We start from the raw sequence: 144,179 nt of genomic DNA on the forward strand, positions 1-144,179 counted from the left end.
CTTTCACTTCTACAACTTCTGCTTCCTCCTCAGCATGTCTGACAGAGCTCTATCTCTTTAAGTTTGCATATCATCTCTAGTCTCCCTCTCATTTTTCTTCAAGAGAAAGCTTTGGGAAAATGAAATCTGTCTATGATGGCAATGGGCGTGGTAGCTTTGGTATTATGGTACCTAACCCCACCCCCTGTTTTGCCGAATTCCTGCCTCCTGTTGATTCCACCCCCCCGCCCAACTTTTGTCTTTGTTAAGACTGTTGCTTTGATCTTGGTATAAATGTCATTAAGTGTCTTGGCATAAATATCATTAAGATATCCTCATCAAGGGTATCTCTTTCACAGTGGTGCCCTTAATTTTTGCACATAAGAGTAGATGATTCATGAGGCAGACATTTGCTGCCACCATGATGACAGATGCTGGTCAAAAGTATTTTTGTTGTATTTATGTGAGGGTTGATCACTTGTGGTTTAGCAGACATAAGAAACTGTCTGGTTCTCAGCCAGTTAAGTGGCTAGTCTTGGTGGTATTATCATTTAATAGTTAGTAAGATAGCTGAGTGGACCCGTGACAGTACATCAACCTGGGGAATCAGTATTGGCTGTCAAATAGCATACATTCTGCTATAGAAAACCTTGATGGGCCACACTGGGGTGGGGAGAGAATTGTCATAATAATCCTTGATCTTTGACAACTTTGTACTCATTAAAGGATAGGTCTGGAAGAAGCTCAAAGAGTGTCTATGCCAATGATGCTAGAAAATGGAGAGCCTAGTTTGTTTAGGCTCCCAGGCTGACCAAGGGTAGACCAGATAGCTAACTTGCGCTGTGATTTGAAAAACACTTGGGAAGTTCCCTTGTAACAGTTGTTAGATAGCCATGTTCAGCCACAAAATTAAAGCCTAGAATTCACTTGTAGTGTCATGTCTTTGAGTTGAAGCCAGAGACAGTAAATATTCACTGGAGAGGAGGGAAGGAAATAATCAGAGAGTATAAGGACTCATATTATTTTACTCTAGCAGTCATAGTCTTCTGTGCTGGGACAGGCAGAGATTAAAACCTACTAGCCTCAGGCATTGCCTTCCCTGGAGTCCCTCTGAGGATATGCCAAATTCCACTGTAGATGACAGCTATACCAAGAGGCAAGTTAAAGACAGAGCCAGATGGTGGGGACTGGAGCCATACTTCCTGGGTCCAATTTTTTACTATGTCCATACTGTTTGTAAACTCTTGGGAAGTTACCAATTCATCTATGCTTCATGCTTCTCTTGTGTGAAGTGGGGTTGTTAACAAGTGTCCTGGGGGCTTGGCAGTGGCGAACCAGCTTAAGCTCACATAGTACTTAAGCACAAGGACCTGCACAAGGATCCAGGTTCGAGCCCCCAACTCCCCACCTGCAAGGGGATGCTTCACAAGCGGTAAAGCAGGTCTGCAGGGGTCTATTTCTTCCTTCCTTCCTTCCTTCCTTCCTTCCTTCCTTCCTTCCTTCCTTCCTTCCTATCTCCACATCCCCTTTCAATTTCCCTCTGTCCCATCCAATAAAATGGAAAAAATGGCCACCAGGAACAATGGATTCATAATGCCTGCACCAAGCCCCAGCAATAACCCTGGAGGCAGACAAAATAAAACAAGTGTCCTTAGTTCATTGTAATGCATATATGAGCTATTGTACCAATATTGAAAACCACTTAAAATGGTGAGTGGTTTGTACTTTGTAAGGATCTTTGCTGTCATTTGGTGAATACATTTGTTTTTATCAAACTGCCCTTTTTTTTAAAAAAAAAATTATTTATTTATTCCCTTTTGTTGCCCTTGTTCTATTGTTGTAATTATTATTGTTGTCATTGTTGTTGGATAAGACAGAAAGAAATGGAGAGAGGAGGGAAAGACAGAGGCGGGAGAGAAAGATACATACCTGTAGACCTGCTTCACCGCTTGTAAAGTGACTCCTCTGCAAGTGGGGAGCCGGAGGCTCGAACCCGGATCCTTACACCTGTCCTTGCACTTTGTGCCACATGTGCTTAACCCGCTGCACTATCACCCGACTCCCCAAACTGTCCTTTTCTAAGACAATTTGGAATTTTCTGTAACACAGGGCTGGCACTTTAGAGACAGAAGGCAAGGGCATGCTTGATACCCATAATGCCCTTCCCCCTGTGGTCAGTCCAGGTGGGTCTTTGAAAAAGTGAGGACCACATGAAGACAAAGATATTGGAAAGATCTTTGACTATTAACTGCTCTGTCAGAGAGCCTCTAACACCAACATGACTTTTCTTTTTCATTCTTGCTCTCTTTGGATGAGATAGAAGATGTTTTTTAAATGACTGGGGATGATCCAGTCTTGGTGACATTGTGCACATGATTTGTAGAGGATCTGACCCTTTTAAAAATGTATTCATACTGTTATCAGGGATTTAATATTGATTTGTAAAATCATGAGGTAACAGGGGTATAATTCCACACCTTTCCCACCACCAGAATTCTGTGTCCCCATTCCCTCCATTGGAAGTGCAGTAGCTCTCCCAAGGTTACAGATAAGGGTTGACTAATACTTCTATAACTATCTGTCTATATTTACATACTATATATAATATTTTTTGCACATTTTTTTTATGGCCCTGCCTTCTCTTCCTTATTTTTTTTTCTTCCAGGGTTATTGCTGGGGCTCAGTGCCTGCACTACAAATCCACTGGTCCTGTGGCCATTTTAAAAATTTTTTGGAGAGGGCAGAGAGAAATTGAGAGAGGAGGGGAAGATAGAGTGGAAGAGAGAAAAATAGACACCTTCAGCCCTGCCTCACTGCTTGTGAAGCAACCCAACTGCAGGTGGGGAGCTGGGGGCTCAAACCAGGATCCTTGCATGGATGCTTGCATGGATCCTTACACTTCGTACTATGTGTGCTTAGCCTGGTACACCACCACTATTCTTCTCTTCCTTTCTAAGTCACAACTACACCTATTACTACTTCCAAGTGTCCTTCCTTTTTTCTTCTTCTCACTCTGGGTATTAATGGACTTGGAGTTCAGAGTCCTCTGGTCATCTTCCGTCAAAATTTCTCCCCCTCTGGGAATATGGGCCAAAAATATTTTTGGGGTCTTCAGGGTAGGAATTCTGGCTTCTGTAATTGCTTCTCTACTGGTCATGGGCATTGGCAGATTGATCCATACCCCTAGCCTATTTCTAGAAGACCTGACACTTTAGAGATACGCAGCCCAGGGTTCAAGTCCCATCTATGCCATCATCTCCACTCTATGTGACTCTTGATAAATCACTTGGTGTCCCAGAGCTGCAGTGTCTAATTTGTAAACCAGACACGCCAAAACATGCCTAACTTCCAGAAGGGCGGTGCCAATGAAATGTGATGATGTGTATGACAGAAACCTATAAACTGTAAAGGGGGACATAGATCTGAGCTGTTATTATTAGTGACTTCTCTTAATTTCTCAGTTCTTGTAAGCAGACCTGAATTTTGGCTGCACCTGTGTGTTGTCAGCACATGGCTGGTGGTTTCATCAGAGGGTTCTGCTCCTGAGCCTGTGACCAGTAGTTGCAGGCTGGCTTGTCTTACAGGGGAAATAGTATATGCCTATTGCTCCCTGTTTTAGGGTCCTTTTGCTGACACTCTGTTCTTATAAGACAAGGAATCCTGATAGTTTTCAGAGGGGGTGATTTTCTCTCCTTCAATTTGTGAAGAGTGTACTACCAATAGGAACCTTTTTGAACCGTAAACTGTCTTTTGGTGATGCTGTCTGTTACCCTGATAGTTCATGAAACATTTTCAGAAACAAAGAAAATTAAAGGTTGGCCAGGGTGGGGTGGAAGTTAGTGATAAGGGAGCAAGCCCAGTCAAGAAGTAAGAAGGGGAAGGGCCCACCGAGACATAGTTCGTGGGTAGGACACCTGCTTTGCCATGCTTATGACCCTGGTTTGAACCCAGAGCCACACAGGAGAGCTACACCATCAGACAAAGGCCTGGTGCTATGGTGTCTCTCCTTTTGTTTCTGTCTTTCTCTCCTGGTCTCTCTGTCTGAATGAAAAAAAAATTAAAATGTAGGTGTGAGAGCATGGAGTCTCCAGACACGAGGCTCAGACTATGTAAGAGAAGGGAGTGGGGGGTGGTGGTGGGCGGTGGTGCATCTGGTTGAGCACACATAGTATGAAGCATAAGGACTCATGTAAGGATCTGAGTTTGAGCCCCTGGTTCCCCATCTGTGTATATGAATCAGGGCTGCAGGTGTCTACCTTTCTTTCTCCCTCTCTCTCTCCCTCTCCTTTCCCAATTGCTCTCTGCCTTATCCAATAATATGGAAAAAATGGCCTTCAGGAGGAGTGAATTCGTAGTGCAGGTACTGAGCCCCAGCAACAACCATGGAGGAAAAGACAGAAAGAGAGAGAGAGAGAGAGAACACATATCCAAGGAACTTTGATAAGTGAACCAGCCTCCTAGAGTAGGTGTCTAAGTGTCATTTAAAAAGAAAAAGACACTGATGAAGCTATTTTTACTAGAAACTCCCTATAGTGTCTTGTCTACATTGGCTTAGAGTGTTATAAGAAAGATGTCACTGTCCAGTGTGGACATAAATTAGGAAGGGGCAGGCCTGTGTTCTGCCAGTCACAGAAAACATTTTCAAATGCCTTGTTTTTTTATCTGTCTCGATCATGGACAGAAACAGAGGATAGGACGGGTTTCTTAGAGGGGACTTCATTTCCCCAGCCTCTCACGAGTGGCAGTATGATGCCAGCAAGTAGCTGGGTACAGACCCTTGGCACCAAGTGACTGGGAATAAATGGAACACTGCAAGGACACAAGGCTTTGTTCGACACCAAGCATATTACTGGAGAAATACAGTACAGAACCCAGCAGGCTTCTGCAAACAACACATCCCTTTAAGTTAATTGGTGTTACGTAGAAGCTGAAATGTTCCACTTATTTACAAAGCTACAGATTTATGTAAAGCAAAACCAATTACACTTAATGCCTAAACTCTTCCAGGTGCTCAATGATAATGTTGCTAGGCACTGGAGAAGCAGCTGCTAGTGTGGATGTGCATCCTTTTCCGAACAGGAGCATGTGTAGTGGCTGCCATTTAGCTAATCACAAGTGTCAACTCTAGTGTGAGGATTCTGAGTTCTCTGGGCGTCTGGTTTCGCTCAACTTTTAGAATCCTGTAGATCTCTTTTCATCTCAGTTAAAGCATAATGAGCACCTTATTCTATGATGATGTAGAAATTAAGGAGATGGCCAATTTGGGGGAATAAAACAAACAAAAAGCAGACCCTGTCTCTCACATTAAGACTGCTGACGTATGAGGTTTCTTGATCTTTTGGACACTCATTAAACCCAGACTGTAAATTCCGGCATTTAACCTTTTGGAAGCAAGGAAAGTTTCACCAGGGGCTGTCCTCACTGTCCTCAGAGAATGAATGCTAAACAAAAGGAAGAGCAAAAGGAAGGTTCAGGGTAATGAGATAGCATCACCTTTTTATAAGGACACTGTCATGCCTGAGGCTCCAAGTCCCAGGTTCAATCCCCAGTACCACCATAAGCCAGTAATGAGCCGTGCTGGGGTGGGATTGGGGGAGGAGGATTCAAAAAAGTTACACAGCAAGGATTTATGCCTACCAGAGCTTTTTTTTTTTTTTTTTAATGTGTCCTCAAAACAAACAAGCAAGCAAACAAAAAAAAGTTGGGGTATGAGAAACACCTGGTGCTTTACAGCTGTTCTTTTGCAATTAAAAATGCATATCATAAGCAATCAAGATGAACACATCTTTTATCCTACAGATCTAAAATATTTTATGTATATACAGGGGAGGTGCTTAATTATAGAATCATTTGCAATCAGCTGATAGTCCCACCTATCTGATCCAGTGTGAATTGTCTGGGAAAGCAGTGGTGCTTAACTTTAGGAGTTAAAAGTTACAGGAATGATTTAGGCTAAAATGAGCTATTTCTGGAAACAATGCTTGGCTTAAAGACAGTCTGTGGATAGAATCAGTGGAACTCCGTAAATTGTGCAGTAGTGAAAGTAGTACTTCAGAGTTCAGAGTCTTTGCTTCTCTGCGCCTCTCTCTAAAATATATAGAATTCAAAAAGGGGGGGGGATGGCTGGGAGGTGGCTCAGCAATATTCCTGAGATAGGTCCTGGGTTCATTCCCCAGCACCACCAAAGCAAACACCCCCCCAAAATTGTCATGGTAGGAGCCCTGATGATTTACTTGAAGTAGACTTTGACAAATATTGTTGTAATGAGAGAGGATAATAGCTTTACTGTTTTGTTTGTTTGCTTGCTTATTTGCTTACTTGTTTTAAAATGAGTGTCGGGGGCCACGAGGTGGCATATCTGGTTAAGCACACACTAATTATAGTGCACAAGTATTCAGGTTCAAGCCCCTGGTCCCCACCTGCGAGGGGCGGGGAAGTTTCATGAGTGGTGAAGCAGTGCTGCAGGCGTCTCTCTGTCTCTCTCCCTCTCTATCTCCCCTTCCATCTCAGTTTCTCTGTCTCTAGTCAATAATAAATAAAAATATTTTTTATTTGGGAGTCAGGCGGTAGCGCAGTGGGTTAAGCGCACGTGGCGCAAAGCTCAAGGACCGGCATAAGGATCCCAGTTTGAGCCCCCAGCTCCCCAAGTGCAAGGGAGTTGCTTCACAGGCGGTGAAGCAGGTCTGCAGGTGTCTATCTTTCTTTCCCCTCTGTCTTCCCCTCCTCTCTCCATTTCTTTCTGTTCTATCCAACAACGATGACATCAATAACAACAACAATAATAACTACAACAATAATAAAAACAATGGCAACTAAAAGGAAATAAATAAATAAATAAATATTAATTTTTTTTATTTATAAAATGGAAATGTTGACAAGACCATAGGATAAGAGGGGTACAATTTCACATAATTCCCACCATCTGAACTCTGTATCCCATAAACTCCCTTGTAAGCTTCCCTGTTCTTTATCTCTCTGGGAGTATGGACTCAGGGTCATTATGGGGTGCATAAGGTAGTACGTCTGGCTTCTGCAATTGCATCTCCACTGAACATGGGTGTTGGCAGGTCGATCCATACTCCCAACCTGTCTTTCTCTTTCCCTGCTTTTAAAAGATGACTTCCATGTGTCTTTGCTTACATATGAAGATTCTCTTCTATAAGACTTTTTTTTTTTTTTTAGTGTATTCAAATTGGTGACAGTGGGGCTGTCATTTGTGTTGGGTAATTTTTTTTTTCTTTCAGGATTATTGCTGGGGCTCAGTGCCTGCACTATAAATCCACTACTCCTGGAGGCTATTCCCCCCCCGTTTGTTGCCCTTGTTGTGGTAATTATTGTTATTGCTACTGATGTTGTTGTTGTTGGATAGGACAGAGAAATGGAGAAAGGAGGGGAAGACAGAGAGGGGGAGAGAAAGACAGACACTTGCAGACCTGCTTCACCGCTTGTGAAGCGAACCCTCCCCCACCCCCCCACCCCCCCACCCCCCAACCCCCCCGCTCCAGGTGGGGAGCCCGAGGCTCGAACAGGGATCCTTAGGCCAGTCCCTGCGCTTTGCGCCAGGCATGCTTATCCCACTATGCTATCGCCCAATTCCCTGGGGAATTCTTTAAAGTGTTGATGTTTATCTTGATTACTTGCTGCCTTAGTACTTGTTTAGCTTTTTCCTTCCTCAACTTTCTTTTTTCCATTAATCTCACTAATGTTGTCATTGATTTATTTTATAATCCTGTCAGTATGTGGATATTCCCTTAGTTAAGAACCTGTATTTTAACGAAGTTGCTTTTCAATTTACATGATTTCCTCAGTCAGTTCACATCTTGAGAGTATAATATCAAAATTATATATAGAAGTAGTAAAATCATATATCAATTTTTTATTTACTCAGTCTATGATCCCACTGTCTAACAAGTGGTAAGTGCTCAAAATGTGTTCAAGAAATTTTACTGGTGGGAGTCGGGCTGTAGTGCAGTGGGTTAAGCGCAGGTGGCGCAAAGCACAAGGACCGGCATAAGGATCCTGGTTCGAACCCCGGCTCCCCACCTGCAGGGGAGTCGCTTCACAGGCGGTGAAGCAGGTCTGCAGGTGTCTATCTTTCTTTCCTCCTCTCTGTCTTCCCCTCCTCTCTCCATTTCTCTCTGTCCTATCCAACAACGACAACAACAATAATAACTACAACAATAAAAAAACAACAAGGGCAACAAAAGGGAATAAATAAATAAATAAAATAAAATAAAATTTTAAAAAAAGAAATTTTACTGGTATGTTCTTTTGATTCTAACTGCATATTTAACCTCTAGTTACATTTTGCTTTTAATGGCCCAAGTGCTGTGAAAAGTTGTGGAATATTACAGCATCATTTTCTAGTCATAGAGTAACCACCCAGATTTTGAACTCACTTTATTAATTTAGTGCATAACATAGTAATGTCATGACAGTTTACCAGTGGAGTCATAGTCCTTATAAGCAAAGTATATAGATAATATTTATAAAGACTTTCCCACCTGGATTAGCGTTTACTTAACTAAAATGCACAACATATTCAACTGAGAAACCAATGGATACTATGTTCCTAAGACAGGAAGAGTCCAATTTTGTTTCATAGGTCTGTCTCCCAAAGATCAATACTTGAAGAGAATTCCTGCGTAGTACCATAAAACTTCGGAGACTTTTCACGGAGGAGAAGTGTTTCTTCAAGATTACTTCCACTGATGTTCTTGGTGTTGAAATGATTTAGATTACAATATCTAAAAAAAAAAAGAAAGAAAAAAGGAACACTTTTTTTTTTTTTGGACAAGTTGTAGATGACTTGATAAATCATTTACTTAGCCCTGATGCTTGTCTACCTTTTATCATGGGCCAGAGATATGGGGGACACACTATGGGCGATTATCTAAGGGCACTGCTCCCCAGAACAGTCTAAACTAGAGCAGTTTTAGTACACTTTATGGTATCTCCCAAGGACCTTTAGATGACACTCTTTTTACAGTCTCCAGTGAGATGGACCATGATAGGAACTGGGAAGTCTGAAATCCTATCAATTTTACAAATTTCATGGCAGCCAGGACTCATAAAAAAAGGGGAGGTAGGGAGTCAGGCTGTAGTGCAGTGGGTTAAGCGCAGGTGGCGCAAAGCACAAGGACCGGCATAAGGATCCCAGTTCAAACCCCGGCTCCCCACCTGCAGGGGAGTCGCTTCACAGGCGGTGAAGCAGTTCTGCAGGTGTCTTTCTCTCCCTCTCTGTCTTCCCCTCCTCTCTCCATTTCTCTCTGTCCTATCCAACAATGACAACAACAATAATAACTACAGCAATAGAACAACAAGGGCAACAAAAGGGAATAAATAAATAAAATAAATAAATAAATAAAGGGGAGGTTTCCCCCCAAACTCTTCACCTGCATTATTCCAGCCTTTAGATTCATGATTAGTCAACAATTTGTTTGGCTTTATATATTAACTCTCTTTTCAGCCACCAGGTTCCAGATGCTAAGATAATGCCAACCAGACTTCTGTGGAAAGACAACCCCACCAATCTGTCCTGGAGCTCTGATTCCCCAGATTCCCACCCTACTAGGGAAAGAGAGAGGCAGGCTGGGAGTATGGGTTGACTTGTCAATGCTCATGTTTAGTGGGAAGCAATTACAGAAGCCAGACCTTCCACCTTCTGGATTCCACAATGACCTTGGGTCCATATTCCCAGAGGGTTAAAGAATAGGAAAGCTATCAAGGGAGGGGATGGGATATGGAGTTCTGGTGGTGGGAATTGTGTGGAGTTGTACCCCAATTATCCTATGGTTTCGTCAGTGTTTCCTTTTTATAAATAAAATTTAAAAAGGGGGGGAGCTTCAGACACCATGGGGATGTGCCAATTTGGTGTTGAGACTCTCTGATAAAAGAGTGTAGGAAGAAATCCATTCACATTTGTCTGGACTGTGTATTTTCCAACCCTAATTCAAGAAAAACAGGCTTTTTTTGAGGCTCTTCTAAGTGCAAGCACCAAGTGGGGGCCCTTTTGAATTTTCACTACAGCCCCTGAGGGATGGAGTCACAGCCATCTCATTGACTTAAGTTTAAAGATGAAAATAGGGGGGCAGGCGTTAACACACTGGGTTTCGCACACGCAAGGACCTGCTCAAGGATCCCAGTTAGAGCCTCCCCCACCCCTGCGGGGGCGGGGGCGGGGGCAGGAGTGGGTGGTGGGTGGTGGTGGCCAGGGCTGCCACTTTGCAAGCAGTGAAGCAGGTATGCAGGTATGTCTATCTGCCTTCCCCTCTCTCAGTTTATCTCTGCCATATGCAACAACAACAATGGAGAAAAGATGGCATCCAGGAGCCCTGGATTCATAGTGCAGGCCAGAGATAACCCTGGAGGCAAAAAAAAAAAAAAAGAGAGATGAAAAGAGTAGTATATTATATATAGTAGTAGTTTGTAGAGCACTTGTTCTGAATAATTTTTTCTTTTCTTTTTTCCCCCTCTCTTGCATGCTATTTCTTCAGACTCTTTTAAAGAATTGCTGGGGAGCTAGGGGCTGCAGACTCTTATTCCCTGCTATATTCCTAGTGTTAGAATTAGTGGCTGCCATATGGCAGAAGTCCAGTGGTGATATGTTGACTGACTAAATAAATATAGGGGGTAAGCTTCACTTTCTCAGATCCACACCACTCTCTAGGATCAGACATCTGCTTTTTGTGTGTGAGGGTTTCAAAGCTGATTTTTTAGCCCTTTTCCCCTTCTCATCGTATTACAAAAATAATTGTAAGAGAGGACAACTTGCTTGGGTAACTGGCTCTTTGTCTCTAATTGACATCAGTCTCAATAATTGCTGCTGGGCATACTCGAAGGATTACTAGTTTCATTGAGTGAAAATGTGCAGTGATATCAACAATAAGGTGTGATTTATGTCTTTGGAGGATGTTGGCAGTGGTGTATAAACAAATAAAATTCTACACTCTTCGCCTCCTCTGGAGATACCTCTCTTATCTTTTTATTTTAGCATCCAGTATATGATCAAGCACTCTCAAGATTTCTTTTTTTTTGCTTCCAGGGTTATCACTGAGGCCACTACAAATGCACTGTTCCTGGAAGCTTTTTTTTTCCCCCCCATTTTGCTAGGAGGACAGAGAGAAATTGAGAAGGGAGAGAGAAATAGAGAAGGAGAGAGAAAGATACCTGCAGACCTGCTTCACCACTTGTGAAGAGACCCTCGTGCAGGCAGGGAGCCAGAGGCTCAAATCCAGATACTTGAGAGAGTCCTTGCACTTTGTATTATGTGCTCTTAACCTGTTGCACCACTGCCCACCCCCTCAAGATGTTTATCTAATGCTTTTTTGCAAGGAAAAGATACTTTCTGTTCTGTTTCTTCACCCTACACCTGCAGAGCCTCAGGTAGGATATGCCATCATTGCTCTGCTTTAGATTCAGAAGGAGATTGTAATATACACAGAGACAAAAGGCTAGTTTTTATTGCTTTTTATTTTAGGCACCCAAAGGAACCCTTATTGCCACGTGTATGTCAGTGTAATGTAATCCTAGGACCAAACTAATCTGGTTGGGCCACTGGCATAACACTCAACTGACTAATTATCTGTAATCCAAGAATGTCAAGTCAGCCTTATCTTCCATTAGTACCTAAAGAAAACCAAAGTCTAGGGAAGGAATCTGACTAAATTGATGTTGCTTGTATTCAATCCAAATCTCTAGAGCTCATACACCCTCCCCTGTCCTGGCACCTCTGAAGTGCCATCGAGAGACCCTCTGCCTGCTTTCGGAAGCCCTTTCACTCCAGTGGGAAGAGAGAGAGAACCAGTCTCTTCAGTTACAGAAGCTGCCCCCACCACAGCCCCCCTGATCAACCACTTTATTGTAAAAGCATGATTGGCACATGCCAACAGAGTGGAGTCTGGAAAGGTTGCATGTAGAGATGAAATAGCTAGAACCAACCACTACAGTGCAAAGCTTCATACCTCCTTGGAAATCTGTTGACCACTGGAATTAGATGAGGCAAGTCAGGATTAAGCAAGAAACCATGTGCTGTCTAAGAGAGTAAGATTTATGTCTGTGTCTAGGAGTACCTTCTACTAATGATCATGTTCTCTACTTATTATTAGCAAATACTAATGAACAGAAAGTATACAAAAAGGGGCCAGGCAGTGGCACACCTGGTTAAGCACACACACTACAAGGACCTGGGTTCAAGCCCCTGGTTCCCACCTGCAGGGAGAAAGCTTCATGAGTGGTGAAGCAGGGCTGCAGGTGTTTCTGTGTCTCTCTCCCTCGTCTCTATCAATATCTCTCTGTCTCTACCCAATAATAAATAAAAATAGAAATATTTTTAAAAGAAAGTATACAAAAAAGAGGAGAAACATTAGGGACAACACTACTGAAACATAATATTGGTCAATTAGATAGTATTTGTTCTTTTTTAAAAGTATTTATTTATTGGATAGAGAGAAGAAGAGAAATTGATAGAAAAGGGGAGCTAAGACAGAGAAAGATACCTGGATCACTGCTTCACAGCTCAGGAAGATTTCCCCCTGTATGTGGAGGCTGGGGGCTTGAACTGGAGTCCTTGTGCTTCGTAATGTGTTCATTCTACTAGATGTGCCACTGCCTGGCCAGAGTATTTGATCTTAATACATATATGATGAAACTTCTGTTTTGACCAAATCTTAAAAGTTTTTAGAGCTAAGAAATGGTGGCAAGCCTGTCAAAAAGAGGACAATTTATTCTTGTCCCCAAGCATTTGAAGACAGTAGATTAATTATGAAACAGTCTCATTACCCATGTTAGTAGGTTTTTTTTTTTTTTTTTTGAGGTCAACTTGGTAACTCTGAATGGTGAGAAATCTACAGATCTGGAGTCATTAAGACTTTTGATTTTGCCATTAATTTAGCTTCATGTGAGGTTTATATCTAACCCTCTTATACTGGAACATAAGCTTCATAAAAGCCAGGACAGAGATGGCACCAAGCATTTATTGACTTGCTGACTTTTACTACAGCAATTATCAAATGACTGATGTTCCAAAAGAAATTGAATAGGTTCTTAGATGAATGAAAGGATGAGGGCAGAGTGACAGCGGGTGGAGTAAAATATGACTAAATACATGGATGAGTTGAGGGAAGTGGGGGAAATGAAGATGTCTGTAGACATTGCTGTGTGGCAGGTGGTTGACTTGACCCATGACCTAAGACTGTCCCCCTTACCCCCAAACGAATTAGTTTACATTAATGGAAAACAGTTTCAGAAATTTAGATAATTTGCTCACAAGTTCATAGCCTACCAGAATACATTTAGTGAGAGAGAAAAGTGGGCGGGTGGTGGATGGGTAGTAGATACCACATATGTATTAAGCCGCTGAATGGTCTCAGGTGACTGACTAAATGATCTTGCACAGTTTGTTATTGACCTTGAAAGGGTCATTGCTGATTGAAAGGCCTGAATGGACTCCAAATCTTAAGCATCATTAGATCTCTAGCTATTTGTTTAATGATATTTGCTTTCAATGATAATGAGTCATTCATTCTTATTGTCAATATGGTTGTTTCTCACTCTCAAGTAGAGAAAAAAATATTTCAGAACAAGTCTTAGAATTAAGGAAAGGCACTGTTTTATTACATAAGGGTTGACAGGATAAGTGAAGCGTAAATTGAAATTCTTCTATGAATAATCTACTAAATTCCCCTAGTATGGTAATTTGCCCAGTCATGGTATACAGGACTCCCATTGGCTCAGGATGGAGCCTGATGGCTCCCAGATCAATAATTCATGAACTCAGAAACAGTTATTCTACCACACACTCACTTACCTTTGTGAAACACTCCAGAATCCCAGGACGTTCAACAACGTTAATGATGCCAGGAAGAAGAAGAAGCTTTCTAAATTGCCTTTGTTTAATGTGTTTGGAAACCAATTGCCTGTTTGGAACAAATGTAATTGTTATTCAACTGCAGAGTTGTAGGTTCCTGTGAATGTTTCATCATTCCACAATTCGTAGAGTTTTATCTGCTTCAATAATAACTGCAGAGCAAAAAACGCTCATCTGAAACACATTGTCAAAATTCATCTGATTCTGTAATTAATAGCATAATGATAAGCAGACTATGCTCCCAAATATTTTGAAGGCCCAAAATATTAATTTGCATAACAGGATGACTGTTGGAAAACTGGGTTGTCAAAGTCCCCTGATTATGCTATCCATTTGCAGGGGCCATGTTCATCCTCCTATTTCTTGTTCCTAGAGTGGTGGGGGAGCACACTGGGGTTGCTTGATTAGACAGAAACAGAATGAAGGCAGAACTTGCAAATCTCAACAACAAGACAACAAATAAGCTCATCCAAAAATGGGGGGAGGACATGGTCAGAATATTCACCACAGAAGAGACTCCAAAGGTGGAGAAACACATGAAAAAATGCTCCAAGTCTCTGATTGTCAGAGAAATGCAAATAAAGACAACAGTGAGATACCACTTCACTTCTGTGAGAATGCCATACATCAGAAAAGGGATCAGCAGCAAATGCTGGAGAGGTTGTGGGGTCAAAGGAACCCTCCTGCACTGCTGGTGGGAATGTCAATTGGTCCAACCTCTGTGGAGAACAGTCTGGAGAACTCTCAGAAGGCTAGAAATGGACCTACGCTATGATCCTGCAATTCCTCTCCTGGGGATATATCCTATGGAACCCAACACACCCATCCAAAAAGATCTGTGTACATATATGTTCTTAGCAGCACAATTTGTAATAGCCAAAACCTGGAAGCAACCTAGGTGTCCAACAATAGATGAGTGGCTGAGCAAGTTGTGGTATATATATATATATATATATATATATATATATATATATATATATATATATATATATATACAATGGAATATTACTCAGCTATAAAAAATGGTGACTTCACCATTTTCAGTCAAACTTGGATGGATCTTGAAAAAATCATGTTAAGTGAAATAAGTGAGAAACAGAAGGATGAATATGGGATGATCTCATTCTCAGGCAAAAGTTGAAAAACAAGATCAGAAAAGAAAACACAAGTAGAACCTGAACTGGAATTGGCGTATTGCACATAAATAAAAGACTAGAGTAGGTGGGTGGGGAGAATACAGATCCAAGAAGGATGACAGAGGACCTAGTGGGGGTTGTATTGTTATTTGGAAAACTGGGAAATGTTATGCATGTACAAACTATTATATTTACTGTTGAGTATAAAACATTAATTCCCCAATAAAGAAATAAAAAAAAAAGAATAGGAAAGCTTCCAATGGAGGGGCTGGGATATGGAACTCTGGTGGTGGGAATTGTATGGAATTGTACCCTTTTTATCCCACAATTTTGTTGATAATTATTAAATCATCAATAAAAAATATGAATACATAAAAAATAAGCTTTTGGAAATTATCAGGCAGTATAGTAAAAAAAAAAAAAAGAAACAGAATGAGGGCAAGTGTTTGCTGTGTTGCATATGGTAATCTTAGTATGTGTAGATTTCAGCTGTTATTCTATTGTGATCATTTTGATGAATCCAGAGTTAGCCAAACACTATCAATATTACTGAACCTACGACCAAATTGTTTACAGGTCTGGGCTGACATGAACAATTTTTCTCATAATCTGATGAATCATAATTCCTTCAACTACATATCCCTAAATCAGGGCTTCTTACCTCCTGATGTCAGACTGAATAGATATGAAGTTATCTAGGATTCAGATCATTATTATTATTTTTATTTCTTTATTGGAGGATTAATGTTTTATGGTCGACAGTAAAATACAATAGTTTGTACAAGTGTAACGTTTCTCAATTCTCCATATAACAATACAACTCTCACTACGTCCTCCTCTGCCATCATGTTCTAGAACCTGAATCCCCACCCCTCACCTACCCCAGAGTCTTTTACTTTGGTGCAATACACTAACTCTAGTCTAAGTTCTGCTTAGTGTTTTCTCTTCTGATCTTGTTTTTCAACTTCTGCCTGTGATTGAGATCATCCCATGTTCATCCTTCTCTTTTTGACTTATCTCACTTAACATGATTCCTTCAGGTTTGTCCAAGATGGGCTGAAAAACGTGAAATCACCACTTTTAATAGCTGAGTAGTATTCCATTGTGTATATAGAACACAACTTGCTCAGCCACTTGTCTGTTGTTGGACACCTGGGTTGCTTCCAGGTTTTGGCTATTACAAATTGTGTTGCTATGATCATAGGCATACATAGGTCATTATTTTTACTTTGTGTCTAAGTTTTGAGTTTTGCTCTGGAACTTGCTGGAACACCTTTCCGTATCAATATCTATGCCTACAATCGCTATCTTTACACACACATTTTTTTCCTTTAGTGGATTTTGAGGTATTACTAGTTAACATGCTGTATAGAATGGCATAAATTGAATCCTGTAAGGTGCATAGAAACCCTTCTTTTTATGCAATACTTTAAAAAACAACAGTGGAATCATAGCAGTGCCAAATATATCGTAGGTAGATACTATCACAGAATGTTTAAAAGAAGGGGGAATCCTTAGAACCTATATATAATTGCAGTTCTGACTGGGCTGAAATTTTCAAGAAGATGGCATGTATTAAAAGGGGAGGAGTAGATCATCTTTGAACAGATGTCAAGGATTTTGGCATCTGTTCCCCTGCCCCCACTCTCTCTCTTTAATAGGAGCAGCTCCTGTAATAGGCTGTGAAGGAGGAGTGGGGGACCAGAGCATCAGTCTGCATCCTAGCAGACCTGATCACTATGCTGTCTTTGGCACATGGGCTTTGGGTTGCTTCCTGAACTAGAAAATGGTCCCTGGCCTCTCCCCTGACAGTGCACACTCTTAAATGGGATTTGAATTAAATGCTCTGTTCAAGGTTGATAGTCAGCAAGTGCATAAGTATGACAGCTGTGATTAATTGTGCCACTTCCCATTTAAAGCTGTTTCTCTTCTGTCATTTAACTTCCCAATGACTATTATTATGGATCAACCATGAAAATTAGCTCATGTCCGTGATAGACCTGGACCTGTAAATGAAATCTAGCATTGAGTTTAAAGCTATTCTGTAAGGTCTTCTTGCCCATTTTGTTAATTTCTGTTCCACTACAATAGAAATTTATATTTTTATTGCTATATTGACAGAGTGCTTCATCTGATATTTAGATGAGTTGTTTCAGTGAATAGTTTCTTTTATGTCTGTCTGTTGGGTATTGAGTAGCTATGTGTGTGTGTGTGTGTGTGTATGTGTGTGTGTGTGTGTGTGTGTGTGTACTAAACATTACATGTGCTTGAATGGAGGTGTTGGGTGGAAGTCAAAGTCAGATGAAATAGTATCACATTTTTTTAATTTTTAATTTTTATTTATTATTGGATAGAGACTTAGAGAAATTGAGAAGGGGAGAGATAGAGAGGGAGAGAGTCAAAGAGACATCTGCAGCCCTATTCCATCACTCATGAAGCTTTCCCCCTGCAGGTGGGGACCAGGGGCTTGAACCTGAGTTCTTGTGCACTGTAATGTGAGTGCTTAACCAGGTGTGCCACCATCTGGCTCCCAGTATCACATTTATTTTCAGGACAAACTAGACTACTCTCTGAACCTATTCAACAGTTCTATTTTCTTACTTCTCTTGAATTAATGCCTCAGTCATATTTCTGCCCTTTTCATTTCACATTGGCACTTTGCACCCTTTTTTTTTTATCACTGTGTTCCCCAGGTTAGAGTAAGAGGAGTTTCCACAGAGTATGTGAGGTTTCAGAATGAACATGGTATTAACTCTTCTTGGAGCATGAATTTCAGACTATAGTAAGTAATTGCAAACACTATCTGTATGCTTTTACAAAGTCAGATGAGGGAGAGGAACATCAATTCTGTAAGATCTTTAAAGGTAAAGCACAATATTTCTAAGAAATCAAAAGTGTGGTGGGGGGGGCTGGGTGGGTTAAATGCACATGGTGCAAAGTGCAAGGATTGGTGTAAGGATCCTGGTTCAAGCCCTCAGCTTCCCACCTGGAGGGGGGTCGCTTCACAAGCAGTGAAGCAGGTCTACAGGTGTCTGTTTTTTTCCCCTCTCTGTTTTCCTCTCCTTTCTCAATTTCTCTCTGTCCTGTCCAACAACAACAACTACAATAACAATAACAATAATAACAACAGCAGCGACAAACAACAAGGGCAACAAAAGGGAAAAAATGACCTCCAGAAGCAGTGGATTCATAGTGCAGGTATCCTGGAGCAATAACCCTGGAGGCAAAAAAAAAAAAAAAAGCAAAAGTGTGCAGTTTCAACAAATACCTGCCTATTGGTAGCATCATCAGACCCCCTCTCATCATTAGTCATCATGCCAGCATGTCTATTAGGGTTACTGTGCACACACAAGTGAAGGAGACGGTATCTGTTGAGTAACACAAATCTACTTTATGAAAGGAGTTATTGAAATGATTAAAATGGGGGTGGGGGAGATAGCATAACGGTTATGCAAAAATGGCTTTCAATCGAAAAAAAAAAGCAATAAAAAACATAAAAAGGGGCCAGGTGGTGGCACACTTGGTTAAGTTCACACATTATAGTGCACAAGGACCTAGGTTCAAGCCCCTGGCCCCCACCTGCAGGGGGAAAGCTTCATGAGTGGTGAAGCAGGGCTGTAGGTATCTGTCTCTTTCCATCTCTACCTCCTCCTCCCCTCTCAATTTTTGTCTCTATTTCTATCCAATATATAAATAAATAATAAATACAATTCTTTTAAAAAGGGCTTTTATGCTTGAGGCTTCATAGTCCCAGGTTGCCTGGCAGTGTTCTGATCTCTCTCTCTCTCATAAAACAAATAATATATATTTAAAACAAAACCTAATAAAATGGAAAATTATCAAATCATTTAGCCCAACTCCAAATAATGATCCTATATTCCTCCTACAAACCATCTGTAATCTTCAGCTTCCTACCTAAAGTGAGATATTCATTCTAGTCTCCTACTTTTGCCTTATTAAACTATAAGCCAGCCCTCCTTATGTAACTAATGCACACATGAGCATCATAGTAAAGAGAGCTATCATCTGACTTGATTACAAACACTGACATCAAATGGGATAGATTCTTGACAAAACCTAAAATATCATTAGCTCTACAGAGAGTGTATGTTTATTTAGAGATAACATTGGCTATAAAGAGATAGAAGATGAGTTTGGGGAAAAAGAAACTTTTGAAGCCAAACATTGCCCCTGTTTTTAGTGGTGTTTTTGCCTGGCACTTTTCCAACAGGATCACTTCAGCCTTGGTTCCTTCTCTCTAAAATGACAATACCTCCCTCACTGAACTTTCCTGGAAAGAAGTAAAAGGGATAATAGATGTCAGGAACTGGACACAGAGGAGGCTTCCCATAAATACGAGGTGATCACCAGGTGAATCCTCCCACTCCTTGGTGAGAGGTTACTCACACAAAACCTTGTGACCTGGACTTGATCTTGTGTCCATTTCTCATCAGATAATTCTTCATGTTCTGTCTGCCATCTTTTTCTTTTTTATCATTATCCCAGGACTGGTTATAAAATGTTTCATTTAGCATTGTCAGTTGACTCAGCTCTTAGGTACTGTAACTTTATTTTAGTAGCTTATAAACTTTTATTGTCGTAATTCACATTTACGCCATTTTTCATCTGACACTTCTAGTAGCTGATTGAAATCAGGAACATCCTTGCAAAAGGAGACAAAGTGGAGACATTAGGTCTAGAATTTGATTTCTAAAGCTTCTCCAGGTCTTAGTCTGGGTGAACAGAAAGGTTAACAGCATGAGTTAAAAAAATAAAATAAAGCTACATAGTGTCTTGGGTATCACCAAGTGCTACTTACTAATGCTTACAATGAACCACAGTTATATATTTTGATACTGTAACCAGTTAGCTATCATTGTTGGATTTATGATATAGAACATCCACAATATATTTGGCACTATTCTGAATTACCCTTTAGATTATTCCCTTTCTCCCTTCTTTCCCCCGCCCCTCTCCTCTTTCCTCCTTTCCTTCTTTTACTTTACTGGGAGGCGGTGTAATGGATTCCAGTATAGTTGTTGGCACATGGGATATATATATATATATATATATATATATATATATATATATATATGTAATTGCCTCCAGAGTTATTGCTGAGGCTCAGTGCTATGCTCTACAAATCTACCACTCCTGGTTGTCTTACCCTGTCCTCTAATTTTTATTAGGTAGGACAGAAAAAAATTGAGAGAGGAGAGATAGAGGAAGAGAAAGATAGACACCTGGAGATTTGCCTCACCACTTGTGAAGCAGCTCCACTACAGGTGGGGAACAAGGGCTTGAACCCCGGTCCTTGTGGTTGGTAAAGTGTGCTTAACTGGCGTTCCACTGCCTGGCTAGCACCCCATGGGTACACTTTATCATCCCCCCATGATAGGTATTTGTAAAGCACTCTTATCCACAATTTAGGTCCTTTTACACCATCATGCACCAGGACCCCATAGCTCCCCCTACTCTCTCTAAAATATATAAATGAAGGTAACAATGGATTATATTATTTTGCCATCACATCGGCAAAGTGCTAAATATATTATTATCATCAAGATTGAAATGATCACATTGAGTGGCTATCCTGTCACACTGGTAGTATAATTGATGCTGTCTTTTAGAAAGGAAAATTTCTTCTCACTGTTCTTTAATATATTTGTCCTTACTGAAGGAGTAATTCCATTTCTAGGATTCTAAATCAACAATGAGTTTTCAGTTTAGGCAAGAGAGTCTGAGAGGTGGCTTAAGTGTAAATTGCACACCTTGCATAATTGAGACCTTAGGTTTGATCCCCAGGACCAAATTGGAAAAAAAAAAAAGATAAAGTAAAACATTATAAAGGACAGAGCAGTATTTTCATTTCTTATAAAAACCTTATGCAAAGAATGTTCATCATAGTAACATTTATGGCACAAGAAAATTGGAAATAACATAAATATCCCTTAAGAAGGGAACAGTAGGTTTAGCTGATCTATGCATCTGTCAAAAGGTTTTTTGTTTTTGTTTTTTGCTCCTGGCCTTTTTTTTTCCCCCCCAATTTTATAGGACAGGACAGACAGAAATTGAGAGGGGAGGAGACAGATACAGAGGGAGAGAGAAAGATAGACACCTACTTCTCTCATGAAGTGTTCCCCCTGCAGGTGGAAAGCCGGGTGCTTGAACTCAAATCCTTCCGCGGGTCCTTGCACTTAGTACCATGTGCACTTAACTGGGTGTGCCACCACCTGGCCTCCAGAGTCTTTCTTCTCCCTAGGAATCCTTCTCTAGTGATGGTCTTAACAAGCTATCAAGATGCTTTTTTATTTTCCCAGGGTCAGTTCAAACTGAAAGATTCTTATTTGTATGCAATGAAATATACCATACATTTATTTAAACTTAGTTTCCTTTTTGGGGGGGTGGGAGGGGTTTTAAATGACATGAGAATAGCTCCTGATATATTTGAGGAAGGAAAAAATAAAGTAGGTAGTGATTATAAATTTGTCTATTGAACTTTCAGCAAGATTTATTCAGGCTTTAATTTTATTTAAAATCTGTATATAGGGAATTGTAATATCTAAATGCAGACAAATAAAGGATATGTTTAAAACCAATTTTATTTAACTTTCTTTTCTTTTTTCTTTCCTTCTCCTATTTCTTTTTATTGAGACGATTAATGGTTTACAGAGTATTCGTTGACATGTGAGTACAATTTTCATTATGTACCAGGACCCCCCAAATTCTCTTTCATCCCTCCCCCTCCCCCACACTCTTTCCCCAGAATCTTTTGCTTTGATTCAGTGAACCATGTCTAGTGCATATTTCACTGTGTGTTCCCCTCCCTGTCCCCACATCTCACTTAGAAGTGAGATCATTCGACATTTGTCCTTCTTTTTTTGGCTTATCTCATGTAACATGATGTCTTCAAGTTCCATCCATGATGATGCAATGGAGATGGCTTCATCACTTTTAACAGCTTAATGGTATTTCATTGTGTATATAGACCACAGTTTTTTTAGTTAACCATCTGATGTTGTACATCTAGGTTGCTTCCAGCTGCTGATGATTGCCGGTCTTGCTGTTATGAACATAGATCACTTCTGATAGATGTTTTAGTTTCCTTTGGGTAAATCCCCAGGAGAAGAATTTCTGGGTCATAGGATAGATCAATTTCTAGTATCCTGAGAACTCTCTAGACTGATTTCCACAATGGTTGGACCATTTTATACTCCCACCAGCAAAGCAGAAGTGTCTCCTTATCCCAACATCCTCTCCAACATTTGATGTTTGTATCCTTTCTGCTATATGACATTCACATAGGTATAAAGTGCTATCTCAATATTTTTATTTGAATTTCTCTGATGATCAGTGACTTTGAGTACCTTCTCACATATCTATATATCTTCCTTGGTGAAATTTCTGTCCATGTCTTGGCTCCCTCCCTTCCTCCCTTCCTTCCTTCCTTCCTTCCTTCCTTCCTTCCTTCCTTCCTTCCTTCCTTCCTTTCTTCCTTCCTTCCTTTTTTAGTGATTTAATATTGATTTGCAAAATTACAAGATAACAGGTATATAACCCCCACCAGAGTTCTGGAGCCCTGGTCTCTTTACTGTAAGCTGCAGCAGTTCTCCCAAGATTGCAGATATAGGTTAACTATCATTTCTACAGTTCTCTGTTTGTATGTGTATATATTTGCCCATTTTTTTAAGGTCCCATCTTCTCTTCCTTTCCAAGTCACACATTTATCTATTATTACATCAAATGTGCCTCCCTTTTTCCTCCTTTCTCTCCTATTCCCAATGGAGTTGAGCGCCTCCAAACAGAAAATCTTAGAAGGAAATTGATTTAAACAATAGTTGCTATAATCTTTTCTTTTTTTTTAATATTTATTTTCCCTTTTGTCGCCTTTGTTTTTTATTGTTGTAGTTATTATTGTTGGTGTTATTGATGATGTCATTGTTAGATAGGACAGAGAGAAGTGGAGAGAGGAGGGGAAGAGAAAGATAGACACCTGCAGACCTGCTTCACCACTTGTGAAGTGACTCCCCTGCAGCTGGGGAGCTGAGGGCTGGAACCGGGATCCTTAGGCCGGTCCTTGTGCTTCGGATCACGTGCGCTTAACCTGTTGCGCTACTGCCCGACTCCCACTATATCTTTTCAAAGCCTTTCCTCTGTTATAGTTTGGATATATTTCAACACATATTACCCATATGTTCTTTTATTATTACAATGTTATTTTTAAACTACTTCATTAAACTTACTTTTGCAAACATTTGACTTTTGAAAGTCAGGTCTGATTTATTATACAATAAAGTAAGGGTGTTTTCCTACCACCATTCTCCAGTAATTGAATCATTATAACTTGGAAGTTATGTGCTATTTATAAAACTGTCCTAGGTTATTATTTTGGAAACCATGATATCCCAAGTAACTATAACCAGTCATTTCTGAACTAAAGATTCACTCGCTTCAGTGATATGTCACTGCATTCCCCAATGAAATCCTAGATCTGAAGTATACAAGACACTATTTTAAGTGCTACAGTATATTGGTTTTTATTTGAGGTAAATTTTTGCAGTCTCTTTTTGAAAGAAGATGCAGTTTTCCCCCTTCTTACTAATTACAGCTTTAGTTTTGAATGTAATGAACTTTTGAAAATCTTAAATATGCCTTTAAAGAGTTCTTCAAGGAGTTGTCCACCATGACTGCCTTCAACTTTTTTTTTTTAAACAGATAGTTTTAAAGATTAAATATAAATAAAATAAATACAAATCACTTAAACATTAAGGAATGCAGGGAGAGCATTAAACTTATATGTCTGAGGTTCCTTTTCTTTTTTTTTATTTTTATTTTTATTTTTTTGTTATTATTATTATTATTTTTTATTTTTTTATTTAAGAAAGGATTAATTAACAAAACCATAGGGTAGGAGGGGTACAACTCCACACAATTCCCACCACCCAATCTCCATATCCCACCCCCTCCCCTGATAGCTTTCCCATTCTCTAGCCCTCTGGGAGCATGGACCCAGGGTCATTGTGGGTTGCAGAAGGTAGAAGGTCTGGCTTCTGTAATTGCTTCCCCGCTGAACATAGGCGTTGACTGGTCGGTCCATACTCCCAGTCTGCCTCTCTCTTTCCCTAGTAGGGTGGGTCTCTGGGGAAGCTGAGCTCCAGGACATATCAGTGGGGTCTTCAATCCAGGGAAATCTGGCCGGCAGACTTTATTTGTTATTTTGTAATGCTGATTTAGCCAATGTCCAAGATTGTTGAGACAAAAGTGAAATGAATTTTCTACTTTACTTTGGACACAACTTCTCACTTATGTACCTTTTTGTTTGGGGACAAAGAAAGTATGCAATTAAAAGGAGGTAATTTTTAAAATATTTTATTTATTTTTTTACTGGATAGAAACAGAGACATCAAAGAGGGAGGAGGAAGTAGAGAGGGAGAGAAAGAGACATCTGCAGCACTGCTCTACTGCTCATGGACGTTTCCCCTTGCAGGTGGGGACCAGAGCCTTGAATCTGGGTTCTTGTGCATAGTAACATGTGTGCTTAAGCAAGTGTGTTACCACCCAACCCTCAGGTAATAGTTTTTTCTCCAGGGTGAGCATACTTCTGGGCCATAGGAAGTAAACCTGGTACAGTACAAAGAGCTTTCAAGTCAGGAATCCAGCCTCACTGTATGACTTGGACAACTTACTTAATTTTCTGAATTTTTTTTCTTCTTGTGTATGATGGGACCACAGATATCTAACCTCGAAAGAACTGTGGATATTTCGTGTTGTTTTTTTCTTTGTGAAATGCATATAGCAAAGACTGCATATAATTGACACTTAACAAATTGACACTAATTGACCTTCCCCCTCCTGTTTTCACTAACCTGATTTAAATGCTTCATTTTCGATTCATAGCTCTTCTACCTGAGTTAATTTTTAAAACACACTAATTTTCATTATACCTGAAGGAAATGATACCTAACAACTGTATTATAACTTTGACTTATCATTTTTAAAATATTTTATTTATTTTATTTTTGAGAGAGATGCAAAGAGAGAGACACACAAAGAGAAACACCAGAGCAGCTGCTCAGCTCTGGCTTATGGTGGTGAGGGGGGGCTGAATTTGGGACTTAGGAGCCTCTGGCATGGCATGAAAGTCTGTTTGCATAACCATTATGCTATCTTCCCTGCCCCCACCCCGCGCCGTTTTTTTCTTGCCTCCAGGGTTATCGCTGGTGCCTGCACTATGAATCCACTGCTCCTGGAGGCCATTTTTCCCATTTTGTTAGTCTTGTTGTTGTTCATATTTTCATTGCTTTTGTTGTTAGATAGGAGAGAGAGAAATCGAGAGAGGAGAGGAGACAGGAGACAGGGGGAGAAGTAGAGAGGGGGAGAGAAAGACAGACACCTGCAGACCTGCTTCACCCCATAAGGTGACCCCCTGCAGGGAGCCAGGGACTCAAACCAGCATCCTTATGCTGGTTCTTGTGCTTTGTGCCATGTGCACTTAACACCCTACGCTACTGTTTGACCCCTTCTCCCTTTTTTGAACATGTATCTAATGAAAGCTCAAATCATTGTTATCTTCAACTTACAGAATAGGAAACAGAAGCATAGAGAGGCTGAACTGTTTGCCTAAAGTCATGTGACAGAGACAGAATAAACACTTGTTGGGAGAATAGATGAACTGAAATTGGTCCTACATCTCACGTACTCAGTACTTTTGCTCTCCTTCACAGAGCCTGCATCTGGAATTTAATTTGCATTTTCCGGTTCTTGGGGGTTGTGGATTTAAAAAAAAAAAGCTGAAGTTAGGTTACTGATTCCAGAAAGGGACACTCTGTCTTTCAGGGTTGTAGAGAAATTGCTATGCCATTGTTCACCTGCAGAAACAAGAGGCATGGAGATATTTGGGATAACATGCTTTCTTGTTAGGGTGAGTTTGTTCTCTTGAAGAGCACCAGGAGGTAAAAACCCATCAAGATAGTGTGTTCTCTTGATGATTTCAATGAATGATTATGGAAATGAGTTTTATAAGAGAGGTAATGCTTTGTGATAATAGCCCGATAATGCCATTAGCTATGAACTGTAGTTGTAACAACATTCATCAAATGAATATATCTGATATTAATTTGAGTGTCAACTATTTCTATAAGGTTCTTCTTGTTAATTAAATATCAGCATTGGTATTACTAATTCATTATCTATCCAAAGTTTGCACATAGTAGGAATCCAGCATGTATTTGTGGGTTGAATTCATAAAACAGTTTATTTTTTTTAATTTTTTTTTTTATTTAAGAAAGGATTAATTAACAAAACCATAGGGTAGGAGGGGTACAACTCCACACAATTCCCACCACCCAATCTCCATAACCCACCCCCTCCCCTGATAGCTTTCCCATTCTCTAGCCCTCTGGGAGCATGGACCCAGGGTCATTGAGGGTTGCAGAAGGTAGAAGGTCTGGCTTCTGTAATTGCTTCCCCACTGAACATGGGTGTTGACTGGTCGTTCCATACTCCCAGTCTGCCTCTCTCTTTCCCTAGTAAGGTGGGTCTCTGGGGAAGCTGAGCTCCAGGACACATTGGTGGGGTCTTCAATCCAGGGAAGCCTGGCCAGCATCCTGATGGCATCTGGAACCCGAGTAATGAAGCTGAAGGGTTGTCATTCCACACGTGAAGTCTCTGGACACAGTCTGAGGTGAAGCATGTTGAGGTGGCAATCGTTGCGTTGGTTAGGTTGTGATCGGCGGATGCAATATTATTTGGTATGGATTGGGAGAGGCATACGGGAAAGTGGGCCCTATCCAAGGGTTCCAGGACTGGGGGAAGTAGGGGCTCTACAGTGGAGATGTGAGGTTCCTGCTGTCTTAGGGTTCAAAAAGACAATCGATAGTTAATGCTATCACATTATTTGGTAATTGGGTTAACTTTGAAAAGTCCTTTTGTTATGGTTTGCTGTACAGTATCCAGTATCTTGTATACAGCTGTGCTATTGGATGCTTCTAATCTACTTGGTCTAGCTTTTGAGAGAGTCCGCACATCAAATACACAGCCTATATATTAAAAAGATTCAGTTTGTGTTTTGAAAAACTTTGAGACATACAATTGATTTTCCCCCTCATATTAATTAACTACTGATTTATATGTCTACATTTTGCTAGGAGTGTACATAAAAACCATTCCTACCACCAAAAGACAGTGACCCATCCCTCCCACCCACTCCCAACCCCCACTGTCCCAGGAAGCTGCATTTCTACCCCTCACCACAGGGTTTTTACTTTGGTGCCCTACTTACAATTTGATTAGGTCCTGCTTTTAGTTTCCCTTTCAGATCATCTTAGTCAACTTCTGTTGATGAGTGGGATCATCCCATACTCATCTTTATCTTTCTGACTTAGCTCACTTAACGTAATTCCTTCTAGCTCTGTCCAAGATGGGTCAGAGAAGGTGGGTTCATTGTTCTTGGTAGCTGCATACATAAAACAGTTTCTAAGTGAGCTCTTTAAAATAGTGAAATGTTGAATTTTTATTAACTTCACAACTGTAGGAGAAATGGATTTTTTTTTTTTTTTTTTGCCCCATATCTGCCTGTTTGGACAGTTTCTTCTCTCATTTGTACCTCCAACTAGTTACTGCTATAGACTTAACTAATTTCAGATTTTGAGAAAAAACCCTTTTGCATACATTGCATATTTGAAGCTGGTAAGATTCACCCCAAATTACACTGATAGATTTTTCTCTCTTTCTTCCTTTCTGTGCCCTATGGCTATTAGACCTCTCCCCCAATCTTAATGAGGCATTAGTCATTTACAGTAGGGTTACTAGCATATGGGCACATCAATATCCCAAGACCCTTATCATACCTTCCCAAAGCCTTCCTCCTTAGAATGCTCCCTGTCTAGTCCAAAGTTCCATTTGTGTTTTCCTTTTCTGGTTTCCTTCTTTCTTAAGTTCTGCCTATACATGAGATCATCTGGGATTCACCCTTCTCTTTTTCACTGATCTCACTCAACATAATACCTCCAAGTTCCATCCAAGATGAGGCAAAGAAGATGACTTCATCATTGTTAACAGCTGAGTAGTATCCCATTGTGTATATATGCCACAACTTTCTCAGCCACTCAGCTGTCCTTGGACTTCTGGGATGTTTCCAAGACTTGTTATTATAAAATGTGCTGTTATGAATATATCTATACATAGATCTCTTTGAATGGATGTGTTTATTTCCTTTGAGTATATCATCAGGAGAGACATTGATAAGTCATGGAGTAGATGCATTTCTAGTGTTCTTAAAAGTCTCCGAATTGTTTTCCACAGGGGTTGGACCAATTTGCATACTAGAAGGATTCCTTTTTCTCTACATTTCTTGTTACTCTCCTTTCTAATTAATGTATGACATTGTCACAGGTGTAAAGAGGTATCTTATTCTTGTCTTTATTGGCATTTCTCTGACACTCAGTGACTTTGAGCATTTTTTTCTTATGTCTGTTGGCCTTTTGGATCTCTTCTTTGGTGAAGATTCTGCCTATATCATGCTCTATTTTTAAAAATTTCTTTATTGGGGAATTAATGTTTTATATTCAACAGTAAATACAATAGATTGTACATGCATACCATTTCCCAGTTTTCCATATAGCAATACAACCCCCACTAGGTCCTCTGTCATCCTTTTTGAAGCTATATTCTCCCCCTCACCCACCCCAGTCTTTTATTTTGGTGCAATATGACAATTCCAGTTCAGGTTCTAATTGTGCTTTCTTTTCTGATCTTGTTTTTCAACTTCTGCTTGAGAGTGAGATCATCCCATATTCATCCTTCTGTTTCTCACTTATTTCATTTAACATGATTTTTTCAAGGTCCATCCAAGATCGGCTGAAAACGGTGAAGTCACCGTTTTTAATAGCTGAGTAGCATTCTATTGTGTATATATACTACAACTTGCTCAGCCACTCATCTGTTGTTGGACACCTGGGTTGCTTCCAGGTTTTGGCTATTACAAATTGTGCTGCTAAGAACATATGGGTACACATATCTTTTTGGATGGGTGTGTTGAGTTCCATAGGATATATCCTCAGGAAAGGAATTGCAGGATCATAGGGTAGGTCCATTTCTAGCCTTCTGAGAGTACTCTAGACTGTTCTTCACAGAAGTTGGAACAATTGACATTCCCACTAGCAGTGCAGGAGGGTTCCTTTGACCCCACAACCTCTCCAGCACTTACTGCTGTTCCCTTTTCTGATGTATGACATTCTTACAGGAGTGAAGTGGTATCTCACTGTTGTCTTTATTTGCATTTCTCTGACAATCAGAGACTTGGAGCATTTTTTCATGTGTTTCTCAGCCTTTTGGATCTCTTCTGTAGTGAATATTCTGTCCATGTCCTCTCCACATTTTTAGATGGGGTCATTTGTTTTTTTGTGGTTGAGTTTGGCAAGCTCTTTATATATTTTGGTTGCTAGCCTCTTGTCTGATGTATGGCATGTAAAAATTTTCTCCCATTCTATGAGAAGTCTCTTGGTTTGGGTAGTGGTTTATTTTGCTGTTTAGAAGCTTTTTAATTTGAGTTAGTCCCAGAGGTTTATGCTTGCCTTAGTCTTCTTTGTAATTGATTCATTTCATTGACGATGTCTTTAAAATTTATGCAGAAAAGAGTTCTGCCAATATTTTCCTCTAAGTATCTGATAGTTTCTGGTCTAACATTCAAGTCCTTGATCCACTTGGAATTTACCTTTGTATTTGGTGAAATATAGTGGTTCAGTTTCATTCTTCTGCATGTTTCAACCCATTTTTTCCAACATCATTTGTTGAAGAGACTCTGCTTTCCCCGTTTAGTAGTCTGGGCACCTTTGTCAAGGATTAGATATCCATAGGTGTGGGGCTTACTTCTGGGCTTTCAATTCTATTCCACTGGTCAGTGTGTCTATTCATGTTCTAGTACCAAGCAATTTTGATGACAACGACCCTATTATACAATTTGAGATCTAGGAATGTGATGCCTCCAGTTGTGTTCTTTCTTCTCAAGATTGTTTTGGCAATTCTTGGTCTTTTCTTGTTCCAGATAAACAATTGTAGCATTTATTCTATTCTCCTAAAAAGTGTGGTTGGGATCTTGATGAGGATAGCATTAAATTTGTAGATGGCTCTGGGTAGTATATTCATTTTGATGATGTTAATTCTACCAACCCATGAACATGGGATGTCTTTCCACTTCTTTGTGTCTTTTTCAATTTCCTTGAGTATTGACTTATAATTTTCAGTATAAAAGTCTTTCACTTCTTTGGTTAGGTTTACTCATAGATGTTTTATTGTTTTAGTTGCTATAGTAAAAGGAATTGATTTCTGGATTTCAATTTCTTCTAGCTTAGTGTTTGCATAGAGGATGCCACTGACTTTTGAATGTTAATTTTGTAGCCTGACACCTTACTGTATTTCCTGATGATTTCCAAAAGCTTCTTGCTGGATTCCTTAGGTTGTTGTGTGTATACTATTATGTCATCTGCAAATAGGGAGAGTTTGACTTCTTCTCTTCCAGTCTGTATCCCTTTAATTCCTTGCTCCTGCCTGATTGCTATGGCAAGAACTTCCCATACTCCTAAGCTGAATATGGGACCCAGACCAAATCATATCGATGCGGTTTACACTCAACAATATTTGTACCCCTTTCCCATATTAGGGAGCTATCTCTTCCCTGATCCAGCTTTCTGTTCCTTTTCCAGCCATGACATCATCTCCCTAGACAATAACTTGGATCCACCTGCATATCAGCTGTCAGGCTCAGGGAAAAAGAAACAAACTATTATAGCCACAGGCCCTTTGGAATATAACTAAAATATGCCTACTACAAAATGGAGGAACCCCAACTGTTCATCTGCACTATTCCAGCCTTTAGGTCCGTGATTGTTCAACAATGTGTTTGGCTTTGTATGTTAACACTCTTTTCAGCCACCAGGTTCCAGATGCTAGCATGATGCCGACCAGACTTCCTTGGGCAGACGACCCCACCAATGTGTCCTGGAGTTCCACTTCCCCAGAATCCCACTCTATTAAGGAAAGAGAGAGGCAAACTAGGAGTATGAATAGACCTGTCAATGCCCATGTTTAGCAGGGAAGCAGTTACAGAAGCCAGACCTTCCACCTTCTGGATCCCACAATGACCTTGGGTCCATACTCCCAGAGAGATAAAGAACAAGAAAGCTATCAGGGGAGGGGATGTGATATGTAGATGTGGTGGTGGGAACTGTGTGTAATTGTACTCCTCCTATGCTATGGTTTTGTCAATGTTTCCTTTTTAAAAATAAAAAAAAAAATAATGAAAGAACTTCCAATACTATGTTGAATAATATTGGTGATAGTGGGCAGCCCTGTCTAGTACCTTATCTGAGGGGAAATGCTTCCAGTTTTTCACCATTGAGTATGATGTTTGCTATAGGTTTGCTATATATAAACTCCACTATCTTGAGGAATTTTCCATCTATTCCAATTTTTTGTAGTGTTTTGAGCTGGGGGCTCAAACCGGGATCCTTACACCAGTCCATGTGCACTTAACCTGCTGAGCTACCGCCTGGCCCCCTCTCTTCTTAATGCTTCTACTGGGTGATTACATCAGCTTTTATGGATTTAAATGCTAGGTTTTTGTTTGTTTGTTTGTGCTAGAGGTTCTCATGTTTTTCTAGCTTGCATCTTTTTTTTTTTCCATGCTCTAGTATTTCTATTTGAATGTGTCAGAGGTATGCCAGACCTAATGTGCTAGAAAAAAAAAATGGGTGACAGGTTTGCTACAAGTTGAACATCTCTGCATTACCCTTTACTTAATGCTAATTTTACTTTGCGTCCCATGGTGTAACATAAGTGTGCTCAGTACATAAGCACACGTGTGTTAGGTTGTCAGAAAAGTCATCATGCATTTTGGGGTAGAAAAAACATAGGAAAAATATACCATGACTTTTCCAACAACCCAATATTTATTAAAAAATAATGTAGTCTTACTTTGTTTCCTGGGGCTCACAAATGGAGGATTTGATTGCAACTGCTTAAAAAATAAACACCTTAAAAAAAAAAGACAAACTCTTGTAATTATAAATATATCTTCTAGAGTTTTTTTCCACCATTTAGTAAAAAAAAAAAAAAAAAATTGCCCACCCATTGTTCCTGGCTGGATCTCAGGTGCTTCCTTATATCATTCACCTTTTTTCTATCACACTGTGCCCAAACTTCTGTCAAAACCATCACTATACATTGTTGGTTATGCTTCTAAAATCAAATTTACATTCATTCATTTCTCTCCATCTTCCTGTCTCCTTTCTAGTTCAGCATTGTCTTACACTGAACTACTTCTGTTGTACCCTTTCTGCCTCTCAAACCATTCTTTTTCCCACCTGAATTATGCTTGATCCAGTTCTCTTAAACTGTTAGTAGATCTTGGGAGTCGGGCTGTAGTGCAGCAGGTTAAGTGCAGGTGGTGCAAAGCTCAAGGACCAGTGTAAGAATCCCGGTTCAAGCCCCCGGCTCCCCACCCGCAGGCGAGTCACTTCACAGGCAGTGAAGCAGGTCTGCAGGTGTCTATCTTTCTCTCCCCCCTCTGTCTTTCTCTCCTCTCTCCATTTCTCTCTGTTTTATCCAATGACAACAACAATAACAATAATAATACGATAATAACTACAACAATAAAACAACAAGGGCAACAAAAAGGAAAAAAATAAATACTTAAAAAAATTATAAAAAACTATTGTTAGTAGATCTTAAAGCATATGTTGCTCTGATGCCTTTAGGATTTCCTACTATAGTCAAGATTTTAGAAAATTCCCTTCATGCCAAACATCTTCATGAATCTGTCTCACCCCTCAACTTGGCTTTAGTCAAGTCTCTCCTTTGCTGAATGTTTTCAGCTTACTGATCTTTTCCAAGTTCACTTCGATTTACCTAGTGAAAATTCTAGGTCTCGGTTTATGTACTCTCTATGAGAAATACCTTGCTTTGATGTGTAGCAAACCCAGGCATGTTAGTGTGAACTTTGATTTACAAATTTGCCCTGCAGAGGAAGCTCTACTCATGATGTAGGTTTAAGAGACCAGGGGCGGGCGGTAGCGCAGCCGGTTAATCGCACATGGTACAAAGTGCAAGGACTGGTGTAAGCATCCCAGTTTGAGCCCCTGGCTCCCCACCTGCGGGGGAGTCGCTTCAGAGATGGTGAAGCAGGTCTGCAGGTAGAGAGAGAGAGAGAGAGAGAGAGAGACCTGCATCCCTGCTTCACCACTTGTGAAGCTTTCCCACTGAAGGTGGGGACAAGCAGCTTGAACCTGGGTCCTTGTGCACTGATAATGTGAGCACTTAACCAAATGTACCATTGCCTGGCCCCGAGACACACTCTTATTAAGAATTGTTAAAAGGGGAGTCCAGTGGTCTCACAGCGGGTTAAGCACATGTGGCACAAAGCGCAAGGACAAGCCTAAGCATCCTGGTTCGAGCCCCTGGCTCCCCACCTGCAGGGGGCATCGCTTCACAAGTGGTGAGGCAGGTCTGCAGGTGTCTATCTTTCTCTCCCCCTTATGTCTTCCCTTTCTCTCTCCATTTCTCTCTGTTCTATCCAACAACAATGACAACAATAATAACTACAACAATGAAAAACAACAAGGGCAACAAAAGGGAATAAATAAATAAATAAATATTAATAAAAGAATTGTTAAAGGGGGAGCCAGGTGGTAACGCAGGTGGTTAAGTGCACATGGTACAAAGCACAGGGACTGGGGAAAGGATTCTGGTTCAAGCCCCCAGCTCCCCATCTGCAGGGGGTCATTACACAAGCGGTGAGGCAGGTCTGCAGGTATTTATCTTTCTCTCCCTCTCTCTGTCTTCCCCTCCTCTCTTGATCTTTGTTCTATCTGGCAACAACAATAGCAATAATAATAATAATAACAACAATAAACAACAAGGGCAACAAAAGGAAAAAATGGCCTCCAGGAGCAGTGGATTCATAGTGTAGGCACCAAGCCCCAGCAATAACCATGGAGGCAAAAAAAAAAAAAAAGAAAAGAAAAAGAAAAGAAAAAGAAAGAAAGAAAGAAAGAAAGAAAAAAAGAAAGAAAGAAAGAAAAGAAAAGAATTGTTCAAAGCAGTGCACCTGGATACTATAGCCAGGATAATCACAGCCCACTTGGAAAATGTTGAGATGCCACTCAAATTATAATAGCAATACCAAATTTATCTGCTAATTTATGTATTTCCTCGGCTCTTTGTAGAAATTTTGGAAGTCATAGTGATAATCATTTTAGAAAAAGAGACTGAGAAAAGTTTTGGTGACGTGTCCAAGTTTTCACAACTTTTTAAGGGCTAAGCTGGGTTTGAATTCAGGTTTTTCTGATTCAGGTCCTTTTTTTCTTCTTTTATTATCTCTTTGGAGCCAAAAGTAACAGGTAGCTCTTTTCCTAAGTCTAAGAGATAACTCAGGCACCGCCCAGATACAGTTTTCAACCCTAGAACCTCTAACCTTTTCCCAATAGTTTCTGTAAAGTAGAAGATTGAGAATAAAAAGTATTTCTGAGGGAGTTGGGTGGTGACACACCTGGTCAAACGCACATAGTACGAAGCACAAGGGCCCACTCAAGGATCCTGGTTTGAGTCCCTGGCTCCCCACCAGCAGGGGTGGGGTTTGTTTCACAGGTGGTGAAGCAGGTCTGCAGCTGTCTCTCTGCCACTCTCCCTCTCTCTCTCCCCCACCTCTCTCAATTTCTCTCTGTCCTATCCAACAAAATGGCCTCCAGGAGCAGTGGATTTGTACTACAGGTCCTAAGCTCCAGCAATACCCCTGGAGGCAAGATAATTGAATAAATAAAGTGTTTCTGAGCAACTTAACTCCATTGCATGAGGGGACCCTATATAAGGTCTGACCAGACCATGAGTAGGATTTGTTTGTGACAGCTGCTGAATTAATTGCAAAAATGCTGTCTCTAGGCAGGTAAATATAAACCTTGGTCGTGCACATGGCAAAACAGGTGCGCTATCCAGGTAAGCTATTTAAGTGCCCCCAAACAGAACTTTCTAGATGCATTAAGTATTTTCATCTTTCAAGTTTACTGCACCTGAACCTAAAATTCTGTCTCAAGAGCAACTTGGTAATTCCTACTGACATGCCAGTGGCCTCAAATAATCACAGGTATTTAAATAAGATTTTTGAAAGATTCCATTTTAAACTTAAAATGATCTTGATGGGAATTAAACAGCTACCTGCTTTTTTACTCCTTTGCTGAATTTGGAGCAGCAGGGATGACAAGAAGGGTTAGGGTTAGGGTTAGACCTCTTGATTCTGCTCAGTCACCCTTAGACATTTTGCTCTGGCATGTCCATAACTAAGATGTCAGCTCCGCTGAATTCTATTGTGTTATTTTTGTCAAAAGGTAAGTGGAACTTACGAGTGTGAGGAAATTGATCTAGCTGCTAATGGGATAGAGTCGAAATAAGCAGTTTGACTGACTTCTTCATTCTCTCATATTAGCATTGCTACTTTTAGATAAACTATTCCTGAAATGACTCATGTAGGAGGATGGGGTTAGTCTTGTATTTTCTCCTTTAAAGCACTCAGAGTTAGAGATCCCAGAAGGATCAGTTTTCTCACTTGTACTGAAAATGTCACTCTAACAGTTATCTGTCTGCACAGTCAAATTTTAAGAAATCTTTTGAATTTGCCGCATTCACACCACTCTCCATCATGGTGCTAAAAATGACTAATGTGGCTAGGAGACTGGGAGGCTGTGATAGCTGATCATCATCTTTCCCAACCAGACACTAACACTCACACACATGCTCATCTGACATGAATCCTAACAGGTTTCTACAATATCCTAGATGCTAAATGAGATGTGGGGGGCTGCCCAAGCATGGAGCGTCGACTTCATTATAGTCAGTTCTGTCAGAGCATGGGTCTGATTGTGTGTAACTAAGGAGACTGGTCTTGGTTTGTTTTGTTTGTTTCTTTCTTTCTTTCTTTCTTTCTTTCTTTCTTTCTTTCTTTCTTTCTTTCTTTCTTTCTTTTACTTCTCTTTTGTTTTTTAATCAAATGGACTCCTCTTATGTATGCTTTACAGTTTATATTTTAAAATGACCTCCAGCATTATATATTTCAGCTGCAGAGAGGAAGAGAGGATTTTTTTTTTTCCTTTCATCATCTCTTGAGAAAAGTGAAGCGAGGCATTCCCTTCCCTCAATAAGGGACGAGTGCTTTCGAGAGTTAACCCACTGGAGAAGGTATGTCTCTGGTCAAAGGATCACTGTCTTGAGGGAATCTTAGTTAGTCATGACAAACCAGCACAGGGGTCACTAGAATCACATCATCTAAATGAATTTCACTTCCTTTCTTGGTGGATGCTATTTTGATAACTAAAATGGTGTGTTACCAATACAGATATATCCTACTGCAGGAAAAAACAAAACAAAACTGAAAAAGTCTCCTATGATGTCATTCAGGGAGTGATGGAGAAGTGTGTGGGCAGAACAATAGTAATTAGGTGAAGTGGGAGACAATTACATCCAAAAGGATGAATTAGCTGATTGCCATTTTCTTTCAGTGAAGACTCCAGGAATTTTCCATGGGACTCTATTTTGGGTCCTGTCCAATTCAACAATTTTATCAGTTACCTGGAAGAAGGCAAGGAGCTTGCTTACTAAACTTGCAGATGGCAAAATGCTAGTAAAGAAGTGAAGATTAGTCATTCATAGGATGGCAGTATCCAGTCTTAAAATCCTCTGTGGTTTGAAGTGACGTGTTGGCATTTATAAAGGATAAAGATAAGCCCTACATTTAATTGGAAAAAATAGGATAATGCAGAATAATGACACATAAAGGACTTCAGGTTAAAAAAAAAAAGAAAGAAGAAATATGATAAAAATGTGTGTAGGTGAACTGAGAATAATTCCTCCCTTTTCCCCTTCAAGTTTTAGGATTTAGCATAAGGGAAATAACACAACAATATACAAACCTTGCATGCCCAAGGTACCTCAGGTCCCAAGTTCAATACCCAGTACCACCATATGCCAGGATTGAACTGGTCTCCCTCATAAAAGAACATAAATAATTTTTAAAGAAGCTGTTAAAATTATTATTTTTGTTCATTCATCATAATCATGGTGCAACTACTGAAATTATGAATGCAACCCATGTTGGAAATCAGAGGAAGGGAAGGAGGGAGGAGGAGGGAGGGGCAGAGAAAGAAGGAAGAACAAAGGGAGATAAATTAAGGAGTTTGGTGGAATGTACAAATTATTATATAGCTTATCAGAAGTGCTGGCAATTGGGAGAAGAGAAGAATGGACTCTAAATTGTGTCTGCTGTCTCGAGAGGGTAGTCTTCTGAAGAACTTAACCTATGAAGTTTAAGTCTGAGTAAGGCGCTTAAGCATGCATGCAAAAAATTTAGATTTATTTTAAATTTAAAAGATAAACTGATAGCAACATCTGACTTTATAGAAATAGATCTTCTAGAACATGTCAAATGTGTTCTGATTATAGAAATTCATTTGGGGGGCAAATTACAAAGAACAATTTTATTGAATCATGTGAAGAAAACAAACATACTCAACTCCTGAGATGTTCTGGGGTTCAGGCATCAGTAAAAACTCTTCCAGGTTGTTTTATAAAATCCTCATACTTTTTGTTTGTTTGTTTGTTTGCCACTAGGGCTGGTGCTAGAACTTTGTGTCTGCATGGTTCCACTGCTCCCAGAAGACTCCTTCTGTCCTCTCTTTTGGATAGGTAGTCAGAGACAGAGAGGAAGAGAGATACAAAGAGGAAGAGACTGGGCAGTGGTGCACCTGGTTGAGCACATATGTTTCAGTGTACAAGGACTTAGGTTCAAGGCCCCAGTTCCCACCTGCAGGGGGGGAAGTTTCACGAGTAGGGAAGCAGGGCTGCAGGAGTCTCTCTTCTTCTCTATCTCCCTCTTCCCTCTCAACTTCTGTCTCTCTCCAATAAACAAATAAATAATACAACTATATATTTAAAAAAAAAATAGGGAGAGGTACCATACCACTTATTAAACTTCTCCCTTGAATGCTTGTTTCTTGTAGTGATCAGAGGCCCAAACCCAGGTCCTCCTACATGATAACAGGTACTTTATCTACCTAGTGAGACATCTCTAGACCCTCCCAATACCAAAGTTTTATGTTCCTTGCATGCATATACAGAATCTAATCCCCAAAGGCATAATCAGCTTACTATAGTTCACTCATTTCGTTTTGACAGTTTGGATTTGAGCCCTTTGGAAACTGGAACCAGATTTCCCATAATTCTGTGTAGCCTAGGCTCTGGCACATTGTAAAGTTTTCAGTGCACGCTATTGTTTAACATTCTCAGTTAACTAAGGGCAGGGCTTGATCTCTCTTGTTGGCAGTCAATTTGTAGATTGTAGCTTCTAGCTTTTTCTAAAACTTTGCTATACCTGTCACTGAATTTACCACTCTTCATATACCACTAGAAAATTTGTGGGGATTTGAAGATGTTTTTGTTTGTTTGTTTGTTTTTCTCTGCCACAGTGTCCTCAGTGCCTGAAATGGTGGCGCCTGTAACAGAGCAAGCTCTCCAGACATATTTGAATGAACATACAGAAATAAAAGGACGATCTGACTGATAGCTGATTTTCCTGCCATTCAAAAAAATCGGCGAGTTAGATTTGTTTGTTACAAAAGAACAAAAACCACCACTTCCTCTACATTACTTTAAGCATGTACAACTGGAAGCATTTTTGAAAGGAGAGAAGAATAAGCCTATAGTATTTTCCAGAAAACAAGCAAAAGTAACATTTAAAAGTATTTAGGCTATATTAACATCTTAGAGCAAATATAGGGAGAAGTCTGTGAATTTAAAAGACAACCAAAGACAGTGTCATTTTTGATAGCTAATCTTTTTTTTTTTTTTTTTTGGTTATCTTGTCTGATTTACATAGAAGCATATAAAGGAGAAGTATTTTCAATGTTTCCTTATGATTTGGTTTTTCAGATTGGTTGCTTCTCCTCACCAAAATTTCCACGGAGAAAATTTTCCAAGGTAATTTATTATTCAACTCACAGTTTCTCTTTGGTTGCATAGATAAGATTATTGGTGGATCACATGGCAAGAGAGAGAGAGAGAGAGGGAGAGGGAGGGAGAGTCTAGATACCCTCAATGCCCTATACTAGCACAGAACTTAGCTTTCCTGAGGATTATCTCTGCCACCTATGAGGAGGACTTATTGAATGTAGCCTCATTGAAAGACCTAATAAGAATATAATGACCACTTTGTTTTAAAATACACTAAAGAAAGACAGCAGACAGTGTCTCATGAGAAGTGACATCCTGTAATTACCTCCTCCTATCAAAAGGAAAACAATTCCCAGAAATTAATGAATACAGCAAGAGTCTATTTCCTATCTTAATTCTATCTTAATTGCAAAAGTGGATCAATTAAAAAAAAAGGCAACATCGGCAAAGCCCCTCTCTTAAGGCTTCGTTTCCCAATTCCTTCGCCAATATAGAGAAGCATGCCATGAACCTGCTTTTACCTTCTGAGAGGAGATAAACCAACTCGATCAGCAGCGCCTCTGTGAAACAGCCAAATCCACTGAACAGTGTCAACAAATTCATGGAGGTTTCTCTGATGATGCTTGGAACAAATCTGTGTGATATTAAAGAGACTGGGAAGAAAAAGAGAAGACAAGAATTTAGAACACTGCCTCTAAAGTTCTCTTAGAGCTGCTGCTCAAGTTAATGTCTGCTGATCACACCTTGAAGAAAGTTTACAGATGTGTTCAAAATTGGGGTTGGATTTGGGTTGGTCTTTGTTATGTTAGAGTTCCACTAGTTAGTTACATCATGCTGTCACAGTCTACAGATTTCGACAAGGAATAACATCTAGCTCACGATGCCCTCAATCAGCTACAAGAAAACACTGATTCCTTAGTGGTTGAGGGCCCCAGTATCTTCCCCCGAAGTTTGAATGTTCCCAATGAATTTTGAGCAGCTACAATGATTGTTCTCAGTCACAGCGTGACAGTCCACCAGAAAGGTCTGTGACTGTGGGTCTGCACAATGTTCAGACCCTCATTTACAGCTTGAATTTATCATATAAAATTAGTACAGTAGTTAAGAGCTAAGAGCGGGGGACTCAATAGTCATGAGAGATTGTGCTAAAATCCCAGTGCAATCAGAGTAATGCTCATCTGATTTCAGGGAAGTTATACTTTCTAAGCCTCAGTGTCTTCTCTTTAAAATGAGGATGTATCTTTACTCACTTGCAGAGGAAGAAATGTGGCTAGTACTTACTATGATATGTGTAGGATGCTTAGGGTGATGTGACTTGTAGGGTGTGAATCAAGTTAGCTGCTTTTAAATGTGTGCAAGGCACTGTGTAAAAGCCCTTTATATGTATTTGAATGATTTCATTTTATTTTCTTGCCAGAGCTTGGTGCCAGCACAATGAATTCACCACTCCTAGTAGCCATTTCTTCCCTCCTTCCTTCCTTCCTTCCTTCCTTCCTTCCTTCCTTCCTTCCTTCCTTCCTTCCTTCCTCTTTTCCTTTCCCTTCCTTCCTTCCTTCCTTTCTTTTTCTTCTTTGTATTGGATAGGACAAGGAGAAATTGAGAGAAGAGTGAGAAAGAGAGAGGGAGGGAACTGTAGACCTGCTTCACTGATCATAAAGCATCCCCCCCCCTTTAGGTGGGGAGCAGAGTTTGAACCTGGGTCCTTGTACATGGTAATGTGTGTGCTCAATGGAGTGTGCCACCACCTAGCTCAAATTATTCCATTTTAAAGCCAGTATATTAAGTAGTGGTGCTCCCAAATAATTTTCTCACCCTCCCCCCCAAGTCATTGTTGGGGTAACAGAAATAATGGTGGCAAAGGATGAAAGAAAATCATGGAGGGAAACTGTACATTTCAATTAAACTAACTTTTTAATGTGATAAATAGATAGAAATAGGCATATATGATTTTGTACATACCACATTAGCATAACTATATTAAAATATGCATATTAATCTTGGAGATGCATGCTAAGATATTTATGATATTTACATTTGGACATGTTATCTGAGATTTGCTTCAGAATTACACAAAGAAGGCAGAGGGTATGGAAATGAGGATAGAGATGAAAAAAAGTGTGGTTATCACTTAAAAATCATTGAAGTTGGGACATGGATACAGGAGTTTATGATTTTTGTATATGTGTGGTAAAAATCATAAGGAGTCACATTAAATAGCATCAAGGGTTTTAGCTTTGAGTGGTGGAATTCTTGAGTGGTGGATACAAATTTTTTCTTCTCCATAATTTTTTTGGTAAGATATAATTTTTTCTACAAAATTTCATTTAAAAAACCAAAAGTGCCACCTGCGGGGAAGTCGCTTCACAGGCGGTGAAGCAGGTCTGCAGGTGTCTATCTTTCTCTCCCTCTCTGTCTTCCCCTCCTCTCCTCATCTCTCTCTGTCCTATCCAACAACAACGACACCAATAAAAACTACAACAATAAAACAACAAGGGCAACAAAAGAGAATAAATAAATAAATATAAAAAAATAAAAAGATTAAAAAAAACAAAAGTGATAGGGGCCAGGTGCACTGGGTCAAGCACATATAGTACGAAGCACTATGGTGGTGGTGGGTCTCTTTACAGGTGGTGAAGCAGGTCTGCAGGTGTCTGTCTTTCTCTCTCCCTTTCTCTCTCTTCTTTCTCAATTCCTCTCTGTCCTATCCAATAAAATGGGGGAAAAATGGCTACCAGAAGCAGTGGATTCGTAGTGCAGGCACTTTGCCCCAGCAATAACCCTGGACGCAAAAACAAAAATAAACAAAACTGATGATAGGAAACAGGTAATACTGTGGGCTGGTGAGATATCTCACCTGGATAATGTGCTGATTTACCAGGTGTGAGTCCTATCCCCACCCCCCCAGTGACTTCAATGTTGTGATCTCTTTCTCTGTATCTCTCCGTTGAAGGGAAAAAAAGGGGAGAACCTGATATACTGTAAACACAAAGACCTCCTTTTCCTTCTCTATAAGAAGAGAGATTTTATTATCTCTCCCCTCCCCTCCTAGGAGAATCGTACCCAGGCTTATATGCAGTTTGCCTCAGTCAAATGTCTGCATTTGCTCAGCCATGTTAAATGAATTACTAATCCATAAGGTAAGTATAGCCATATCTCTTCCTGCATTCACTGAACATTTCTGTTTGACTTTCTGCCAAGTCCTCTGCAGGTTTTTAGTTATCATCCACTAAAACTTTAAAAAGCCTTTCTCTGTGCTCCAGGGAAAGTACAGGACGCTGGGACTGGGAGTGGGGAGGGTGGGGAAGGGCCTCAGGACGTCTTTCCTGGGTTCCCTTTGCAGGGAGGACAGAGAGCAGAGGCCTGCACCTTAGGAAGGGCTGTGCTAAACAGACACAGAAGGACACATGTACTTACTGAGGATGAAGATAATGATGGTGGTGAATAAAATTCAGTGGGGAAAGGGCTTCAAATATTGGAGGCAAATGAGTACCATGATTCTCTCTGTGCAATGCAAATCACTAGCAAGCACAGAGACCAAAGCCTGCCAGTGTTTTTTTCTTTTTTAGAAAGATGCAAAGGAATATGTGAGGGAAATGCTGGAGAGGGCTTTGGAAAGAAATGATTCACAGTTATACAAAGGACTTGGCTTGTGAACTTTTCTCTCTATAAATATGAGGAAGCAAACAACAGGCAGGAAGACTAAGGAGCTGATTTCTTTCATGGTGAAAAAGCAGACTGTACAAGGCCGTTATTACTCTGCTAGTTAATTATTAATCCCATGCTTTTCTCTTGCTAGAACTTCTGGTGAGGTGTATAATTCATGAGTGCACTTTGCCAGCTCTCTGCCTGCTGGTTAATCTCTCTTTGGTGTCATTTTAGTCCTTTTTTTGAAAGTTTCTGCTCCCCTTTTTCCACTCTTAGGATCTCCATTGGTAGACAAGCTCCTTGCTCATTCTCATCTTAAACTTTTATGATCATCCGTCTGATTTTTTTTTGAGGCTCCAAGGTCCTTCTTATAGCATGTAATAGTAGGGATGTTATGCACAAGTCTGCCACCTAAGAGGTCTCGTTACAGTGTGAAGACATGACAAAACATACCCCGTGGAAGTGCATATGAGAGCTGGTCTCCCTGCCAAGGAGAGCTGACATATGCCTGCCGGTGGTGGCTGCTGAGGGTTTGCATGCACAGCCCGTGTGGACCCTAGAGCCATAACCACCTAGCTAGGGCCTGGTGCTGGGGACTCATCGCTGGAAATATCTTTCATTCTTTTAAAAAATTATTTATTTATTTATTTATTTATTTATTTATTTATTTATTTATTTGTTATTGGATAGAGACAGAGAGAAATTGAGAAATTGAGAGAACGGGAAGAATAGAGAGGAAGAGAGACAGAGAGATGCCTGCAGATCTGTTTCACCGCCTGTGAAGCGACTCCCCTGCAGGTGGGGAGCCGGGGGCTTGGACCGGGATCCTAACTGGTCCTTGCGCTTTGCACCACGTGCACTTAACCCGTTGCGCTACCGTCTGACTCCCATATCTTTCTTTCTTAATGGCTCTTAAGCAGTTCAAATGTGTTTACCGCGTCTTTCGGGAAGTTGTTTTGAAACGTGTAGAGAAGTATTGCAGTTCTCAGAAAATGAAACTTTACCCACTCTCAGATCCTTACCTTTTCCTTATTTCTCAAGGGCTTTAGCTTTGACGTTCACGCTCTCTGGCTCTCTGACTAAACCACTTCATAGTTCTCTTTTGTGGTGTCATCTGCCAAACTTGCCAATGTCGCCTCTGGGTGTCCAGGTCATCTGCCCCTCTTTCACTATCATCCTCTCCAGTTCTACTCCTGCCAAAATTCTTGGCAAAATTTCTGTGTGTGTGGCAGTGGGGCCTCTCACATGTGCAACACCACCATCTGGTGAGTTCCCCAAGCCAACTTTCTCATTATTTTAGAATGAGAGGAAAGACACCACAGTACCGCTCCACCATTCAGACTTCCCCCAACACACACACACACACACACACACACACACACACACACACACACACACACTCAGTTTTACCTATGGTGGAACTAGGGTTTCAGGGTTTGAACTTCAGGGCTCATGCATATCAAGGTGCATGTTCCACTTGGTGCGCTATCTTTCGAACCAATTCTTGACATTTTTTTTTTTGATAGGCTTATAGATTCTCTGTCTAGCTTCCCATTCTTCCAGATCTTGATATGATTTTGAAGTTCCTTGATCTTCTACCTCATTTTAATCTTATCCATTCACTCCTATGGTCATGTCCTTGTCCCCAGACCAGGGGCGATGAAGTATGGTCTAGCCAGATTTAACCCACCACTTCCTTTTTAACTTTTCTTTTCCTTTCTTTTCTCTTCTCTCCTTTTCTTTCTCCTTCTTTTCTCTTCTCTTCTTCCTCCTTTCCTTTCTTTTCCTTTCATTTTTATTGTCACCAGAGTTACTCAGTGCCTTCATAATGAATCCACCACTCCTGATAGCCATTTTTCCTTTTTTTTTCTTTTCTTTTCATTTCTTTTCTTTGACTGGACAAAGAGAAATTGAGAGAGGAGGGGTAGATAAGGAGAGAGACAACTGCAGCACTGCTTCACTTCTTCACTGCTTGTGAAGTTTTCCCCACCCATAATAGGTAGGGGACCAGGGACCCTTGTGCATGGCAGGTAATGTATATGCTCAACCAAGTGCCCCTTTATTTTCTACTTTCATAAATAAGCTTTTTTTAACTGCCATGCCCATTCATTATATGTTGTTTATGACTGCTTATATCCACAAGGAAAGCATAGAGTAGTTGTAACATAGACTGTGTGGTATGCAAAAGCTAACTTTTAAAAAAATTATTTGACAGTTTTCAGGCCAATTCCTGCCTTGGATCAGCAACGGTAACCACTTCATGGCTTCCACTTTGTGTATCCACTTCTGCCTCCCACCTTGCATCTTCCTGGCTTGCCCTAGCATTCAGGCACAGAAATGCTTGTCTTCCTCCGGGCCACCACTCCATTGCTGCTTTCATTATTGTCATGTCTTTCATACCCTTCATGTCCCCAGAACTCATTTTTACTCAAGTTGGGTCTCTTTGTGAATTATTATAATCATATTTCTTTGTGTACCACTGTCACCTTGCCTACTTCTCACTTCCTGGAACTTGACTGGCAAAACTATTCACTGTGTGCCATCTCTGCTTCTATATATATATTTTTTCTGCCTCCAGGGTTATTGCTGGGGCTTGGTGCCTGCACCACAAATCTACTGCTCCTGGAGGCCATTTTTTCCCATTTTTGTTGCCCTTGTTGTTGTCAATATTGTTATTGTTGCCATTTATGTTGTTGTTGGATAGGACAGAGAGAAATTGAGAGAGGAGAGGAGACAGAGGGGGGGAAGATAAACACCTGCAGACCTGCTTCACTGCTTGTGAAGTGACCCTGCTGCAGATGGGGAGCCTGGAGCTTGAACCAGGATCCTTGTGCTTCCCTCCATGTCCACTTAATGTGCTGCCCAACCTCTGCTACTGTTAAACCTCCTCTGCAGGGAGTCGGGCTGTAGCGCAGCGGGTTAAGCGCAGGTGGCGCAAAGCACAAGGACCGGCATAAGGATCCCAGTTCGAGCCCCGGCTCCCCACCTGCAGGGGAGTCACTTCACAGGCGGTGAAGCAGGTCTGCAGGTGTCTGTCTTTCTCTCCTCCTCTCTGTCTTCCCCTCCTCTCTCCATTTCTCTCTGTCCTATACAATAACGACGACAACAACAATAATAATAACTACAACAATAAAACAACAAGGGCAACAAAAGGGAATAAATACAATAAAATAAAATAAATTTTTTAAAAAAGTTTTAAAAGAAAAACCTCCTCTGCTTCTATATTTATACAGCCTGATAATAGGTAGAGAAAAACTCATCAAAATGTTGATCAACTCGTTTCCAATTCATACCCACAGGGCAATGTGAAACTTTACCCCTGAAATCTTGTAATTTTGTAAACTGTTATTAAATCACTAATAAAAATAATATTAAAACACAAATTAAATTCTTGCCCACAAGTCTCAAATGGCACCTTACTACTCTTTGGTAATGTTCTATAACTCTCTTGTTCATTCACTGTATGCATCATTGTCCTAAGCAACAATTTCATACCTCTCCTTTCTCCTCAAGCCCCACAAATGTCTTCCCCTCATTCAGAGCAGGACATGCTAATTTACTGAAAATACTGATTCAGCTTGAAGAGAATGTCCACAGAATCACCACACAATTTTTATACAGCCGTGAGTTGCCGCATTTTTTATCCTGCCTTCTAAATTGTTACTGTTGTTGAACTAACATCCTTCATTACAGTATTTCTTCCTTCCCTGACACCTTAAATTTCCCTTTCTGTTGATTTATTTCCATCAACATACTGTTTTTGCCAGTATCTCAACACTCCAATCCAACTTTTTCAAATAGGGAGTAAGGGAAAGATACCCCAGCACTAAAACTTCCTAAAAGTGAGTTGTGGGACAGGTTCAAATGTGTGTCATGCACATAATAAAACAGGTACGCTATGCAGAAGAACTATCTTGTCAACTCTATCTTTCCCTTAAAACAAAGGAATATGAATTAAAAACCCTCCTGCACTTGGTTAAATGCATATATTACCATGCACAAGGACCTGGATTCTAGCCCCTTGGTCCTACCAGCAGGGGAAAAAGCTTCTCAAACAATGAAGCAGTGTTGTAGGTGTCTCTCTGTCTCTCCCTCTTTATCTTCACTCCTCTCTCAATTTCTCTCTCTGTTCTATCAAATAAAATAAAGTTAAAAGATATATATTTTTTTATTTTCCCTTTTTTGTCCTTTTTGTATTGTTGTTGTAGTTATTAGTGTTGTTGTCATTGTTGGATAGGACAGAGAGAAATGGAGAGAAAAGGGAAAGACAGAGAGGGGGAGAGAAAGATAGACACCTGCAGATCTGCTTCACCGCCTGTGAAGCGACTCCCCTGCAGGTGAGGAGTCAGGGGCTTGAACTGGGATCCTTACGCTAGTCCTTGCGCTTTGCGCCCCGTGTGCTTAACCTGCTGCGCTACCACCCAACTTCCCTACAGGATATATTTTTTTAAAACTTAAAAAAGTCAATCCCCCTACCTACTCCATTCCTCTATCAGCAACTGATTCATTTTTTTCTCTCTGTAGCAAAAACTGTCTTAATTTATTGTCCCCAGTTCTCTTCCAATTTCCCCTCAAACTTCTTCCAATAAAACTTTAGTGCATATCCATATTCCAGGTGGAAAAAAAAATCAAAATATGATGAACTGCTGGTGCCCACTGCTTGAGTTAGCGGCTAACTTGCAACACTTTTATTTGAATTATCAATAGTATTTGACATAGTGGACCACTCCCTCTTTCTGTTGCCCTTTCTTTATTTGACTTGTAAGAAAATCATCTATTCTCAGTAAACAGAACCCTCATTCTACTTCTCCTACAGATTTCTTTCCGTAAGTGCCTTAATGGTGGCATGTGTAAAGTTCAATTCTTGAACCTTCTCTGTCTGTACTGACTTCCTGTCTACACTGTCTACTTTGATGATCTCAGTAAGTCCATTCATGTAAATATCACAGATATACTTATGACTCTCGAAGTTTCCTCTGTGTCATATCTCATTGTTAAACGCCAGACTCGGATATTCAGTGGCTTATTTCTTATGTCTCTCTAATATCTCTCAGCATGTTCAAACCTCATTTGTGACATTCTCACCAAAATGTGTTTCAACTTGTGTCTCTTATTACTCTATAAAGGGCAACTTCATCTTTCCAGTTGTTCAGGCCATACATAAACTTTGATATCATCTTTAATTCCTCTTTTTTTCATGTCTTTTGTATCTGTCTTTAAAATATAACTAAAGTTTTACTATCTGTTGCCATCAATGCTATGATACTCCTGAACCAAGATATCTGAAACTGATAGAATTATCTGAAAAGACTCTTTAAAGAGATTCTACCCGAGAAAACTCAGTGAGAGGAAACCAGCCACTTGAGCACAGTGGAAATAGGATTCCAGACAGAGAGAAGGGCAAGTACAAGGATGCTGGAGCATAAATGAGTCTGACATCTTAGAAGCTCAGAACGGAGTCCATCACATTTCTGTATAAATACCGCTCGCTAACCGATTGCGCCACCGGAGCTCCTGACCGTCATGTTTCTAATGAAATGGTCATGGGAAAGAATACAGTTGGAACAGCATACAGACACCAAACCACATAAGAAATTTATATCCAAAATCCTTTTGTAGAAATATAAGTAGGGAAATGATAGGACTTAACGTTTTAGAAAGAGAATCATGACTATTTGAAGAGGATGGAGATTATGCTGTAGGAAAAGAAGCAGGGACACAAGTTAGGAAGCACACATATAACTGAGAACGAGGGTCAGTGAGATAGCTCACTGGGTATAATGATTTCATTGCCATGTACAAGACCCAGGATTTAACCCTGTCTCTATATAGAGGTGTGTCATGACGGATCAAAAACTCTGGTACCATGTCTTTTCTCACTTTCACTTGCTCTCTCTTTCAAAAAATGGCCTGGGAGTGGTGAAACTATGTGTGTGTGAGGTTGCAGCTCTGCAAACAAAAGTACTGAGACCAAAACAATGACTATGGGAACTGGATGGATAGCGAAGGAGATAATGAGACATGGCCAGGTCTTGATGATATCTCACTGTAACATCTGAGACTTGCTGTTTGATAGGAGGTGAGATATAAGGGGAAGAAAGGATTTAGCTTGTTGAAAGGACTAAGTGAAACAGTTTGTGTGAAAAAAAGAGGAAAAGGTGATTCTGCTTACCCTACCTTGTCACCTAGGCATGGTAGAAAGAGTCATGAGGAGGACACTTGTGCTTACGCCCTGAGTATCACACACATCATTACCCAAGTGAATGACGCCAGTAATAACAACAGTACATTTTATAGCTGCTAATCCCTGAGTATTGTCTGTATACTAAAGACTTTTTTCTTTACACAAACTGTTTCACTTAGTCCTTTCAACAACCTATTTTATGGACGATGAGAAAGGCTCAGAAATGCAAAATCATTTTCCCAAGGTCACGCAGCTAGTCAGTGGATTCTTACACTGATGCTGTGATATGAGAGCATTGTAATTGCTTCCATTTTAAAATAAGAAATGTGAAGTCTACAGATTAAGAATTTACAAGGTCACACAGTTAGTGAGTGGCAAAACTAAAAATCAAAACAGCTTTCTGGTCTCTTCCATGTGATGTCTCTAGTGGGTGAGTCTTTGACTTAGCTGGACCTCAGTTTTCTGGTGAATGAGTTAGTGAATTTGGCTAAGTGATTGGTATTACTTGATCAGCCTTTTTAACAGCCCATGGTTTTAAGTTGCTTTCTGGCTCTTATATATTAAATCACTATTTCATTGCCTTCCTCAATACCTAAATTAGAAAACTTTGGTTAAATACTTCAAACAACTTTTGGAAAATAAAACCAGGTTTTGTTCTAGTGACATTCTTATACACTCCTTTTGTATTCCTTGCAGTACCAAAGAATGAGGGGAAAGGGACATCTTAAACTCTCATATAACGTTATCCATACAACATATATAGAATGAAACTGGGGCCGGGAGGTGGCACACCCTGTTGAGCACACATGTTACATAGTGTGCAAGGACCCAGGTTCAAGCCTCTAGTCCCCACATGCAGGGGGAGAGCTTTGTGATTGGTGAAGCAGTGCTGTCGGTGTCTCTCTTCCTCTCTCCCTATCTCCCCATACCTTCTTGTTCTCTGGCTATCTTTATCCAATAAATAAAGATAATTAAAAAAAATCATAAAAACAAACAAATAAATAAAACAAAACTTAAAAAATAGAATGAAACCATCTAAGATTATAAAAAGAAGTACAACACGCACAAGCTAACTTTTTTTCAGTAAATTGAGTTGGCATCACATGTATTTTTATTTATTTTTAAATTTTACTTTATTTACTGGATAGAGACAGAGAGAAGTCAGAGGGGAAGGGGGAAGCCAGAGAGGGACAGAGACAGAGATGTCTGCAGCACCACTTCATGGCTTTCCCCCCACTGCAGCTGAGAACGGGGGCTTGAGTCCGGGTCCTTGCATACTGTCATATGTGTGCTTAACTGGTATACCACCTCCTGGCCAGCCCTATACATATGCATTTCTACTAAATAAATATTTAAGAAATTGGGGAGGGAATTTGAAGATAATAGAATTATTGGAGATTTACACAAGGGCAAATTGATTAGAATTGTGATTTAGGATGATTGCCCTAAAGGCCTTGTGCTGAGTGGGTAGAATGAGAGTGATATTGGAGATAGGAAAGTAGTTGGGAAGTTACAAAAATCATCTTGGTGATGTGTAATTAGAGCTTGAGTAACATTACACACTCATACTGCAGGACACATCTGGAAGGTAGAAACACAACATGCAGAAGATTATACTGACAAATACATAGCCATTCTGTATTCTTCGTAGTCACTGGAATACTTAGGTCAATTTCAAATAAAAACAATTCAGATAATCCAGAAAACACTTGATATACAGTAAAGCTACTCTGAACCTATCTTATGAAACGCTGGTGGACTCAATGTGATTAGTCTAATTTAGTCTGAAGACTTTGAGTTACTGGGAAAATTAGTTTCATTTTTCATTAATTTCTATGTTTACATACTCCCAGAGTACACTTTAAATGTCATTTTTTTCAGGGAGTATATATGTGAGCTTATCTCTGAGTGAAGGGAGGGTGTGGGAAGTGGGATGAAGAAAAGGGAATTTTCATCAGAATACATTAGAATTGTTTTCTGAGCTGTAGCAATTTCTCCTTCCTGTGGTTTATTTGACCAGGTTGGTAAATTTCTCATTCCATCTTCATTCTGCTAGAAGTAATAATTGTTCTGTATGTGGCAGAGGAATGAGGGGAAATTAAACACTTCTTTTTTGTCACAGGTAACTCACCACATGAGTTTGATAACATCCAACCTGGCATTCTATTTAATAAATTGAGTTCATTCAATGACTATATGTTTGAACTTGACATTGTGAGCTGACTATAGAGGGTGTTTTTTCTTTTTTTTTTTTTTTTTTATTTTAAATTAAAAAAATTTTTTTTTGTCTCCAGGGCTATTGCTGGGATTTAATGCCTGCACTACAAATCCACTGCTCCTGGAAGGCCATTTTCCCCATTTTTGTTGCCCTTGTTATTGTTATTGCTATTTTTTATGTGCCTGATAGGACGGAGAGAAATCAAAAGGAGGATGGGAAGACAGAGAGAAGAGTAAGTTAGATACCTGCAGACCTGCCTTACCACTCGTGAAGTGACACCCCACCTCTCCGCAGGTGGGGAGCTGTGTCTCAAACCGGGATCCTTACACCAGTCCTTGCTGTTTGCACCATGTGCGCTTAACCTGCTGCACTACATCCCAGCCCCCAATTAAACACTTTTAAAAAAAATGAGTATGATAAATAGTTATGTTGTGAAACATTGTTGGAAATCTCCAGGGAGTGAATAGGTTGCCCACCCACCACGTGAGTTGTTCCTACTGAGATGATATGTTCTGTGTATAGTCTTGTATGTTTCTGCAGGAGGGGAGGGAATAGTTACTCACAGGCTGGGGTGACCAGGGCTTCAGCCACTCCAAGTAAGATGTACTGAAGAACCAGGTGGGAACAGGACATGGAGGAAACGGTGAGAACTTTGCCCAAAAGGGGCTGCTCCATTGGAGGAAAATGCTTCCTGTGAATTTCAATGAAGCCAGCAACTACCAAAGACAAGGCTGCAGAAAGATTCCCAGCAACTGAGGAGAAGAAGAGGGGGAAAAAATTAGAGCTACAAATCAGTATAAGAGACCACATGCAGAATTTTAAGTGATTTAATGTTGATTTACAAAATTAGAAGATAATAGTGGTATAATTCCATAACATTCGCACCACCAGAGTTCTGTGTCTTCATTCCCTCCATTGGAGACTGCAGTGGTTCTCCCATGGTACCTATCTGTATATATATATATATATATATATATATATATATATATATATATTTCCTCATTGTTTCTAAGTTCCTGCCTTTACTTCCTTTCTAAGTCACACCTACACTTATTACCATTTCCAAGTGTCCTTTCTTTTTTTAACTCTTCTCTCTAAGGCAAACATTGCCTGGCTTCCTCTGATGTTTTCTAGATTTGCTTTCCTTTCTGTACATACAGCATTTATTATACATTGAAATAGTGAAGGCTTCCTCAACATTCCCCCCTTCTTTTTTCACCTTTTTTATTTATTTATTTATTTATTTTAATTTCTTTATTGGGGGATTAATGGTTTATAGTTGACAGTAAAATACAAATAATTTGTACCTGCGTAACATTTCCCATTTTTCACATAACAATTCAGCCCTCACTAGGTCCTCCTCTGCCATCATGTTCCTGGAACATGATGTAGTACTCCAGTTCTTCTTCTAGCGTTTGCCCTTCTTCCGTAGCCAGTCAACAGCGTCAGGTTGAGCCTGATGTAAAGTTTCGAGACCTCCTTTGAATCTGGAGAAGTGGCAGTCGTTGACTATGTGGGTCATAGTCTGTCTGGAGCTGCAGGGGCAGTTCGGGTCGTCTCTGGCTCCTCAGCGATGGAACATAGCAGTACACCGGCCATGGCCTGGAGGGCCCAATCATAACGTGCTAGGTCAAAGCCGGGTTGACGCTTGCAGGGGTCTGTGATGAGGTGTTTGTTCTTTACCTCAGCTGACTGCCAACTCTGTTTCCAAGAGTCTGGAACAGAGAAGTTCAGTGTAGGCATAGTACTCCAGTGACCTAAACCCTCTCCTCCTCATCCACCCCAGAGCCTTTTACTTTGGTGCAATACACCAACTTCATGTTCTGCTTACTGTTTTCCTTTCTGATTTTGTCTTTCAATTTCTGCCTGTGATTGAGATCATCCCATATTCACCCTTTTGTTTCTGACTTATCTCATTTAACATGATTTCTTCAAGCTCCATCCAAGATGGGGTAAAGAAGATGAATTCACCATTTTTAATAGCTGAATAGTATTCCATTGTGTATATAGACTTCAATTTACTCAGCCCCTTATCTGTTTGGACACCTGTTTGGCTATTACAAATGGTGCTGCTCCGAACATGAGTCTATACAAATCTTTTGGATGGGTATGTTTGGTTCCTTAGGTTATATCCCCAGGAGAGGAATTGCAGGATCATAGGGTAGGTCTACTTCTAGCCTTCTGAGAGTTCTCCAGACTGCTCTCCACAGGGGTTGGACCAATTTACATTCCCACCAGCAGTGCAGGAGGGTTTCTTTGTTCCCACAGCCTCTCCAGCACTTGTTGTTACTATCCTTTCTGATGTATGACATTCTCACAGGGGTGAATTGGTATCTCATTGTTGTCTTTATTTGCATTTATCTGACAATCAGTGATTTAGAACATTTTTTCATAAGTTTGTTGGCCTTTTGGATCTCTTTGATCATGAATAATCTGTTCATATCCTCTCCCCATATTTGGATGGGTCCTTTGTTTTCTTGTTTTTTGAGTTTGGTGAGTTCTTTCTATATTTTGGTTATTAGCCTCTTGTCTGATATATGGTATGCAAAGATCTTCTCCCATTCTGTGGGTGTTCTCTTTGGGTGGTGGTTTCTTTTGCTGTGCAGAAGCTTTTTATGATGTAGTCCCATTTGTTTATTTTTGATTTAGTCTTCATTGTAATTAGATTCATTTCATTGTAGATGTCTTTTAAAATTTATACAGAAAATTGTTCTGCCAATACTTTCCTCTAAGTAATCGATAGTTTCTGGTCTAACATCCAAGTCCTTGATCTATTTGCAATTTACTTTGTGTTTGGTGAAATGTAGTGTTCAGTTTCCCTTTTTCCCTCTTCTGAGGACACCCAGATACTAGCTTATATGGTCCATCCTTGCTTCCACTCCAGTCTCTCTGTCAGTGGTCACAATAAGGACCAGAAAGACAGCTCAGTGATACAGAGCACACAACTTGCATGCCTGAGTCTGCAGGTTCAGGTCTTAGCACCCCATATACCAGACCTGAGCAGTGCTCTGGCCATTCTCTGCTTCTCAAAATAAATAAATATATCTTTAAAATCTACAGCGCAAAAAAATGTGACTGTACTTTCAGGACATATTGGCAGTATGACCTCAGGCCAGTTGCTCAATCTCTTTTTCATTTTCCCAAGCTTTAAGATGGGGTAGGGCACCAGGTGGTGGCGCAGTGGGTTAAACTGCACATGGTGCAAAGTGCAAGGACTGGTGAAGGATCCTGGTTCGAGCCCCTGCCTCCCCACCTGCAGGGGGCTTGTTTCATGGGAGGTGAAGCAGGTCTGCGGATGTCTGTCTTTTTCTCTCCCTCTCTATCTTCTCCTCCTCTCTCGATTTCTCTCTGTCCTATCCAGCAATGACAGCAACAACAACAATACTAACAATGGTAGCAATAAACAACAAGGACAACACAAGGGAAAAAATGGCCTCCAGAAAGCAATGGATTTGTAGTGTAGGCCCCAAGCCCCAACAATAACCCTAAGGCAAAAAAGAAAAAAAAAGATGGGGTAATGGAGTGGCTGTGACATCTAAAAAAGTGAATGTATTGGTATTATGTCAGGATTTCTGGTAGCGATTAGTAGTAATTATTATTTAAGACAGAGTTATTGTTTCGAATTCTCATCCTCAAACTGTATAAATCATTCATGACAATATTTTTAAAAAGTTATATGAACCCCAAAGTGTTCATATAATAATCTAGGGTAATCATATATAATCTAGGGTGGGAGTTTAAATGACCTCTTCATAATATTTTCATTATCTATTAGTAAAACGGTTTTGAAATAACCTATAAGCATGATCAATCCTCAGTTTTCTGATAGCTCTCTAATCTGCGCAGGCAAAATCAAGCAGTTATTAGAGAATTAAAGAGCAGACATTTTGTTTAGGAAAAAATATTAAAGATTGGTCAAAAGCATAAATGGGAGCAGGTATGCTGACAGTGGTCCAGCTCTTTTTTGCCTTTTACACTTAAGAGTTTATCTAGGAAATTTTTGTTGAAGATGTGTAGGGATTTTCTTACAGCCTCATTACAGTTTCTGTCTACTGCAACCATTCCATTTCTCAGTTTGCCACTCATATTACTTGAATTAATCCTGTTGTTAAAGGAAAGGCAAACTTCAACTTGATAGAATTTACTTGAACTTTAGAGATAGTCACATTTTGCTAAATCGCATAAAATTTCAGATAAGGCAAAGCTTTCAATTCAGGAAAAATCACTCTAATGTTTAAATAGTTTAGTGTTTGTTTTGGTTGATGGAGAAACTGGTAGGTAATTTTTTTAGTATTATATCTTAGCATTTAAATTTACCTATAAAGTTTTTTTTTTTTTTACTATAAAATCCCAAAGAAATAGAAGGTATAAAACAGGAGGGACATTTTATGTATTTCCATTTATAATTAAATTCTACAAAGAAGGTTCATTCACAGTGGAGCAAAGATGTTTGGGTCTGTCTGTAAATGTAAATTTCACATATTGTTTAGCTCTAAGATGGAATCTATCACATAGCTGCTTTTATCCAATAGATGACTTGGCCCAGCTGAAACAGCAATTCAATGGCATGTTTATGTTAATCTTTATATTCAGGTGGCAATAGGCTAGCCACAGTGGGCAATAGAAGACGAAAACAGTCAATTCTCAGCCTTTGTAGACTTGTATTCTAGTGGAAGCTGAAAGGATTCATTTCTGGTTGGAGAAGAGTCACTTTATGGCTTAAGGAGAGAAGTGTTTGAGTATGGAAAGCTAAAGGCAGACAAGTGGCATGAGGGAAGGTAGAGTCCTGAAAGTGTGGCCTGCATTCATTCATTCACAGAATGGCAAGAAACTTTTTTATTATTTGGGAATCAGGAGAGATAGTAGATTAAGGACAGGTCATAAAAAGCATCTGGCATATTTAAAGCAATTTGGAGACTATTCTGAAGATTGATGTAATTATTGAAAATGTCAGACACATCCAACCAATTTGGAATAGTCTAGATGAAGAAAAACATACCCCTGTTTCTTGATTTATTACCGGTTATGTAAAAGCTTATCTTTTCTTTATGAAATTTTCTGGTAAGGGAATGATAGTTTAGATAAGGACATAGTAACTTTTATTTCTATAAAAGGCCAATAAGAAATATTTTAGGTTTTGTGGTACAGCAAGCAATGTTTTAGAGATAGGTGAGTACTTGCTAACCACAGAGAAAAAAATTTCCATAAGTTTTTTATTGATGAAATAAAAAATAATGATTTCTTTGGGTGTGTGTGTGTGTGATGTAATGTCACTTAATTGGCGCTCAAACTTATTTTTCCTTATCACCAAGTCAGTTGCCATCAAAGTAAGTTGTAAATGTTAACTGTGAAAACAAGGCTTAGCTTGTAAGTAGTGCAAAAACAGATGGCTGGTCAGATTTGGCCCATGGGTGCCATGGTTGGCCAACCCCTGGTATAGCCATCCACTTTTACTGCCTGCTCCTGAATTTTAGGTCTGTCTTGATGGGAAACTGTTGCAGTTTTACATACTCTCTGGACACAGACATGAAACATGAGAGAGCAGTGCTTTGGTCTCTTCCTCTGCCCATGATTGTCAAAGGATAGTAGTCCCAGAATTATTACTGTCACCTGAGAGGCTGCCTGATGTTGTAGCCTAGAATGACTGAATTAGATCTACACTGAAGCAAGACCCTTAGAAGATTCCTATATTAAATTTGAGAAACACTATTCTGGCATAGGGCCCTATGAGACCTAACCTAGCAAAATCCATCAAAAGGCAGTTCTCCAGTCAATGCCATATATATATGTATATGTATATGTATATGTATATGTATATGTATATGTATATGTATATGTATATGTATATGTATATGTATATGTATATGTATATGTATATGTATATGTATATGTATATGTATATGTATATGTATATAACTTAGATATTTGAGGAGAAAACACACTTCCCCTGAAGGATCTAGATTGCTATATTTGCATTTTATTTGCCACTATACTGTGTTGCTAGCGAAAAATAAGGTAAAATTTTTTTTTTCTTTTCAAAATAAAGTTTATGGGGCTGGGTGTTGGCGCATCTGGTTAAGTGCACATATCACCAAGCACAAGGACCAGGGTTTAAGCCCCCAGTCTCCATCTGCTGGGGGAAAGCTTCACAAGTGGTAAAACAGTGCTGCAGGTGTCTCTCTGTCTTTCTCTCCCTCTCTCTCTCCGCACCTCTTAATTTATCTCTGTCCTATCAGATAAAATAAATAAAGTTAAAGAAAGAAAAAAAATTATCTTATTAAAAAAAGTTTTATTCTGACCTAAATGTAAACCTCTACATTTTTATTCTTAACGCCTATGAAATAACACATCCAAAGTAGTTTATCAGAATGTGCCCATTTTAAACTTCTAGCAGATCTGTATTTACAACATAAAAGCACAATAGTTCCAAAATGAGATATTGTATTCAGATAAATAATGTATGTTTTAGTATTGGCTATGTGGTTGTAGACAAATCCATAAGAATCTTGAAGTTCTTATATTTTATTCTATTACTTTACCATGCAAGAATTTTCTGAATTAGACTGCAATAAAATAAAAGGAAGTCAGAACTTATTCAAGTTTTAGTGTTTTATATGCTATTTCACATTGAAGTAAGATCTAATACTAAGAACTAAATGTAAAGATTCTTCAACTATTGACCAAATTTACTCTCTGAGAAAACTATAACTTTTTGTGGTATGTCTTAAAAACCATAAGTATGAAATTCTGTTGAGCTTGTAAAATTGTGTTCTCAGGATCATTATTTTTGCAAATTCCCAGAATAGGAAACTTGTTCATCAAACAAATTGTTTCTGAGACTTGTGAGAACTATGGTGGTTATCTTTGGGTGGTGAGATGGTGGGGATACAGAACTTTTGGTGGTTGGTGAGGTGTATAACCTGTAATCTATAATCTTGTAAACTACTATAATCTCTCTTCTCTCTCTTATATACACACGTACATGTGAGTTCATAAACCATTCTTATAAAGACAGGTATAATTTTGTTGCCTCATGTATCTGTTGCTTAAGAGAAGACATTTCTTACTATTAGAATGACAGATACACATTTCTTTTGTATTTTTTTTATTTCTTTATTGGGGAATTAACTTTTTACATTCAACAGTAAATACAATAATAGTTTGTACATACATAAAATTTCTCAGTTTTCCATGTAACAGTACAACCCCCACTAGGTCCTCTGTATCCTTCTTGGGCCTGTATTCTCCCTACCCACCGACCCCAGAGTCTTTTACTTTGGTGCAGTATGCCAGTTCCAGTTCAGGTTCTACTTGCAGATACACATTTCTAAATATGGTACCAGGAAATGAACCAAGAATCTCATACATGCACAGTATTTCGAGAATTCACCAAGCCTAATTAAAGTGTGTGTGTGTGTGTGTGTGTGTGTGTGTGTGTGTGTGTGTGTGTGTGTGTGTGAAATTATATATTATGGCATATAGAGAAAGGGAAGAAGGAGGGACAGAGAGGGGGCAGAGAGAGACACCACAGCATTCATCTACCAACCATGGAAGTCTCTTTGGTGTTGTCCATGTTGTTCCAATGCAATGCTCAAGAACTAACCCAGGGCTCAGTCATGGTAAAGTGTTGCTTTATCTGAGCTAGCTACCTGTCCCAGAATGGCATGCATTTTTCACTTTCATTTTTCTTCTAGTAATGACACATTTCTATATTTAAACCAAGTGGTTTTGATGTTGTTTGTCTTTAGCCCACTGGGACTCACTTTAGGAGACTTAGCTTTAATTAGTATCTTATTTTCTGAATATGGAGCAGGTAACTCACTTCAGTGGATATTGTAGGACTCATATACACAACTATAGCTGTAATCAATTATTGCTTTAGATGGTCTATTCCATACCAAATTTTATTTGTGTTGATGCCCAACTTAAAAAATAACACACTGACAACATAACTGTTCTTTAATTAAGCAAATGAACCAATGACTTAGGCTAGATACTTAAGGGGTGTTTGTGTGTGTTTATGCTTTTTTAAATTTTCCTCTCTGTTAGGTGTTTCACAGTGGGCATACCCATGGTGTTTCTGGGAAAAATGTGTCAGTTGTGTGGCATAGGGTTGGACCAGTGGGTAGAGGAGAGGCCTTACATAGATAAAGTCCTGGGTTTGATCCCTGGTACCACACATACTGGAGTGACTCTCTTCCCTCATAAAGTACATAAATCTTGGGAAAAAAATACAAATGCATCACTTTTGAAACTCTGTTAGAGAAAAAGCAGTTCTTCTGAAATAAAACTGCTTTTAGTGGATGTGACTGATCCCTGCTTTGGCTTTTAATCTTCAAGCACATTGGTTCCAACTCAAAGAGGAATTTTACGACACTGCTAATTATTTGACTAGTTAAGTAAAAAGATAGCAATACCTTGCTGTTCCTGCATCATAAAGGACTTTTGAGTGTCCAGGTTTTTCAAAAGGGAAGGTATGGCTGATATTTGAATATATTTCATCTGCATTTCAATGTGAATGTTATTGAAAAGGCGAAATAATTTCTACCTACTGAGCTGTACACTTCTGTTTTGTGTAAGACTTAATATTGATCTTAATTAGGCTAATTTTAGTCAGATTAATACTTGTGTGTGTCAGTATTAATGACTAAATGCCACATACTACAGGATTTTAATTAATGTTAAGGGAAGGAAATACTTAAGGTATAAACATGCTTGAACTGAAAAAGGCTAAAATGAAGTATATCCAATTATGACAGAAGGTGCATTACAGTGGTATCAGATTCTAGATATTTGGTGAGTTCAGGTTGATAATTTCACACACATATAATGTTAAGGCAATACAGTTTTAGTAAACTACTCTTAGCATAGCAAATCTTTGCCTTTTATAGGCCTGAAAACTTTGGAGATATTTTTAGAGTTGATATTGTGATATACTTCTTGATTTCCTTAGGTGATAAATTCATGAGTGTCAAGACCTTTGTGTGTGGGGGGTTTGCTTTGCATTTGAACTATACTTTAAATTATGTTTATTTGTTTACTTTTGCAGAACAGGGACTTCATGAATGCACAACTTAACCACTCTAGGCTGTTTTTTTTTTTTTAATGAGACAGAGACAGAGAGAGAAAGAGAGAACATGGGGATCTGGTAGTAGCATAGTAGGTTAAGCGCACATGGTGCAAAGCACAAGGACCAGCAGAAGGATCCCTGCTCCCCACCTGCAGGGGAGTTACCTCATAGGTGGTGAAGCAGGTCTGCAGGTGTCTATCTTTCTCTTCTCCTCTCTATCTTCCTCTCCTCTCTTGATTTCTCTCTGTCCTATCCAACAAAATGACAGCAATAGTAACAACAACAATAAACAATAAGGGCAACAAAAAAAGGAAAAATAGTCTCCAGGAGCAGGGATTCATAGTACAGGCACCGAGCCCCAGCAATAACCCTGGGCAAAAATAAATAAATAAATAAATAAATAAATAAATAAATAAATAGGAAAGGAAAGAAAAGAAAAGAAAGAAAAAGGAAAAGAAAGAAAGAAAGAAAGAAAGAAAGAGCACGCCAGAGAGAGAGGTTGAGAGAACTCTCAGGTCTCATAGCACCTCCCATGTGGAGCTGGGCCTCGAACCGAACCTGGCTCACACGCATAAAGCACACGTCCTACCCGGAGCCAGTGAGTTTATGTTCATCTTGATTAAATTTCCAGTTGGAATGAACTGAGATGCCCTCATCCTTCACTCTTGGCCTGAACTGTGATTCTCCTCCCAGATTAAGCACTAGGCACAGGCAGGCTGCACCAGGGACTTCCTTAAACAAACACTCCATAGTTGGGGAATGGCTGGGTGAGGAAGGAGTGGGGGACAGTAAACAGCAACTGCCCATGAAAGTGTTGGGAGTCTGGCGGTAGCACAGTGGGTTAAGCGCAAGTGGCGCTAAAGCACAATGGACCGGCATAAGGACCCTGGCTCGAGCCCCTGGCTCCCCACCTGCAGGGAAACAGGTCTGCAGATGTCTTTCTCTTCCCCTCCTCTCTCCATTTCTCTCTGTCCTATCCAAAAATAACGACATCAATAATAACTACAACAATAAAACAAGAGCAACAAAAGGGAATAAATAAATATAATTTTTTTTAAATGTCAAATGGGCTCTTCCATTCACTTCATAGAGGCAATCAGAAATAATGGTACAGGTTCCCAATTAAAACTAATAAATTAACTTCTGTAGTCAAACAATGATGTGTGACTGGGAAGTAGAAAACTAATACAATAATAATGTCTTTAGAGTTAAAAGACCTGGACGTAAATGACATTATTTTTATGATAGTTTATTAGGTGGTTAAATGGTATATGCATACAGAGGTGCCTAGGTTCAAATTAAGAACATGTAAATATTTGTTAATAAGTTATAGACTTCTATACTTGATTAACATTTTCAAGGCACCTGGGATCAACATACAAGGACATTTTAGTATTTGGCTGATTCTGTTACATAAAGTACTATCAAATATCACCCTACGTTTGTTGTGGTGAAAATTGCTGATCTTTATAATCATAACCAGAATTTGAAAAAAAAAAATAAGCAAACATTTAGTTTAAAACACTATTTTATATATTCACACAACAAAGTCCTATACAAAAAAGTGGCCAAATAAGTACATGGATAAATGAGTGGAGTGTGGGTTAAAAATATCTGAATTCGGGAGTCAGGCAGTAGCATAGCGGGTTAAGCGCAGGTGGTGCAAAGTGCAAGGACCAGCTTAAGGATCCCGGTTTGAGTCCCTGGCTCCCCATCTACAGGGGGGTCATTTCACAAGCAGTGAAGCAGGTCAGCATGTGTCTATCTTTCTCTTCCCCCTTCTGTCTTCCCCTTCTCCATTTCTCTCTGTCCTATCCAACAACAATGACATCAATAACAACTACAACAATAAAACAACAAGGGCAACAAAGAAGAATAAATAAATAAATAAATATTAAAAAGAAGAAATATCTGAATTAACAGTATTCTGTACCCAGAGGAAAAGATCCTCTGTTTCCCTTTTTCCTTCCCAACAAGTCTTATTACCAGTCTTGAAGAGAACTTGGTTTATTGGCAACATCCAATGTGTTAGATATTTCTAATTATTCTCTATCTGGAAAGACATGCCTTTAAGAGTAGACATAGTTTCAAATACCCCAGAATGGAGAACTAGCCAATAGAAGTTGCTCATATTTAAAAATTATTCAAGACTCCTTATTTTCAGGAAAAAATTCCTCTAATGTAGTTCTTTCAACCATGTTATATAGCATGTTTTTCTAAATAAGAACAGAAGGAAAAACTCAAAGCAGAACTTGGACTGGAGTTGGTGTATGGCACCAAAGTAAAAGACTCTAGTGTGGGAGTAGGGGTGGTGTTCAGGTCCTGGAAAATGATGGCAGAGGAGGACCTAGGTGGAGTGCTAGAGTGTTAAGTGAAAACTGAGAAATTGTGGTCTGGGAGGTGGTGCAGTGGATAAAGAACAGGAGTCTCAAGCCTGAGGTCCAAAGTTCAATCTCCAGCAGCACATGTACCAGTGATGTCTGGTTCTTTCTCTCTCCTCCTATCTTTCTCATTAATAAATAAAATCTAAAAAAAAAAAAAAGAAAACTGAGAAATGTTACACATATAACAAGCACTATATTTTACTGTTAACTGTAAACCATCAGTCCACCCAGTAAAGTGGGAAAGAAAGAATGTTTTTCTAAAATAGTTTGATTTTTAAATAACAATTTAGTGATTAAGAATAACTTAAAAACTCAGATGTGAGTTTCCTGATCCTTTTCAAGTTTTTGGCATTTTTCAATATAGATTTACTCCCATTTTTTTCTGAATTCATTTGCTGAAGATATGTGAAATGTCTTATTTTCCTTGGTGTTTTCAAATACAGTTTAAATAGTCTTGGACACTATTACTCTATATTAGGGGTTTCAGCATAAGCAGACAAAACCGCTCTTTAGGATTTAAGGATTGTCAGAAACCTATTAAGATTCACAGTTTGACTATAGTGAATACCACCAATAATGTCAGGGTTATTGTCTTAAGGCATACAAAAAAAAAACTTTCTACTAAAACCTCTACAGTTGAAGATAACAGAATAAACTATGATGAGTTTAGTTATCATAAACTAAGCTGAGTTCTTTCCTTCCAAACAAATCTACCCTGCAATGTGTACTGAAGGGATCTTGATGGTGGTTTTGATAAATACCAGAAAAGATTCAGTCTAAAATATAACTTCTATGAACAGAGGGGTAGCAAAATAAATAAATAAATAAATAAATAAATAAATAAATAAATAAATAAGTAAATAGTGAGCTGCTAGAATACAACACAGTCTCTGTAGGTCTTTTAGAAAAGGACAAATTGAGAATGAGAACAGATTAGCCACTAGAAGAAATTCTTTTAGATGTCTTGACCTTGAATATTTTAATAGGATTACATCTCAAGGGGAGGTGACAAATTCGGTTAGCATTGCACTGTATTTCTTAAGAGTCTTCAATTCTTTCTGCTTTGTGTTTATGGCCACCCCACCATTAGACCTGTCACCTCCATGTGATGACTCACAGCACTAGCTAACATTGATGATGTTCACTGTGTGCTCCAGGCACTGATGTCATCCCCATGATTTCAAAAGGCTTAAGAACAAAGGGACATGAAGTTCATCTAGGGCATGCCCTTCCATGAAACAAAATAAGCAAATTCAAAGATTAGAAAAATAAGTGGTTATTCAGGGTCTCGGTGTAGCCACTCAGTGGCAGCTGGAGCTGAGAAGGAGACCTTTGATTCTTTGGAGCCCTGTTTTGCTGGGCCAGGCTTTGCCCTCTTGTTCCCTGGTGTTGTCTGAAGGACCAGGACTCAGCAGCAGACAGTGGGAGCAAAATGGATGTCAGCTCCTTCTCTCCTGTTTTAACTGGAGTGGTCTTATTTCCCCCCATTGTTTATTGTGTTCTGAGTAAGAAGTCCTAAACTTTCCACATTAAAATGCAACAACAGGGCAGAGGAGAGAGCATAATGGTTATGCAAAAGGACTTTCAAGCGTAAGGCGCCAAAGAGTTTAGGTTCAATCCCTGGCACCATCCTAAACAGAGTTGAGCAGTACTCTGGAAAAACAAAAACGAACAAAAAGCCTAGTGGAACCTCCTGGGAGCTATGGTAGAATGTAGGATTTGCTAACATAGGGTTCTGAGTTTGATCCCCAGCACTACCTAGAACAGAGATTCTCTCATAAATAAATTTTTAAAAAATGAAATATTTTCTAAGAATGAGAATAGAACTTTAATATTCACAACCTTACCAACTACACAATGGCAGTCATATGAGGCAAAGACTATGTTAACTGACATTATTGTGCTTAACATTTTATGACCTCTATGTGTTTCCTTTTGTTTCGCCTCCAGGGTTATTGATGTGGCTCAGTGCCCATACTATGAATTCACTGCTCCTAGAGGCTATTCTTCCATTTTATTGGATAGGACAGAGAGAAATTGAGAGGGGAGGGAGGGAGAGAAAAGGAGACAGACAGACAAATGCAGACCTGATTTGCAGCTTGTGAAGTATCACCCCTGCCGGTGGCTCGAACCCGGATGCTTGTGCACGGTAATATGTGTGCCTAACAGGGTAGGCCACTGCCCAGCACCCTGTGGGTGCTTCCTATCATCATACTCAATCTCTCTCTCTTTTTTTGTTACCTCTTAAGCTTATAATATAGCATTTATAAAATAGCACCTTCCTTTCCCTCCCCCCGCCCTTGTCTGTCTGTCTCTCCCACCAGAGCTCAGCTCTGGTTTATGGTGGTGCAGGGGATCAAAGCTGGGCAGACAGAGCCTCAGCCAGGAAACTCTTTTTTTTCGTAACCACTATGTTATCTTGCTACCCATCAGTTATATATCAATACAGTTGGAAAAGTATTTGGAAATCATATCTATACACTCTCCTGTCTGAAGAAGTACTCTGTTGAAGATGTGATTTTTTAAAAAATTATAATAGCTTTAATAAATAGTATAACTAGGTCAGAAGTTAGCATTCTCCAATATAGACTTGTGTTTTTTTTATACTTGCTGACTGTGTTAATTTTTAAGATGTAATCCATATTGATTGAGGGATCAGGACCATCCTACTTGAAGAAGGAGGGAATCCTTTTGTGGTGTTGGAAATTTCACCATATCTTAATGTCAAGAGTCCTCTGAGGAAGCATAAGGGGAGGGGTGCAGGTAGCTAGGTAGAGATAGAAGAAGCTGCTTTTATTCTCCAGTTTGTGAGAAGTGGGCCTTACCCCAGAGCATAGTTGTGATGTTAGTAGAATATTTTGTTTTTTGTTTTTAAAAAGAATTGCAAACAGTTGGCTTAAGATGCTAAATTGTACTTACTGATGCAGGCTGATAGAAATGATCCATCTCTCAGAGAGGGCAGCAGGAAGGTGCTGAAACACTCCAAGCACGGAGCCAGAATTAATGGTGGCAGGGTGCTGACTATGCTCATTACTGCGACCGGCAGAAGACATCCATCCCAGTTCAGGTTGGAATTCATGGTCTGCAGGTAGTATCCTGAAGGAATCTGTATTTCAAGGGGGAAATGAATGCACATGAAGACAGTGGTTAACTTTGGATTAAGTGGCCTCCCCAGCTGACGTTTGTCCTTCAGTGCTCGGTGTGATAGCTGGTGCTCCGCCAATCTTCAAGGTCCCCACTGTCCACTTATGAAAGGTGCTGGTATGGGGTCTGTTTGGTCTATTGATAATACTACCATTTCTTTCTTTAAAATTTTAACTAGTAGGCAGGGGAGATATCATAATGATCATGCAAACAGACTCTCATGCCTGAGGCTTCCAGGTCCCAGGTTCAATCCCCCTGTACCACCATGAGCCAGAGCTGAGCAAGGCTCTGGCAGTAGTAATAATACTACTATTAATAATAAAAAATTAATATTATTATTATAATAAAATTTTTATTAGTGATTTAATAATGGTTTAGAAGCTTGTGGAATTTCAGGGATATAGTTCTACACCACACCTACCACCAAAGTTCTGCAAGCCTACCCCAAGCTCACCTCCCTCCATCCATACTTATAGTCTTAGAGATGACTTGATCATTTATTTTTTTTCTCAAGTGCATAGATTTCATTTTCATACACTGTTTTTTTTGCCTCCAGGGTTATCGCTGGGTCTCAGTGCCAACACTGCGAATCCACTGCTCCTGTGGCCATTTTTTTTTTTTTGATAGGACAGAGAAAAATGGAGAGGAGAGGGGAAGATAGGGAGTGAGAAAGAGAGACACCTGCACACCTGCTTCAACCACTTATGGAGTGACCCTTCTATAGGTGGGCATCTGGTGGGCTGGAATAAGGATCCTTTTGCTGGCCCTTATGCTCAGTACTATCTGCGCTTAACCCAGTTCACCACTGCATGACCCCCTCATCTTGATTCTTTATGGAGATTTTTTTTTCATTTAGCCTCTTAATTTTCCTATGGAGGGTAAAAGTGGCCCTCATTTTCTGCTTAGGGTGACATATTATTATTATTTTGTAAACAAGTTATGCACATAAGTGAGCAGACTATTAAAATAATAAAGCAAAAAAAATAGTAGAAAGTACTAAGGGCATTTTCTGATAAGAAAAAAATTGAGGGCTAGGATACTTTAAATAGCATTCTGGTGGCCAGGGACTGGCTCAGTGAGTAAGTGCACAAACCTTGAGTGTGAGGATTTGAGGGTCTGGATTTGAGCCCTGGCACTCTACATGTCTCGCTCTCACTCTCTCAAACATGAAATAAATAAATCTTCAATAAAAGTACTAGCATAGTATGAAAAAATAAGTACATTCTGTTTTCTTATAAAACTGTATAAGAATGACCCCCACCCCCCAAAAGGTGGGGGGCAGTGTTGAAACAGATTGTTGCAGGCTCTTTTCTTTTCTTTCCTTTTTCTTTTGTTATCGTGAGACCTGCACTATGAATCCACTGCTCCTGGATGACATTTTTTTCCCATTGTTGTTGCTGCTGTTATTATTTTGCTGCTGTTATTGTTGAGTAGGACAGAGATAAATTGAGAGAGGAGGGAGAGATAGAGAGGGATAGAGAAACAGAGACATCTGCATACCTACTTCACTACTTATGAAGGGACCCTCTCCCCCCGTAGATGGAAAGCCGGGGGTTCCTTGCTCAGGTCCCTGCACTTTGTGCTATGTGCACTTAACCCAGTGCCCCACTGCCCAGCCCTTGCAGGTTGTTTTCATTGTTCCATGGATTGACCGCTTGTCTAGCACAATCCAAGTAGCATGAAGAAGCAATTCCAGAAAACATTCTTGTGTCTGTATAGCTCCTTTAAACAAACTGATGTCAGTGGATCACAAAGGGACTAGATGAAAAAGTTCTGCATAATAAAGTGACTGATAAAATTTAAAACAGGGGCTGAACATAACAGAAGAAAATCTTATTGCCCCAACCCAGAAGCAACCCAGGTGTCCAACAAAGATGAGTGGCTGAGAAAGTTGTGATATATATACAATGGAATACTACACAGTTATTAAAAATGATGAATTCACCTTCTTCACTTTATCTTAGATGGAGCTTGAAAGAATCATGTTAAGTGAGATCATCCAGAAAGAGAAGGATGAATATGGGATGATCTCACTCATAGACAGAAGTTAAGAAACAGAAGAAAGAAACACAAAGCAGAACTTGAGCTGGGTTTGATGTATTGCACCAAAGTAAAGTGTGGGGGGGGGGGGGCGGCTCTCAGGTCCTGGTGCATTTTGGTGAAAGAAGACCAAGGTTGGGGGTGAGAATGTTTTGCAGAAAACTGAGAAATCTTATACATGTACCAACAATTGCATTTACTTAAATTTACTATAAACCATTAATCCCCCCAATAAAAATTTAAAAAACAAACAAAGGGGCCAGAGGAACAGATCTCCAGGTAGGATGCCTCCCTTGTCGCAATCATAGCCCAGGTTCATGACTCGTGACCACATGGTACGTGTCATGACACCAGGGGCCTCTGGGGTGCTATGATGTCTCTCTCCCTCCCTTTCTTTCAAGTATGTCTGGTTGATCTGCTCCTACACACACACACACACACACACACACACACACACACACACACACACTTTAAAAATAAAAACAAATGAAAAAGAATAGCAACAAATCCAATACCCCACCCCAAATCTGGGATATAGTATTACGATTTCATTTTTTTTAAATAGCTGCACCACAAACTAAAACTGCCTATCTTGTAATCTTTTCATGAATTTCAATGTTTGCAGACCTCTTACTAGATAATAACATCAGAAACTGAGAATCAACATTCACAGTACAAGGAGTGTCTTCTAGTTGAAGTGTTTTGTTGGATTTGTCACACCTTCATCACTGTCATTACCAGCGCGCGTGTGTGTGTGTGTGTGTGTGTGTGTGTGTGTGTGTGTGTGTGTGTGTGTGTGGTGCTCTTGAGACTGAATCCAGGGCTTTAGACTAACAAGACATGGATTTTACCTTAGAGAGACATCACACCAAGACCTAAGTCTTAGTTCTTAGTAGTTCACAGTGCAAGTGAGAGCCTAGGAGACAAAATCAACCTAAGTCTCCTATTCAAGGAGTGGATTCTCCAAACCTTCTCTTTAAATGTATGCATGGATATGAGGCTTCTGAAGTCTGACCACCATCCCGGGAGAGTAGCCTTGCTCAAAACCCCCCTGAAAATGTCTTCCTTCAACACTTCACCAGTTCTCATTCTATTACCAATGATGTGCTTTGAGAGGACAGGAGAGTTTGACATAAGTACATAGAGCTGTTTCAAGTCTACCGGTTGTAAAATAAACACTCACTTCATTATGTTAACTGCTGACACCCAGGAATGGACCACTCTGTCACTGAGACTATGTATACCTCTGTTAAATATGTCTTGGTAATCATTTACCTTCCAATCTTCAGTCTGACCCTGAGAATTACAAGTAAGAATTGTTCAATGGGGTACAGACGACAGAGTGTAAGGGACACTGACTAGTCCTGCCCTAGGTCAATAACATTTTAAAGCATGGATCTCCCAATTAGAGGAAAAGGAAAGTTTTTTTTTTTAACAAAAAGTTCTGGCAGCAGATCTGCTCTAAGACTAAAAGGCTCTCAGCACCACTTGGAAGTTTCTGTTACTGATTCCAAATGAGAACTATTGTTAATAGGGATAAAGTTATTATCAACATGAATCACAGACACAGAAACCTGTTAACTTAATAATGTGGCAAATGTACTATTAATCTTTAGTGAAGCAATGTTAATATATTGCCTAATCTAAGAGAAGGCCCCAGCGTCTTGAAAGCTTGAAATCATTTTTGCCTCAGCTTCAAGTTCTGAAATCATCCCCCTTTTAAAATTTTAAATACTTTTATTTCATACAAGCCTCTGAGTATTCAGAAATAATTGTTGTCGATAGAGATTCATTTTCACCTTTGAATGGCCAATAATGTCAAATGGCAACATCACCGGCCTTCATAGCAACATATTTTAAGTGGATGTCTTGGAACTGAAGGTCAATAATGGCTACTAAATTTAAAATATGGAATCCCGTGATGTTTTATTCTTGGTACTTTGATTGACTTTATACAGGTGATTATTTCATTCTAATCTACCTCATTCTCAAGAGAAGCTCCCCTCACCTGACTTGAGAAGCACATCCTCATCCTCTTTTTCTTTAAGTTTCTGGCCTAACTTTACTTTGTATAAATTTGAAAACTATATGCTCTATATCAGTCTTTAAAAAACATTTAAAAAGTTGCTGATGTATTTACTGGATAGAAACAGAAATTGAGAGGGAATGGGGAGATAGATAGATAGATAGGTAGGTAGGTAGATAGATAGGGACAGAGAGACACTTGCAGCTTGAACCTGGGTCCTTGTGCACTGTAACATGCACTTTTACCTACTCCCCCAAGGTCTATTTATTGATTTATTTTTATTAGTGATTTAATATTGATTTATAAGATTGTAAGATAATAGGGGTATAATTCCTTGCAGTTCCCACCACTAGAGTTCTGTATCCCACCCCCCTCCATTAGGAAGTTCCCTGTTGTTTACCCTGCTGGGAGTATGGAGCAAAATTCTTTTGTAGGATCAGAAGGTGGGAATTGTGACTTCTGAAATTGCTTCTCTACTGGACATGGGTATTTACAGTTCACTCCATATCCCCTCACCTACTAAGGTTTATTTTTTAATTACTTTTATTTGATAAGAAAAAGAGACATTGGGGGGGAGGGAGGGAGAGACAGAGAGGCACCAGCTCCACTGCCTCATTTGTTATGAGGATGCCCCTGCAGGTGGGGACTAGGGACTTGAACCTGGGTTCTTGCTTATGATAACATATGCACTCAACGCACTCAACCAGGTGCACAGCTGGCTAGTCCCTATCAGGGAATTTTTACCTACAAGAGAGGTCTTGTGGGTAGTAATAGCAAAGTGTGGGTGTTGGCATGAGCCAGGATGGTTATGAGTGAGCAAGTTGTAAGTTACTTCATATTCAGAAGGACAATATACTACACTTGTCCCTCATTTATTGTGGTTAATCAATTCCAGACTCTACTGCAAAGTAGGATTTTTAAATTATGAATCGATTATTTTCATAGTAAGAGCATAGAAAACCTGTTTACAACCTTCTAAATACAGTTTTTAAAATATAATTAGAGGCCTCTAGACATGAAATCACACCCCTTCAGCTTTGCTTCCTTGCTGAAAGAGACAGTTGCATGGATGTTCTTTTCATCTTTATGGATGGAGCAAATAGTAGACTCATTCAAGTTGTAATGGTGGGCAACCTCCACACTTTTCTTGCCATTTTTTATCATATCCAAGAGTTTCACCTTCTCCTGGTTGGTGAGCATCTTCCTTCGGTGCTCAGTTTCATCATCAGAAGGCTGAGAAGAAGCAGCATGTTTAGGAGTCATTGTGGGGCTTAGATAAAGATTCTCAGAAATGGCAACACTTAGAGGAGCAAAGATGCTTCCAATGTGTACCAATGTAGAAGCGTGTATGAGAGAAACACTCTCTGACTGGCTTGGTTTCCCCACACCCGATTTCAAACACACAAGTGTTGGGACTATGTGTAAGCCTGATAGAGCTTAGGGAGAACCACCCCTGTCCTTGGATGGAGGTCTGAGAAGATAACCTCTTGATAAGTCTCTCTCAACCGAGGTGAGCATAAGGGGGGAAACTCAGACTTGGTTCTTTCCTTCTTGACTCTCAAGCCCACAGAAACCCCAGTACTTCCCTCCATTAACTGCAGGCCACATGGCCGCAGATTCACTTATTCAAAGTCACCTTCTGATCACAGAAGAACACACCTTATCACACACTTCATCACACACCTCAGATCCCCAGACAAGAGAAATTCCAAACTATATGGCTTTTTGATATGCATCTTCTCTCTGTCTCACCCTATGGGTTTAACCCCTATGCTTCTCTCAAATACCTTTGGATAATTAAGTTGCTTGTGTCATGGAGAATAACTGTCTTGTATCTCAATTCCTGTCATACCAGCCCCCTTCCTTAGGGGCATGCCGACCATTAAGAAACCTGTAATTTCTGACATATTTCAGTAATATTCCCTTCGTTTGTTTTTCTATTTAACTCATGTCTACCTTGCTAACAAATGAGTTCTGAGTTCTGAGTTAACACGCTGAGGATCTCCCTGGTATCTTTTACTTTGTGTCACCCCTGTCTTGAGCGAGAAAGAACCAGTCTGTTACCTTTCCCCTGGAGATCACCCCCACCAGAGAGAGACCCTGAAACACAAGGAGTGGTCAAGTGGCTGCACCTAGCCTTGAAGGATTTGTAGGGGACAGGGGCCTAAAGTCCATAAGTACAGTAATTTTAATTGTAATTATAATACAGGGGTGTGATCAGACAACTGATCAGGCTCTGTTATCATTTTCACTGTCTCAATCAACTTTTTAATGAATGTATATATGCATATATTTTATTTTATTTTGCCTCCAGAGTTATCACTGGGGCTCAGTGCCTGCACTACAAATCTACTACTCCTGGAGGCTATTTTCTCCCCTTTTGTTGCCCTTGTTTATCATTGTTGTTATTATTATTGTTGTTATTGTTATCATCATTGTTGGATAGGACAGAGAGAAATTGAGAGAGATGGGGAGACAAAGAGGGAGAGAGAAAGACAGACACCTGCAGACCTGCTTCACTGCTTGTGAAGTGACCCCCATGCAGGTGGGGAGCTGGGGGTCTAACAGGGATTCTTAAGCCAGTCCTTGTGCTTCAAACCATGTGTGCTTAACCCGTTGCGCTACTGTCCAGCCCTCTAATGAATGGATATATTTGAAAAAAATCTTGATAGAGTGAAGCTATGAAAGTCAAAGAGTGAAGTGGAGAGGGACTGTATGTGTTATATAGATTTGCTATGTGGATTAATTTAAATGCTACAAAGTCATCACTATATAAGTAATAGATAAATGTTAAAAGTAGGTTATTTGCAGTCAACTGGGTATATAGATTCAATGAGGTTCATTCAAGTTTATTATGATTTATGTCAAATTGAAAAAAATGTGTGGCAGCTTGCAGAGAAAACTCAGGTTTAGTTAAAAGAAATGTCAGGTTTTGCTGAAATAAGATAAAAGCATTCATGATTTTGTTCTTTTTTGCCTAGAAAGTTTGAGGCTTGCAGCGAACCATTTGGTAATTTTGTATTTATGATTAACTTTGCCATTTCAGTATGCTTTTATGAAACTAGCAACCAGATATGTGGGTGCTATTCCTGTGTTTTCTGGTCAGCTACTATTACAAAATTATGAGGAAAGGTTAATCTGCTAAATCAGTTTGATTTTTGTGTATTGCGTAGAGCACAAATCAGCAAAATTTTCTGTAATGAGACAGACAATAAAATTTTCCACAGGTACATGGGTGGATGAATTCTGTTGCATCTAAACACTTTCTGTTTGCCTACACAGACAGATATAACATGAAAGACAAATGAAAAGTGGGTGTATGTCAGTTAAACTATGTGAACACTGAATTTTGAACTTTATGTAATTTTCATGTGTCACAAGTATTTAATTCTTATTTTTTGAACAGAATAAAAATGCAAAACTCTTTTTAGCCGGTAAAAAATAAGACAAAAAGGTAGTGAATTAGATTTTGTCCATAGATAAAATTTTGCTAACTCCTGGGTTAGAGAGATTTCCCTTTTCCTTTCACTACTACTAACTATGTGACTTAACCACCTACCCTCTCTGAATCTGTTATTTTTTTTCTGAGTCTTAGTTCTCTCTTAAACAAATGAAATAGTTGATCATAAAACATGAAAAGACAAGATGAATAGATAGATCTCCAAAGAAGGTATACACATGACTAATAAGCATGTGAAATAATGCCTGTTTGTTATCGTGGGAATGCAAATCTAGACTACAATAAGATCACACATCACATCTGTGAGAATCATCAAAGACCACAGACAACAAAAAAGCAAGTGTTGGTGAGGCTGCAGAGAAAAAGGAGCCCTCTCTTGTGCAGTATTGGTGGGAATGCAATCTACTTTGGCTGGACTAAGTATGGAGACTTCTCAGGATTCTAAAAGCAACATATGCAAATAATCTAAATTTCCAATGGCAAATAGGTGGATAAAGTAGAGGTGTCATAGATCAGGGACTTTGCTCACCAATAGAGCATGCAGGAGGGCCTGGGTTCAAGCCCTGAGCACATTATGGATGTAACCAGCATAGCTTCATGGACAGTGAATGTCTCTCTCTACTCACTCACTTACTCACTCACTCACTCACTCTCTAAAATAATAGAAATGGATAAAAAGCTTGGCCTGGGAATAGTGGGTCATCCACATGTAAGGTCCAGACTCATAGAAAAGAAATAAAAAGATGTGTTTTATGTACACAATGGGATACTATGGTGATGGCTGTAGTAATACAACGTAGTTTTGAAGTGTGAAAAATGCTCTTGAAACACTATACAATCTTGTAAACCAATGTGTTACCTCAATTAAATAACTAATAATATTTTAAAAAAAGGTGAGGTTGAGTTGAGTAAAGTCACCTCTAGGTTTCTATCCAGCTCTATTATTTCATGATTTGTGACTATAATGCTATTGTTGGCCTTCTAAATTTCAAGTTGAGAAATTTAGAAAGAGTCACTGATTTCTTCAAAGTAATTTCTAGTCCTTTCTAAGCAACTTGGTTGTTGACCATTACTCCATTTAAAAAATAAATTAATTCACATGTTTTTATAAAAGGTGCATTGGACTTTGTGTTTTTCCTCTGGCTTCTTCCACAACAGAGGAGTTGATTCACCAAGGAAATAACAGTGATGAGAAGAGAATTGCTTACTTGTTCAGATTTATACTTAAATAATACAGTGGAGGTAGCACTTGGATCAATGGATTTAGTTAATTGTTTGTTTGTTTTCCCTCCAGGGTTATTGCTGGGCTCGGTGCCTGCACCATGAATCCACCGCTTCTGGAGGCCATTTTTCCCCCCTTTTTGTTGCCCTTGTTGTTGTAGCCTCGTTGTGGTTATTATTATTGCCATTGTTGATGTTTGTTGTTGGATAGGACAGAGAGAAATGGAGAGAGGAGGGGAAGACAGAGAGGGAGAGAGAAAGATAGACACCTGCAGACCTGCTTCACCGCCTGTGAAGCGACTCTCCTGCAGGTGGGGAGCCTGGGGCTCGAACTGGAATCCTTACGCTGGTCCTTGTGCTTTGCGCCACATGCGCTTAACCCACTGCGCCACCGCCCGACCCCCAGTTAATTGTTAATATCACTTTTAAAGATTTAATGAAGCAGGATGGCAAAAACACTGGCTAAAGGAAGTCTTATAATTATACATAGATTTGGTATCTGTTGTGTGCTATACACTACAGTATTGTCTGTACCTATTAAAAGGCATTTCTACTATTTTTTTTTCAATTGGGAGGATTAATGGTTTATAGTGAATGCAATTTTTGGTACATGTGTAAAATTTCTTAGTTTTCTGTAAAACGCTTTCACCCCATCTTAGGTTCTCCTCCACCATGAGGCACTAGGATTTGAAAGCCAACCCCCACCTCCGAGTCCTTTAATTAGGTGCAATATATCAAACCCAGTCCAAGTTTAACTTTGTGTTTCCCCTTCTGTCCTTATTTCTCAATATTTGTCCATGAATGATATCATTCCTTATTCATCCCTCTTTTCTTGGCTTATCTTATCTCACTTAACAGGATTCTGTGAAATTCCATCCAAGATTAGGTGAAGAAGATGAGTTGGTGAATTCATCATTCTGAGTAGTATTCCATTGGGAATATATACCATGACTTTCTCTGCCACTCCTCTGTTGTTGGACACCTAAGTTGCTTCCAGGTTTGAGCTATTACAAATTGTGCATCTATGAACATAGGTATACACAGATTTTTTCTTTTTTTTGGATGAATGTGCTTGATTCCTTAGGATTTATTTTCAGGAGAGGAATTGCAGTTCTTGGGTAGGTCCTTTTCTAGGCTTCTGAGAGTTCTTCAGACTGCTCTCCACAGGGGTTGGACCAACTTACATTCCCACCAGCCCGCCCCCCCACACACACACATACACACACACACACACACACACACACACACACGCACACACATACAACTTGTCCAACAATTATCGTTACTATCCTATCTGATGTACAACATTCTCGTAGGAGTGAAGTGGTATCTGATTGTCTTTATTTGCATTTCTGTGACAATCAATGACTTGGAGCATGTTTTTCATGCTTGTTGGCTTTTTGGATATCTTCTATGGTGAATATTCTGTTCATATCCTCTCCCCACTTTTGGATTGGGTCATTTGTTTTTTTGTTGTTGAGTTTGGTGAACTCTTTATATATTTTGGTTATTAGCCTTTTTTTCTGATGTATGGCATGTAAATATCATTCACTGAGGAGTCTCTTTGTTTGGGTATTGGCTTCTTTTGCTGTGCAAAAGCTTTTCAATTTGATGTAATGCCACTGGTTTATTTTTGTTTTTGTCTTCCTTGTAAGTGGACTTGTGTCACTAAGATGCCTATAAAACTTAGATGGAAAAGAGTTCTGCTAAGATTTTCCCATTTTTTAAAAATATTTATTTATTCCCTTTTGTTGCACTTGTTATTTTTTATTGTTGTAGTTATTATTGTTGTTGTCATTGTTGGATAGGACAGAGAGAAATGGAGAGAGGAGGGGAAGACAGAGAGGAAGAGAGGATAGACACCTGCAGACCTGCTTCACAACTTGTGAAGCGACTCCCCTACAGGTGGAGAGCCAGGGGCTTGAACCGGGATCCTTACGCCAGTTCTTGTACTTTGTACCACCAGCGCTTAACACACTGAGCTACCAATTTTCCTATTCTAAGGTATGCCGCTGCCTACCACTTAGCTCTTGAAGTTAGAGTCTGCAATGATCAGACATCTTGATAGGCTAACTACCTGGTGACATTTATAGGACACAATTGTCTGGGAGAAAAGAAATACTTATTTGCAATTTTAACATTTAGTCACTTCATTGCTGTTGGAAAACAATTTGATATCCTTACCTGCATAATGCACATTCTATAAATAATCTGAAAAGTGAATAGTGGGAGAAAGGTGAAGACAAATGTAGTGCCTTCCACGTGGAACTCACTGGAACCGCCACAATTTTTCTCCTTGGCGTGGTCTGACCAGGGTGTTGTATTTCTGCCAAGGTTGCAATATGGCCGACAGTATGTTTTCAGAATATTAGCAAACACCCTAAAGATTGTCAGGTGGGAGGAACCTGAAAATAATTAGAGACATTATCTATTATCTATTAGTAAAATAATTGCTCTTCAGTTTTTCAATGTGTCAATAAGAAAAATGACAATTGCAAGAATGAAGGGCAGTAAAATCACTAAAGAGGTTATTGCACCCATGGGCGTGAGTTCAAAGGAACAAGCTTCTGACAAGGGTTCTGGCTTCCTGGTGACTAGCCCAAGGTGGTGCCTGACAGCTAATATAAAAAATGAAAAAAGATAAGATCAATGAAAACATATTAAAAAGGGAAGGAAGTTATCAAAAATGAAACACCATAGTAAGAGATTTTTGACTTTCTCAGAAGTCTCTAACTTTAATTCATTTATGAAGACAGCAACCTGAACTTGCTTTTACAGCCTTAGCACAAAAAACTATTTTTTCATATAATCTGTTATATAGATAATCTTTATGTCACTTGTCAAGTAGAGGGTGGTTTTATATTTTGACATGAAGATGAAGGACTTTAACCTTGAGTTTTAGACATAAGGTTAAACTTTTCCTTTTCCTTTTTTTTTTGTTTGGAATCCAGGATTATCACTGGGGCTCAGAGCCAGCACTATGAATCCACTGCTCCTGGAGGCTATTTTTCCCATTTTGTTGCCCTTGTTGTGGTTGTTATTGTTATTGTTGTTATAGATGTTGTTGTTGTTGGATAGGACAGAGAGAAATCAAGAGAGATGGGAAAGACAGAGAGGAGGAGAGAAAGATAGACACCTGCAGACGGGCTTCACCACTTGTGAAGTGACCCACCTGCCGGTGGAGAGCCAGGGGCTCCAACTGGGATCCTTAGGCTGGTCCTTGTGCTTTGCACCATGTTTGCTTAACCTACTGCACTACTGCCTGGCCCCCTGCTTTGAACTTTTCAAATGACCTTATGCATGTTAATAATGGGACTAAAAGTTCAGTAGATGGCTTTTGTAGTTTCTTTCTAGTTTTAGATGACTGTCTTTTTATTGCCAGTAATTTGCAACCTTGTTTCTCTAGTGATCTTTCAGATTTTGTCTTTTTTTTTTTTTTTTTGAGTCTATTAGGACTTCCTGATATGATGACAAATAAGATACCCAAGTGTAGTGGCAGGGTAGTGGCACGCCCTGTTGATCACACACATTACCATGCACAGGGTCTAGGCAGGCAGGAGTAGAGGGGGAACTTCACAAGTGGTGAAGCAGGTCTACAGGTATCTGTCTTTCTCTCTCCCTCTCTGTCTCTCTCTTCCCACTCAATTTCTCTCTGTGTTATCAAACTAAAAGAGAAGAAGGAAGAGAGAAAGAAAGAAAAGAGAAGAAGAGAAAAGGAAAGAAAAGAAAAGAAAAATGGCCACCAAAAGCTGTGGATTCATTGTGCAGGCACCAAGCCCCAGCAGTAACACTGATGGCAAAAACAAATGAAAAAATAAAATAAAATACCCATGTATAGTCTGCACTATCTTGATCTATACAATTGGTTCACAACACCCCCTTTAACCAGAGAAATACTTTCACAAGTTATTTAGGCAGTAGAACATAGTTACAGGGTAATGGTATAAAAAGCAAGAATATATTTGACTTTCTCCCAAGTATAGATTATCATTTTGATGTGTTCAAGTTTCCTAGAGTGAAATCTTAGTTGAAAGAAATACCACAGAGCATTGGTTTTTATATTTAAGTAAAAAGTACTTATTCATATTTTTTATGGTTATAGAGCAATTATATTGATTTGGGCTAGTCTTCTCTTTAAGAGTTATACTAGACCTATTATGCCAACTTTTGATTAATTAAAGAAGCTGAGGACATAGTAATTGAATATGGAGCCTTTCACCTCTGAGTCACTGAATCAAATCCTGTCCTAATTGGTAATGGCCAAGAATGATGACAGCAATGGCTCTTTAGTGGCCTCTGTGATGTGTGTTTAGGTCAGGTGGAAGTCTGAAGGGATAATAGCTTATAGAAGAGGGCTCATACCACAGTCACCATTGCCAGAGACAGATGGAGAACCAAGGAGAACATCACCAAGGTGTGTTTCTCTTAAGAAAGACATAACAGAGACATCTCTTTATTATTCCTAAAAGAGCTAATCCTTTAAGACTTTCCAAGTTGTAAGGGGGTTTAGTGAGATGAGAACAGAGAATGCCTTGATGAACAGTCTAGAGACTGAAATTGAACTGGTCTGAGCTAGGAGGCTTAGCTTATGCTTCTCTTGATTATTAGCCTGTTCTCTGTCCAACTCCTGTAAAACATTTCTGTGGTGTTAGTAAGGTTTTTTTCCCCTAACTTTTGTCCAATTTTATGCTTTCACATAGGCTTTATTATGAAATAAGAACCATTTTAAGGATATAAGACTATTTGCAAGGATAATTCTTCTCATCCACCCATTTTATTTTTCAATTCAGGGGTATATAGTAAATATGTTTTCAACTCACTATTTGCTTTTGCATAAAAATGACTATTTGTTGCAAGATAAGTTAGGGGCTGCTGTTAGTGCATGATAAATTGACACCTGAAATCTTACTAAAAGTTAAATATTATTCTCATATTATTTTTAAAGAGGTAGCTTAGTGTTTCTTAAAATAACTATTACAACATCAATTTAAAAATGTCTCAAATATCGTGTTCAATATCCATGTAGAAAAGAAAAATAAATACACCAAGAATAAAATTAAAGGCATAAAATAGAAATCTTGACATTTTAATTTTATTATTTTTCTTTTTTAGTCATCATATTTATTTATTTTCAATTTAATTAGCTAATTTATTGTATAAAGGCATAGGAATCAAGAGGGAAGAGGGAGGAAGAAAGGCATCTGTAGCCCTGCTTCACCACTCACAAAGCTTTCCTCCTTCAGGTACGGGCTAGGGGCTTGAACCTGAGTTCTTGCACATTGTAACACGTCCTCCCCTCAACCAAGTGCATCACCACCTGCCCCCTTATTTATTATTACTATTACTATTATTATTATTACTATTACTATTGTGATCATTATTTTGGTGCTGGGGCTTTACACCTGCATGATTCCAGTGGTTATGGCAGATTTTTTTTCCTTTTAATTTCAAATAGAGAGAGTTAGGAAGATTTTTCTGTTTTTAAAGCATCTATATCACACCTTGGATTAATACTGCAGACCTTTCTATACAGATAATTTGGGGATATCAAATAGACTCAGCCTCAAAAAAAAATAATCATGGGGGCCAGATGGTGGCGCACTGGGTTAAACACGCATAGAAAGAAACACAAGAAAAGACCTAGATGTCAGACCAGAAACAATCAAATACTTAGAGGAAAACATTGGTAAAACACTTTCCCACATACACCTCAAGGACATCTTTGATGAATCAAACCCAATTGCAAGGAAGACTAAAGCAGAAACAAACCAATGGGACTACATCAAATTGAAAAGCTTCTGCACATCCAAAGAAACTATTAAACAAACAGAGAGACCCCTCACAGAATGGGAGAAGATCTTCACATGCCAGACATCAGACAAGAAATTAATCACCAAAATATATAAAGAGCTCAGCAAACTTAGCACCAAAAAAGCAAATGAACCCATCCCAAAATGGGCAGAGGATATGAACAAAACATTCACCTCAGAGGAGATCCAAAAGGCTAACAAACATATGAAAAACTGCTCTAGGTCACTGATTGTCAGGAAATGCAAATTAAGACAACACTAAGATACCACCTCACTCCTGTAAGAATGGCATACATCAAAAAGGACAGCAGCAACAAAAGCTGGAGAGGCTGTGGGGACAGAGGAACCCTTTTACATTGCTGGTGGGAATGTAAATTGGTACAGCCTCTGTGGAGAGCAGTCTGGAAAACTCTCAGAAGGCTAGACATGGACCTTCCATATGATCCAGTAATTCCTCTCCTGGGGTTATACCCCAAGGACTCCATAACACCCAACCAAAAAGAGGTGTGTACTCCTATGTTCATAGCAGCACAATTCATAATAGCTAAAACCTGGAAGCAACCCAGGTGCCCAACAACAGATGAGTGGCTGAGAAAGCTGTGGTATATATATATACAATGGAATACTATGCAGCTATCAAGAACAATGAACCCACCTTCTCTGACCCATCTTGGACAGAGCTAGAAGGAATTATGTTAAGTGAGCTAAGTCAGAAAGATAAAGATGAGTATGGGATGATCCCACTCATCAACAGAAGTTGACTAAGAAGATCTGAAAGGGAAACTAAAAGCAGGACCTGATCAAATTGTAAGTAGGGCACCAAAGTAAAAACCCTGTGGTGAGGGGTAGACATGCAGCTTCCTGGGCCAGTTGGGGGTGGGAGTGGGCGGGAGGGATGGGTCACAGTCTTTTGGTGGTGGTAATGGTGTTTATGTACACTCCTAGCAAAATGTAGACATATAAATCAGTAGTTAATTAATATGAGAGGGGGAAAATCAATTGTATGTCTCAAAGTTTTTCAAAACACAAACTGAATCTTTTTAATATATAGGCTGTGTATTTGATATGCGGACTCTCTCAAAAGCCTAGACCAAGTAGATTAGAAGCATCCAATAGCACAACTATATACAAGATACTGGATACTGTACAGCAAACCATAACAAAAGGACTTTTCAAAGTTAACCCAATTAACAAATAATGTGATGATAACATTAACTATCGATTGTCTTTTGGAACCCTAAGACAGCAGGAACCTCACATCTCCACTATAGAGCCCCTACTTCCCCCAGTCCTGGAACCCTTGGATAGGGCCCACTTTCCCGTATGCATCTCCCAATCCAAACCAAATAATATTGCATCCGCCGATCACAACCTAACCAACGCAACGATTGCCACCTCAACATGCTTCACCTCAGACTGTGTCCAGAGACTTCACGTGTGGAATGACAACCCTTCAGCTTCATTACTCGGGTGAGACCTTTCCTTTTATAGTACACTCTAATTTCATCTCAGGTAGTTCACTTTCTAACAAAGTCCCATAACCTAGATATACACCAGTTTCTGTGAGAGAGAGCTTATGTTCACACGTATCCATAAACTACTGCAAAATATATACCTGAAAGCAGAAGTACACTAGAGTTTGCAGTGAGTACCTCTCTAACACTTCCTCTCCACTATTCCAAGCTTGGGATCCATGATTGCTCAACAAATTGTTTGGCTTCGTATGTTAACTCTCTTTTCAATCACCAGGTTCCAGATGCCACCAGGATGCTGGCCAGGCTTCCCTGGATTGAAGACCCCACCAATGTGTCCTGGAGCTCAGCTTCCCCAGAGACACACCTTACTAGGAAAAGAGAGAGGCAGACTGGGAGTATGGACTGACCAGTCAACGCCCATGTTCAGTGGGGAAGCAATTACAGAAGCCAGACCTTCTACCTTCTGCAACCCTCAACGACCCTGGGTCCATGCTCCCAGAGGGCTAGAGAATGGGAAAGCTATCATGGGAGGGGGTGGGTTATGGAGATTGGGTGGTGGGAATTGTGTGGAGTTGTACCCCTCCTACCTTATGTTTTTGTTCATTAATCCTTTCTTAAATAAAAAATTTAAAATAAAAAAAATAAAAAGAAAGAAAGAAACACAAGGACCCTCACCTGGTTCGAGCCCCCAGCTTCCCACCTGCAGGGGGGGGGTGTCACTTCATAAGCGGCAAAGCAGATCTACAAGTGTGTTTCTCTCTCCACATCTCCCCTCATCTCTGAAATTCTCCCTGTCCTATCCAATAAAATGGAAAAAATGTCCTTTCTGCACCAGGAGCTGAAATGGGAAGATGAAAGAAAGAAAAAGAAAAAAAGGAAAAAAGGAATGGAAAGGCAATGGAGACCTTTGGAGCTCTGGTTTAAATGGAGCTCTGGTTTAAATGCACATTGCAAAACACACTAGGCATGCACATTTTAAAATAAAACAGATGAGCTCTTAAAAAACTTCTAGCTAGTACTACATTAAAAAAACTAGAAATCAATTCTTCTGTTCTTTCTGTCTTCAAATCCTTGGCTCCAATGATCTGCTTCTCTGACCTTGACATAATCAAGACTATCTCTGCCACGTAATTGTAATAATAATAATAAAAGCCTACTTTGCGCTATAGATGGTAGATGCACATTTTTTTCTTCTTTGGTTACCTGCCAGTTCTCAAAATTAAAGCAGTGGGAAGAAATGCAAATGAAGGTCATGCTTGACAGATAAAAATAATGGAATGCATAGTCCACATTTGAAAAATTACCTTAAAATAAAAGATAGCATGACGTAAGGATCCCAGTTCAAGCCCCTGACTCCCCACCTGCCTTCACAGTCACTTCACAGGCGGTGAAGCAGGTCTGCAGGTGTCTATCTTTCTCTCCTCCTCTCTGTCTTCCCCTCCTCTCTCCATTTCGCTCTGTCCTATCCGGCAAAGATGACATCAATAATAATAACTACAACAACAATGAAAAACAACAAGGGCAGCAATGGGGAAAATAAATAAACCCCACTTCTTTAAGTTCATATATGGCTATGAATTACAGCTTTGAAGGATTTCCAATTTAATCATCAGAAAGGAAAAATCCAAAATAAGGATTATAGACTTTTTTTTCATATTCTTTTTTTTTCAATGTTTTTTTATTGTTGTAGTTATTATTGTTGCTGTTATTGATGTCGTTGTTGTTGGATAGGACAGAGAGAAATGGAGAGAGGAGGGGAAAACAGAGAAGGGAAGAGAAAGATAGACACCTGCAGACCTGCTTCACTGCCTATGAAGCGACTCCTCTGTAGGTGGAGAGCTGGGGGCTTGAACCAGGATCTTTATGCCTGTCCTTGCGCTTTGTGCCACCTGTGCTTAACCTGCTCAGCTACCGCCCGACTCCCAGGATTACAGACTTTGATAGAGGGAAGACAGTTTTACTTCATCATTGTTGAGCAGTCTAATAACTTGGAACAGAAACCAGAACAAAAATAAAAACTCTAAATATTCATTGTGTAGAGTATTTTGTAAACTACTGGAAGACAGTTTTTATAATGATGTAACTTGTAGCTAGTACATTTTTTGTTGTAAACATCCTAAGAAAGGTTACCCTTTCAGGTATTAAACTTATGTAACATAATGACTACAGTACACTAGTAGCAACACGGTTGATTATATTAATATTTATTACTTGAAGAATATTTTTTGTTCATTCAGATGAATGGTATATTTTTAAACAGAAGACTGGGAAGCAAATGGATATATGCTGAATTGTTAGAAAACTTGAATCTGAAAATGTATGTGTGATAATGAGGTCACATCAGAGAATGTATTCAATTTTTAAGTATGCCTCTTATTGAATTGCTTTCAAAATTATTTGGATCATTAATAGAGGTAGGAGCACTAGCAAAAGGAAAATACATTAGAAATTAAGATCAGGGAGTCGGGCTGTAGCGCAGCGGGTTAAGCGCAGGTGGCGCAAAGCACAAGGACCGGCATAAGGATCCCGGTTCGAACCCCGGCTCCCCACCTGCAGGGGAGTCGCTTCACAGGCGGTGAAGCAGGTCTGCAGGTGTCTATCTTTCTCTCCTCCTCTCTGTCTTCCCCTCCTCTCTCCATTTCTCTCTGTCCTATCCAACAACGACAACAACAATAATAACTACAACAATAAAACAACAAGGGCAACAAAAGGGAGTAAATAAATAAAATAAATTTTAAAAAATAACTAAAAAAAAGAAATTAAGATCAGTATTAAAATAAATGAATAGATAAAGTGATCAAAGGAATAGAATGGAAACTGGGTAGATAGCATAATGGTTATGGAAAGAGACTCTCATGCTTGAGGCTCCCCAGTCCCAGGTTCAATCCTCTGCACCACCATAAGCCAGAGCTGAGCAGTGGTCTAGTAAAAGAGAAACAAACAAACAAACAAACAAAACAGAATGGAAACTCTAGAAATACATGTAACTGTATGCAAATAAGGTGACAGTTCAAATGAGTTTAGACATTTTAGTAAGTTGGACAATTTCATAGTCACATAGAAAATAATTAAATAGAAACAGAAAATAATTTAAATAAAATTTTCTCTTACAATCTCCTCCAATTTAGTTTCCAAATGTGCCAGGCTAAAGGTAAAAGCATATCAATTAATAATATGAATGCCAAAAGGAAATCTGTATGAATCTTATAAGTGAACTTATTTGGAAGTTAGGAAAACTTTCACTATGATTAAATTCTAGACTCAGTAAAGGAGGTTGATAAAGTTGATTATAATCCTATCCCCTAAAGGCAAAACAAGCACACTTAAAGATCTTATGCATGGAGTGAGCTGGAGAGTGGTGTACCAGGTTAAGCACACATAGTATGAAATGCAAAGACCCCAGTTTGAGCCCCCAGCTCCCCACGTGTGGAGGATGGGAGGGTGTCATCTGACAAGCAGTGAAGCAGGTCTTCAGGTGTCTATCTTTCTCTCTGTCTTCCCCTCACCTCTCTATTTCTCTTTGTCCTACAAAAAGAAAAATTTAAAAAAAGGGCCACAAGAGCAGTGTATTTGTAGTCCAGGCACCGAGTCCCAACGATAATCCTGGAGGCAACAGAATATATATATATAAAAGATCTTATCCATGGAAAATAAATCAATGCTTATTTTAAGAGAGATGAAAACTAGAATATAATATGAGCAATTTTTTGCTATAGAAAAATGTTTATGGAGTCGGGTGGTAGCACAGCAGGTTAAGTGCACGTAGCGCAAAGTGCAAGGACTGGTATAAGGCCCCGGTTCGAGCCCCGTCTCCCCACCTGCAGGGGAGTCGCTTCACAGGCGGTGAAGCAGGTCTGCAGGTGTCTACCTTTCTCTCCTCTCTCTGTCTTCCCCTCCTCTCTCCATTTCTGTCTGTCCTATCCAACAATGATGACAACAAGATAACTACAATAACAGCAACAACAAAAAACAAGGACACAAAAGGGAATAAATAAATAAATAAACATTTTTTAAAATGGTTTACTCTCCCCAGTAATATAAGCATCTTCTAAAAATTGAAAGAGAAAGTCCATACTAGAAAAGATAGAGTATCCCCAAATGCAGGGGGAAAGTAGTGGTGAAGCAGGGCTGCAGGTGTCTCTATGTCTCTCTCCCTCTCTATCTCCCCCTCCTCTCTCGATTTCTCTCTGTCTCTATTCAATAATAAATAAATAAATAAATAAAACTTAAAAAATAAAAGATAGAGTAGATATATGAATAGGTAGTTCACAACACTTGCAAATTGTTCTATAGCAATGGAAAGATGTCTACCTTGTCTCATAGTAAGAGACATGTCAACTAAAACTTCACTGAGCTACCAGACAGAAATCAAAGGTTTAGCAAGATTTAGGGACGACTGTGAGGAAACAAGACATTCTTAACATCTTTGGTAAAAATAAAACACGGCACAGACACAACCAATAGCACTGACACTATACAGGGCAATTATTTGTGAATTTATTCTTTGATTTAACTATCCTACTCCTAGGGAATCTATCCTAAAGATAAGCTTGTGGGATGCAAAGAGAAGTATATATGCACTGAGTTATTCAGTAGGACCTACTTAACATGGCAAAATTAAAGAAACAACCCCATTGATCTAGGACTGGTAATAAACAGTTGTTTTCTACACTAAGGCATACTGTGAAGATAGGTAGATAGATAGATAGATAGATAGATAGATAGATAGATAGATAGATAGCGCACTGAGTGGTGGTGCACCCAGTTGAGTGTACATGGTTCTCTGATTTAAAAAAATAAATAAATAAATCCAGGAATGGAAATCATGATCACAGCAATTTTTGTTAAACCAACAATCAAGGAAGCAAAGGCAGTACAGGTTTGATCAAAGGGTGTGGGCAGCATGTTAAGAAGCTCTCTCTGTCCAAACGTGGGGACATTGGAGCATCAGTAATTACAGTGGACTGAAACACAGTGAAAAATATAATTCCATGAATTAATAATAATAGTTTAAAAATAAAAACAGCTAATAGGTCACTTTCAAAAGATTTTGAAGCTCAGCTCATTAATCTGAAAACTCTAACAACAGAAAGAAAGAACTTGACATTTATCTTCTTTTTCTTATGTAAACTGTACCTAATTAAATCGTTGTTAAGGAGATTTTTCTCCTTGTAGAATCATTTCAGCTAACAAAAGAGAAAGATATATAGATTGTCACTTTCTTGCATCTCCCAGTGGGGTAGTAGATTTGGACAAAATGCATCAACTGAGTCTGTTAAATAACAGAGATAAGGGCTGGCAAGTTAGCTTACCTGGGAGGGGGCCTACTTTGCCATGAGCCTGACCCAGATTCCTGGGTCTGCACTGGACATTGTAGACAGTTTTGGCATTGTGATATCATTCTCTCTGTCCCTTTGTTCTTCTATCCTTGTACCCCTCTGTCTCTCTATGTCACAGCCTGGAGTGAAGAATCCCCAGCAATGACAAATTAATAATATTTTTTAAAATTATAAATAATCAGATAGTATGCCTTTTAGTTGAAGTGCAAAACACCATCAATGAAGAAATTCCCTTCTACCCACAAAATACAATCTGTCTTAAGTATCTAGGCCTATCAGGCAATTAACATAAGAAAAGTAGAGGAGAATAAACTCCTAGTTGATACCAGGTGGGTACATTCAGCAAAATCTAGGCCAAAGAAAATGACTATGCTAAATTCTGTTGCTTAAATATAATGAATTTGAGGGCTAGGCTATAGTACACTCGGTTGAATGCACATTACCAAGCACAAGGACCTGGTTCCAGCCCCTGCTCATCACTTGCAAGGGGGACACTTTAAGAGCATTGAAACAGGCCTGCAGGTGTCTATCTTTCTCTTGCCCTCTCTTTTTTCTCCCTCCATTCTTAATTTCTCTCTGTCCTATATAATAAAATAGGAAGAAAGAGAAAGAATGGAAGAAAGGGAGAGAGAAACAGAGATATGTCAGGAAAACAATAAAGCCCAAGTGACTACTACGAAGTGTGATTTACTTACATTTTTCTGGCTGATAAATCAGGTGGCGATGCTCCATATAAAGAGTTATCAGAGTCATACATGTAGAAATGAAAGGAAAAAGTAAGACCAGGGTCCAGGAACCTGAGTGCTGTATGGAAGATATTCCCAGGAAGACAATGGTGGCATTTAGGTTCAGGATCCAATAAAGCCTGCAGTGTAGAGACAAAAAAAAAGTATATGTAATGTGTATACATACATATATATATATATGTATATATATACATATATATATATATATCTTAGTTTTTTAGTTTGTGTAGTTTCCATAGGAGTTAAATTGTATGATGTTTATTTCTCCCCCATCTAATTTATTTAATACCTTCTAGGCTTATCCATGTTCTTGCAAATGGCAGGGTTTCTTTTTCTACTTTTTGTAGCATGCATATGTACTACATTGCTGTTCAATAATTTGTTGAACTACATTGCTGTTCAGTAATTTGTTGAAAGCTACTAAGGTCGTTTCCATCTCTTGGCTACGATCAACAATTCTTCACTGAACATGGGGTGTATATATTCCTTTAAATAAGTGAGCTGTTTTTTTTTTTTCAAGTAAATATCCAGAAGTAGAATAACTGGATCATATGTAATTTCTGTTCTTTTTTTTAACTATTTATTTTCTTTATTTGTTTGTTGGATAGAAATAGCCAGAAAATTGAGGCACATGCAGCCCTGCTTTACCACTTGTGAAGTTTTCCTCCTGCAAGTGGGGACCAGGGGCTTGAACCTGGGTCCTTGTGCACTGTAACATGTGTGCTCAGCCAGATGTGCCACCACCCAGCCCCTGTTCTTTAGTTTTGTGAGGACTCTGCTTTCCATGATGACTGCATCAATTTACAGTGTCATTCCCAGTACATAAGATCTTCTTTCTCTCCACAGGTTCTCCAACACCTGATGCTTGTCTTTTGGGTAATAGGCTATGATTGTTGGTTTAGTGTGTTTATGTAAATACAAGTTATTAAATGGTGGAATATTTGTTGAAAGACTTCACAAATACTATTTATTATGTTTCTTCTTCTCCCCCCTCCTCCTCCTTCCCTTTCCCCTTCCCCTTCCCCTTCTCCTTCTCCTACTCCTTCTCCTTCTCCTTCTTCTCCTTCTCCTCCTCTTCCCCTTTCCCTTTTCCCTTCCTCTCTTTCTCCTCCTCTTCCTCCTTCCCCTTCCCATTCTCCTCCTCCCCCTCCTCCTCCCTTCTTAGATATAAGGATGCTCTCCACCTTGGTTAGTTTAAAATCAACTGATTAGAGTCCTTAATGACTTTGGTGGTCCCTTTGCTTTAGCCATAGAGCACAGTACAATCAAGGGGTATAGCCTGTGATGTCTGCTGTATTCTATTGGGTAACGTCAGGTTGTGGGGTTCATCTACGCTCAAGCAGGCAAGTCTGTCAAGAATGTCACCCATTGTGGGTCACCCTATTTGCATTTCTTATCATTTAATTCATCCTCCTTCCCTCCCTTCCTTCTTGTAAAGGTGGGGGGAAGCAGAATCAATGGGCAAAGCTTGTTTATTGGAAGGATAACTTACTGCAGGTTAGAGAATAAAGGGAGAGCTTAGAAAGAGTCACATAAAGTAGGAAGAAAAAGCATGAGTGGATACTGACTGTATGTTAGACGGTGCTAAGCAGCTTGCTGAAGTTGATCATGGACATCATGTGAACATAGTGTGCTTTTGCATTTCTCTGCAGACCAATTTGGTTGTGAAAGCACAACACTCAAACGAGCGGAGAGTTGAATTTTAACCAGGATTGTTTCTCTCATCTCTCAAGAGATCCAGCACAGTAAGGAGATGCGGAGAGGGGGTTTTCGACTGCAAGAGTAGACTATTAAGTTACTGTAGCCCAGCCTCCTAACCCCACATCAGTGCGCTTGCTGATTGGAGGCAGGGACTCAGCCTCCTGGTGTGTCCAGTTCACTCTGCCCAGGAGGGTGAGTAGAAGAACCTCCTATTTCTGCTGGGCAGGCACTAGAAGGTCAGTGCCTTTCTTGGCTCCATTAACACCCACTTTAAGAGGGGGAGAGGGAGAGGGAGAGGGAGAGGGAGAGGGTGTGGGTAAGGGTGTGGGTGAGGGAGAGGGAGAGGGAGAGGGAGAGGGAGAGGGAGAGGGGGAGAGAGAGAGAGAGAGAGAGAGAGAGAGAGAGAGAGAGAGAGAGAGAGAGGGAGAGAGAGAATTCATCCCTGATAAAACTATGGGGCAGAGGTGGGAGGAAGGCAGTTATTCAGTGTCTAGTTGAAATAGAGCAGTGGTCTAAGCCGCTTCTTCTGTGTTAGGCTACTATTTCCACACATTTTGGATAAAGGGAACAATTTTTTCCCTATAGTTTTCTTCCTATTCTTAGCTTTTGCCTGGTGTCAGTTCCAGATCCCATCTTTTTGCATTACCTCCTTTGCTGGCAGACAGAGCCCAAAGCCACCCAGGGAACTCAACACTGTCCTAACTCAAATTCTAGGTATCTAAGCTGAGTTTGCTTCCCTCTGTTTCATCTTTCAGAATCTTCTTGGATTATATTGTTGGGGTGTATGTATGTGTATGTGATCGCTTGAGATCATTCCAGTGTACTGGGAAACCTTGTGATTTAAAAGGAACTAAGGTGGGTGCCAATATGATGTGATTTTGAATGGAACTTTTTTTCTGGCTGTATAAATTGTGACTAGAGCTGGTAAAGAGACTGATTACAGGCTACTATAAGTCTAGAAGAGAGTTAAGAGTGAACTAGGCCACAAAGGAAAGGGAACAGAGTAGATAGGTATGATACATATAGATACATATCCTTGGAGAGGAGACATGCATTTAACTAGACTAGTTTCTTCACTGTCATGTAAATATACCTGCATATTTTTGGTCCTTGTAACTTTTTATGTAATTTGCCTTGTCTTGTCTCCTTTTCGAAGTCTAATGCCCCATCTGTTGACTTTCATTCTGAGCTGTCTTGAATATGCTGCTTCTCTTCTCTCAACTCCTCAAGCAGATAGTCATTCTCCAATCATTCCACTCTTGTTAATTTTGTCTGCTTATTTAGAGATTGTCAAACTTGCTGATGGCCACACCTTATTTATTTATTTATTTATTTATTTATTTATTTATTTTTCTCTACTCTTTTTGTCTCCATGGGGGAGAGGGAGTCTATCACAATTCTAAGTCCACAATCAATGGGGAGTAAATAACTGAATCATGGGAAACATAGCCTCTCATCAAAAATCACTCTAGTAAACAATAGCATGCAAAAGGAAAACAAACCTGCTAGTCATTTGGCCCAAAGAAGTGATCAAATGTCAAACATGGCTAAACTGAATAATCTGATTTACTGTAACCCACTAATAATCTCTGTATCATATGTAGGTGAAGTACAGAGTTACAGTCTTCTAAAACAACTGGATAGAGTCCCTCTACGCTAGGCCATTATTTCATAATGTTGCAACCTGCCCACTTGAGTTGTGGCTGTAACAATTGAGAAACAGGAGTAGCTAGCAATGTTAGAGCTCTTTCAATCTCTAGGAAACTTTTTTTTTTCAGTGTTAAGTATAGCTAAGAAAATCTGTTAACTGAATTGCTCTATAGAGGGTCAAGGAAAATTACAAGTATTCCAAGACTTAAATCTTGTGAAAGGTAGTTAGGAGCCAAGGAATTATAGTGTGGACTATCCTTGTATAGGAAGAGATTTCACATAAAGTACTAAATGTACTTTGACAAATGCCACCCAACCTATTTGGTTGTGTAATTTTCTGAAAGAATTACCTAGTACGGGCATGTTTTATATGTGCCTTTGTTGATCCATGGACAGGGCCAACCATAGATAATTAAGGGTGAAATTGTACGTGTATCAACTAAATAAATAAAGAAATAAAAATTCACAGGGTTCAGACTCACCATTTAGACTCCTTTCATCTCATAGCTCACTGGAAAATTGAATATATAAAGCACCCTTCACACAGAAAGTCAGAGAGCAAAGCACTAAAGCAAAACAAATACCAGTGATTAAGGGAAATTGAAAGCAGCAGTAAAAATATGTTGCTTTGGTCTACCTTTAAATATAGACTGGGAACTGCAAATAACAGAGTGTATAGAAATGGTTATTATTATTGTCATTATTTTGTCTGCATGATCCTGTGGCATTGAATACAAATAAAGGGGTGGGGGGAAACTTGTGCCTGCAAAATCTAACCATCCATTAGAACTTTAATTTTTTTCCTTTATTGGGGGATTCATGTTTTACATTTGACAGTGAATACAATAGTTTGTGCATGCATAATATTTCTCAGTTTTCCACATAATAATACAAGCCCCACTAGGTCTTCTGTCATCTTTTTCCAGGACCTGTACTTTCCCCCACCCACCCACCGCAGAGACTTTTACTTTTGTGCAATACACATTCACCTCAGTCTATTTTGAAATTAAGCAAATACTTTCTCATTCCTTTGACTGGCCAATTTCAACATGTTTCTAACTTTATTTTAAAAGAAGTGATTTAAAATTGTCTTTCCTAACCTGAGAGCATATTGAAAGAGACTAGGTCAGTGTTCATATCTTCACAGCATTAGTGTACCCTTTAAATGGGGGGGGGGGATAAGATGCACATAGTACCAAGCACAAAGACTTACGCATGCAAGGATCCTGGTTTGAGCCCCTGGTTCCCTACCTGCAGGGAGGTTGCTTCACAAGTGGTGAAGCAGGTCAGCAGGTATCTGTCTTTCTCTATCCTGTCTCTATCTTCTCCTCTCAATTTCTCTCTGTCTTACCCTATTTTCTTTAATTTCTTTCTTTTTTTAATTTATTTTATTTATTTATTCCCTTTTGTTGCCCTTGTTGTTTTATTGTTGTAGTTATTATTGTTGTTATTGTTGTTGGATAGGACAGAGAGAAATGGAGAGAGGAGGGAAAGACAGAGAGGAGGAGAGAAAGATAGACACCTGCAGATCTGCTTCACTGCCTGTGAAGCGACTCCCCTGCAGGTGGGGAGCCGGGGTTCGAACCGGGATCCTTATGCCGGTCCTTGTGCTTTGCGACACCTGCGCTTAACCCGCTGCGCTACAGCCCGACTCCCCCTTTTTTTTTTTTTTTAAGAAGGCCTCCAAGAGCAGTGGATTCATAGTTTCAGCACAGAGCCCTAGTGATAACCCTAAAGGCAAAAGAAAAGGAAAAAAAGAGTTCAGAATGAATGTTTTATGCTGTATTTGATAATGTTAAGGTTGACCACCAGTATCTGTGGCTCTTCCATGGAACACTCTTGAACTATTCAGAAGAGTCAGTGAAACAGCTGGGGAGTGATTTCACGGTGGGTGACTATTGTCAGGTTTTACCCCCCTGAACATAACCACTAGCTCACTGAAGTACTGGCAACCACGAATTTGCAGAAAGAAGGAGCAGGTGGAAAGCTTACAGTTACTACTTTTTACCTGTGATGTTAAGTTTGCTTAAGGAAAGGCCGTTTGACAAAGAAAGGCCATGGAGTTCAGTGAATAGGCAGCAGGATTAAAGTAGAGGGTGTGTTGTTCACTAAGAGACCAGAGAGATGTTTCATTCTCTTTTGCTTCCCCTACTCCCACTCTTTTGACTTGCTTTTATTCCCTTTCTTATTGTTCTTCTCCTAACATTCCAACATTGAGAGTTTATATATTATTGAGAGTTTTTCTCATTTCTGGAGTTTAAGAACTTTGAGCCATCATAGTTTATTCATGAAATAACCCCCCACTCATGCATCTACCAAATTTAAAAGAGACTGACAGGACTTAAAAAGCAGGAAGGGTGGTTGAGCGGTAGCACACCAGATTAAGTGCACATAGTGCAAAGCACAAGGACCAGGGCAAGGATTCCGGTTTAAGCCGCTGACTCCCCACCTGCAGGGAGGTTGCCTTGCAGCCAGTAAAGCACATCTACAGGTGTCTATCTTTCTCTCCTCCTCCCTCTTCCTCTCCTTTCTCAATTTCTCTGTCCTATCTAACAATAATAACAGCAGCAGCAACAACAACAATGGGAAAAAAAAGATGACCACCAGGAGCAGTGGATTCATAGTGCAGGCACCGAGCCCCAGCAATAACTCTGGAGGCAAAAAAGAAAGGAAGGAAGGAAGGAAGGAAGGAAGGAAGGAAGGAAGAGAAAGGAAGGGAAGGGAAGGCATGGGGAAGGGGAGAGGAGAGGAGAGGAGAGGAGGGGAGGGGAGAGGAGAGGAGAAGAGAGAGAGAGAGAGGAGAGGAGAGGAGAGGAGAGGAGAGGAGAGGAGAGGAGAGGAGAGGAGAGGAGAGGAGAGGAGAGGAGAGGAGAGAGAAAAGGCAGGAAATAAGGACTGGTAGTGGCTTACTATGTAAAGCCCCCACATTATCATGGGCAAGGACCCACATTCAAACCTCTGATCCCCACCTCTCTCTACCTGCAGGGGGAAAAGTTTTATGAGCACTAGATCAGTGCTACAAGCGTCTCTCCTCCCTTCTTTTCTCTTTGGCCTTCACTCTTTACCAAAAAAGGAGATTTTAGTGATTTTTTTTCCCCAGTTATTTATCGGCTTTTCATTAGTAGGCAACTCAGGATTAGGCCCTCAAGGATTATGTAGAATCTTTCAATCTGGTAAATTTCTAAGTTTGATGGAAAATTGTGAATCATCAAAAATCTTAAAGTCACTTGGCACATAGTAAATGTGTCCATCAATGTGGTTCCATTTGTTTCCAGAGCTATCTCTGGACCTCGTTTGAAATGTCTGCTCCCTGGGGCCAGGTGATGGCATACCTGGTTGAGTGCACATGTTACAATGCTCAAGGATCTGGGTTCATGTCCCTGACCCCCACGTGCAAGGGGAAAGCTTTGCAACTGGTGAAGCAGGGCTGCAGGTGTCTCTCTGTCTCTCTCCCTCTCTATCTCTCTCTCTCCCTCTCCTCTCAATTTCTGGCTGTCTAATAAATAAAGATAATTTTTAAAAAGAATTAAAAAAATATCTGCTCCTTATGTCTCTGGAAATGTATATATATATTATTGGTAAAGACAAAGAGAAGTTGAGTGGGGAGGGGGGAGATAGAGAATGAGAGAGACAGAGAGATATCTGCAACAGTACTTCACCACTCATGAAACTTTCCCCCCTGCAGGTGGGGACCAGGGGCTTGAATCTGCATCCCTGTGCACTCAGCCAGCTGTGCTGCCGCCTGGCCCCTCTGGAATTGTTTTCAACATTTTGAAGCACTTGTTTAAATTGTACATTCCCCAGCTAAGCTCCCCAAAAGTTATGAGCTAGAAAGTTGGAGCCTTGGAAATATTGTTTTTAAAAACTCTCAAGTGATCCTTAGAGTTAGGCAACACTGTTCAAGAGCAGTGGTTCTCAAACATGACTACTCAGGCTGCTTACATAAATAAATAAATAAATAAATAAATAAATAAATAAATAAAACAAGCAATAAACTTCTGTAGCCTGGGAGGTAGCTCAGGGGATAAAGCATTTAACTTGGAACAATAAGGTCCTGAATTTGATCCTGAGCATTGCCTGTGCCAGAGTGATGCTCTGGTTTTCTCTCTGTCCCTCTCCTTTTCCCTCTCCCCACCCCTCCTCCTCCCCCTTCCTCTCTCTTTCTTTCTCATATAAATACATATTTAGACAAATTTCTAGTCTTTGAATTTCATCTTCAATATTCATCATAGGGTCGATGATAAATATCCTTAGGTGATTTTTTTTTTTTTTGCACATCTAGGATTGAGAGTCACTGCTCACAAGCAACATTCAAGAAACTATTACTTGGTGAGTGTGCATGTTAAAATGCACAAGGACCTGGGTTCAAGTCCCTGGCCCCCACCTGCAGTAGGGAAGCTTCACAAGCAGTACTATAGGTGTCTCTTTGTCTATCTCCTTCTCTAGCCCTCCTCCCCCTTTCAATTTCTCTCTGTCTTATCAAGAAAAAAAAGAAAAAGGACCCCACCAATGTGTCCTGGAGCTCAGCTTCCCCAGAGTCACACCCTACTAGGGAAAGAGAGAGGCAGACTGGGGGTATGGACCGACCAGTCAACGCCCATGTTCAGCGGGGAAGCAATTACAGAAGCCAGACCTTCTACCTTCTGCAACCCTCAACGACCCTGGGTCCATGCTCCCAGAGGGATAGAGAATGGGAAAGCTACCATGGGAGGGGGTGGGTTATGGGGATTGGGTGTTGGGAATTGTGTGGAGTTGTACCCCTCCTACCTTATGCTTTTGTTCACTAATCCTTTCTTAAATAAAAAATTTAAAAAAAAAAGAAAAAAAAAAGAAAAAGGAGAAGAAAAATAAAATAAAGTAGAAACTATTGGCTCCTAGAAAAATGCTGTGGGACAAAACATTTTTATTTCTAGTGTTTCCCCTACTATATAAAAACATGAAATTGAGTGAAGTAGTAAAAACAGCACATTTTAGTATACGATAGGTATCACGTAGGTTAATTTGAGAATCTGGTATTCAGAATTTCTGGGATCATGTAAGTCAGTCTCTAACATTTTTTAAAAAGAATTTTACCAGTATTCTGTTTGGGCCTCAAACTTATCTATAATTCACTCTGGTAATCGATTAGCAACAGACAATGATATACAGATGGAATACAAATTATCAGGTGAAGCAAGTAAAGAAATATGGGAATAAGATCTGAGGTTAATTATGCTAGAATTTTAAATGTTGATCATGAACAGACTTCATTATCCACCTTTTTCTTTTTTTTCCTTCCAGAAAAGATTCTGTGCGGGTATATTTACCTAGACGATCTCCAATGTGGTGACTCTTAGTTGCACACCTCAGATTGGAGGAAATTGTTGAAAGAGCCATGCACTGGGGGGCGGGCAGTAGCGCAGTGGGTTAAGTGCACATGGCACTAAGTGCAAGGACTGGTGTAAAGACCCTGGTTCGAGCCCCTGGCTCCCCACTTGCAGGGGAGGTCACTTCACAGCGGTGAAGCAGGTCTGCAGGTGTCTATCTTTCTCTCCCCCTCTCTGTCTTCCTCTCCTCTCTCCATTTTTCTCTGTCTTATCCAACAACAATGACATCAATAACAACAATAATAATAATCTCAACAACAACATTATAATAATAATCTCAACAACAATAATCTCAACAAATAAAACAACAAGGGCAAAATAAAAGGGGGGAAAAATAGCCTCCAGGAGCAGTGGATTTGTGGTGCAGGCACTGAGCCTCAGCAATAACCCTGGAGGTGAGAGTAAGAAAGAGAGAGAGAGAGAGAGAGAAGAAGGAAGGAAGGAAGGAAGGAAGGAAGGAAGGAAGGAAGGAAGGAAGACAGAGCCAGGCTCTGATCTAGATAATGGCATAAGGATGTTGGCAGATTATTATGCCTCTTGATTCCAGAGATGTTAATTTTATTCTTTCAATGAGGTATATAGTTGAGGAAGATTCAGTACCAGATGGTAATCTTGGCTGGGAGTGGTTTTCTCACCTATAGTTGGCAGCTCTACTCAGAAGTGGTGCTTTCAATGCCCGGACTTCCAGTCTATAGTATCTAACACGATCATTGGAAAGCTTTAGGTGGTATAGTTTCAATGACACGTCTCATTAAAGGTCTTATAACTAAGAACATCTGACATCTGTGCTGAAAATAGAACTGGATGCAGTCTTCAAGTGGTTATAGATTCAAGTGGTATGTTGTTTTTAAAGATACCACTCAAATCCATTGCCTTAATTAGGCTTGAAGTGTCTAGGAGTATATTTTACTTGGAGGAAGAGAGTATAAGTTAGTGGGTGAACCCCCCTTTTTTGTTAATAGCTCCCTCTTAAATGGGTTCCTTTCCCCCCAGGATTTAGATGATGGTTTAATAATAGGAGTGATATTTGTTAAGATTTGAATGCCTATAGTGTGTTAGGAAACTTTATGTATCAACTGTACAAGAACTCTAGAAGATATTTTTATTTGATGAGAGAGGTACCCAGGATCCTGAGATTTATTATTATTATTATTATTATTATTTTTTATAAAATGAAAACATTGACAAGACCATAGGATAAGAGGGGTAAAATTCCACACAATGCCCGCCCCCAGAGCTCCATATCCAATCCCCTCCCTTGATAGCTTCCCTATTCTTTGTCCCTCTGGGAGTATGGACCCAGGATCATTGTAGGGTGCAGAAGGTGGAAAGTCTGGCTTCTGTAATTGCTTCTTCGCTAAATATGGGCACTGGCAGGTCGATTTTTACCCCCAGCTCAGATTTTTTAATGAACTTGACAAAGCCCATAAAATTTCAAAGTGACAGAGCCATGATTCTGCAGCTGTCTGGATGCCTTGCAGGTTCTCTGTCCAATTCTGTCACTAGTTTCTAAAGCACATACAGGCAAAGAACGTTCATTTGCACAAACTGTGATAAGAGCTATTCAGAAAAGTTCACTTGTAGTTTAGAATTTAAACTTCTAATAGCCAAACATAGGGGAGGGCAGTGGCGCACCTGGTTAAGTGCACATAGTAGGAAGTTCAAGCACCTCCCCCCACCTGCAGAGTAGATGCTTCATGAGCAGGGAAGTAGGTCTGCAGGTCTCTCTCTCTCTATCTCTATCTCTCTCTCTCCCATTCCCCTCTCAATTTCTCTCTGTCTTATCCAATAAAATGGAAAAAATGGTCACCAGGAGCAGTGGATTTGTAGTTATGGCACAAAGCCCCCCAATAATCCTGGAGCCGAGAGAGAGGGAGAGGGACAGAGAGAGAGAGAGAGAGAGAGAATATCCAGATGCAACCTTCAAGGTGTTGATCATCCAAATAATCTCCCCCTACACACACACACACACACACACACACACACACACACACACACACACAGACACACACACACACACACACACACACACATATTCAAGAAACAGTGGCCTGATTGTTTATATACATTTCTAGGCGAGTGCAGAAATATTAGGTTCCTGAAATACTGCCTGATTCTTTTTATCAGAGCTTTCTATGGACTTAGAAAATAATAATAATAATAATAAATGAAAAGTGTTTCTCCTAAGTATGACCTGGCTTCTCACAGCTGCAGAAATCCATTCTCTCCCCCTTTCTCCGTGACCCTTTCCAAAGTCCTAACCTCCAGCCCCAAGGGGAGTCCCCACCATTTCCCAAAGGAAATATTTCATTCATATAATGTCTTCTTTGTAATCAACACTGAGAAATGTCACTTTGATTAAACATAACTTTGTATGACTAAGACCACAGTACAATAAATTCTTCAGAGCTATCTTTCAGAACAACTGATTGCTCTCCAGTCTTAATCCTCCAGAGTCTTATTTAATCAAAAATGATGTTACTAATTAAGGATTAAAACCTCTGAATAGAATTTAAAAAAAAAAAGAGGAAAGAAAGATTTTTCTTTCTCCTTTGGGCAGGTCAAGGAGTGTGAATTTGCTGTAAAAAAAGAGTCCCTTTCACATTTGGTAAAATTGTATTATTCCCTCATGTTGGGACCTAATCCAAAACAGACCTGCATCTTTTGTAATATTAACATAACTAGAGAGAGATTTTGAGAGAAAAGGGAGAAACAAGCACTGTCTTAGGTACACATACCTATACAATATTTATTCCATTTTCTCCTTTAATGCTTTTATTATAGATTAACTTTATTCATTTAGTCTGCTACTGCCTGTGCAGTGACTTTTATTCATTGCTAATGCTGATGAAAAGACAGAACATTTGAGGAAAATCTCAGCAACCCATTTCACAGAAGAGAGAGAACAAAAGACAGAACATTTCAGATCTGTTTTACACTCACAGATTACTAATAGTGACATCCATAAAGTTCTCCACTAAATACTTAACTATTATACATTGAAATCAACATTTCAATGATTTCTTTGAATTGGTATTTGATCATAGAAATTGGTTCCTTAGAAGCATACAAAACTGGGCCAGAGGAATACTCACCAGATTCCAGACTCACAATAACATCTTAGAAAGTTGTTGTGCTACAGTGTCTCTTCCACTCTGTGTCTCTCTGTATCTTTCTGTATTGCTATCAAAATAGGGGGTGGGGGCTGGAGGTGGTTGAATTACACATACACGAGGCCCCAGAACTTGCAAAAAGAAAAATCAATAATAAAAAAAAACAATATGAGCCGGGTGGTGGTGCATCTTGCTGACCGCATGTTACAAAGATCATGGACCCATGTTCAAGCCCCCACCGCCATCCCCACCAGCAGGGGGGAAGCTTTTCGAGTGATGAAGCAGTGTGGCATGTATCTCTCTGTCTCCATCTCTATCATCCCCTTCTCTCTCAATTTCTGGCTGTTGCTATTCAATAAATAAAGATTTAAAAAAAATTTAAAAACTTCTATGTATGATAACTCATTAGAAGGCTTTTTTTTTAATTGCTAGAAATCTTTTGGTTTGTTTCTTAGGAAATCAAAATCTGTTAAGCATTTGAGGGTAAAATTATGGAAAAGAGTAGTGCTGTTTGATGTTTTAACAAATTGTAAAATACAACTATCTTTTCATCTCTGTACTGGTCTATGCATGTATCATCACTTAATACCTGCTGAATCTGTCTGTTCTTCCAGTACAGTGTAGACATAAAAACTGATGATTGATCTATCACCTACTGTGTGAAACTTTCTCTGGCAGCAGTACACATATTTTCATTTCTAATACACAAGAAGCAGTATTATATTCTGCAGAAATAACTCAACTGACACATGAAGGAAAAGAAGTGACTTGCTCAAGATTGGGCAGTAGTGCTCAGTAGAGTTTAGACTCTTCACTCAAACCTGTCTGGCATCAAAGCTACCTTCCAGTCAGTATATTGAGCCAGACTGGCTGAGAGGTTTCAAGGTGTTGGAAAGCTGTGCTGTGCACATAACTCATGTTTCTCCCAGGATTCCTGACAGAATCATTGTCACAGGCATATCACCTCATTGTCCCGATTAGAGACAAAGACAACTCTTCCATTAGAATGGAATCAGAGCACTAACCAGGAGGAATGCCATAAACTTTTTATTAGTAGTATTATTGTGATTGTATAGAGACAGAGAGAAACTAAGCGGGAAAGAAGTGACAGAGAGGCAGAGAGAGAGAGACAGAAAGACACCTGCAGCCCTGCTTCACCACTCATGAAGCTTTACCTCAGCAGGTGGGGGCCAGGGGCTTGAACCCAGGCCCTTTTGGACTGTAACATGTGTGCTCCACCAGGTACGCCACCACCTGGCCCCACATAAACTTTTTTTTCTCTCCTAGCTGGTGCCACATACCCGTCACAGAAGGCTGCTTGTTTCTGTGGTCCAAATCCCCAAAGGCTATAAGCTCCCAGTGGGCAGACAAGGGCTCTGATTCCTCCTGTTCCAAGGCCAATGGCCAACAGAGCCACATAGAATAGCTTGCTCTGATCCTTTGTGGAGATGCTGTTAATCACATGGTAAGGGCCGATGTAGAACTCCTCTGAGGGAAAGGCAACTACAGATATCAACACAGAGCCTGCAGAGAGAGAAACGAGAGACTAAATATAGCACAACCAATAGAAACACTCCACACCTTCATAAGTGAAGGTTTCTTTTGTTTGTTTATTTTTTATTAGTGATTTAATAATGATTGACAAAATTGTGGGATAAGAGGGTACAATTCCATACAATTCCCACCACTGGAGTTCCATATCCCATCCTCTCCATTGGAAGATTCCCTATTCTTTATCCGTCTGGGAGTATGGACCAAAGATTTTTTTTTTAAACTTAAAAAAAAATTTGTTAATATTTATTTATTCCTTTTTGTTGCCCTTGTTGTTTTTTATTATTGTTGTTATTAAGGTCATTGTTGTTAGACAGGACAGAGATAAATGGAGAGAGGAGGGGAAGACAGAGGGGGAGAGAAAGACAGACACCTGCAGACATGCTTCACTACTTGTGAAGCGACTCCCCTGCAAGTGGGGAGCCAGGGCTCAAGCCGGGATCTTTAAGGTTCGACCAAAGACCTTTATGGGGTGCAGAAGGTGGGAGGTCTGGCTTCTGTAATTGTTTCTCCGCTGGACATGAACATTGGCAGGTGGATCCTACTCCCAACCTGTTTCTATCTTTCCTTAATGGGGAAGAGCTCTGGGGAGGTGGGGCTTCAGGACACATTGGTGAGGTCGTCTGTCCTGGGAAGTCAGGTTGGCATCATGGTAGCATCTGCAACTTGGTGGCTGAAAAGCATTAAGATATAAAGTGGAACAAATTGCTAGCTAAGGTAAGAATATAGCAGATGAGATTTGGGGTCTTCGTGTGGGAAGAAGCTAGGGAGTCTGTTTTAGGTAAATTCTAAGGGGCCCATAACTTTACTAATTTTTGCCTGACTGCTAACATGCATTTCTCTGTACTGGTTTGTGCATGTATCATTTAATACTTGCTGAATCAGTCTGTTCATCCAGTACAGTGTAGACATAACAGCTGATGATTGACCAGTCACCCTCTTAAAGTAGTGTGATGTGATCTGATTACAATATTTATTAATCACTACAGGTCTAGAGACAACCATGAGTTTTCTAAATGTCAAAGTTTCCATCTCTGTATGTTTCAACTAGTCCAGAGTCATCCACTCTCCTCAAGCTTCAACTATATTTTCTCTCAGAAGGTATAAGGAAATTGTGTCCACTTGAATATAATTAAAACATCTCAGAAATGTATCTTGCAAGGAACTAAAGATTTCTGTAGCCCCACCTCATAAGAAAGCCACTGGTGTTTATTCATTATCAGCAGTGACAGAAAAATTGATAATCTCAGACATTTTGGCAGCCTGTTGGAATAAAAAAGATTTTAGGAACTTTATTGTCATTAGAGAAGCATATATACTTTCTTTCCCTTTTCTAATTCTTTTTCTTTTTGCCTCCAGGGTTATCGCTGGGGCTCACTGCCTACACTACAAATCCACTGTTCCTGTCATCCTTTTTTTTTTTTTCTATTGGATAGGACAGAAAGAAATAATTGAGAAGGGAGGGGGAGATATAGGGAGATAGAAAGATAGACACCTGGGGCTGGGTGGTAGTGCACCTGGTTGAGCACATATGTTGCAATGTGTGAAGTTCCCAGCCCCCACCTGCAGGGGGAAAGCTTTGCAAGTGGTGAAGCAGGGCTGCAGGTGTCTTTCTGTCTCTCTCCCTCTCTGTCTCCCCCTTCCTCTCGACTGTCTCTATCCAATAAATAAATAAAGATAATTAAAATTTTTAAAAAAGAACTTAAAAAAAAGATAGACACCTGAAGACATGCTTCACCACTTGTGAAGGGACACCCCCCCCTGCCCCGCGCATGCAGAGGGGGTGCCAGGGGCTCAAACTGGGATCCTTTCATGGGTCCTTGCACTTCATACTCTATGTGCATAAGCCATTGCACCAGCCCCCTCTAATTGTTTTTCTGTTGTTCTTGTAATCTCTTGCATATATCTCTCTCCCTCTTTATCTCTCTCTCTCTCTCTCTCAATGTTCAGAACAGTCCTTCTTAAGATGAGCCACTTTGACATGTAAATTATTTTGATATGAGGTCAAATGAGACTCTTGATGGATAATGAAATACCTTGGGATGCATCGGATCGACCTTCTCGTGGTGCATCCCGTGAGTACCCATTCATTGGGGAAACTGACGATCCTTCCTAGCCGACTGAATCCACATGGATCCCAGTCACTTTCAAAGCCAGCAACAAGCAGCTCCTGACAGCTTTCAACCTGATGCTGTTGACTGGCTACGGAAGAAGGGCAAACACTAGAAGAAGAATGAAATACCTTCATATTCTTCTAGGTATCTTTAGAAGTAGAAATGAGGGGAGTTGGGCCGTAGCACAGTGGGTTAAGCACACATGATGCGAAGCACAAGGACCAACATAAGGATCCTGATTCGAGGCCCCAGCTTCCCACCTACAGGGGGATCACTTCACAAGTGGTGAAGCAGGTCTACAGGTATTTATCTTTCTCTTCCCCTCTCTGTCTTCCCCTCCTCTCTCCATTTCTTTCTGTCCTATCCAACAACATCAATAACAACAACAACAATAACTACAACAACAATAAAAACAAGGGAAACAAAAGGGGAAATAAATATATTTTAAAAAATTTTAAAAAAGAAGTAGAAATGAGGGTATTGCCTCAAGTAGGCTTTAAAAGATCAGAAATGACTTTCAGGGGAACCTATTTATAAAGCAAACATCTAACTGTGGAGCATCTGGTCTTTCTCATTTGAGTGACTTCCTCGCTCCTTGAAGCCCCAGGCCACTATTCCACAATTTAGACCAAGATGAAATCCTGTCTTCTGCCTCTATTGACTTTAGAACATCCCCATGTAGATTGTATGTTAAGACTTTTCTTTTCTGCTACTAACTTGCCTAGTGTAAATTTGATTGTTTGATTAGCCCAAAAAGAACTCAGAGAATGGAGGAAATTTTCCTTTCTGCACTCACATTTCTCATGCTAACAGAACAGAGCTTTCATTGCTAGTGGCCTCAAGCATCAGTGGGAGGGCTACAGAGAGACAGGAGTGAGTACACATTGTAAGTAAAGGAACAGAACATCACAAAGCAGGGTTGAACATCCTCAATTCTATCTCAGGTGGCCACATGTAAAGCTTTTCATTCCTTATCTAAAAGTGTTAGGGAATTCTGCTGAAAATCAGAAAGACCAGAGCCAAGGTGGATAAAAGATAAAGGAGTTTATTCACAGGACTGAGAATTCAGATCACCCTGATAACTCAAGACCTTGAACAAAGGGACAGTACAAGCTTATATAGGGGGTGCAGGCTGAGAACAGAAAGCAGAGGCTGCAAGGTTAAAAGGTGGGACTTGCACCCATTGCTCAGGGTCCAGTTGCCTTCGTTACTGCTATGGTTACTGTTATCTTTTCCTATGCAGCTGAGTCTGAGAAAGTTTAACCATTGCATAAGATACACCTCTGGAGTGGGAGGTGAGGGTACCCTTCTCATGGTCTTCTGTTATCTGGGGCTTCTCTCCTTCCTACAGTTTGATTACTTAACTCTTTCTTGGCCTTGACATTCTTCTATATAAGGCACTGTACTTTTCTGGTCTTGTGCTCTACTGCTTATCTGTGAAGTTCATTCTGACCTTTCTCATCTCAGTTCTTTGTTTTCACTTACTTGACCTTCTGTATAATCACTTGCACAGTCTCAGACTTTTGCACACCCTCAATCCCTCTGCACATACTCTGTCTTTATATTGTCAGTTTTTCTGTTCTGTGTGTCACTGTGACTCAGACATATGCATTTGGTTTCCCTCTTAGTTCTATGATGCTTCCCACCGCTCCCCCATGCTCTGGCCTTTCTGCCAGGGGCATTCTACCCTGGTAGCTATGGGGACAGAGATCTTCTTGGAATCACCCAGATTTCTAATAAGCATCCTCTGGGGCCTTCTTAGAAACACACCATACTCACATTATAAGCTCATACCATAAGCATTTTCAGGCGCTTAATTTGTGGAGATTCCCTCTCAATAGAAATTATGATTCAGGGGTCCAGCCATAGCTCAGTGGGCTAAGCGCACATGGTACAAAGCTCAAGGACTGGCATAAAGACCCTGGTTTGAACCCCTGGTTACCCACATGCCCAGAGGGGGGTCGCTTCATGAGCGGTGAAACAGGTCTTCAGGTATATATATTTCTCTCTCCCCTCTGTCATCCCCTCCTCTCACCATTTCAATCTGTCCTATCCACAACAATGACATCAATAACAACAATAATAATAACCACAATAGGAGACGGAGCCAAGATAGAGACTTACAAATAACACTGGCATGAGCTCCAACCAGCAGCAGCTTGTGACTGGGGATTCTCTGGATATGGTAGGATACTGGGCCATCAGCAGGAGGGTGAATAAGGGGCCCTAAGGGTGTCACTACTCTTGGCTTAGAAAATGGAGGGCAGGGGGAAAAAGAAAGGAAATCTTTTATTTCTGAAGCTCACCCTTCCCCCCCCCCCACCCCAGAACCAGCCCCCAGGGGCTGGATAGCTTCTCCTAGCAGGCTCCCCACTAAGCTATTTTTTTAAGTGGCTGGAACTCTATTTGAATGACAAAATACCTGACCAATCAGAGTCTCACCCCTGCCTGGGAAATACTACCTGGACTTTTTTGTTTTTTTTTTTTTGGATACTTCTTACAATTGGCTGTCTTTGCTCAGGCTGCTTCCAGCCAATCCAGAGCAGTCCAAGCTGCAGACTGACTGTTAGGGTTTTTTTTTACTCTACTCTATTTTATTAGTACTATTATTATATGTGCATGTCCCTATTCCCCCCTCCTTCTTCAGGTTGACCAAAATTAACTGTTGTTGTTTTTTCCATTGCTGGGTGTCCTGTCCAGTGTGAGAGGAACTTGTTTCTCCTTGCCTCTTCCCTCCACTCTCCTTTTTCACCTCCTTCTAGCTAATTAAAAAAAAAAAAAAAACCGCTTTCCTTTCACTGCTCTTTTTTTTTTTTTTCTTGTTTTTGTCTTCTTCTTTTCTTCCTTCCTCCTTCTTTTGCTTTCTGAATTCACAGATACTCGTTTATGAATTATTTGGGGGAAAAAAATCTGATTCAGAGTGGACTCTGTGTGTGTGTGTGTGTGTGTGTGTGTGTGTGTGTGTGTGTGTCTTTTCTCCACTTCAGTTTCTCCTCTTGCTATCCCTAGAACTTACTGTGGACAGTAGATTTGCATAACTGTCTATTCTTGTTTTCCCTTTTTTCCTTTCTCTTTCTTTTTCCTTTGGATTTGGTTGCTAATTTTTCTTAGACTGGAGGTGTTATTTGGCTAACTGGTATTGGTTGAACTGCATCAATCCTTGCTTCAGTTACTATTGTTGTAATTTCTGAGGTTGAGTGACTACATTTGTCATAAAAGTATTTAATATAGCATGGCTTGTACTCAAAACAATTGAAGAATGACAGAACAGAAAAATAAAAAACACATCAATAAAAAATAATGGTTGGGAGTTGGGCTGTAGTGCAGCGGGTTAAGCGCAGGTGGCGCAAAGCATAAGGATCCCGGTTTGAACCCCGGCTCCCCACCTGCAGGGGAGTCGCTTCACAGACAGTGAAGCAGGTCTGCAGGTGTCTTTCTCTCCTCCTCTCTTTCTTCCCCTCCTCTCTCCATTTCTCTCTGTCCTATCCAACAACAACAACAACAATAATAACTACAGCAATAAAACAACAAAGGCAACAAAAGGGAATAAATAAATAAAATAAATATAAAAATTTTTTTAAAAAATAATAAATAATAATAATGGTTAAACCAAGAGCAAATAAAACTGCTACCACAATGAATCAAGACAGGGGTGAGAAGAAACTCCAAATCAGTTAGAAGTAACCATAGATAAGAAAAGTATGCAAGCAGTATGCAAGCAATAATAAACAAAATAATCGGGAGTCGGGCTATAGCGCAGCGGGTTAAGCACAGGTGGCACAAAGCACAGGGACCAGCATAGGATCCCGGTTTGAACCCCGGCTCCCCACCTGCAGGGGAGTCACTTCACAGGCGGTGAAGCAGGTCTGCAGGTGTCTATCTTTCTTTCCTCCTCTCTGTCTTCCCCTCCTCTCTCCATTTCTCTCTGTCCTATCCAACAACGACAACAGCAATAATAACTACAACAATAAAACAACAAGGGCAACAAAAGGGAATAAATAAAATAAATATTAAAAAAAATTTTTAAATAAAAAATAAAAATAAATAAAAATAAATAAAAAACCAAATAATCACAGAAATGAAGACTACTGTGGAGGAAAGGGCTATCAGAATTAGGGAAACAACAGATGAGACCCTCAAGGAAAACACAAGCTACCTTGAGATAATTAGAGAACTGAAAGCTGAAATAGCTGAACTAAAAGGTCAATTAGCAGAACAAGCTAATACTATAACTGAACTGAAGAAAAGAAGCTGAGGGGAGGGAAAGCAGACTAACAGAAGCAGAAAACAGAATTAGCCAGACAGAGGATGAGCTAGAGAAAATAATAACCACAACAATGATAAAGCAACAAGGTGAACAAAAGGTAAAAGATAGCCTCCAGGAGCAGTGGATTCATGATGCAGGCACCAAGCCCCAGCAATAACCCTGGAGGCAAAAGAAGAAGAAGGAGGAGGAAGAGGAGGAGGAGGAGGAGGAGGAGGAGGAGGAGGAGGAGGAGGAGAAGGAGGAGAAGGAGGAGAAGGAGGAGAAGGAGGAGAAGGAGGAGAAGGAGAAGGAGGAGGAAAAGAAGAAGGAGGAGGAGGAGAAGGAGAAGGAGGAGAAGCATAAGGAGGAGGAAAAGAAGAAGAAGGAGGAGGAGGAGGAGGAGGAAGAGGAGGAGGAGAAGGAGAAGGAGAAGGAGAAGGAGAAGGAGAAGGAGAAGAAGAAGATATTAGGATTCATAGAACCTGGGCAATGGCACACTTGGTTAAGTGCACATTTTACCATGTGCAAGGGCCCCTGATTTCAACCCCTCACTCCCTGCCTACAGAGGGCTCGATTCACGATAGTTGAAGCAGGTCTGAACGTGTCTCTCTCTCTCTTTCTTTCTCTCTCTCACTCTCTATTTCCCTCTTCTTCTCTCAATTTCTCTCTGTCCTATCCAAAATAAAAAGGAAAAAATGACTGCTGGGAGTAGTGAATTCATAGTGTTGACACAGAGCCCCAAAGATAACCCTGGTGGCTATACTTTTTTTTTTCCTTCTTACCAGAGCACTTATCAGCTGTGGCCTATGGTAGTGTGGGAGATTGAACCTAGGACTGTGGACCTTCAGGCATGAGAGTCTCTTTGCGTAACCATTATGCTATCTACCCCCATCCACAATACGTTTTTTTTTTTTTTTTAAATCGTATTTTAGTTGCATACATTTAGTAAACACTTTATATTTTATGAAATACTTTTGCATATTGTTTCATCTTGGAAAAAATTGTGACATCAGAAAGTAGATTTTTATTCTCTTGTTGGTTTTGGTCTTCATTTTCATTAATTTGGCCCTTATTATTCATTAATTTAGCTCTATATACATTTTGTAAAAGGTTTTATTTATCTGTTTTCATCAGAGAGAGGCCAGAGCAATGCTCTGATCTGGAAAATGGTGGTACTGGAGATTGAACCCTTCATCTATGGAGCCTCAAGCATCAAGGCCTAGTGTGTTGCCTCTGTGCTGTCTTCTTGGCCTAATATATATTCTTTTTTAAAAAAAATATTTTATTGGGAGTCGGGCGGTAGCGCAGCGGGTTAAGCGCAGGTGGCGCAAAGCACAAGGTTGGCATAAGCATCCCGGTTCGAGCCCCCAGCTCCCCACCTGCAGTGGAGTCGCTTTACAGGCGGTAAAGCAGGTCTGCAGGTGTCTATCTTTCTCTGCCTCTCTCTGTCTTCCCCTCCTCTCTCCATTTCTCTCTGTCCTATCTAACGACAACATCAATAACAATAATAACCACAACAACAATGAAAAACAACAAGGACAACAAAAGAGAAAATATAAATAAATAAATAAATAAAATACTTTATTTATTTATTAATGAGAAAGATAGGAGGAGAGACAGAAAGAACCAGACATTATTCTGGTATATGTGCTGCCAGGGACTAAACTCAGGACCTCACACTTGAGAGTCAGATGCCCTATCTACTGCACCATCTCCCGGACCACACACCTAGTATATATTCTTGATACAGCTCTGTTATGTGGATAGCTTTCTGAATTAGACTCTCAGTGTCTTATAGACAAAACTTGGAGTCTGACCTTTTTTATCTCCTGTACTGTGACTTCCACAGTGTGAAGAATATATGTGTGCAATCATTTATTTGGTGACTCAGCTCTTTAAATTATTGAGTGTGAAGCATTTCCTCTCAAAGTGAGGCAGTTACTACCCACTTTCCTTCAATCCTCATCTGTGCAGGAGTGACAAGTGGGACTTGGCCAGGCTAGGGGTTGTCTAGAGAGGATGGGTAGAAGGAATAACTACTTGCGGGAACAGTATACCTAAGACAAGATGAGGCATTTTCAGTAGTACCTTTGTGTAGGCTAGAAAGGCTAGAAATTCCACAGCAAACTAATTCCATCTGATTAAAACTTTATTTCTCTCTGCTGTGAAATGGATGCAATAATAATCCAAGCCCATGGCATGTGTGATTGAAAGCCTCTTGCAGAAGATGTGGTACTATACACTGCACAAAGCAGCACACCTGAGTTTAGGAGCACTGCAGAAAGTACCTGGATGTGATGTGTCTGTCATCTCTCTGACTAACTGGCCCTTCCGGAGCTGATGAGTCCATCAGGGAAGACAGATCTGCTGCTGGACTGTTATATCTATTGTGGTACATCCAATCAGTGTCTGGTCAGTGTGTGGTTGAATACAGGAGAAAGAAAAAAAAAGAAGAAACCACAAAATGGGTCTTGAAAGAGGAACATGGGTTTTCAATTCCTGGATTTGGAGTGGAAAGATAAAGAAAGGGGATTAGTTCAGGCAAAAAAAAAAAAATGAACATGTGTAAGGTTAGGAATGTAACAAAAAGGCAAGGAGAAGATCAGCAGACTTGGGGTCCTGTTTTAGGATACTAGTCTTGTGAAGTAAATTTGGGAAAGGTTATAAAAGTTTTTTTTTTCTTTTTGCCTCCAGGCTTGGTGCCAACACTATGAATCCACTGCTCTGAAAGGGAGACTGAAAGACACCTGCTTCATCGCTTGTGAAGTGACCTTGCTGCAGATGGGCAGGCGGGAGCTCGAACCAAGATCCTTGTGCTTTGTACTATATGCGCTTAACCTGGTACACCAATGCTCAGCCCTCTAAAAGTTTCTGTGCGTGCTGCAATTTAGGTACTTTTTTTTTAAAGGGATCCCATGTTGTGGGTGGACAGGTGTATGAACAGGAGTGATCACTCTCTGTCATGACAGTCCAATAAGAAGACTAGTCTGATGGTCAAGAAACAACAATGCCACACTTTCGAGCTAAGATTGAACCAGTTCAGACAGAAACACGAGGTTGGTAGAATCTCTGATGTTTAGTGGCTGATAGGAGTTTGATTACAGTTGTGAGTGGCCAACACCAGGAAATAGCTCTGTATAAGAAAGCAAATGAAGGAGCCAGGCAGTGGTGCACCCAGTTAAGCATACATAGTACTAAGCACAAGGATCTGAATTCGAGACCCTGGCTCCCCACCTGCAAGAGAGATGCTTCACAAGTGGACAAAACAGGTCTGCAGGTGTCTGTCTCTCTCTCCCTCTCTATTTCCCTCTCCCCTCTGAATTTCTCTGTCTTATTCAATAAAATGGGAAAAAAATGGCCAAGAGCAGTACATTCATAGTGCTGGGCAGGCATCCAAGTTTGACATCCTCGAAGAAACACTCACGAAAGACATGTCTCTGATATCTGATTACTGTAAAAAATGGCGACTAATCCCTAGCACTGCAAAAACAGTATCTAATCTGTTTTCCATCTACACCATGCCTCGGCCTCGCGTGAGCTTAATGTGCAGCTTGGCGATACGAGAATCCGGCATGAAGCCCAGCCAGTCTATCTTGGCGTTACTCTCGATCTCACCCTGTCATTTCATGAACATCTCATAAAAACTGCAGCAAAGGTGGGCGCGAGGAATAACATCATTGCAAGACTGGCCAGCTCCTCATGGGGCGCGAGCGCTTCCACACTACGATCATCATCTCTGGCATTATGCTATTCCACTGCAGAATACTGTGCCCCAGTATGGTTCCATAGCCCCCATGTCCACTTGGTCGATTCCAAATTATATTCCTCCATGAGGATAATTTCTGGAACCATCCGTTCCACCCTGGTTCCATGGCTGCCAGTTCTTAGCAACATCGCCCCGCCAGATATTCGTCGGGATGCGGCAACATCTAAGTTCATTTCCCACGTCTACACTTGACTGGACCTGCCAATACATGCGGATATCTTTGCCCACCCTGTCCAACGCTTGACGTCTCGTCATCCAATCTGGTCTCCTATGTCTACACTGAACTTCTCTGTTCCAGACTCTTGGAAACAGAGTTGGCAGTCAGCTGAGGTAAAGAACAAACACCTCATCACAGACCCCTGTAAGTGTCAACCCGGCTTTGACCTAGCACGTTATGATTGGGCCCTCCTCAATCGCTATGGAACATGGCGCACCATGGCCGGTGCGCCGCTATGTTCCATCGCTGGGGAGCCAGAGACAACCCGAACTGCCCCTGAGGCTACAGACAGACTATGACCCACATAGTCAACGACTGCCACCTCTCCAGATTCAAAGGAGGTCTCGAAACTTTACATCAGGCTCAACCTGACGCTGTTGACTGGCTATGGAAGAAGGGCAAACGCTAGAAGAAGAAGAAGTGCTGGGCACTGAGTACTAGCAATAACCCTAGAGGCAAAAAGAAAGGAAAAGAAAGAAGAAAACGAATGAACATGGGTTTAGCTCTTCAGTTTGCCAAATTCCAAAGTAAGCACTTGTTTGTATCTCAGGACTACCACAGGAATTTAGACTAATAAGTTGATGAGAAGTCACTAAATGTTACTGGTATGGGCTCTTGCCAAATTAGGAATAGTACAGTCTAAAAATAGTGTCCTGGTCCAGAATAGCAGCCGTGACACTGTCTTAATCCATTCTGGCCCCTCATCCAGCCTTTTGTTTCATTGCAACCTTCATTACTACCTGCCTTGATATCATTTTACTTGTTTATTTTCTCTTCCTACACCAGAGAGGCACCTTTGGCAAGAGAAGAGTGTGTTTTCTTCTCTGTTCCTGGAACAGTGCTGAGTAGGAGATAATCAAATGTGAAATATTTGTTGAATGTGGAGTAGATGTTCAGCATTGCAGTGACTGTGCTCTTTATTACATAATATTACAGCAGTGAGAAACTCTGAACCACCCTCTTTCTGACTCAGTGAATTGCAATGTGTCCTCTGCCTGAGACTGTGCAATCTGTTGACTATTTGCTGTTTGCCCCTTCCTTGTTATTGTGCTGCCCCAATCCCTTCAAATAGGTGTTTCTCCTGCTTTTGCCAAAATCGGTGAACAGTGCATAACTTCTTAAGTCTCTAAACTCAGAACTTCACACTTAACTTGTGTTCCTCTACCTTACCTTTGGCCATATTTAGTTGTCAAGTTTGTATGGTTTCAAGTATTTTCTCCTGGACTGAGATTTCACCTTTGCCTTGAACCACTCTCCTGAGATTTCTCAAGAGTCGCCATCTTTAACCTCTCACTGTGTGCCCACCTTCTTTGTTAACAAGTAGCATGGCCCCAAATGTTTTCATTGGCTCTTCTGAAACCCCCTTTTTTTAAAAAAAAATTTTTTATATTTATTTTATTTATTTATTCCCTTTTGTTGCCCTTGTTGTTTTATTGTTGTAGTTATTATTGTTGTTGTATAGGACAGAGAGAAATGGAGAGAGGAGGGGAAGACAGAGAGGAGGAGAGGAAGATAGACACCTGCAGACCTGCTTCACCGCCTGTGAAGCGACTCCCCTGCAGGTGGGGTTCGAACCGGGATCCTTATGCCGGTCCTTGTATTTTGCGCCACTGAAACCCCTTTTTTACCTAAGACAACTTAAAAAAATTCCAGCCTAAAATTCTCACTTGTTCGTCACCTTGCTCTTACTACTTTATCATGTAACCTGACATTTCCTCAGCTTTTCTTACAATCAACTGTTCACACACTTTTGTAGGTATACTTATCACCCCCCCTTCTTGGAACAAGAATACAGGGGTGCTTTATTTAATTCATTTTCAATGGATAGCGATGGTACATAAATAGAAACCATGTCTTCATTCATATTCGGTTTTAATGGCTTACTATGTAACTAATTAAAAGCCACCTTTTGGTGAAAAATATCCTTCAGTTATTCCACATGAACTTCAGAAGTCTTATTAGCACATTCCATCATAGTTGTGAAGTCAGTGAACTTCATTTAAAAAAAATTTTTTTTCATGTAGAATGTTTCACAAATTTGGGCTTAGGGTAAGAAGGGGAAAACAAGGGCATTTTATGAAGCAGAGAAGACAGATGTCAAAAGAGGTCATTCTGATTAAATACATTTAGTGCTATAAAAGAGGTATCAAGTCATCCTCTAGTGCACATGCTCATAAGCATCCTTTGAATAATACAGATAATGAGATAAATCAAAAAAATTTTTTTTCATTTGTCACACTTTACACTAAAAGCAAGGTGGCAGTAATATAAACTAGAAGTTCTAGTAAAGCCTGATTCGATTAAAATGTAAAACCATCCAGTCAAAAGAAGACACTCACCTAGAACATGTAGAAATAAGCAAATATATAGCAGTTTGTTTCTTGCTAGGCAGAGATCAGCAAGCCATGCCATAAACAAAGGGGAAAGAATGGACGTTCCGTTGAAGCACAAGTTCAGAATGGCTGCCTGGTAGTTGTAGTGGCCAAGCTTGACAGTGCAAAAAGGGATCATATTGCAGACGACTTCCAAGAATGTAAACCTCTCACACAGCTCCACTAGAAGCAAACAGACTCCAACCTGAAGTTTTTCCACAGAGGACGGTGAAGAGACACGACCCATGTATCTTACCACTCTCTCTCTCTCTCCGTGGTGATTTAAGTGTATTTCCTCATTCGTAACTCCAAAGTCTGTAACAAACATGACTGTCTTTCTTCAATACAGCTTAAGTTAATGGTTTGAACTTGGTGACTTTTTATCCCACCCCTCTAATGAAAAAAAAAAAGTAAGATCTTTGCTTTGAATTTTACAACTCTGTGCCAAAGTTTCACTCCCCACCCCGACATTTACATTGCTCGATTTTGATGATCCAGGAGCACAAGAGAGGAGACAGAAGTATTTCAATGTTCATGATAGCCCAGTGTAGCCAAATCTGATTTGTTTGTCTAATTACTTAGGGGCTAAATTAGGCTCTTCCTCCAAAATTATATTGAATTACATGAATTCAGTTGCATACGTGCAGGGGCTCATCTGCCTCATGCTGATAAAGGTTTAAACACTGAGGCAGAAGAAGCAGTTCTTCAGGAGCACTTGAGCACTAGATCAAGAAATAATTTGAGTTTAATAATTTCTGATACTTTAATTAAACAAGACAGAACAGTACTGAGAGATAAAGCATGAAAAGAAATCTATTTGGAGGGGGCAGTCTCCCTTATCATTATTACATTTCTTATTATTTTTGGTTGGAATTCTGATAAGAAAGCTAATTAGGTAACAAGAGTTCTAGTACATTTAGGTAACAAGCAGAGTTTGCAAGAAAGTAATTTAAGTACACTAATGAAAGGAGAAAGTATTCAACAAAAAGCCTCTTCCTTTAAGTTGACCCCATGCTTGTAGAGCAACCTCTCAAGGAGGAAATCAGAATCAAAAGGCGCTATCTGACTTCTGATTATCAGTCAGCAGTAGGGCTGCAGCTATCATCTACATGTGATTCAAGGAATATTGGCTCTGGTATCGCTGAGACCCTCCATCTGGGTGAGTGGATGCTGGTATTCTATTTTGGGTAGCAGAAGGGTACCAATTAAGCTTTAAAAAAAGTCAACAAAGAGAGCACGTGAACATTTAGAGGTTTAACTGCAAGACCAGAGGAAGACGGGAATGGAACAATTGGGGTCCAAGTCATAATGATTCCACACATAGTGAGTGGTATGTTGTTTTCATGTTATGGGTCAAAAGCTAGAGACTGATAAGGGTTTTGGACTCTGATATTTTGACCTGAGAGATTGGGAGCAAAACACAGGGTTGACTCCTTCTGATGGCCCCATTGTAGTGGGAGCTATTTTCATCTGCTCAGTATCATTCCATTCCTTTTTGGGAACAATGCCCTATTTTTTTCCCCCTTCGTGAAGCATGATCATGCACTTTTTATGATCCAAACTTGGATACTTGTGCTAGCAAAAGTGATGCTATTTATAATTATCCTAGAAAAAAAAAGTGGATATAAACTGGGACTGTGTAGGGCAGACCCCTATGTGGGGTCATCCTACCTATGAGCAATGCTTTGCATTTGTTATATGAGCTCCTGGTGGGACTTTCTTCTGGCTAAACAGTGTCAGTATATGGTTAAAGTTAGTGCTTTTGCACTTTCTCTCCTCCAAATTAAGATTAAAGTGCAGTAACTAAAGGTTAGATATGGTGGAAGTTGAATCATTTGGATGGTATTACCCCAAAATGGGATTAACCATGAGGTTTTGCTAGAGAACACAGAAATTCTTATTTCCCTGGTTCTTAGCCTTCAGGAGGAGTAAGTAGCCTTTTCTTCTCTCTCTCTCTCTCTGTCTCTCTCCTTTATTTTTTTATTGTTTTATTTTATTTTTCCTACAGGGTTATTGCTGGGGCTCGGTGCCAGCACTACAAATCCACTGCTCCTGGAGGCTATTTTTCCCATTTTGTTGCCCTTGTTGTGGTTGTTATTGCTATTGTTGTTATAGCTGTTGTTGTTGGATAGGAAAAATAAAAATCGAGAGAGGAGGGGAAGACAGAGAGGAGGAGAGAGAGACAGACACCTGCAGACCTGCTTCACCACTTGCAAAGTGACCCCTTGCAGGTGGGGAGCCGGGGGCTTGAACCAGGATACTTGCACAGATTCTTGCTCTTCATACTATGTGTGCTTAACCTGCCTGGGCCCCATTAGCTTTTCTTTTATAAAGGACTCAATTTCCAACTATCTCCAGTTTGATTAAGTTACCCATGTTTGGTTTCTATGCCTTAGAAAGGGCCCTGAATGGAGTGTGTCTGTGTCCCAGGTGCAAGGATACCTTCCTGATCACTAGTTGCTATTATAACTCACACCTGACAATGGACTCCACCATGTTACTTCACAAAAGCAGAATAATTCTGCCTTGCCCCGTCCCCCTGACTCTGATTGACTCTGATGATGGTGAGGTTTGAATTTTTTGGGTTTTCAGTGTTTCCTTGCACCAAAACAGGTAGTAAGAACCAGTGGTGAGGGTGGTTGAGTCATGTGTCAAGTATAGTTGAAGCAATAGGAAACCACTTTTTGTTATGATATATCTCAATACCAAGTTCAAAATAAGATTAAAAGACAAGCACCACTTGAGAATAACAGATGGCAGGTGACCATTGAATGCCATTTCCTTCACCAACAAACTTGAACCCTTGAGGGGTGGCTTAATTCATGGCTTAGCTTCCTGCATCCCACCCAAATCCCAAATTTGTTCTGTTCCCCATTCTTCTTTCTCCTAAAATTATTTATTATAAAAGCAAGATATGCACACTGGATACAAATTGGAAAATAGAAAACAAAGGAGTAGATGATTTTAGAACATTTCTTTTCATGCGTCCCTTTGCTATTTTAAAAGGTTTTAATATTTATATTATACAATTGCATCCAATTGCTGAATAATACACTTTTTCTACCCCCTTTCCCCCTATTTTATTTGACAGGACAGAGAGAAATTGAAAGGGGATGGAGAAATAGAGAGGAGGAGAGAAACATAGGCATCTGTAGACCTACTTCACTACTCTGCAGGTGGGGGAGTTGAGGCTTGAACCTGGGTCTCTGAGCATGATAACATGTGCTCTTAACCAGGTGCATGCACCATCACGCAGGCAATATCTGTGTTTTCAATTGAGCCTTCAGAATATGAATGTATCAGGTCCTATAAGGGTTGAATTGGAAACCTACCAGAAATCTCTGCCCTGCTTTTAAGGAGGCTATTTTTAACTAGGTAGAATTGAAAAATGTTTCTCTATGATGTCTTCAAGTTGATTAAGAACTTTGAGAAAACTGTAGTATCTCCTAAAATATTTGTTTATTTCTAACATGGGTTTGCACCTGTGCAATTCTTTCTATTCAGCTTTCCATAAAGCCTTCAGACATGTTTTTAAAATCTGAATTTGACCTTGTTGTTCCCCCTGTATACTCTGTGAACAACTCCTTTAGATTGTGGGACCAAACAAAAAGTTTCTTCTGCTTTTTTCTTTATTTAATAATTTTTGACATGAATTTCCCTTTGCTACCCTGCTAGAGAACTGAATAATATGCTTACAGTTTTAAGACTTCCATACACTTTCATCCTTCTTCCTTTTTCATTTTTTCTTCCTGGAATACTTTTCCTACATGTAGGGTTTAACTTCCATTCTTTAAACATAAGCATGTGTACCATATTCCCAGTAAAAGTTCCTATGATCCTTACTCATGTCTTCCCTATGTCATTAAAACATTGTTACATCTCTCTTGAAATGTTAGAGTGTAATATGAGATGTTACATTATAAATTAGCTTGCGTGCTTATTTTCTTTGCTGACCTTGGGTTCTTTGATAATAGGGACATTCCCCTCCCCCCCCTTTCTTGCTTTGCTTCTTTATTTCTTTCTATTTTGGGTTTTGCTATTGGATTTTTTTTTTTTTTTTGCCTTTGGCAGCCATCCTTTTTCCATTGTTGTTGTTGTTGCTTCTTACTGGATTGGTTGTTTTTTTTTTTTTTTTTGGACACTTGCAAGGTCTACAGTTCATGAACTGTAAATGATTCTGACCTTCTCTAAAATTCTCATTTACAACAGCAATGATGCATATTACTAGTATGTTATTATATATTAAGGGACTAGCATATGTTTTCTAGTAATACATTATATGCATTTACTAAAGATATTATGGATTGGTTCTTAGCAACATCGCCCCGCCAGATTTTCGTCGGGATGCGGCATCATCTAAGTTCATTTCCCACGTTTTCGCTCGACCGGACCTGCCAACATACTCAGGTATCTTCGCCCACCCTGTCCAATGCTTGACGTCTTGTCCCCCAATCTGGTCCCCTACACCTACACTGAACTTCTCTGTTCCAGTCTCTTGGAAACAGAGTTGGCAGTCAGCTGAGGTAAAGAATAAACACCTCATCACAGACCCCTGCAAGCGTCAACCCGGCTTTGACCTAGCACGTTATGATTGGGCCCTCCAGGCCATGGCCGGTGTACCGCTATGTTCCATCGCTGGGGAGCCAGAGACAACCCGAACTGCCCCTGCGGCTACAGACAGACTATGACCCACATAGTCAACGACTGCCACCTCTCCAGATTCAAAGGAGGTCTCGAAACTTTACATCAGGCTCAACCTGATGCTGTTGACTGGCTACGGAAGAAGGGCAAACGCTAGAAGAAGAACTGGATTGGACAGAGAGAACTTGAGAGAGGAGGGGAAGACAGAGAGGGAGAGAGAAAGATACATACTTGTAGACCTGCTTCACCGCTTGTGAAGTGACCCCCCTTCCCCTGCAGGTGGGGAGCTGGAGGCTGGGATCCTTGCACTTTGTACTATGTGTGCTTAACCCGGTGCACTACCGCCTAACTCCTGCCATTGGGATTTTGAGTTTACATGATTCATTGCTCCCAGTGGACGACCCCCCCCCCCTTTTTAGAGAAAAGAGGGAGAGACACCAGAACACCACATCTTCCCCAAGTACCATAATAATGCCATGTGTGTGCCAGGGATGAAATGTCCTCGGACATGGTAAAATATGCACTTTTGTCTAGCGAAGTTATAACCAAGCCCCCACAGGAACATTTTTTGCTTCTTTCCTTTCTTTTTTTTTTTCCCCTCCAGTGTTTTCTCTGGGGCTCGAAATTCATTGCTCAGGGCAGCCATCTTTTTTTTTTTTCATTGTTGTTATTGTTGCATAGGGCAGAGATAAATTGACAGAAGAGGGGAAGACAAAGAGGGGGAGAGAAAGACATTTGCAGACCTGCTTCACCACTTGTGAAGCGACCCCCCTGCAGGTGCGGAGCCAAGGCTCGAACCGGGATCCTTACTACAGTCCTTGTGCTTCGCACCATGTGTGTTTAACCCATTGTGTTACCACCTGCCCACCCCCCTTATTTTCTTTATTCATCAGTTTTGTTGCAGGGCTCTGGCTGTATGCCTGCATAATGACTTCACTGCTCTTGGCGGCTTTTTTTTTTTTTTTAATGGGCAGAAATAGAGCTGGAGGAGGGGGGAGAGTGAGGACGATAAATTCTGCAGCATTGGCCCACTGCTTATAAAGACCCCCTCCCCCCACAGTTGGGAACTAGCTTCTTAAACCTGGGTCCTCATGCATAGTAATGTATGTGCACTGAAGGGGTGCATCATCATCTGACCCCCAAACATTTTTATACTTGCCTTCAGACCCCTGCTCCCTAGAACAGTGTCTGGAGTAGATTATTTATGTCTGCACAAGTACAGGGTAGGAGCGGCTGTGCGTGTGACATCCCCACACATAAATAACCTTCATTCCGTCATAGATCTCCAATAAATGCTGCTGCTTTGTTTTTTCCCAATCTTCTAGCAAGTTTTGGCTCTGATAACTGGACAAGATTTTACTGGATGGATATATATTAAAACATTTTGGATGGATGAATATCTAGTTTGATTTTCCTGAATGAAAAAGTAACAGAAGGGACCGGGTGGTGGCCCACCTGGTTGAGCTCACATGTTACAGTGCACATAGGTTTCAATTTTAGGATGCATATTTAGGTGGAAATAATTAACCTTCATAGGAATGGCATTAAAATTTTAAAGTGTTGAGGAACATTATAGCCCCAACTCTTAAAACCAACCATTTGCTTAGAATATCAGGTTGGCTATAAATTAACAGACATGTTTTTCGTGGCTCTCTTAAAGAAATCATCTTCACTTAGGGTAGAAGGGTTGGAAAGGAAGATACTAACTGTCCATGGTTTCACAATTACTACCCAGCATTGAATATGAGAGACTGCATTTGGTCCAAACTCCTTGTTTTACAACTGAACATCTGAGAAGTGAAGTGACTAGTCTAAGATAAGTTCATTAGCTTTTAGCTTGTCTTGCAATATAATTGCTGCTGGTCCAGTTGTTGTTTAGTTGTAAAAAAAAATCTGTCATAGATTTTTGAAATCTGAGTACTTTGAAAACTAGAAATTAACCTTACCAGGGGCCACTTCAGTAGAGTGTATATGTTACAATGTGCAAGAACTGCCTCCACCCGCACCATCCCCACCTGCAGGGGGAAGCTTCACAAGCTACAGGTGCCTCTCTTTCTACTTCTCTTATCTCCCCCTTCCCTCAATTTCTCTTTGTGTCTATCCAATGAATAAATCAATAAAATATTTTCAAAAGAAAGTTAAAAAAATAGCTTTGTCTAAAAAACCAAATTCATGAAAAGTAATAGAATCTTTGGTTAGACAAGTCAATGCTTTTGAAAAGATATATTATCTTTATTTATTTATTTATTTATTGGATAGAGACAATCAGAAATCAAGAGGGGAGGGGTGAGAGAGAGAGAGAGACCTGTAGCACTGCTTCACCATTCACAAAGCTTCCTCCCTGCAGGTGGGAACTGGGGGCTCAAACTTGTGTCCTTGTGCACTGTAACATGTGCACTTAACCAGGTGTGCCACCACCCGGCCCTTCTACTTTAACAACTTCTACTTTAACAGCCCAGCTTTAACTACTTTTTTCAAAGATCTTTTTTTATATGTGGTAAAGCATTTCACATGAGCTAAAGATAAAGAGGAGCACCACCCCCTACATATGGCACTGACTATTGAGCAAGGAGCCTGAGACATGCAAGCCACATACTCTACCAGTTGAGCTATTTCCCTGGCTTCCATAGAAACATTTTAAAACATGGTTTTTCTAAGAATTTCACAGATTTGTATAACAAGCTTAACTACTTTTACCAGTTTTCTTATACAGTGACTGAAGACTTTAGATTAAAGGATACTTAAGGTCCTTTCTGATTCTCTGATTCTTAATTTCTTTTGCTAAAAATCCTGGAAATTTACAAGAAATATATCCTTTTCATAGGAGCAATAGGATTGTCTTCCTATAAATTTAACTTTCCGTACATGTACATGCTGCACAAGGCATAAATGAGATTTAACTATTTTAAAAGATGCAATTACCATGGTTATGGCTAGATTTCCATCTTTATAGTCCTGTCCCTGTGGGTCCAATTTGAGAAGTGGGAAAAGTGAATAGTGAAAAGAAGAGTTACTGCATATTTCTCCCTCCCTGGACCTCAGAGTTCAAAAAAAAATTATCCCAAGCCTTTCAAAGTTTTATTATATAGGAAGAAGAAAAAGGAAAATTTCAAAATATATAGTTATAAATAGCTCTTTGGCTCTGATTTCATTGTTTCTTCAAGCTCTGCAAATTTTATTCTGGGGGACTTTATTCAGACACATGCAATTACCTAAGCTAAGCAATTTTTCATACTTTCAAGGCTCTTGCATTATTGCACCTGTACGACGGCTTTATAATTCAGTAGTAATTGAACAGCAATTATTTTTCATGATGCATGTACATTTTTTATATCAGATTGTTGGCGGATATTCTTTATGATGATGTCGTTTTCACTAATGAGGAAATTAGAGCAAGTAATCTCATAGAGTGAGATGTCTTTTTTTTCTGACTCATTTCCTAGCTCTTGACATGAATTTTAGAAGTTTCCATATTGTAAAGCAGCATATACAAATGGGAACAAAGCTCTGTCTGAATTTATGGGAGGTCCGAAGAGCAGTGAACTCTTTTACAACTGGTAAGATCCTGTCTATCCCATTCATGTGATGGGCTAATACACACACACACACACACACACACACACACACACACACACACACACACACACACACACACGTTTAGATTATAAAATTTTGATAGAGTAGTGTCCTATGGTTGGAGGCAGTGGATAAAGCACTGAACTACCAAGTATGAGTTCCTGGGTTCAATCCCAGGCATCCCATGTTTTCTGTCTCTCCCTTTCCCCCTTCTCCCTTTCCTTTCCCTTCCCCTCTCCTTTCCCCTCACCCTCTCTTCCCTCTCCCTCTCATCTCCATCTTTCTCTCTTATTAAATAAATAGACCTCTTTTTTAAAAAATTCCCAGAGAACAAAGTTCAAGTCTTTGAATGTTCTGCCTAGGATAGGTTCTCAAATGTCAGTCTGATGCATGCACTACTTTGACAAAGGACACCAGAGCAGTGAACTTAGGAACCAAGTCAACTCAAATTAGACCATGTCAGACCAATCAGATCATCAAATCCAATGCTATGGAGTACTTGTGGCATGGAAGGGCCTTTGCTATTGCTAGAAATTCAGAGGTGAATAAGTTTACATCATAAGATTTTTTTTCTTTTGCTGATTTACTTTTAATAACTTTTAAAAATTATTTACCAGATAAAAACAGCCAGAAATCAAGTAGGTAGCAGGGGACAGAGAGGGAGAGAGACAGAGAGACACCTGCATCCCTGCTTCACCACTTGTGAAGCTTTCCCCCTGCAGGTGGGGACTAGGTGCTCGAACTCAGGTCCTTGTGCATTGTAACATGTGCACTCAACCAGGTGCGCCACCATCCAGCACCCTATTTTATTGCTTTAATAATGATCACCAAGACTATAGGATAAGAGGGTACAGTTCCACACAATTCCCATCACCAGAGTTCTGTATCCTACAATTCTGTATCACCAGAGTTCTGTAGCTGGGATTTTCTAGAGGAAGTAATCCCTGAGGAAACCTCTCTCTCTCTTAATTTATTATTGGATAGAAACAGAAATTGAAGTGGAAGGGTAGGTTGAGACGGAAAGAGACAGAGAGACACCTGCAGCCTTGCCTCACCACTCATGAAGTCTTTCCCCGCAGGTGGGGACCAGGGGCTCAAACCTGGGTCTTTACACACTCACTGTAATGTGTGCACTTAACCCGGTGTGCCACCACCTGGCCCCCCTGAGTGGAATCTCAATGAGGGGTAGATGAGAATCCAGGAAAAGAAGTTGGGAAGTACATTCTGGAAAGGTACCGACTTGTGAAAACAAGTAGAGGTTGAGAACTGCAGATCTTTTGATAGGACCTAAGCACAATGTAGAGTATTGAGAGATAAATTTGAGGGGTCTGGGCAGTGGCACATCCAGTTAAGCACACATATCACCATGTGAAAGGACTTGGGTTCAAAGCCCCATTCTGTACCTTTGGGGGGATGCTTTATGTACAGTGAGGCAGGTCTGTAGGTGTCTTATCTTTCTCTCTCCTTCTCTAGCTCCCCTTCCTCTATCAATTTCTCTCTGTCCCATCAAATAAAGGTGGAAAGAAAAAAATGGAAAAAATGGCCACCAGCAGTGGCGGATTCATAGTGTTGGCACTGAGCCTCAGCAGTAACACTGCCGGCAAATAATAATTATTATTATTATAGTAATAATAATAATTATTACAGTAATAATAATAAATTTGAGGAAGCAAAAATCTCTCCCTCCCTTAATGCTTGCTTCCCTCCCTCTCTATTTCCTTTTTTCTCTCTCTCTTCCTCAGCCATAAATATATAAATATTTTAAAAAATATATTTGTGCTGGAAGAGGGACTCAGTCTTGACTCCCAGAAAGAAACTCCATGGTTCTATTTCCCAGGATCCTGGTTCATGGAGGGGCTTTGCAGTGGTAGATTGGATGAAGTGCAGGAGGTAATGACCTGAGGTTTGAAGAACTTGTGGAACATACAGAGATGACCAAGCTATTCATTTCTGAGATTGTGGTGACAGCCTGGATGACAGAGATTGAGTCATCAGTTTGTGGATAGTAGATGGAACCATTAGAATGATGAAAACCATGCAATGAGGATGGAAAGATTTTTTTTTGGATCATTTTATTTATTTTTTTTTGGGGGGGGGGAGAGATACCGAGAGCAGAACACTGCTCAGCTCTGGCTGATGATGATGTTGGGGATTGAACCTGGGACCTCGGAACCTCAGGTATGAAAGTCCTTTGAAGGCCTATCATGCTGTCTCCCTAGCCCAGGATGGAGAGAATTAAGGACAAAATGTGGCTGGAAGATAGCACAGGGTTTGGACACATAATTTGTAGGCATGGGTTCCTGAATTCAGTTCCCAGAACTACCTGTGCCAGAGTGCTACTCTGGTTCTTTTTCTAGTAAATAAGTAATAAATAAATAAATAAATAAATAAACAAATGTAACCTTAAAATAAGAAAACAAGATCAGTTTGGAGGATTTCCACTTTTAAGATGGAAAAAAGTGAAGTGTATGTGCAAGAGTAGGATGGAAAAGGGAAAATGATGGTAGAGCTAGGGTTGCCAGTAGATTTATGAAGAGCTGAATTGCCAAAAGTCCAGGCAGATAATAAAGGAAATGGCCTTATCTGACTGAGTAGTAAACAAGATCTTGCTCTCTTTGTTGTGGGGCCAATCTCATCTTCAAGTTAAGTACTCTACTGAGAAGCTTTCCAAATGCCTAGGAAGAGGGAGGGACTCATTTCCCTGAAATGAGGACACAGTCAGGGGACATTTGAGCCAAATCTGAAGAAAGTGGGAATCTGGAACTTGGAAGATGATTTTAGGGGGGGGCAGGCCCTGGAACACCTTGAATACACACATTACAGTGATCGAGGACCCCAGTTCAAGCCCCTGGTCCCCACCTGCACAGGGGAAGCTTCCCAAGTGTTGACACACGGCTCCATATCTATCTCCCCCACCTCTCTTAACTTCTCTCTGTTTCTGTCCAAAATAAACAAAGAAAATATTTTTAAGAAGGTTTTTTAAAAATGCTACTAAGAGACACAGAATGAGCAGAACCATAGAAGCCTGGATAAGATCTGAGATTTGAGCAGCAGTGTGACTGGGGATAACCTGACTGCTTCACAAGGCCTTCGGATTTCCAGATGTGTGCCCACACCATGATCTAATTGAGGCAGGCACAGCTGGTAAGAGAGGTGCAGAAAGTGTACAGAGACCAATCTTCCCTGGGACAGAGCAAAGTAAGCATAAAGGCCAGGCATGGATCTAAGAGACAGAAAGAGATATATTCCATGGACGGTCAGAAGGATTGATGCCTAAAGATACTGCTTGTGTGGACTGAGCCAGAACTACAACCACACCTGTCTCTTCACATGCCTTGCCTTATTGGTCCCCACATACATCTGGGTGATTGATGTTTGACTAGAATGGAGAATATGGAAGGCAAAACATAATTGTGGATAGAAGTGGAGCTTGAATTTAGGAATATGCTTGAAATCATCAAGCAGCATTCAGATAAATGATAGGATATGGTCTGGGGACACAAGATTATGTCTTCTGGGAGTCGGGTGCTAGTGTAGTGGGTTAAGTGCACATGGTGCAAAGTGCAAGGATCGGCGTAAGGATCCTGGTCTAGGCCCCAGCTTCCCACCTGCAGGGGGATTGCTTCACAGGCGGTGAAGTTGGTCTGCAGGTGTCTATCTTTCTCTCCCCCTCTTTGTCTTCCCCTCCTCTCCATTTCTCTCTGTCCTATCCAACAACGACGACATCAACAACAACAGTAACAACAATAAAACAACAAGGGCAACAAAAGGAAATAAATATATATTTTTAAAGATTATGTCTGCTAGTGGTCCTGTTTTGAGAATTAAGACAACAGGTACAGATTTAACATTCAAATGGATGGAACAGATGAGGTCATCCAGGAAAGATGTGCAAAATGAGACCAACAAAGACACAACCTTTTGTAGGGAAACTGACAATTCTGGATTAGGTATTTACACTGTGTTTTCATCAGTTGTCCTTTTAGATTCTGTTGCCATTGTAGAGAAAGACATCCTTTCATTGTAAATAGGTCAATGAAGTGGAAAATGATGCTAAAACTGCTTAATGCCCTACTTTTTCCTCTTTAAAAAGTGTGTCTACTGCTGACAAGGTTTGATCGCCTAATTCTTCTTTTGCTTGTGTTCTTTTATTATTTTTAAAGACAGAAACCCACTAGATTGAAGATTTGTATTAACTCACTTCACTTCATCCTGTAAATTCCAGATACCCACCTCCTTTCATTCTTCCTTTTTCCTTCTTTCCTTTTTCCTTTTCTTCCTCCTGCCCTCGTCTCATCCCCTCCCCTTCCTTTTCCTCCCTTCCTTCCTTCCTTCCTTCCTTCCTTCCTTCCTTCCTTCCTTCCTTCCTTCCTTCCTTCCATTTCTTCTTTTCCTTTCTTTCTCTCCCTCTTTCTTTATCCTCTTTCTCTCTCCTCTCCCCTCCCCTCCCCTCCCCTCCCCTCCCCTCCCCTCCTCTCCTCTCCTCTCCTCTCCTCCCCTCCTCTCCTCTCCTCTCCTCCCCTCCCCTCCCCTCTCCCCTCCCCTCTCCCCTCCCCTCCCCTCCCCTCTCCTCCCTTCTCTCTCTCTCTCTCTCTCTCTCTCTCTCTCTCTCTCTCGCTTCTGTATTTATCATCATATCCAGCAGACCCACTTTTAAAAATCAACTTTGAGCAGTACTTTGGCCACCTTCACTAAGAGGAGTAAATGGCTGCTTCCTGACTCCCTTTGTGCTGTGCTAGCAGTCTCCATTCAACACCCAGAGAGCACAGAGCATTTAGTTGTTGCATTCCCTTACATTTGCAATTCATTTTCTGTGTCAATTCATGTGGCTGGTATTATAAAAATCATTTTAAACCTAGTTTAACTTTTCTTTTTTAACGTTTGGCTTATTCATAATTTTATGAGTTATAAATTTTATTGCATTGTGAATTGCCTTCCCCATCTGCAGCTAACTCTGAGGAAGTCCTTGGAGGAATTGCTTAGGATGTGGTAAAAAAAAAAAATGAAAAGAAAGGGGCTTCTGTGGTGATGTTGTACATGTTAGGTCAGGTTGTATCCTTGGGTAGGAAATAACTAGGAGGGAATATTTGGCTTGTGTAAATCTGGCTTCATTTGAAGTGTCCACTCTAGCTGAACACTCAGACCCAGTCTACAACATGCAAAACGGATATTAATTATAATATAGTTGCATAATTCAATGAAATAACAGCCCTAACTGCTTCATGTAAAGTCCTTCTCAACTAAATATTTTCTTCAGTGTTGAGTCATGACAATGATGAACATATTTTTATGTTTGATTTTTTTTCTTGTAAAATACTGATTTGGTCTTGCTGGTGTTATTATTGATCATACCTAATATCTATGAAGTGGTATAGAAGTCCTTGCATCCATTTTCCATTTTTTATATATTGAGGGGATTAATGGTTTACAGTCAAAAGTAAAATGCAGTAGTTTGCACATGTGTAACATTTCTCAGTTTTCCACATAACAATTCAACCCTCTCTAGGTCCTCCTCTGCCATCATGTTCCAGGATCTGAACTCCCCCGACCACCCTTGAGTTTTTTACTTTGGTGCAATACACCAAACCCAGTCCAAGTTCTGCTTTGTGTTTTCTTATTTTTCAACTTCTTTTAAAGTTATTATTAGTGATTTAATAGTGATTGACAAGATTTTGGGATAAGAGGGTATAGTTCCATACAATTCCCACCACCAGAGTACCATATCCCCTCCCCTCCATTGGAAGCTTCCCTATTCTTTATCCCTCTGGGAATATGAACCAAAGATCTCTATAGGGTGCAGAAGGTGAGAGGCCTGGCTTCCGTAATTGCTTCTCCACTGGACCTGGGTGTCGGCAGATCAATCCAAACTTAAAAAAAAAATTTATTTATTTATTTATTTATTTATTTTCCTTTTTGTTGCCCTTGTTGTTTATTATTATTGTTGTTGTTATTGATGTTGCTGTTGTTGGATAGGACAGAGAGAAATGGAGAGAGGAGGGGAAGACAGAGAGGGGATGAGAAAGATAAGACATCTGCAGACCTGCTTCATCACCTGTGAAGTGACTCCCCTGTAGGTGGGAAGCCAGGGGCTCGAACCAGGATCCTTACGCCAGTCCCTGCGCTTTGCGCCATGTGTGCTTAACCCACTGCACTACTGCCCAACTCCCACCCCGCCCCAGCCTGTTTTTATCTTTCCCTAGTGGGGCAGGGCTCTGGGGATGTGGGGTTCCAGGACTCATTGGTGGAATCATCTGCTCAGGGAAGGCTGGGTAGTGTCATGGTAGTATTTTTCAACTTCTATGAGTGAAATTATCCCATATTTATCCTTCTGTTTCTGAATTATCTCACTTAACATAACTCTTTCAAGCTCCATCCAAGATTTTAATAGTTGAGTAGTATTCCATTTGACTGTGTGTATAGACCAGAACTTGCTCAGCCACTCATCTGCTGTTGGGACACCTGGGTTGCTTCCAGGTTTTGGCTATTATAAATTGTGCTGCTATGAACATAAGTGTACACAAATCTATTTGAGCATTCATATTTTATTATAGAGGCAAAGGAAGAAATGGCCAGGAGTGTGTAGAGGAAGTGGTGTCATCTTGAGTTTACTGTTATTAACAAAGGCTGTAACTCAAAACATTAAAGAACAACTACAAAGAATTTTGGATCCAAGTTCTTCTGGATTGTTGATTCAAACCAAATAGGATTTTGGGGTCCAGGTGCTGGCACACTCGGTTGAACACACACATTTCCATGTGCAGGGACCTGGATTCAAGCTCCCCACCCTCAGGGACTAAGTTTCACAAGAAGTGACGTAGGTCCACAGGTGCCTATCATTCTCTCTACCCATCATCCATCTATCTACCTATTAACTATCTATATATCCAGCTATCTAAAAACATGTTATTTATTTAATTGAATGAGAGAGAAAGATACAGGGAGGGTGACATAGAGAATGACCAGAGCAGTGCTCAACTCTGGCTTATGGTGCTCCTGGGGACCTGAGACCTCAGGGCCTTAGGCATAAAAGTCTTTTGCATAATCACTGTGTTATCTCTCCAGGCTCCATATCTATCTATCTATCTATCTATCTATCTATCTATCTATCTGTCTCTTCCCATTTCAATTTCTCTCTGTCCTATCAAATAAAAAAATAGAAAAAAATTAAAAAAAGGAAAAAAATGGCTACGAGGAGTAGTGGTACTAGCCCAAGTGATAACCATGGTGATGATATATATATGATTATAATTAATTTCTTTATGTTCATTATGTAAACACATAGGTTTTATGTTTCCTATATTCTGTAATTATGCCCCTAGTGTTTGGAAAGGTCAGCATACTAGGAGATAGAAGATCCAGGATTTGGACACTGCTCTTCTGGCCTTAACCTCACTTTTTAATTAGCTAATTGTATTATTATTATCTTGTTTTGGTTTGGTTTTACCACCAGGGCTATCACTAGAGTTCAGTGCATGTATAACTCCAGTATTCCTAGCAGATTTTTTTTTCTCCTTTTCCTTTCTTGTGCTTTTTAAAATTTTCCTGGATAGAGACAGAATATGTATGTAAGTATTCATCCATCTGTCCATCTGTTTGTTTGTTTATTTATTTATTTATTTATTTATCTACACATTCAGTACATATATACACATACTTAACTGTTTCCATATACAGGAATTAGCTTCCATAATAACCAGATTTTTTGTTGCTTCCTCCCTTCCCTGAAACATTTGAGCATCCTGAAAGCTTTTAAAATAAATTAGATAATACATATGTCAGGGAAGATTAGTAAAAACAAGAGTAGAAAGGTCACATTGACATTGTTCCAGCTGTCCAAATAGCTACCCAAAATAATGTTTTGGTCCTTATCTTCTTCCTAATTCATGCTTTACAGGTAAACTCAGAAATGAGTGAACAATCTCAAATGGCAGGGAATGCAATGCTTTGTTGAGATTTACGTAATGGAAATGCTGATGCCTATCCAAATCGTGCAGCAAGATGAGCAGAGTGGATAGAAAGTTGCAGTTAGGCCTCAGTCCACTGGAGACACTGACAGAAGAATAAAGAGGGGAAAAAGAAATGACAGGCTTAAGAGAGCGTCAGGGAATTAACTTGGCATCTGACTTCACAGAAGGCCTGGCGCAGTAACTACTTTTTGATTTAGATTCAAATACGATCAACCAAAATGGGTCTAGGCATTTTTAGAGGTAGTTTATAGGCTGATATATACACTAGCTAGCAAAAAAAAGGAAAGAAAAACGCAGAAAACAATTATAATAGAACTGGAGAGATTCAATGCCATCAAACCAAGCACTGGTGAGTAAAAAATAAAGGCGTTAACCCAAAGAAATGGTGGAATTGAGAGAGGGAGGGAAGACAAAGAGCTGAAGAGAAAGATACCTGCAAACCTTCTTGGTAGAATTTATTTGCCAGGATGGAGCAGATAGTCCATCTCTTTCCATGTCTTCATCATGATTTCTTTCAGTTTCTGTCCTCTCTGTCCAAGTGTCCTTACCTTTACCATGTGTTATTTCTCTTTCCTATTCTTATGTAAACTTCTGAACTTTCAATTTCTTATCCGTCACTCTCCTCCAGATTTAGCCTTCCTGAAATGGACCCATTTTATCTGCAGCTATTTTTCAGATTGTCTCCTCTTTTCTATCCTTAATGTTCCTTATGCCAGCCCTCATTAGGCCTTGTCATAATTACTGTGAGAGAGTGACTCTTGTGACATCATGAAGGCATTCAGCTGCCATAGTCCTCTCTGTGCTGTGTCACTTCCCAGAGTGAAGCCCATTAAAGAAGCAATTGCTGGGGCCAGGCGGTGGCACACCTGGTTAATGGCACACATTACAGTGCACAAGGAGCTGGGTTCGAGCCCCTGGTCCCCACCTGCAGGGGGAAAACTTCACAAGTGGTGAAGCAGGGCTGCAGGTGTCTCTCTGTCTCTCTCCCTCTCTATCTTCCCTTCTCCTCTCAATTTCTCTCTGTCTCGATCCAATAATAGTAAGTAAAAATATGTAATAAAAAATTAAAAAAGAAGACATTGATCAACATCACCTGTCCTCTTCTCAGCCTTCAGCTCTCCTCCTCCTCTCCCCTTCCCTTTCCCCCTCTCCTACTCCCCCTTCTCTCCTCTCCTCCCCCCTCCCTTTTCCTCTCTCTCCCTTAGCTTCTTAAATAGATTTTATTTATGTGATAGGGAGAGAAAAAACCAGTCATCACTCTGGTACATGTGCTGCTGGGATTGAACTCAGGACCTCATGCTTGAGAGTCCAATGCTTAATCCACTGTGCCATCTCCGGGACCACTCCCTTAGCTTTATCAATATAGAATTTGTAGTTCCCAACACTTTTCTGGTCTTAGTTTCTTCCCATTGACCCATATAATTTCTGTTTCATGACTACTGTCTTCTCCCATTGAGTCAGTTGCATTTCTAGTTCAAGATTTATTGCAGACTTTCTGACCTCTGGGAATCAGGCCCCAGGCCTCTTCCTCCCTACTCCCTGTAACACTACACTTCACCCTAACCAATCCACGATAATTTACTATTTATCTTTTTGTACTTTGTCCTCCTGTCTTGCAGACATGGATGGACTCTTGTTTCTCTTCAAACTGAGGGGGGATCTCCAAAAATTAAGCCCCTGAAAATGCTTATAGTGTGTGCTTATGAGAATGGTGCATTTGTAAGAAGGCCCCAGAGGGTGCTTACTAGAAATCTGGGTGATTCCAAGAAGATCTCTGTCTTCCTGGCTACTGGGGTAGAAGGCCCCTTGCAGGAAGGCCAGAGATGGGTGGGGAAGTAGGGGGGAAGCATAGAACTAAGAGGGAAACCAAATACATATGACTGAATTACAGTGACACACAGAACAGAAAAACTGAAAATATACAGAAAGTCAAGAGAATGTGCAGAGGGATTGAGTGTGTGCAAAAGTCTGAGATTGTGCAAGTGATTATACAGAAGGTCAAGTAAGTAAAAACAAAGAACTGAGATGAGAAAGGTCAGACTGAACTTCACTGATAAGCAGTCTTCTTCTTCTTCTAGCATTTGCCCTTCTTCCGTAGCCAGTCAACAGCGTCAGGTTGAGCCTGATGTAAAGTTTCGAGACCTCCTTTGAATCAGGAGAGGTGGCAGTCTGTCATAGTCATATGTGGGTCATAGTCTGTCTGTAGCCGCAGGGGCACTTCGGGTCGTCTCTGGCTCCCCAGCGATGGAACATAGTGGCGCACCGGCCATGGCCTGGAGGGCCCAATCATAACGTGCTAGGTCAAAGCCGGGTTGACGCTTGCAGGGGTCTGTGATGAGGTGTTTGTTCTTTACCTCAGCTGACTGCCAACTCTGTTTCCAAGAGACTGGAACAGAGAAGTTCAGTGTAGGTATAGGGGACCAGATTGGGTGACGAGATGTCAAGCGTTGGACAGGGTGGGCGAAGATATCCGCGTATATTGGCAGGTCGGGTCGAGCGAAAACGTGGGAAATGAACTTAGATGATGCCGCATCCCGATGAATATCTGGCGGGGCGATGTTGCTAAGAACTGGCAACCATGGAACCGGGGTGGAACGGATGGTTCCAGAAATGATCCTCATGGAGGAATATAATTTGGAATCGACCAAGTGGACATGGGGGCTACGGAACCATACTGGGGCACAGTATTCTGCAGTGGAATAGCATAATGCCAGAGATGATGATCGTAGTGTGGAAGCGCTCGCGCCCCATGAGGAGCTGGCCAGTCTTGCAATGATGTTATTCCTCGTGCCCACCTTTGCTGCAGTTTTTATGAGATGTTCGTGAAATGACAGAGTGCGATCGAGAGTAACGCCAAGATAGACTGGCTGGGCTTCATGCCGGATTCTTGTATCGCCAAGCTGCACATTAAGCTCACGCGAGGCCGAGGCATGGTGTAGATGGAAAACAGATGATACCGTTTTTGCAGTGCTAGGGATTAGTTGCCATTTTTTACAGTAATCAGATACCAGAGACATGTCTTTTGTGAGTGTTTCTTCGAGGATGTCAAACTTGGATGCCTGAGTTGCACAGCAGATGTCGTTGGCGTAGATGAACTTTCTTGAAGAAGTTTCTGGGAGGTCATTGATGTAAATATTAAATAGCGTAGGAGCCAGAACAAAGCCCTGGGGGAGGCCACTTGAGACAAGTCTCCATCTGCTAGACTTGTCACCCAGATGCACCTGGAATCTTCTGTTTTGGAGAAGAAACGATATAGTGTTGGCCACCCATGGAGGCAGGCATCTTGAGATCTTAACTAGGAGACCACGGTGCCAGACCGTGTCATAGGCTGCTGTGAGATCAACAAAGACAGCACCCATCTTTAAATTCTTCTGGAATCCATTTTCAATGTAAGTTGAGAGAGCCAGGGCTTGTTCGCAGGTAGATCTTCCTGGGCGGAAACCAGCTTGGGCGGGAGATAGGAATTTCTCTGTAAGAGGGGAAATATGTGACAGAAGCAGCCTCTCAAGGAGTTTGTAACAACACATGGAGAGGAGAGAAATTGGTCTATAGCTGGTGGCCAGTGTTGGGTCTTTCTTTGGTTTCAAAACCGCTATAATCTTCGCACGACGCCAAACTTTGGGCATAGACTCAGATTCCAAGATGTGGGACAGGAATGAAGCGAGCCACTTCTTTGCTGCGGGGCCCAGGTTAAGAATGAGTTCTGGGGTGACGTTATCATAGCCAGCAGCTGTTCCCAGTTTAACCCTCTTCAAAGCGTCTTCCAGTTCAGACAGTGTAAAGGGAGAGAGTTTTGGAGATGGACAAGATAACCGGAAGTGGGATGACCACTCGTGGGAAATTTCTCTTTTCCAGACTGGGTCGATCTTAGCACATCCAACTTGAGTTAGGTGACTGGCCACTGAGTTTGGAGATACGGGAGGATGGGAGACAGGAGGGGGTTGGCTACCAGCACCCAGTCTGTGAAGAAGCTTCCAGGCCTTCCTACTTGAGTGGGTGAAGTTCAGACTTTCCGTTAGTTGTTGCCAGAGGGCTTGGCGTGCTGCATCCAGGGAGGCAATGAGATGGTCAGCCACATCTGGGTCGCCCGACTCATCATACTGCTTTAGTAGTTGCTCGCATTCAGCATCAAGACAAGGCGTATAGTTAGCACGTCTCCCACGAGGAATGGCTTGGGAAGCTGCTTTGAAGATGGCTTGGTGGAAGCGCCTGTAGGAATCTTCAGAGGGGATAGAGTTAATTGGAATTGCAGGAATAGATTTGTTGGTAAGATCACTGAACAGACACCAGTTTGCTTTCCGAAAGTTCCATCTTAGTTTCTCCAAGCACATAATCAGTGGGAGCTGGAGACCAATGTGGATGATAGCTGGGCGGTGATGACTGTGCGGGAAGATCTTGAGAACGTGTCTCGTAGCGGGAAAGGCTTGGCCGTTGACTGTGCTAATCCAGCACAGGTTGGGTGACGAGTCTTTATTCCATCTAGCACTGTGAAAAAAGCCTGGCTGTTTGGGATCGTATAATAGGGAGAGGTCATTCGCTGAAGCCCAGTAGGCTAAGATAGAGCTGTCAGCACGAGTGGAGGAATATCCCCAGTCTTGGTGATGACTATTAAAGTCTCCAACATAAACGGCTGGGTGATTCGGGCTAGGCAGGACCTCATTATCCCATGAGGCACTGGGAGGCTTGACGAGCTGAATAGTTCCAATAGTAATGGAGTCGTAGAAGGTCGAAGAGGCCGTATGTTAAACGTCCGCAGGACACGATTTGGCATAGATGGCTCGGCCGTGTTAAGGATCGAGATTATAGCATATTAAATCGAATCCACTGATGGTGAATCGAGCAGCTTCATCGACTGCTGTATGTGTGATAAGCAGTAGATAAGTAGAGCACAAGGACAGAAAAGTACAATGCCTTATATAGCAGAGAGACTATTAAGGCAAAGAAAGAATCAATTGGGGCCCAGCAGGTTGAGTGCACCAGGGTTGAGTACACATATTGCAAGAACCAGCACAGGGATCCCGGTTCGAACCCCCAGGCTCTCCACCTGCAGGGGGTTGCATCACAAGCAGTGAAGCAGGTCTGCAGGTGTTTATGTTTCTCTCCCCCTCTCTGTCTTCCCCTCTTCTCTTGATTTCTCTCTGACCTGTCCAACAGCAACAACAATAACAACAGCAACAACAACAACAGTGGATGAAGGGTGGCCTCCAAGAGCAGAGGATTCATACTGCAGGCACCAAGCTCCAGCAAAAACCCTGGAGGCAAAAAGGAAGAAGAGGAGGTGGAGCGGGGGGAGGGTATAGCTCAGTGGTGGAGCATTTGACTGCAGAAGAAGAAGAAGAAAGAAAAGAGAAAGGAAGGCAGGAAGGGAAGAAGGAAGGAAGGAAGGAAGGAAGGAAGGAAGGAAGGAAGGAAATGAAACTGTAAGAAAGAGAGAAGCCCCAGATAACAAGAGACCATGAAAAGGGACTCCCCGCCCCCAACACACACACACACCTCCCACCCCCAGAAGTGTATCTTATGCAGAGGCAAAACTTCCCCAGACACAGGAAAAGACAACAGTAACTGTAACCGTAACTAAGGCAACCAGACCCTGAGCAATGGGTGCAAGTCCACCCCTTCACCTTGCAGCCTCTGCTTCTGTGATGACGTTTTCTCCTTCACCCACCACAGCTCTAGTCTTTCTGATTTCCAGCAGAATTCCCTAACAAAAGTGACAACAATTGGAAAAGTATATGGTAAGAAAACAGCCTTTTAGGGAACGACTGGATAAGTGAATAAATGTTTATCACTCCACTGTGATCAGCATTCCATCAGTGACACCCAGCCATCAGCAGAGGACTTCCTAACACATTTTTTTTTCCAAAGCCATCTTTATGTTTCTCATATGGAGACTCTCCTTTTACCCCGACACCGTACAAATGAGTCACACCTCAGCTGTAATGAAAATTTCCTCCCACTGCCAGTTCTCTGTTCCTGGTGGAAGGATCCATGTCAAAACTTTTTATTTTATTCCCTTCAGACTATTGTCATGGTCTTTTGGCTGATGTCCCAGCACACATCATTAACGGACTTCAGTTGGTATGAAGCGTCGCTCCAAGAATTCAATCTAACACTGGATCAAATAAGCACATCACTCTGGTTTCCGTGTTGTCAAAATTAGAGATGGAAAATTATTATTAGTTCCACATAGGCTCCCCTCCTCTGGGGATTTAAGGCAAAATTGTTCCCCTCTGGTGTTTTGTCCACTGAGTTGAAGTGAATTGAGCAACAGGTCCTCAACTATTTCTCTGGGGAGATTCTTTCACTGTGAGAGGAGTGCTTTTTTTTTTTTAAAGAAGAAGAAAACCCTTCAACTTATATTAAGTTTTCTTAACTGTTTTCTTTCTAGCCTTTGCTCATTTGAAGTTCACAGCAACTATCCAAGATGGAGTGATACCCCTTGGCCAAAAGGTTTATTTCCCCTTTGTTTTGCCTGTGGAAGGCATTGCCTTTTGTAATGGCCCACTTAATTCCAGTCATTTGAAATGAGTTAAATACTACCTCCTTCACACAATCTAAATTGGTTTAACATCTCTCAATGCAAGTTATTTGTGTAATTCCCCCACACATGCTAATGTTTACACCTCAATCTGACTGCATAGACATCAGGTCCAAACAAATGATTTCAGGGTCTTGGGAGCGAATTACTGTATTGATCTATTAAATAGACCTAAAATGCTTGTTTGGATTCAGAAGTCACTTGTAATCAGTGGCATTTTAGTGGAAGGCTTATGCTGTGAATGAATGGCTTAGTATTAGGAAGCAGAATCACGGTGCCTAACTACCTAAAGGGACTGATATTCCAAAAACTGTCCCCAATGGCCTCCAGTGCTACAGGCTTTGCTGCAAGCTTGATGTCAGCTTTCTCCATGAAGATAATCCTCAGTGTTAAATTATGGACAGAAAGGACATTTTTCCCTTTCTGCTTCTTCACACTTAGATACTGCATATCTCAGGGAAGATTTTAGCACAAGGGGAAGGAAAGCCTGATGGGTTTTTAAAGTCAAATAGACTTACATTCCAAGACCAATGCTCCTACCTCCTACCTATAAATCATCTAAAATATTATTTTCCTTTTGAAATCTTTGATCCCCGTCAACTGGAAATAGTAATTTCGAGTGGGGATTTAATACTATACTATATGTACAAGTGTGTCTTGGGACATAGGAGACATTCTATAAAATTTTTGTTTCTTTCTCCCCTTCTCTTTTTTTGCAAATTATACTATCTTACTGTATACAGCAATGAGATTATACTGGGAAATGTAGATGAACAGCTGGGATGAATTTTTTTAATTTTTATTTTATTTATTTATTTATTTATCTATCTATTTATTTTGCCTCCAGGGTTATCGCTGTGACTCGGTGCCTGCACCATGAATCCACTGCTCCTGGAGGCCATTTCTCCCATTTTGTTGCACTCGTTGTCATTATTGTTATTGTTGATGTTGTTGTTGGATAGGACAGAGAAAAATGGAGTGAGTAGGGGAAGACAGAGACGGGGAGAGAAAGATAGACACCTGCAGACCTGCTTCACCGCTTGTGAAGTGACCACCCCCCACCCCGCCTGGAGGTGGGGAGCCCGGGGCTCAAACCGAGATCCCTATGCTGATCCTTGCTCTTTGCATTATGTGCACTTAACCCACTGTGCTACCACCTGACCCCCAACAGCTGGGATGGATTTAATAAGCACATTGTGGCTATAGGAAGCCAGGGCATACTTCTTATTTAATTATTAATAAATTACCACAAATGATATTAAACAGAATGCTGCATCTTGGTTCAAGATACTACTACTATGGCTTATACTTGTTATCTACTTAGTGATCTGTTACATCCTTTTAAAGATCCCCTCTCTAAATCTCTTTCAACTTTTTCCCTAATATATCACTCACTCTATATCCTAGAAGACTATTTGGAGTATTGAGAAGGAAAAGTCTTTCTCTACCTCTGAAGTTTCTTTCAGTTGTTCTGATGATTACAATGCTATACACTAAAGTAACAGGAGAAATTAATTTTGTACGTACAGGAACCCATAGACATAAGAAGTTCAAAGATGGAAAGTTTAAAAGGGATCTATACCATCCTAAGGCAAAGCATGGAATAGGGACCCGAGGCTTTGAAAGGGAGAAGGACAAGTCACAGGACAGTCAGAGGAACAGATGTTTGGCAATTAAATGTTTGCCTTGTCATATAGACAGATCGTGAAAAGTTGTTTCTAGTAATAGCTCTCATTATAAACATACCCCTGCCCCATATCTAAATTAGTCTAGGTATTTAAGGGAGAGACAGACATTTCTCATATACCTGCAGGGTTTCAGTTGCCTTTGGCTCAAAATCATCCAAGTTTCAAAGCAGAACATCTTGGAGAGGCCTATTCTGAATCCCTCAGGAGCAGCTCAATCTTGCTTGTTTGAATCAGTGGTATGTAAATGTAGCAAACTAAAAAGCTATTTCAGGCATTCTGAAAACCTTTCCTCACCTCTTTATAATTAATTGGTCAATAGGACTAAGCAAAAAGTATGTGCATGTGTGCACAGAACGTGTCTGTGCACACACACAGATCTTGAGCTCAAAAGGAAAGCAGCATGGTGCCATTTGGCTCTATCCAGTCTCCCATTTTTCTTTCATCATTCTCCAGGCTGATTTTAGAGGGCCCCAAAAGTTTTATAATTAACTTTGCATTACTATATATCCCACTTAGCTTCCCAAATAAGTTTGGAGCCTTTGGCTTTAGGATGTGGTTATATGGGAGGGGATGGCAGATGTGTCCCAGTCTAACATCTTCGATGGTTTTCTTTTCTTTTCTTTTCTCTTCTCTTCTTTTATATATGCTCCGTTTTAATATTTTATTTATTCATTTAATATTTTTAAATATTTTATTTATTTAATATAGACAGAAGAATTGAGAGGAAAAGGGAGATAGAGGAAGAAAGGAAGAGAGACACCTATAGTCCTGCTTCACCACATGTGAAGCTTCCCCCCCTGCAGGTGGGGACTGCAGGGTTTGAACCTGTGTCCTTGCACATTGTAAAATGCATCCTCCATCAGGTACACTACCACCCAGCCCTTTCTAGTCCTTGCAAAACCTGCAAGTAGTCAACTTGATCAAGACCATGTCTGAAACCTCAGAAAGAAAGAATAAACTGCTTTGTGGATTGTAGTCCAGAGTAATAAATATATATGATGCTAGTAGTGATAAAGATTTCTAGATTGTATTTTCGGTTAAATTATGAGTCAGTGAAAAAACACAATCCAAATATTTGGTTCTCTATATTTTTAAAAAAGAATTTTGGTGGGGCTGGGTGGTGGTGCACCTGGTTGAGTGCACATGTTACAATGCACAAGGACCCAGGTTCGAGTCCCCAGTCCCCACCTGCAGGGGGAAAACTTCATGAGTGGTGAAGCAGGGCTGCAGCTGTCTCTCTGTCCCTCTTCCTCTCTATCCCCCCTTCCCTCTTGATTTCTGGCTGTCTCTATCTAATAAATAAAGATAACAAAAAAAGAACCTAGGGCACCTGGTTAAGAGCGCATAATACAGTGCACAAGGATGCAGGTTCAAGGCCCTGATCCCCACCTGCAGGAAGAAAGCTTCACAAGTGGAGAAGCAGGGCTTCAGATGTGTCTCTGTCTCTCTTCCTCTTTATCTCCCCCTCCCCTTTCAATTTCTGTCTGTCTCTATCTAGTAATAAATAATTTTTTTAAAAAAAAAAACTATTTTAAAAAAACTAAGAAAAAAAGAATTTTGTTGCATCAGGCTGGGCAGTGATGCATCTGGTTAAGCACATACAGTACTAAGCACAAGGACCTGCACAAGGATCCAGGTTTGAACCACTGCTCCCCACCTGTGGGGGGGGGGAGATACTTCACAAATAGTGAAGCAGGACTGCAAGTATCTGTCTTTGTCTCTCCCTTTCTATGTCCCCCTCTTATCTCAGTTTCCCTCTGTCCTATCCAGTAAGATGGGGGGTAGCGGGGAATGGTCACCAGGAGCAGTGAATTCGTAGTACAGGCACCAAGTCCCAGCGATAACCCTGGAGGCAAAAAAAAAAAAAAAAAACAAGAATTTTGTTGCTTTAATTTTTAAGTCACATTTTACGTGTTTAGAGGATCTCTAACTTTTTCAGTGGCTCTAAGTGAGGGGGATCAGAAAGAACCCTAGTTGAAGAAAAAGTATTCCTAAAAGCAGATGTTTACTTTCACTTGTTTTTATATAGAACTAGGCACCGGCCCCACTGAGAGGAGTTTCAGAGCAGTATTAATTTGGTTATTTTTACATAAATATGCATAAATATCTGAAAGACCTGCTCCAGATATGCAAAATACAGTAGCATCAATTAATTAGTATTACCTCTTTCAACCATATTCATGCCCCAAACTCAAGCATGAAAGTGACTGAAAGTGACACAACAGGTATTCTAGCCAATCAGTGCTCATTCATGCTTAAAGAAAATAAACATAGGAAGTTTTCAAATACACACAAAAGAGCATGTCACAAATGAAAACTCTCTTATTTGTAGTTGGAAACCTAACCTCTCTCATCCAATTCCTCCCTCCATCCTTTCACCATCCCCCCAACCCTCCCGAAGCTTGACACCCACCCACCCCCACGTGCACAGATACTAAATAATCTGTGTGCAGAGATTGGAGAGACCAAAGGTCTTGGTCAAGAATTTAATCATTAAGCTCCCATGGTTTTTCAAACTATTTACTGTTTTAGTTTTCGATATGATAGCTTCCAATCTCAAAGAAAGTGAAGCACAGAGTTAAGCGTGGAGGTAGACATTGGAGAGGGTTGATTGCTCTCTTGAGTAAATGGTGCCATTTGAGAGGAACTACAGAAAAGGCAAAAAGGAAAAAGATGTGTGGGTGGTGGAGGATGACTGAAACCTGGATTTTTGTAGCGATTAACTATATACTTTGCTTCATTGGAACAGATAGCAGTACCAAGGAGAGATTGTATTTTAAGTTCTGGAGAACAAGAAAAGAATGGCACCTTGTTGAGAGGAGAAGGAGGCTACATTAAAAAAAATTAGTGATTTAATAATGACCAACAGATTGTAGAACAGGGGCTTGGGCGGTGCGCAGCAGGTTAAGCGCATATGGCACAAAGCTCAAGGACTAGTGCAAGGATGCCAGTTAGAGCTTCCCACTCCCCACCTGCAGGGGGCTCGCTTCACAAGTGGTGAAGCAGGTTTGCAGGTGTCTTTATCTCCCCCTCTCTGTCTTCCCTCCTTCTCTCAATTTCTCTCTGTCTTGTCCAACAACAACAATCATAACAACAACGATAAACAACAAAGGCAAGGGCAACAAAGGGAAAAAATAGCCTCTAGGAGTAACAGATTTGTAGTACAGGCACTGAGCCCCAGCGGTAACCCTGGAGGCAAAAAAAAAAAAAAGATTGTAGAACAAGAGGGTTACATTTCCATACAATTCCCACCACCAGAGTTCCATACCCCATGTTCTCCATTGGAAGCTTCCCTATTTTTTTATCCCTCTGGGAGGATGGATCAAGATTTTTATGGGATGCAGAAGGTGGAAGGTCTGGCCTCTGTAATTGCTTCTCCACTGGACATGGACGTTGGCAGGTTGACCTATCCCCCCCAGCTTGTTTCCATCTTCCCCTAGTGGGGCAGGGCTCTGGGGAGGTGGGGTTCCAGGACATACTGGTGAGGTCATCTGCCCAAGGAAGTCAGGATGGTGTCATGGTAGCATCTGCAACTTGATGGCTGAAAAAGCATTAGTATGTAAAGCAGAAAAAATTGTTTAGTCATCAGGATTCTAAAGGTAAGAATAGAGCAGATGGAGCTAAGAGTCTTCATGTGGGAAGAAACTAGGAAGCCCATTTTAGATACAGTCCAAGGGGCCCATGACTTTAGCAATTTTTGTCTGAGCCTGGTAGCTAACATGCAGATGAGCTGAAAGTATTGTCTGGGAAGATGTTGTCAGAGTTTAGAATAGGACTAGAAAGCTGGATCAGGGTAGAGCATTTTTAGAGGAAGAGAAGAAAGAAGTACTAGGCTAAGAGATCTAACAAGTTTTCCTCTCCACAATCTGTTTTGTATTCCAAATTTTCAGTCCAGATGTTGTACACAGCTCAGCATGTGGCTATATTCACCCTGGACCATAGCTCATGTCTCTCCTCTGAGTTCTTCTATACCTGGGAGAAAAATGAAAACCTACCAAATTTCCACCACACCACAGGCAAATTAATAAACTATTCGCATAGTAAGCAATGGTTTGCAGGTAAATGAGTGAACTAGATCTCCATGTATTAACAAGGAGGAAAAAAAAAAAGAACCAGAAAAAACATAAAAGGATTATGGAGAAAGTGTGCAAAATGTTACATCCCAGATGATATCATACATACAAAGGTTAAAAAGGTAAGTTAATAATTGCCTCAGATACAGACAGGTGAAGGGGGACTGATAAGAAAGCAAATACGGAATAGAGGTTATCTTTAGGGAAAGAGGAAGGGTGGAGGGGGTAGAACTGGGCAGAGGGTGATGCAGGACCCATATGTCTATCTGCAGTATCTTGCTACCCCATTTCTGTTCTACAAGAACAGCACTTTCACCTGAGTTCAAAAGGACACAGGGTTGCCTAGTGAGACATGATGTTCTCTAGTTTCCTTTGCAGCTGCATATGCATGTGTGACTGAGTTCTTGCTAAGGTGGGGTGATCAGAAGGGAGGTGTATGGCTTCCACAGAGGAAACTGATTGACTTGACTTCACTTCTTTCTATTCCCATACTCTGCAAGGGGGCTCTGCTGCTTTGGATCCAGTCTCAACACTGAGTTCATAGGCAGCATTTTTAAAATTATTATTATCATTTGCCTCCAGAGTTATCGCTGGGGCTTAGTGCCTGCACTATGAATCCACTGCTTCTGGAGGCGATTTTTCCCATTTTGTTGCCCTTGTTGTTGTTATTGTTATTGCTGTTGTTGTTGGATAAGACAGAGAGAAATCAAAAGTTGAAGGGAAGACAGAGAGGAGGAGTGAAAGATAGATACCTGTAGATCTGCTTCATCTCCTGTGAAGTGACCCCCCCTGCAGGTGGGGATCTGGGGGCTGGAACTGGTTTCCTTACCTGGTCCTTGCAATTCATGCCATATGCCTTTAACCCACTGCGCTACTGCCCACCCTCCTTTTTAAATTTTTAATAGAAGTTTAATAATGTTTAGCAAGATTATAAGATAACAGGGGTACAACTCCACACAGTTCACACCATCAGAGTTCATTATAAAATTTTCCTCCAGGGTTATTGCTGGGGCTTGGTGCCAGCACTAGAAATTCACTGCTGCTGGAGGCCATCCCCCCCCCCTCCCGCTTTGTTGGATAGAACAGAGAGAAATTGAGAGGGAAGGAGGAGATAGAAAGGGAGAGAGAAAGACACCAGTAGATCTCCTTTGCCGGTTGTGACACATTCCCCCCCCCCCCCCCGCAGGTGAGGGGCTGGGAGATTGAACTGTGATCCTTGTTCAGGTCTTTGGGCTTTGTACTATGTGTATTTAACCAGGTGCACCACTGCCCCTGGACAACATTCCAGGGCAGGACACATGGTCACTGGGCCGTGACCTAGCTCTTTCATTTGTAATGAGATATAATGGGCATTAAAGACTGTATTAGCTTCAGATGTGCATTTGGTGGAATGTTTACCATAGTGGTCAAAACATTTGTCATCAGTTTAAACTCCCCCCCCCCCACACACACACACATACACACACACAGCATCAGGAGCTAGCTTAAAGTGTTGGGTGCAAGCCTGGTGTGAATGCCAGTACCGCATGGCAGCACCATGATGGCACCAGGGGACATCCCAGAAATGGTAAAGCAGTGCTGGGGTGTCTCTCCTTTTTCCATGTCTGTCTCCATGTCAAAAAATAAATAAATAAGAAAGAAAGAAGAGAAGGGAGAAAGAAAGAGGGGAAAGAAGGAAGAAAAAAGAAAGGGAAGGAGGGAATGAAAAAGTAAGAGAAAGAACAGGGAGTCAGGCTGTAGCACAACAGGTTAAGTGCACATGGCACAAACCGCAAGGACCAACATAAGGATTCTGGTTCGAGCCCCCACCTCCCCACCTGCAGGGGGGTTGCTTCACAAGCAGTAAAGCAGGTCTACAGGTGTCTTTC

The 144,179-nt window shown here is 40.4% G+C and overlaps 1 protein-coding gene across 1 annotated transcript; it reads right to left on the minus strand.

The window, feature by feature from the left end:
* Nucleotides 1-8,578: 8,578 nt before the first annotated feature.
* SLC15A5 (solute carrier family 15 member 5) lies at nucleotides 8,579-114,156 on the minus strand. Its single transcript, XM_007527623.2, has 9 exons — nucleotides 113,796-114,156; nucleotides 100,864-101,086; nucleotides 87,682-87,851; nucleotides 76,547-76,767; nucleotides 65,391-65,577; nucleotides 51,581-51,769; nucleotides 39,492-39,623; nucleotides 13,787-13,895; nucleotides 8,579-8,726 (listed from the first exon to the last, which is right to left on the minus strand). Exons 1-9 carry the CDS (start codon nucleotides 114,154-114,156, stop codon nucleotides 8,579-8,581), a joined length of 1,740 nt encoding a protein of 579 aa, XP_007527685.2.
* Between the last annotated feature and the right edge of the window lie 30,023 nt (nucleotides 114,157-144,179).

Source organism: Erinaceus europaeus, chromosome 7 (assembly GCF_950295315.1).
Source record: "Erinaceus europaeus chromosome 7, mEriEur2.1, whole genome shotgun sequence".
Lineage (NCBI taxonomy): Eukaryota > Metazoa > Chordata > Mammalia > Eulipotyphla > Erinaceidae > Erinaceus > Erinaceus europaeus.

What these genes read in the sequence shown, in the direction of transcription:
- SLC15A5 (XM_007527623.2), bottom strand. Translation starts at nt 114,156, where the DNA reads ATGTTTGTTACAGACTTTGGAGTTACGAATGAGGAAATACACTTAAAT. An exon ending in CAAGCAGCCTTCTGTGACGG is followed by an intron (nt 87,852 to 100,863) that starts GTATGTGGCACC and finishes TCTACACTGCAG; the next exon opens with GCTTTATTGGATCCTGAACC. An exon ending in AGCCCTGGTCACCCCAGCCT is followed by an intron (nt 39,624 to 51,580) that starts GTGAGTAACTAT and finishes TTTTCTTCCCAG; the next exon opens with TCTCTTTAATATCACACAGA.